General features: G+C 48.3%; 1 protein-coding gene across 2 annotated transcripts; it reads right to left on the bottom strand.

Moving 5' to 3' along the window:
• Positions 1-14848: 14848 nt before the first annotated feature.
• Positions 14849-107295, bottom strand: PDIA5 (protein disulfide isomerase family A member 5). 2 transcript variants are annotated; one of them, XM_033855759.2, is made up of 17 exons: positions 107129-107295; positions 85443-85569; positions 82498-82585; positions 73061-73144; positions 72754-72799; positions 68755-68847; positions 65728-65788; positions 60785-60852; positions 54154-54245; positions 53989-54060; positions 47508-47644; positions 30596-30666; positions 29903-30063; positions 26140-26270; positions 21789-21859; positions 15562-15696; positions 14849-15076 (listed from the first exon to the last, which is right to left on the bottom strand). In XM_033855759.2, exons 1-17 carry the CDS (start codon positions 107174-107176, stop codon positions 14996-14998), a joined length of 1566 nt encoding a protein of 521 aa, XP_033711650.1. In that variant the 5' UTR covers positions 107177-107295; the 3' UTR covers positions 14849-14995. The 2 variants fall into 2 exon arrangements, with proteins under 2 accessions (XP_033711650.1, XP_073660268.1); XM_073804167.1 differs by lacking the exons at positions 82498-82585; positions 107129-107295.
• Positions 107296-144179: the final 36884 nt, after the last annotated feature.

The following is a 144179-nucleotide window of genomic DNA, read 5'->3' on the forward strand; positions in this document are numbered from 1 at the left end:
AAAATCCCAAACTAGCAAATCAAATCTCCAATTCAAAAATTTAATAACATTCATTTTTTTTTTTTGGTGGTGGTATGCGGGTCTCTTGCTGTTATGGCCTCTCCCGTTGCAGAGCACAGGCTCCGGACGCACAGGCTCAGCGGCCATGGCTCACGGGCCCAGCCGCTCTGCAGCATGTGGGATCTTCCCGGACTGGGGCACGAACCCGTGTTCCCTGCACCGGCAGGTGGACTCTCAACCACTGCGCCACCAGGGAAGCCCAATAACATTCATTTTTAAAGTAATATAATTACATTACAAAAATGTAGAAAGAAGAGAAAACAAAAATACCCATAATCTCATCACCATAACAGCCCCATCATTATCATTTTAATGTATTTTCTTCTGGTACTTTTTTTTTTAAGCATATCTTTGAAGAATTGCAATCATACAGTATATACAAATTTGCATTCTGCTGTTAAAATTTAACACACCATAAGATTTCTTCCATGTTTCTCCCTAGTTTTCATAACTATCATTTTTACCAGCTGTAGAATATATCAAATGAATGTACTATAATTTACATAACTATTCTTTATTAGATATTTGGCATTTTTTCTGGAATCTCTCCCTCTTCTTTTCTTTTTTCCTGTTATGAGTAATGCATAGATTAATGTTTTATTGCTTATAACTGTTTCCATGCTTGGGATTATTTCCTTAAGATACACTCCTAGAACTGGAATTGCTAAATTGAAAGTTATAATTTTTTTCATGTCTCTCAATATTATATTGCCTGATTACTTTCCAAAAGATTTGAATCACTCTGAAATGCTATTGATGATGACTGATGATGATGCTTTGGGTACTATCATTTTTTAAATACTTTGTTAATTTAAGTTTTTAAAAAAGCTTCTTGTTTTAATTTGCATTTCATTTTATTACTCCTTAAACAGCCCACATAGATGGGATGTTCTGGTTTCATTTCCTTTTAAGTTAATTATTAATGCGAGGAACACAGTTAAGCCTGTAATATATTGAATATGTAGCTATCTATATATATAGGTATATGAATACGAATATATATTTCAGGGGATGCACTACTTTCAAGTTTTATTTCAATGGTAAATTTATGTTTATAACTTTGCCATAGAGATATAATTCTAGTAAATTTCTTCTGTACTTGTTGAATCAGGGTCTATATATTAGTGAGACTTTTTTTTTCCCTAAGCAGAAGGGCAAGTGGGGTGAAAAGATAAATTAGTAAAAAAAAATACTCATTTAGATAAGGTATTATTATATCTTGATATTGCTCATGTTAAAATTTTATAGCCAAGTTCCCATCATTTTGTAGACATCTTTTAGTATGTATTATTTTAAATATAGCTTATTATTTTAATTATCTCCAATTAAAAGCACTTTTACATATCAATGTGTATTCTAGTAAAAAGGAGCTTTGGATTCTTTCCATTTTGTAATATGGCCTCTATTTCTCTCTTTAAAGTAATTTTAAATATAGCCAATAAGTCCCAAGGAGTTCCTTTAGATAAGCTATGAATTTAAAAATTAACCCACATTTTATTTTATTGTGCTACAGAATAAATGTTAAAGGATTTTCACTAAGTGTTTTTGTGCCTTCACTAAGTACTTTTCTTTTATCTGATTATTCACACACTGCTTTCAATGAATACTAACTACTTCTATTTGGCATTCTATTTCTTAGTGAGAAGGTGGATTCACCACATCTTAATTATCATTATGATTCCATTACTCAGGTAGTCCTTGGAGACCACAAGAATTTGTCCAGTTACTTGCAGTTACGGTCAATCATTGCCACCTGAAATTAATGCACAATTAAGTCAAGTCATGAATATCCCGATTCAGATGTCTATCTTGAAAAAACGAAGTTAAGAAGGCATTTTGGCAATTTCAGAATACGTTTTTTCTTCACTGCTTTTTAAAAGAGCCTACCAAAAGTTTACAAAATGGGGCTTCCATCGTGGCACAGTGGTTAAGAATCCGTCTGCCAACGCAGGGGATGCGGGTTCGAGCCCTGGTCCAGAAAGATCCCACATGCGGCAGAGCAACTAAACCCGTGTGCCACAACAACTGAGCCTGCGCTCTAGAGCCTGAGAGCCACAACTACTGAGCCCTCGTGCCACAACTGCTGAGCGTGCGCTCTAGAGCCTGCGAGCCACAACTACTGAGCCCTTGTGCCACAACTACTGAAGCCTGTGTGCCTAGAGCCTGTGCTCCGCAACAAGAGAAGCCACAGCAACGAGAAGCCCCCACTCATAGCAACTAGAGAAAGCCTGTGGGCAGCAACAAAGACCCAATGCAGCCAAAAAGAAATTAAAAAAAAAATTTTACAAAATGATATCCATTTACTTACCACTTAACTTTGGATTTTTTAGAAATTTAGGAAGCTCTGAGGGTGGGCACTTATTTGAATCAAAACGAGGGCATTTTTCTGTTCCACTTCTCCTCCTCCATTATTATTTTCATCCCTCCCTGTGGTTGGTTCCTTCTTTCTTTCCCTATTACTCTTTTAACTTTATCTAATCCAGGTCCGTATTCCCACTTTATTCCCTCCTTCTGGGTGCCCCTCCTTTTGTCTTGCCCTGCCCTTTCTTTGAACATCACCAAATATCTAGCTGTGTCTCTAGTTATCTTTTTTCATAACTCCTATTCTTTTTAATATTAATATTTGTTGTCCTAATTTTCATAGAGTATCACAGTAATTCATGCCCATTACAAAGACTGCAAAAACAGAAAATGTAGGAAGAATTGAAAACCACCAGTTATTCCAAGAAGTAACTACTATTAACTCATTCCTGTATGTCTTTTGTCTTCTTTTCATTAAAAAAAAAAAAAAACAGGGCTTCCCTGGTGGCGCAGTGGTTGAGAGTCCACCTGCCGATGCAGGGGACACGGGTTCGTGCCCTGGTCCGGGAAGATCCCACATGCCGCGGAGCGGCTGGGCCCGTGAGCCACGGCCGCTGGGCCTGCGTGTTCGGAGCCTGTGCTCCGCAGCGGGAGAGGCCACAACAGTGAGAGGCCCGCGTACCGCAAAAAAAACAAAAAAAACAAAAAAAAAAACAACTTAAATCAGGATCTTATTAGATACATTTTGTATCTAACTTTTCTCACTTCATATTTCATCACAAGCATTTCACCTCTAATTTAACTAAAATGTGTAATACCTCATTGAAAAGAAATTGGAATATCTATAAAAGCAAGATGAAGAAAATGAAAATCACCCAGAGATAATCACTTTTAACATTTTGATCTGTTTATTTCTGGTCTTTATTCCTATGCATATTGTTACAAAAGCTGGATCGTACTCTACATATATTTTATAAAATATTGAATTTTGTGTAAAAATTTTCAACATTTCCTCAACAAACATTTATTGAGCACTTAGTAAGTTCTGGGTGTTGGGAAATATAGAGAAGGAGACGGAAAATGCCTTCACTTTCATACAGCTTACTTTCTAGTGAGGAAGAAAGACGATAAGCAAACAAATAAGAAGAGATATGACATCCTGAGGGACAGGTGCTAGAGAAAAAGAAAGCAGAGCGAGGGGATGGAGAACAATGTAAAGGGTGTTGGCTCCTTTGTATGGGGTGGTGAGAGAAGGAGGGGCGCCCAAGGAGATATCTGAGCAGACATCTAAAGAAACAAATTTAAAAAATATTAAAAATACAATATATTTTTTCTGGATTTTGTGTTATTTGTAGTGGATTTCCGCTTTTTAAGTGTTTAACTTGAAATTTCTCCTTTTTATCCTTTTTTTGAAAAAGGTTTTTTGACGTGGACCAATTTTAAAGTCTTTATTGAATGTGTTATAATATTGCTTCTGCTTTGTGTTTTGGTTTTTTGCCCATGAGGCATGTGGGATCTTAGCTCCCCGACCAAGGATCGAACATGCACCCCCTGCATTGGAAGGCGAAGTCTCAACCACTGGACCACCAGGGAAGTCCCTCTCCTTTTCATTCTAAATAAATATCTGCCTTTATCCCAAATTTTGTATTCTTTTCCTTAAAGAGGGCCCCTAAATAGAATAGGCATCAGTGCTCACAAATCGCGAATCTGTGGCTGGCAGTGCTCTCTGCGATGGGGGCTGGCAGACATAACTCTTAAAGGGAGAATGATGTTGGGTGTCAGTCCTTGGACTCCACCATACTGATGGGTGGTCACTGGTTCAGCAGATCAGAAGCCCAATCTGGCAGTGGAAAAGCCCAGAAGCAGATTCACATTACATAGTTCTGGGCAGGTTTAAGATTTGGGTCAGGAATTCCCTGGAGGTCCAGTGGTTAGGACACGGCACTTTCACTGCCATGGCCCGGGTTCGATCCCTGGTTAGGGAACAAAGATCCCACTAGCTGCAGGCGCGTGGCAAAAAGGATTTGGAATCCCAAGTACATCTGAAAGTGATGCTGGAAACAAGAGGATGGGTTGAATACACATATAGCAAAAAGTTACGTGCCCAGATTCTACCGCCACCTCATGCATCACCCTGGCTGATGGAGCTTGGTTTACTCCAATTCATTCTCTGAGCTATTGCTATCAGCAATTTACCTTCTTCAGACACCTCTGGTTTTTTTTTAACATGTCAAAGTCTTCTGAAAACCCAGGGTCTGCTTGCACTCAGATAAGCCCCTCTATGCCTTCACGGGTTCGTTTATTTCTTGACAGAAGAATTTTGAAACCCAGACCAATTTGTTTCCACGCTGCAGAAAGTGGAAGGTTTTAAAGCAGTCAGATGATGAAGGAATTAAAGTCTGTGTCTGCTGAGGTTCTAACGTCCTGTAAGAGGAGACATTTGCTCGGCACACTCCCACCCTGGATGCCACGCAGAACACTCAGTGATGTGGCAGCGTTTGAAACGCCATGTTCCACACGTGCTGCTTATTCTGTGATCTGGAAAGGTAGAGGGGGGTATTATTACTGTCACTTACTTTGCTGCCTTTTGAGTATTAGAGCCAAGATTATTTCAGCTGCATAGATCCTGTATTGCAATGATAATGCGGATGGATTTACATATATAGCTCCCTAGCGAATGATTTTTAGAAACAATTTTCAGGAGAGTTAAAGGTAGCAATAGATGAAAAGCAACTTAATTACTTAATCATAATGAAAAATTACCAACCTTTCGGAGGATAATGTTGTTGGAAAAACGTCTTTCCCTTCATTTTTCCATTGTCCCAGCCTTGGTTCCATATATACAAGTAAGCACCGCACTCTGGTGAAGCCTGCTGCACTCAGCCCACCGTTTCTGAACTCCGGCTGCAGTTCAGAACAACCTGGAGATCTTTTGAAACGTATCAGTGCCAGGACCCCATCCCCAGACACTCAGGTTCAGTTGTTTTGGGGGTGGGGCCCTGGCTCTGATAGCTTTTCAAGCTCCCCAGGTGGTTAATCATGGAGCCAGGATTGAGAACCGTTGCACCTGGGAAAAGATGGGCAGGAATGTGATCTCTCCTGCTCCCAAGGAGCAAAGCAGCAGACAATACTGGTGACTGCAGGGAACTCAGCCCCTGGGGTTACCGGTTTCCAGTGACAACATGCTGATGTCACCTGTTCCTTCCTTTTCCTCATCATGAGGTACTTAGGGCTTGAAATAGGAGGGTATCTGGGGTCTGTGGGGCACAACTCTCAGCTCAGGCTGTGAAGGTAACTGTCATAGAAAGGATGCCCTCCCTCTCAGCTAAATATTCAGAGTCAGAGATATGGGCCAAGAGGATGAGGACATTCTCTAAGTGACTGAGACTTTATTGCTGCAAGTGGTTCAGTGAAAAGAAAAGGAGGATCTACATAAAAGAATCCAGTGGCGGAGGAGCACAGATCACAAAGCACAGGGAGCAAGAAGGGCACACGGAAGAGGCCTTGAGGAGAGTTCCTGGAAAGCCTAGCTACTGAGGCTCGCAACAAAAAGCTATGACAAAGCGAGAGAGAGGCATGGACATATATACACTACCAAACGTAAGGTAGATAGCTAGTGGGAAGCAGCCGCATAGCACAGGGAGATCAGCTCCGTGCTTTGTGACCACCTAGAGGGGTGGGATAGGGAGGGTGGGAGGGAGGGAGACGCAACAGGGAGGAGATATGGGGATATACGTATATGTACAGCTGATTCACTTTGTTATAAAGCAGAAACTAACACACCATTGTAAAGCAATTATACTCCAATAAAGATGTTTAAAAAAAAAGCTATAACAACAGAAAGGGCTGTTTTAATTAAGTCTAGAGTAAGAGGTTCAGGGAGGGACATCTGGGCTCACTATTTGCAGCCAACTGCATCATTTTAATGGATGAGAAAAGAAAGTGAAACTCCACAACTTTTTATTTCCGTTTACTCTGTCAAAGAACATGATCACTGAATAAAATAAGATGGTCTTTGGTTAGAAAGAACTGAGATCCAGGATAGAAATTTTAACTGAAAAAAAAAAAAAAAAAAGCCAAAACAGCTAAGAAAATTCTATTTAAAAAGAAAGTAATTAAAATGGGGTTTAAAAATAAAATAAAATAGGAATAGATAGATTAGTGGAACAGGGCAGAAAAGTAAGGCATCTGAACACATTTTGAAATTTACCATATGATAAAAGTGGCATTTCAGTGGGGAAAAGGTAAATTAATCAAAATGATGATGGGGCAAGTGGTTAGCTATTTTGAAAAACAAAACGCTGGATTCCTACCTCACTCCTTATAACAAAATAAATTTGAGGTATATTTTTAGATACCAGCAAAGCACCAGTAAATATATAAATATATGATCTTGGAGTAGAAAAGAATTTTCTGAATCTATATATCTATATACACATATACATGTACACACATACATACACACACATAAAAAGCACACTACAGGGACTTTCCCGGTGGTCCAGTGGTTGAGACGCCACGCTCCCAAGGCAGGGGACCCGGATTCCATCCTTGGTCCGGGAACTAGATCCTTCATGCTGCAACTAAAGGTCCTGCATGCCGCAACTAAAAATCCCGTATTTGGCACCGAAAATCCCACGTGCCACAACTAAGACCCGGCACAGCCAAATAAATAAATATTAAAAAAAAAAGCACACTACATGTTTGTTTATGAACCAAAAAAAAGCACCAGACAAAATGCTTGGCAGGATACACACCACACTTAACAGAAGTTATTTCTGGGGCATGAAACTGGAGGGCAATAAAGTGAGACAGTTTCTCTCTCCTCTCTCTCCATTTATATTCTCTCTCTATATATAGAGAGAGAAAGATACACATGTAGATATATATACACTAAGTTAATAACTAAATACATATTTTATATATAATAGAAATATATAATATATATTTAATATGTATTTAGGTATTAGTTTATTTAGTTTTATAGAGAAGATATATAGAATTTTAAAAACTGTAAAAAATCAACACTGGTTAACAGTTTGAAGAAAAGCACTTGCATGCTCTCAATAATTTCAGATTTTTTTGACCCAGACAAATCTCCCCTCAGGGGTCCTGAAAGAATGTGAGACACGGCTAAGTCATAGGCCAGGAAAGGGAAGACTTCCCGAGCTGGCATTATGCTGGGTAGCTCAGTACTGACTAGTGGGGCTTGGAAAGGAAGCAATAATTACTAGAAGCAAGCATCACCCACAGAAAGTTTTGCTGGTCATGGAAGTAAGGAAGGAAACCTGCATTGCATCTGAGCTCCGCTACTTACCGCCTCTGTCAACATTTATGAGTTACCTAAACTCCCGGAGCCTTGGCCTCCTCATTGCAACATCATGGAGTTGTGCGAGCGTTGTACGAAAGGGTCCTAGAAATGATTCCCAACTGTAAGGGGCTGTGCACAGGTAAAGGATTATTATTTTTTCACAGGGTTATTAGATTGGTTCATCAGAGGAATGTGGTAGACACAGTATATCCAGACCTCAACAAAACATCTGACAATATCTTTCACTGTATCTTTTAGGAAAGGTTGGAAAATAGGAGTTAGATGCTGGGACAAGTGAGGAACTTGTGGAATGACTGTGCCTAGGGAAGCTGAACTAGTAGACTGACAGGAAATTTCTGTTGGCCTAATACAGGAGTCTAGGTTACACTCTATCTTTTGCAATGTTTTAATTCTCATCAAATTTGCAAGGGACATGAAGTTAAAGACAGAAAACTTGTCAGAGACAGAAACCCAATCTAAAACATCCTGGCAGGCTAAAACAAAGAAGTTTCAAGATAAAAGGTAACTAGAATAACTGTGTTTTATAACTACTTGGGGGTTAGGGGCACCGATCTTTTGCGTGGCCGAAAATAGCGTGTAACGTAGAATTGGCCCCCCACATCCTCCAATCCTCTGTATCCATGGTTCTGTAGCCATGGATTCAAGGACCCGTGGATCAATTGTGTAGTATTATAGTATTTACTACTGAAAAAAAATCCAGATATAAGTGGACGTGCAAAGTTCAAATCCATGTTGTCAAAGGGTCAACTGTATATCAAAAATAAAATGTGCCAAGATCTTTACAAAAATATACATCCCAGAGCTAGCAAGGGTTACGAAAACAGGTTACTTCATAAACTCTTGGTAAGAGTATACATAGGTACACTGATGAAGGAAAATTGACAATATATATCACTGGCCTTAAAAAAACAGGCCTTAAAAACAAGTATATTCTTTGACCCAGAAAGCCACTTTTGAAAATGTGTAAGATGCATGAAATAACAAAACCAGAGCTGGCCATCCCAGCATTATTTATGATAGAGAATAACTATATATAACATATATATCTAATGGTATGAATTTATAAGTAAAGGATAGTATTTACATAGGATAAAGTACTATAAAGCAGTGATTCTCAGCTGGGGAATAATTTTGCTCCCATGGGACATTTGGCAAAGTCTGGAGATATTTTTGGTTGTCACAACCTGTGGGGAAGGGGAGATGCTGCTGGCATTTAGCAGGTAGAGACCAGAGATACTGCTAAAAATTCTATAGTGTGTAGAAAAGTTCCCCACAACAAAGAATTATCTGTTCCAAAATGTCAATAGTGCCCAGAAATAGTGTTGAGAAACTCTGCTGTATGGTCTTAAAAATTACGTGGAGAAAGAATAATGACAGGAAATGATACGGGAGAGTGTTTAAACATTTTGTAAATTTTTTAAGTTATAAAATACTAAGAGATTTTATTCGTGTGTGATTTTTAAAAATTGGAAGATGATACGCTAATCAATAGTAATTGATGAGTAGCAGGGCTATGAATGATTTAAATTTTCTTTTGCATGCTTTTCTGCATTTTTCAAAGTTTCTTATAACATATATTACCTTGAAAATAAGTAAAGAAAAATATTCAATGAAAATTAATTATCAAGGATTGGTCTTTTCTGTGAGCAGCGTGAAAAAGTTTTGATGGTTTTTGCTGACAGTGAGTCTGTAATCTTAGACTACATTAATGGAGATATAGCCTATAAGATCTGGAATGAGTGATTCATGGTCCTCTCCCCCTTGTGCTGGCCAGGTCTTACCTGGACTCTTAGGTTCAGGACTGGCCATCACATTTTATCAGGAATGTAGAAGATGTATATTTACACTCTGCCTATTTATACAGAGAAAAGTGTGTGTGTGTGTGTGTGTGTGTGTGTGTGTGTGTGTGTGTGTGTGTGTGTGTGTGTGTGTGTGTGTGTATTTTCCTATTAATTGATTTAGTAGAAGTGGTTACCTCAGTCTGATCCAATAAACTGAAAGTTCTCTTTAGGTAACTCTAGGATGGCTCCCTAGGTAAAGGTCCAGTCTTTCAAAGCCCCTCTTCTCCACGAGGTGTGGACAAAGTGAAACTGACAGAGAGAGGGACCTAGATTCACACCAGGCCCTGCAGATCCTAGCGCCCCCTGCTGGTCAAGGCTGCACCTGGCGTGGTGGCTGCTGAGGGTCACAGGGTCCTCCTGCTTCTGGGGTATTCTGTTGCTGTCTGTTCCTAAAGCCTGAGCTCATGCACTTCCTTCCTTCTCTAGACCTGGCTGTGGCACCACCTCATTCCCGCTGGTGCTGTGGACCCCCGAGGTCAGCCTGTGATCTCACTGAGGTGAGAGTTTCTGGTAAGCACATTACCTAGATTATCAGCCCATTTCTGCACCCCTCTGTGTGGGCACAGAGGAACTCTGGGTCCTGGCCAGACAGGAAGCAGGGCTGCCTAGAGAGAGTTAAAAGTCAGGCCCACTTTGCTAAATTGGGTCACTTAGTTTATATATTTAGGGCATGCTCTTTTTAGGGCATGTGTAATTTTTTGGGGGGTGTGGGGGTTTGGGGAGAAGCACTTTTTATTTTGATGTAATTTCACACGTAAAAAGTCACATATGCCCTTTACCTAGATTCACCAGTTATTTACATTTTGTCTCTTTAGCCTTATCTATGTGTGTGTTTGCACATATATATTTTTTTCTGAATCATTTGAAAGGATATTAAAATCCCAGGAAAAATTCATATATAGATAAGATTATTCTAAAATTTATATGGAAAGGCAAAGGAACTCCAATAGCTAAAACAATTCTGAAAAAGAAAGGTAGTGGGAGAAATCAGTCTACTTGATTTCAAGGCTTACTATATAGATACAAGTAATTAAGATTGTATGGTGTTGGTGGAGGGATAGATATAGATCAATGGAATAGAACAGAGAACCCCAAAATAGACCTCTGTAAGTACAGCCAACTGATTTTTGACAAAAATGTAAAAGCAATGCAGTGGAGGAAAGACAGTCTTCAACAAATGGTCTGGAGCTATTGGACATCGACAGGTCAAAATATGAACCCTGACTTGAGTCTCACATCTTATATAAAAATTAATTCAAAACAGATCATATATTTAAATGTAAAACTTTAGGAAAAAAACAGAAGAAAATCTTTGGAAACTACAGCTTGATGACTTTTGACTAGCGTGCCAAGATTGTTCAATGAAGAAAAGACAGTCTTTTCTACAATTGGTGTTGGGGAAACTGGATATCCACATGCAAAACAATGAAGCTGAACCCTTACCTTATACTTAACTCAAACTGGATCACAGCCCTAAATGTAAGACCTAAAACTATAAAACTCTTAGAAGAAAACATAGGAGAAAAACTTCCAACATTGGATTTAGCAATGATTTGTTAGAAATCACACCCAAAGCACAGGAGACAAAAGAAAAAAATAGAAATATCAGAGTTCATCAAAATTAAAAACTTTTGTGCATCAAAAGACACTACCAAGGTAGTGAAAAAACAACCCACAGAATGGAAGGAAATATTTGCAGATCATATATCTGATAAGGGATTGATATCCAGAACGCATAAAGAACTCCTACATGGGACCAATAACAACAACAAAAGAACCAGAGACAATCCATTTCAAAAATGGACAAGGAACTTAAACACATTTCTCCAAAGGAGATATACATATGGCTAAAAAGCACATGAAAATATGCTCAACATCATTAATCATTAAGGAAATGCAAATCAAAACCACAATGAGATACCACTTCACATCCATTAGGATGGCTATTATTAAAACACACACACACACACACACACACACACACACACACAGAGAAAACAACTTTTGGCAAGGATGTAGAGAAATCAGAACCCACGTGCATTACTGGTAGGAATGTAAAATGGTGCAGCCGCTATTGAAAACAGTATTATGATTCCTAAAAAAACTAGACATAGAATTATCATATGATCCAGCAATTCCACTTTCAAAAGAATTGAAAGCAGGGACTCGAACAGATGATTGGCACAATTTTGTTCACAGCTGCATTATTCACAATAGCCAAAAGGCACAAACAGCCCAAATGTCCATTGACGGATGAAAGGATAAACAAAATGTGGGTGTATCCGAACAATGGAATATTATTCAGTCTTAAAAGGAAGGAAATTCTGACACATGCTATAACATGGTGAACCTTGTTCTTCATGCTAAGTGAAATAAACCAGACACAAAAGGGTAAATACATGCTTTCACTTACATGAGGTACCTAGAACAGGCAAATTTATAGAGACAGAAAGTAGAATGGTGGTTACCAGAGGCAGGGAGGAGGCGGGTATGGGGAGTTGTTGTTTAATGCATACAGAGTTTCAATTTGGGATGCTGAAAAAGTCCTGGAGGTGGATATTAATGATGGTTGTATAATAATATGAATGTACTTAGTGCCACTGAACTGTATACACTTGAAAATGGTAAATTTTATGTTATGTGTATTTTACAACACAAAAAGGCACGCGCGCACACACACACACACACACACACACACTCCTCAGTTGCAGCAGCTACATTTCAAATACTTAATAGCCACATGTGGCTAATGGCCACTGTGTTGGATATTCTAGGCCTAAAATAAAGGATTTGGGGGGAGGCATATATTTGGTGGGCTTGTAACAATAATTTGATTTTCACATGTAGCTCAAGGATATCAGTTTCATCTTTCCAGGCTTAACATAATAATATAATGGTAAACAGTAAGAGCATGCCGGCAGGGAGCTCAGTTGTGACCAGCAATGCCCAGTCACTCTAATTGGGAACAGGACTGGCCCCTCCTCCATTCTATGTGATTTGGGCAAGTCACGTGAGCCACAAGCTTCGCCTCTGATACATAAGAGGGCCCAGTGCTTTCCAGATGAGATTCCACATCTTTTTACACTGGTGGAGCAAATCAGTTCCTGAACCCAGAGCATCACCTTTCTGTGCCTGGCACAGAACAGTTTCTGGAACCAAACATCTCTAGAAAGGGAGGGCACCATATGGGGAAGAGGAGAAGGGTTGGGGGGCCAGCTCTGGGAGCTCTGGTTAGTGGTGATGGGGAATCACTGGTGGGTGAGAGGTATGCAGGACGCAGAGTAAGGCAGACCCATGGGGAATGGAAACAGAAGCAACGACCCAAAGCGGGGAAACTGAGGTTATGCCAAAGCCACCAGAACGAAGACTGGGAATCAGTTCTCTCCTAACTCTACACTTGCTTCTTGCAGAGAAATCAGCCTGCAGAGGTAAGATCTAGGGGAACCGAGGGGATAATGGCAGGTCCTCGAGTGAGGGCTAGGGCGGGGTCTGCACTGAAGATCAGTGAACCCCAAATGAACCAAGCGAGGCCACTGGGAATGGAACTAACCAAGGGCCATGATCTAACCAATCTGCAGAGCTCCAGAATTGGGGCACAGCGTTGAGGGGTGGGGGTCGGGGGGAGTGGAGGAGGGGAGCTGTCTGCAGAGGCAGCTGCCCAGAGCTGGGAAGAACTTGCTCAGGTCATGCCCAAAGTCATGGTAAACACTAGACCTTCTGACAAAGGCCCCATAATTAACAAATCCTGCATATATACAGTGAAAAGGATGCCATTTCCTGATGCTTTCAAGTCCTCACACAGAAGCCAACCCAGGCTATGGAACAGATGGAAAGAAAGCCCTGTGCCTTGAATGTGAGCGCCCATGGTCCTCTGCCAGGAAGTGGATTTTGTCAGGTATTAAAGATGCAGTTAAAAAACAGCAACGTTTTTGGAGGCACAAATAAATATGTTCCTCCACAAATACTCCAAGTGTCCATTAAGTGTGCCCATGTGCTCACACACTCCCTCATGAGCCCCTTGCAGGAGCGGGTACATGATAATCAGCGTCAGGACTGCACCAGCTGAGCTCAGTAAACGTGACATCTAAACGTGTGCTCCTTTCATACCCATGCACCTGGGGGGAGACCAGGGGGCCACTTAAAAAAGTGGGTGCTTAGGGAAAAGAGAAGGCTGACCTTAGGGAAGCTGGGACATGGGCTTTCAAGACCTTTGACCTCACTTAACGGAGCTGTGCGCAGTGGCACTTCGTCAAGGGCGCCATGGGGAGCTCTGCGGCTCTCACCCCCGCCCTGGGGGACACATCAGAAAGAAGGCAGGGGCTGCAAGGGATGGGCCGGCCCAGGAAACAGGGCTGTGCCCACAGGCCAACTCCCCTGTAAGGCCACCAAAGTGCGCTGCCCAGTGTTGCAGCTCCGGCAATGCCACCTCTGAACTTCCCCGAGGAGCCCAAGGCTAGGACTGCCGCTTACCACGAAGTCAAGACAGGGGAGTGAAGCTGTTCTACTCCCTTCTTCTCCCCATGGAGGAGGACCACGGCTCTGGCAGCATCACTGGGCACAGGCCCGGTGTTAGTCATGCAGGGATGCAGAAAGCAGACCTAGTGGGAAAGAGTCAGGAGAGAGACGTGACAGAGACAGAGTGGGGCCTGGGTGGCGCCCATCCATGAGAACGCAGTGCGAAGATGTGGAGGTTCCTGCGGCAGGGCGAGGGGAGCTGGTTTACAGACCAGCATCTGCACACGGAGGAGAGGCCACCACGTCCCACACACCGTCCCTTCCAGCCAGTGTGCCGAGCAAGCAGCTGCACAAAGGCCCCTCCCCCAGTCCACCTGAGATGCCCCTTCCAGCCTGGGCTGGACAGCTGCACTCATCCCTAAGTGGAGACTTACTTTTCTTTAAAGGGAGAGCTGGGAGGGAATGGAGAGAGCAAGAGAAGACAGAAATAGCCAGAGAAAGAGAAACATGTAAATGCATTCCAGGAAAACGCCAAAACTGAAACCGCAATGACCCAGAAAAAGCTAATGCTTGGTTCCCGTCAGCGTCACAATCCCATTTTCCTTGATCATCTTAACGTGTTTCCCCTCAAAATCAGTCATTTTCCAACAGGATATTTTGTGGTCTGATTCCGCTGTCCTGCTCTCCAGTGGCTGACAGGGGCCCGTATCCCATGCCTCCCTCCTCACCCCCCTGCACCCCAGTCCCTTCTGGGCTGGCGTGGGGCTCTCCACCTCCCAGGAGAGGACGTGGAAGGAGGGAGAACACGGGTATCTATCTGTTAGAACAGGCTCCCTGGAAATAACCCACACCACCAAACAACTGGTTTAATTTTATTTCAAAATTGTACAAAACGGCCGTAAGCGGCTATAAAAAACTTCATCTTCAGAACACGTGGAAATTCAGAAACAACAACAAAACAGGTATCCTTCACAGTGTAATGGAAAAGCTTTCTCTGAGGCAGAAATTACAACTCCTCCTTCTTCTTTCCTAGTCTCTCATGGTCTCCCTCCCGGAGTGTTCGAATAAAACTAGTAAATCCCAACTCCTGTAGCGGAGGGAAAGAGAAAAAAAAGGAACTTTAACCTGATGCGGATGTGTGCCCCCCGCCTCCTTACTCCCCTTCCCTGACCGCCACCGGGTGCTCACTCCTCGGGACACAGAGAGGAGGCCGGGGGGTGGGGGAGCAGGGCCGTGGGGGAGCGGGCGGAGGTGGGGGCAGGGGGAGCCGATGGGGGTTGGCGATGGCTGGCCATGTGGGGAGGGTCTGCTTGGCTACAGAGAAGCCCTGAAAAGTGGGTGAGGAAACTGTCCTGCACCCTGGAATCTGCACCACACCCCTGCACCCCCCGGTTCTGGGGCCAAGACTTGTGTGAAAACCCCTTGAGATTTTCTTTCAGCCCGGCCAGAGTCTTGCCTTCTCAGCTCTGAGCATTGCAGCTGACCTCTGTGCTGTCCGGGAAGCCTCCTCAGTGGCTGTTTCCCTGCCCGTCAGCAGACAGAGCTTGGGGCAGGTGCCTCCCTGCAACTCACCGTCGGATTGGTGTCGTACTTTTCTGCAAACTTCCCGTAGTGGTAGTAGTGGAAAGTGGGGTAGGCCTTGATGGCCTCCTGCTGACACAGGTCCTGGTTCTTCTCTTTGATGCAGTCAACTGCGGCACAGGCAATCTGTGGGGCCGAAGAAAGGGAGGGTCAGCACGGGGGTCTCCAGTCTGAGAGCTGAGACCTGGACCAGGCTGTACTTGAGACCCACATCATCTGCTTTTGGATCTCCTCCCCAAAAGCAGGGATACGCTGAAGCAAAGCATCCCCATTCCATAGCTCCACCGAGACTGAGACTGCCTGTTTTCAACCCCCCAGGCAGACAGGTGAGGTTAGGGGACTTAGCTTGGAATGCCCTCAGACTACCCTTTAAAATCAAGAGTGTAATGACTGTAAAGGAAATTATGACTTGAAAGCATCTGTAAACACCACGAGTTTTGTGATGCTTTCTGTGAGGCACTGTGGGACTCATTCGCTCATCAACTCATATTTCCTGAACACCTTCTGGGGGAGGCAGGGTAGGACCAAGGTTAAGGATAAGAGCTTTGGAGTCAAGTTTCCCACGTGCAACTCTTGGCTGGGCTGCATATGAAGACTTGAGGAGAATTACCAGCCTCTTGGGGCCTCAACGTCTCGTCTGTAAAATGGAGATAACAGTACCTAGACTGTCAGGACATTATGAAGACTGAGTGAGAGAAGTCAGGTGAGGTGAAAGGGCACACGACCTGGCACACGGTGAATGGTCAGTACACGTTAGCTGCTGTTAGAATGACTCCTCCTGGCCCCGGACACAAGCTCTGTCCCCAGTAGGAGCTCAGCATCTGGTCAGGGAGTTGGATAAAGAGGTGAATCCAAGGCATGACAGGAGGTGTGTGGAGGTGGTCCAGGGTGCCAAGACGGCCCACGGAGTGGCACAGAGGCGCTCTGCAAAGTTTGCCACGTGGGCCAAGGCCTGATGGCGGAGGAGAAGCCCGTTCCAGCCAGGGGAGCACATTCCAGAAACCGGGACAGAGTTCAGCATGAGTAAAGCAAACAGTTTTTGGTCAGAAGGAGGTTAACTGGCCGTTGGCCTATTCTTGCCCACTGAACAAATTCCACATGCAGGGTAGTTTTTCCTTATTTATTGTTCTTTCCCAATAAGAGGGTAAAAAGCAGACATGGGAAACTTTTCTCCTGTTGAGGGTCACAGAGCAGGGAAGGAGGGGAGAGGGTCAATTAAAGGCAACGGCAATCCACAAGCATTACAGAAGAGGGGCCAGCAGTTTCTGAGGAGAGGAGGCATTGATGGAAGTCCTGCTATGGGCCAAGCCTGTTCTAGATGCTAAGAGGACAGTGGTGACCTTGACAAAGTCCATCATCAAGCGACTGACATTCTTACTGCAGGCAGGCAGTTAACAGACACATCACAAGTGAGATCACTGCAAAGTCCAAGGGACGCTCTGAAGAAATCAAAAGAGGGTGCTTGGATAGGACCACGGCCAGAGGGGTTGCTTTTGCCACGAAGGCCAAGGAGGCCTTTCCAAGGAGATAACATTTGACCTGAGACCTCAGTGATGAGGAGGCAGCCAGCTGCGTGAAGGCCCGAGGAGAGAGCACCCAGCTAGGACCAGCCCATGCTGGGACCGGCCTGGGAGAGGAATGGGCGCCGTGCCTCCGAGGGCTGGAACCCACGCAGGAGCCCTGGCAGAACTACTACCACGCCGGAGGTTTAAAACTACTGAACAGCCGTGTCTCACAGAGTTCTCTGGCTGCTGGTTATTTCCATTTGGGTGGAGGCCCCCTTTCCAGGTAGGAGAGCCCTGCAGGCCGCCAGCAGTCAACGCTTACCGGCCTCTTACCTGTGCCCAGGTGAGCGGGGCTACCGTTCCGCAGGCAGCAGCGCTGACAGGCAGTGAAGAGTGAGCTGTGGCCTGCACTCTGGTTACCAGTCGCTCATCCTCCCTCACCCGCCCTCACGCCCCCCTTCTACCTTTTCGGCTACGTTACATTCTACATGATGAGACTTCTTAGAGCAGAGTCTGCAAACTCTGCACGCAGTCCCTATCTGGCTCTCAGTCCTGTTCTATTTGGCCCACGCAGAATATTTTAAAAACATAAATCTGAATTAGCTGCCAACCTAGAAAAACAGCCAGAAGATTTTATGTAAAGCTTGGCTCTCCAGCTTCTCTTTAAAAGCCAAATCTGAGGGCCCTTGCCCTGCCTTCCCATAGGCAACGTGTGGCTGGAAAAGAAGGGCGGCTGTCTCCTTCAGGCAGGGTCAACTTGCCGTTTGCCTGCGCCCCTGCAGGCTTCTGAGAACCCCAGCTTGCCCTCCAAAGACCTTCCTGAATTATTCAGAAACGTGAGGCAGAGCCTCCTCTGGCCGTCCTCAGGGTTCCGTTTCTCGGGGCAGGTGCTGAGCGGCCGGCCCAGGGGGGGACCATGCACGTGGGGCAGCCTCTGTGTCCAGCCCTCGGCTAGGGGCTGTCACTCCCCTGCTAGGCTGTGAAAGCGTTTGATGAGCGCTGCTCCGGGCCGCTGCTCTCCCTGCATCCAGTTTAAATTATGAATTTAATTTGTATACATTAAAATGGGGAAATGTGGGAAGCAGTGGGAAATGTCGTGTACAGTTTTACAAATCGACTAAAATAAAAATGGGTCCTCATTCTGAATCCCCTTGAACAGCTGCCAGCCACATACACGAAATGCTACTTCTGGCTGCAAAGGCTCCTTTGCTCTCAGTCTCTGTAGGAAGAGGGGAGACAAGCACAGGCCCCTCTCCAGGAAGTGACTGAGACTCTTTGGAAAGAAGGCAGCAAATAAACCTCTTCACATCTATCCCAATTTCACCTGTCTAAGCGCCTGCCCCCCTTATACCCACTCAAGATCTGCAATGACTCACCTACGGCACCAAACGTACACTGACTTCTAGATTCGTTCCATGGTAGGTGGCTGTCGTGCCCTGCAATGTCCCCTTCGCCCAGCACTTGACTTGCCACTGGCACCTGCAACTCTTGGCTGAAGGGAGCTAGAAGTAAGGCCCACAATGGACGGGGCTTGCAGACATGTCCCCTGGCTTTCTCGCCTCTGAGGGGGATGGCTCTGTCCCTGCTGAGGTCTCCAGGGACTGAGCCTAGTTACCCATGCAGTAATTTGCTCATTAACACACCTGCTCTGGCTTCCCTTCCTCCATCCCCTCAACTGCTTCCTAAGATCACCTCCCCCAAAATCCCCTGCATAAGAGTCCCAGGCCCTGAGTCCACATCTGGGAGACCTCTGACGATGCCTATTCTTTCAGTTCTGATGCTGCCCCTTTCCAGCTGGGTAACTTTGGGCTAATCATTTAACATCTCTGAGAGTCAACCTCCTCATCTGTAAAATGAGTAATAATACCTAGCTGACTAAACGACCGTGAGGACAACACAACGTAAGGCTTTAAAAGTACTAGCAGAAGAGGCGCTCACAGGAAACATCAAACACATCATCTGGTTCCTTCATCTAGCCAACGTTTACAGAGGTTTCAGGCGTCAAGACTGTGGGGGATTCAAGGACAAACGAGGTCCCTGTCTTCAGGGAGCTTTCCCTTCTGATGGAACTCGGGGGACCATACACAGCACACGCAACACGGCCAGAGCCTCGTCAGCCAATCACAGAGGGGCTCCTGCTGCCCCAAAGCCCATTCCTGGGACGACCTTGCACCTGGCCGGGAGCTGTGCTGCATTGCTGTTCCCTCAGCCCCTACCCCCAGGCTGGGACACCTTGAGGTAAAGGGAGAGAGAGGCCCCACTTTGCCAGCCCGGTGATCCCCTGGCCCCCGCTTGCACCCACCAGCCTTCCCACCTGAGACCCTTGTCCTCCATGGCCACGTCCAGAATGCTTCTGTTCCAACACTAACAGTGTGCAGCCCTTTCTCCCCCGCAGCATGTCAACTGCTAAAGTCCCCAGTAACCTCCTGGGAGGGGGAGGCTCCCCAGTTAAAATATGGGCTGCCTCACACAGCTTTATTGATTCAGTAAAATAAATCTCTGCAGGAGCTAATATTGACTTTGGCTATGAAAATGGAAGTGAACAACCAACTGCATATTGATTGGGGAAGGAACAGGGACCAACTTCTGGGTGGAAAAAAAAAATGCAGTTCTGGCTCAGAGGTGGCAGCACGGGGTGTCAGGAAGGAGTCAGGAGACCCAGTTCCGGCTGTCAGTGACCCACTGCGCGTCCCTGGGCAAGAGACGCAGCTCCTCTCTGGGCCTTGATCTGCTTGAGGAGAAGGAGAGGGCTGGACAGGCCAGTGGTCCCCAAACACCAGCCTGTGGCCAGCAGAAGAGCCAGCTCTTAAAAATGACACATTCCTGGAACCATCCCCCAGAGGCTCTGAGCTGATAGTTCTAGGATGGCACCCAGCCATCATGGCACCAGTACCCCAGACCAGAGACAGAAGGCTTCCCTGCTATTACTGAGAGCCGCCTCTAGGAACCCCAGGCCTGCCGGCTGCCTGGGACAGAGAAGCTAAGTGTGTTCCTGAAAATGAGTGAGAGTGATGCCTGGCTTGGAATAAAGGAAGTTGGAAGGAGGGACAGAGGGAATAACAGGGGGAATGACTCCAGGAAAAGGTCAGCGACATTACTGGCCCAAGTTAAGACAATTAAGCAAAGGTGTATCAGTATCTCAGAGAAGGAGGGGGTCACCATGGAAATGGGACCCCTCTGCATCAGCAGAGGGGACAGGGAAGAGGAGGAATGGCCCTCAGCTGCCTACCGTGGGCACGGCCAGCCTGGCCTCGTTGGGACTGATGTGTTCCCCTCACAGACCCTGGAGTGCGGAGACCTGAGCATCTCGTGGGGCGGGAAGCCCCCACACCTGTCACTCTCCTGCGTGTCCAGAGCACCGAGTGTTCTGGGTGAAGAATGATGGGAGTTGATACGGAGAGACTGCCAGTCTAGTCCTGGCCCCTCCCCACACCAACCAACACCCAGCCCCGCAGGGACGAGCAGCCTGGGCTGTGCTGGAGCTCTCAGACTGGAGGCAGCCACTGTGCTCAGGCCCCGGCTGGCAGAATCGGCTGGAGCAGTGAGGGAGACGGAAGACAGGAAGTCCCTTCTTGCCGTGCCCCTCTCAATGCAGGCCAAGTGGCAGGGAGAGGAGAGAAATTTTTCTGGTCCTTGTATTCCCTCCTGATGGTGAAGGGTGCCTCAAGGGCACAGGCAGGACTTCTGGGTGACAACGGGACTCCCCAAGATCAGGGAAGGGGCTCGGAGTCTAAGTCTTCACATACGTGCCCGTGGCCTATCCTGGCTTCCTCTGACTCGCTGTCCCTGTACAGCTCTCACCATCCCATCTCCACCACCGTAGGGCTGATGCAAGGTGATCTCATCATCTGTATCCCACCTGCCCTGGCCGCACCTGACAATTCCACCTGGGAAAATAAGGCAGCAGGCAGAGATGCACCGGACTTTGGCCTTGGGTGTGCGTGAGCGCATCTTGGGGGTCTTTCAGGGGACAGGTTCCTATGATGGAACCCCAGGCTGGGAAGAACCTTTGAAACCATCTAGACCAGCACCCTGACTTTAGAAGAAGGGAACTCGAGGCCTGGAGAGTCTTCCAGCTCACGTAGTTTAACAGCAGCCCCGATGCACCAGTCTGAGTTCCGGGGTCTTCTCCCTGCCATACACTCCCTCAGCCTTGGAGTCTGCCCTGGCTGCTGGAGCGCCCTGGGGGAATGTGCCCGGGGCCCCCTCCCCGCTCTCTAATCCAATCTGCAGCTCTAGCTTGTTAATTTTATGCTTCATCAGTCAGCAGCTGCAGGAGCCTTTCACTTAGGTGGGATGAGGCTCTGCACACACGGCCGTGCTCTCCTCCACCTTGGCTGCCTCCAGTTGACTTTTGTTGGATTTTTTTTTATTTGTACTTTTAATTATACAAGTAATGCATGACTACAAATCCTACCGTAAAAATATTTGAACACTAAAGAAGAATAAACAAAATGACCCCTTTACCACCCCCTCCTCCAAGGAAGGGCTGTAACAGTTCAGTGTATCCTTTTTAGTTGATTTTGCAGCATAAATGCAGCCTGCTCTATCCTGCCTTGTGAAAAGGATGTCCTGGTTGCCAGGAATCCCCGGGTCTCAGCAGAACCTGTCTGGGGAGGGAGGGCACCTGAACAGAAGGGAGGAAGGTGTGGGCACTGGTGGCAGGGGGAAGCTGGAGGTGGGACGAGAGGTGAAGAGGAAGGGGGCCTTTACCTTTCGGTCATCTTTGAAGGCATCAGCAGTGGCAGTAAAGTGTGGAATGACCTTCTTACAATGCGGGCACCCTGCGTGAGAGGGGAGGAGAGAGTTACACACATGGGGGAGGCTGCAGAGCCAGGGGCCCTGCCTGGAACCTCCAGAGAAGCCTTTCCAGGAGTTTCTCTCCACCCAACAGACTTTGGGGCTCATCTGATTCCCACCCCCCGCGCACCCCACTGTCAGGGTTCACGTATCAACCCCACCACTCAGACCCTCCACTGCGCATCTGCTGTTGGCAAGAGGGCTCTGCAGGAGGCCTGTGCCAGCGTCAGGTCCATTCCTGCCCAGGACCTCCCACCCCACACTCTCCCATCACACACACACCCACGAGGCTGGGGGTCAAGGAGACAGACACTGTGGTCTTTCCCTGCAAGCTCCTTCCACACAGGGCTGCCCTCAGGGTCCATAAGAGCCTGATCCAGGGTGCAGCGGGAGCTTTGGGCTTAGAAAGGAGGACGCATGCTCGGGATTCTCTGAGCCTGTCACAAGGTCCCTTCTCTCGCCCCAGTGACAGTAGCAAATCTCTCCACTTCATGACTGAGAAAGTGGGGCTGGGGAAGTAGGGGGCTGGGAGCAGGCCCTCTGCCTGACCCCGGCAACTCATGCTTTGCCGCTGTTTCCCACATTCCCAGCAGCCCTCACCCCAGACTGAGCAGCCAAACCAGGCCCCTGGTCCTCATGCTGTCCTTCCTCCCTGCTCCACAATCCACCCGAACCCCAGATCCAGGAAAGGGAGACTCAAGGTCAGGCTAAGAGGAGGATAAGCTGCCAGGAGTCCCTGACACTTCTCAGGGCCTGGGTTCCCAACCCAGGGACGAGGATCCGTAGTTTTGGAGGCCCTGGATGGGACAGAGGTGTATGTGGTGCCCTGAGCCCCTCCAGCTCCAGTGACAGGTCTCAGGCCCGGGGCTGGGACCTGTGTGGGACCACTTTCTCCTCCTGTTTCAGCAAGCCCGGGGCAGTGTCCACTGAGCAGAAAGCCCAGGAAGCTGCAGGCCACTCTGTCCCAGACCCGCTTCCCTGGCCCTTCCCTCAGTGCTCGCCAATTAAACCCCAAGCCCACTCCTCCCAACCACCCTCCAGACACTGAACCCAACTGCCAAGAGAACAGCACTGCTTTGAGGGAAGGAATTCCCTGACTGTGGTGAGTAATTCTGATCAAAACATGGGTGGGAGAGGCCAGATGCCCCATGGGCAGACCTGGCTCCAGCCAGCTTCCTGACAAACAGCTCTCCCATGGCCTTGGGGAAACCCAGGCAGGGAGGGAACCGAGACAGCCTGGCTCATCTGCTCTTTCCCTTTTCAAAATAAGATAATAATGACTGGCGTTTCAGAGGGCTTTGTGAATCCAAATTAAGGCTGAGCTACATGTGAATTTAGCACCTGAGCCTTTTCCTGAGATGGGCGGGACCACCCACGTGGCCTGGCTGGCAGAGTGGCCAGCTGGCCCCAGAGCAGCGTGGATGGTGATGGGGAGGCAGCTTCAGGGGGTTTTCCCAGCATCCATCACAGGAGTAGAGAAGACAGCTAGGCTGGTTACGTGTTACACCAGAACTGAGATAAAGTACCTCGCAGAGCGAACTCATGGCAATTACAAGAACACTGTACTAATTTGACCCAACAGAGGGAAGAACGGCTCAAATTCATGAAAACATCATACTACAAAGGAATGATGGCATATAGCTTTCAAAACGTGTAAAGAGCACAACGTGCTGGTTGAGAGCGCGTCAAAGCGTGCCCTGTGGCACCTAGAGGTCCCCTGTGAGCGGCACATGGACACCCATTAAGACATCAGGCTGGCCGGAAATAAGCTACTCCTTCCCCCAAATCTGGTGTCACTACTCATTTCTCCTTTCTAACCTCTCTGCTTACTGAAAGTATAAAGGTCACTGTCAGCCTAGTGCAAATTCCTGCTGCCATCAATTTAAAGCATCTAGGTCTCAGATTAATGGCCTTCTGGTACATCTCATTTTCTCATTATCCAAAAGAAAGAGCATGGCAGATGAATAACTAGAGGGGAGGCTGTTTTAGAAAGGGCATGAAGATGTTTCCCAGAAGTGTCAGTTAGGCCAGAACAGGCATGATTTTTTAATTTGGGCTCTTTAAAAAGGTACCACCTCTGTGTAACTGGAAATGAAAGCAGCCTCCCAGAGTGGGGAAAGAGGAACAAAGACCAAGGACAGGACAGAAAATTCCAAATCTAGAGACTCAGCCAAGCTGGCCTAAAAAGGGCAGTCACCACGACCAGACCATGATTCAGAGCAATGTGGGGGGCTTGGAACAGAAGAGAACAATGAAACAGCAGGAGGAAGAGCTGTGTAGAAACTGGGCAGGCAGGAAGTGGGGGGAGAGGAGAAATGGGGGTTGGTGTTTGCTTTTTTACTTTATACCTACCTTTATCTGTAGTATTTAGATTCTTTATATAAAAGTATATGTTATATACTACATAAATTATAGATAAGGATATATTATTTTTATCATTGAAAACATTTTAAAGATTTTTTTTGTCTTTAGCTAGTTCCCTCTTTCCCTGCCTCTGTCCACTGATGAACACACACGTCTCAGGAGCCTGGAGCAGAGCTCAGGACAGGAAAGTGCAGCAGGGGAGATGGGAGACTCCAGGCACCAAGTCCTCTGCCAACAGGTGAGTCGCTCAGTGACGGGGCCCCGTGTGGACCGTGTTTATTTTTGTCAGGGCAGTCTGTGAGGCCCTTGAAGCCGGCAGGGACCAGGCCTCCTTCCCCGTATCCTGGGTCCCCGAAAACATCCAGCACACAGCGGTTACTTGAGGCAGGTCGTTAGCACCCCAGCAGGGTAGGCGTCCCCTGAGGTCTGGGGGGAAGCAGGGAGCATTTCTTTTTTTTTTGCGGTACGCGGGCCTCTCACTGCTGTGGCCTCTCCTGTTGCGGAGCACAGGCTCCGGACGCACAAGCTCAGTGGCCATGGCTCACGGGCCCAGCCGCTCCGTGGCATGTGGGATCCTCCCGGACCGGGGCACGAACCCACGCCCCCTGCATTGGCAGGCAGACTCCCAACCACTGCGCCACCAGGGAAGCCCGGGGAGCATTTCTAGGGAAAGTATTTAGTCTGGACTTTCTCAAATCCACCCAGTGGCTGGTCAAGGACTCCTACTTCTCTGGCCAGGTTCCCGCCGGCTGCCGGGAAAGTAATCGCCCTCTGAATCGGGACTGTGACTAAAGGAGAGCAGCAGCCCAGGCTGCAGGAAGGGCTCTGTCACTGACTTGCTGCCGTGGCTTGGGCAAGTCAGGCATCCCCTGAGTCTCAGTCCTGCACCCCCAACTCTGCCCAGAAGGAAGACAACTTCTTAAAATCCACTCAGTCTTCCAGGCTTACTCTAAGGACAGAGGAGGACAGCAAGAAGCTCTGTAAGGAACCGACAGGGCACAAGGCCCACTTGCGGAAGAAAAGGCAAAAACAGAGGGAAGTGTCAGCTGCCTGAGGGCGGGGTCTGAGGCTGGGCCAGGAGGCGACCTGCCCAGACAGTGAGAACTGAGGAGAGACTTTACAGATTATTGACACTGGAGAGGTAGGGGCAGGAGGTTAGGACTCGACTGAGCTGCCTGCTTCTCTGTGGAGCCCAGCTTTATTATCCCCATTCCATTACACGGAGCTGTAACCTGGGGGAGAGAGAGGGCAACAGAAGAGTGAGAAATCCAAGAGCCTTTCCTTTAGGTATCAATGAACAACTTGAAAATGGGAATACACAAAATTTGAGACCACAAACACCAACATTAGCAGACGTGTCATTCCTTCCACTTAGGCTTGGATTAAAGTGGGGATCACGGTGAGGACCTCTGGGTGACTATGACGGTACTTTTCCCCAGTTTCAAATCCATGGCTTCAGAGCCACTTGGGAAGGTCAGGGAAAGGAGGCTGGGCTGGGAGTGCTCAGCAAGATGAGGGAAGCAGAGGCCTAACCGGGCTGGCTGAATTCCCAGCTGCTAAGTTGCAGGGTTCAAAGGTGAAGTCAGTGCCTGCAGGGATGGAGGGAGCAGACAGGAGGGAGGAGGCAGCCGGGTGGGAGTTTCCAGGCAGTTGAGGGGACTGAATAATTACAAGGCAGGCCCCTGGCACAGACAGAAGCAGAGGGCTTCAGGACTGATGTGAGGACAGAACCTGACAGAGCTGGACCTGGATTCTGAAGGACCTCAGCTTGGAATGAAACCTGCTCACAGCAGACAGCCCAGAGTCGGCCTGCGGCTGCCCTGGTCCCTGGGGGGATCTTCTCAGTTCAGTCAGGCCCACCCCTCTCCCTCGCCCCTCAGCAAGCGCCCCAGCTACTTACAAGGGGCGTAGAACATGACCAAGGCGTGCTTCTTCCTCTTCAGGGTGTCCCGGAAGTTGTCCCCAGCCAGATGCACCACACTGGTCTGCTGCTCTTCCCAGGCGGGCTCTGGGGGTGGAGGGGACTCAGGACTGCAAGAACCGGGGGTGGAGGGGAGACAGTCATTAGGAGAAGCTCGTGCACAGGCAAGCACTTCCGCCGCCCCCAAACACTTGGAGAGCACGTGAGAAAAAAAATCACTTTGCATCCTTTCTAAAACTGAATTTAAAACCTCAGTTTAAACATGAAGAAGTGTGAACCATCTGCAAAGATCCCCTCTAAGGAGCCTATTAAGAAGCCATTTTGTGAAGGTGTGGAAGACCTGAGTCCCTTTTAGGACCTCTCCAGTCGTCTCCTTGCCATGGGGAGAAGCCCCTGCACCTGGGCTCCCTTCCCCTCCCTCCTGCCTCTTCTGGGACCCTGAAGCACTCTCCATTATCTTCTGCTCCTGAGCCTCTGTTCTGGTGGACAGAGCATGCGCCATGGAGTGAGGTGGGTCTGGGTTCAAATCCAGATTACTGATCACCTGTGTGACCTTAGGTAAGTTACCGAACCCCTCTGAGCTTCCATTTTCTTTTCTGCTAAATGAGTAGAGTTGAGACCTACTTCCTGGGCTCCTTACGAAGAGCAGAGACAGTGTGTATGAAGCACCCAGTCGGTCAAGCAGCTAACAGTTGCTAAGAGCCTATGTGCTCTCATAAATGACAGGCATTCGATAAGGGTTTATCATTTTTCAGTCTCCTTCTGTTCACTGGTTCCCTCCACTCTGCCTCACAAAAGTATAGATCTCCAGGGTCTTTTAAAGCCTTTGCTGCCCTTGTCCCCCTCCCTACAACCACACTTCTCTCTCCCTTCTGAGAAGTGTCTCTGGGGAGCGGTCCGGACCCCGTGCTGCCACACGCACCCCCTGCACTCCCTCCTTCACGTCAGCACCACCTGGCTTCTGACCACCAGGCCTCAGGCCTTGTACCCAGCGAGGGCAGCATGAGCGCAGCACCGGGCACCCCACGGCCTCTCTCACCTTTCAGAAGCCCTCCTACCAGAGACCCCTTCCCTACCTTCCCGACAGCCTTCTCTCTTCTTCTGGTTCTATCTCCGTGCCCCTGCAATTCTTGTAAGATCTCATCCCTCTGCGTGGCTTCCATAATCCCCTAGGCTGAGGATGACTCGAGCCCTGGCCTCTCACCCAAGGCCCCTATTTCCAGGTGTTTTTCAGGTATTTCCACCTGGAGGTCCCACTGTCACCCCAATCCCAACAAGACTTAGAACTCTTCCCTCTCGTCCACACTTCCCAAAACAGCTTTCTTCCCCAACTTCTTCGTTTTGGTTAACGGCACCCCTGCTCTCGTGACCAAGATGGGCCCCTCCCACCCTTCCTGTCTCCCCCACTTCTTTGCCCTCCAGGTGCCCTGTCAAACACCCTGGACTCTTCGGCTGACACCAACCTTCTGCTCTGCCCTGTCCCTGCATCCTGCCTCCCCGGGCTGGCCTGCTGGTGGGCACATCTCAGTCACCCAAGCGCGGCCACGTGTGCACAAGCCTGGAAGTACCATCAGCCTCCCTCGACACTGTCTGCTTGCCCTCCTGCTGGTGGCCTCAACCCTTCATCTCAGAGCATCTGCTGTTTATGCTCTGCCTGTAGGATTCCTTCCAAGCTCCCCAAAGAACCACTATTTGTCCCTAGGCAAGGCCCTTCACCTCTCTGAACCTAAGTTTCTTCACCAAGGAAACAGGAATAAAAACTCTGGCCTCAGTAGGATCTGAGTATGAAATGGGGCAACAGCTATCAAAGCACGCTGCAAAGGCTGGGAAGGTTCTAGCACTTAGGGGGTGGTGCTGTCAGTTACAGTGCTGCATGAGAGCTGGCTCAGCCGCCATGGCCCACGGGCCCAGCCACTCCGCGGCACGTGGGATCTTCCCGGACCGGGACACCCCTCCATGCTCGCTATTTGTGTCCAGGCTTCTGGAGCGGGGATTAGCAACGATAAATGCTCTGATTCCCCAGCTCTCTAACCACAGTGCAAGCACCAGGGACCTCACCTGAGGCCCCACCCTGCTCAGTCCTTCCCAGTAAAGCAGCACTGGCACCAGAGCGAGGCCAGAGAGGCGGGTGTGAAGAGCAACCTGCCTCCTGCACCAAAGGCCCGGAGGAGAGAGCACCTCGCCCCTCTTGGAGATGAACCACTGCTCCGTTCTGGTCCCTAAGACAAGGGCTGGCTACTCTTAGAATCTGCCCCCAGTGATCAGTAGGAAGCTGAGCCTGGACCTGGCCAGCCCACTCACCTCTTGCCAGGGCCTCTCCTGAACCTAGTGGCTCATCCCATTCCATAAGCGGACGTTTCTCAAAACCCCACGGCTGAGGGTTTCATTCACACCTCCTGAATCAAAGCTGCAGGGACAGCAGCCCTAGCATCTGCACTTTAAGCAGCACCTCAACACCTGTAACGCTTACATCCACCCAGGTTCGAGGACCGATGTCCTAACAAAGTAACTCCTTCTGGATGCTGCTGTTCTGCACAGTTCTCGCGTCACCTTGTGACTCTAAAGTCTTGGTTCTCACGTGGACATCATTATGCCACGTACCAGGGGCCTCTGCAAAGGCTGGAGTCTGTCTTCTTTTACTTCATGTTCCCCCCAGTGCTGAAATAAGGCAGTATTCTCAAATATTCAAGTTATGTGTGGATGTGCGTGCGCACGCGTGTGTTTGTGTGTGTGTGTGTGTGTGTGTGTGTGTGTGTGTGTGTGTGTCTCGGGGGAGGAGTGTGGACAGGAGAAAGCACCTGTGTGGTGGCCCAGTTAGTTCCCTCACAGGAGGGGGAAATGCTAAGAACTGCAGGTTCCACGGTCCTTGGATGAGCAATTGCAAGGCTCCTCGTGTTCTCTGGACTTGCAGGCTGTCGTGGGCTGAACTGTGTCCCCCGCCCCAAATTCATATGTTGAAGTCCTAATGCCAACTACCCTAGAAGGTGACTGTATTTGGAGATAGGGTCTTTAGAGAGGTAATTAAGTTAAAATTAGGTCATTAGGGTAGACCCTAACCCAACTTCACACTGGTGTCCTTTTAAGAAGAGGAGATTAGGACACAGACACTGAGGGAAGACCGTGTGAAAACACTGGGAGAAGATGGACATGGAGAGGCCTCAGAGAAAGCAACCCTCCTGACATCTTATCTTGGACTTCTGGTCTCCAGAATTGTGAAAAAAATTAACTTCTGCTGTTAAGCCACCGGTTCTGTGTTCCCTGTTGTGGCAGCCCTAGCAAACTAATACCCAGGCTGAGGGAGCTCTTCAAACCTTTCTTTTCAACCCCAAACCACCACAGGCTGCACTGTGGACGCTACTGAAGGCCCAGACCCGGGTCCCTGTGAGTCCAGCTCTGGATGTGAAGAGCTGTGTGTTTCCTTCATTCACTCAAAGGGAATGGAATAAAATGTAGACAATGAAACCTGGGGCCAGGACACTGGGGAAGGAGTCCTAAAAATAGAAATACACGGTTTACTGGAGCTGATGAAACCGCACCCAGAAAGGCTACCCGTGCCCTGCTGGATGAGTACACGTGATCAGCACACCAGAGGAGGCGTCAGGATTGGGAAGTCATGGCTGTCTTGGCGTTCAGGCCCTGAGCCAAGGTCAGCGGCTCCTAAGGTTTACTTCATCTCCTCAAGGCCCTCTCCAGTGGCCGACAGCCAGGGACCAAGATGTGCTATCAAGACCAGCAGACTTACTTTTGCATCCACTCAATAAAGCTCTTCTTTGTTCTGAGCGCAGGCACTGCATACTTCTCTCCATTCTTAAAATACTTGAGTGTAGGAAACTCGGAGATGTGGAATCTTTCTGCCAGGGCCTTGTTGACGGTCGCATCAACAGCTGCAAGGACACCAGAGCTCTGGGACGGGGGAGAGGCCAACCATGCATGACAGCCTCAGATGCGGTGCTGGCAGAAGAGGAGCCCGGACACCAGCCGCCAACCCACCGAGGGCCTGCCGAAACCTCACAGGGCGGGAACTTCACACATCCCGGGAACAACTGGACACGGGCATGTCCATCATTCTCATTTGTGGGCTGAGATGAAGCCTTTTAATCTCCCCCACCAACCAGGCTGTGTAGACTGTAGCTGTTCCCAATCGGCAGGCTCCCACAGAAAAGAGGGAGAAACTTGGGGCTTCACCCCAGAGCCATGACCTGGCAGAGGTCACCTGGAAGGGTATGAGAATGTGACCCTAATCTCTCTGCACCCCTCCATCCCTGGTAGGGGCCCCACCTGTCTAAGACACATCTACTCGGGGACACAGAAGTTCCGCAGGCCTCCAGGGGCCAGGAGAGCTGCTACAGAGCTTGCAGGGGAAAGTCACTGTAATGATTCCTATCACTGACTCTTTAGGAGAGAGCGGTGGAGGAGTTAAGGAAAGGAAGCTTACATCTGCTTCTCCGTGGAGGACTTCTGCTGCATTCTCAAACTCTGGTTTCATTTTCTTACAGTGTCCACACCCTGCAGGAAGAAATCAAGAGAAACCATGTCCATGGCACAGAGGCTCCAGGGATGTCCTCTGCTTCCGTAAGAGAGCTGGGTCCTAATCCCAGCTACCAGGGGCACCCAGGAGAAAAGAAGAACAGCACCAGCTCAGAGAAAAGAAATCTTTTGCCTGATCCACTGGGGGTGGGGGTGTGGGAGGGGTACAAGAGGCAAAAATGAAATAATTACATCAACAATACTGGTCATATGCATATAGGTCCTGTGTGCCAGGCGTGGCTCTAAGTGCTTTATACCCTCACAACAGCCCTACAAGGTATGAACTACATTATCTCCATTTTACAGATGAGAAAACTGAGGCACTGAGAGGGTGGATGACTGCCCAAGGCTACATACACAGCCACAGGTCACAGAGCTGGGCTGAAAACCCAAGCAATCTGGTTGGAGGCCACAGCCACTGGCAGCGTGTGCTTCCCAGCACTATGCTACTGTCACCACTATCATCTTCTCCAGGGCAGAAGGGATTCGGGGCCTTGAACTGGGAATAAGAATTCACATAACCAAGAGTACGGGAAAACGTCAAGTTCCAATTATCCCAATAAGGGAAGAGGTATGATATGACAGGCACAGTGATCTGACTTGTCATTCCCAAATAAATGGTATTTTCTTGGGACAAAGACTGCTTTACCCTCCTCTCCTTACAACACTTGAGCGCAGTAATATGTTATGAATAATGACATTTGATACATTAAAAAGGAAGCAAGCACTTTGTGTCAGTGATGACAGGACATTTGTAAATTGCCTTCATTTTAGTAGAAAGAGTACTCTCTGGCATCTATGCTGAAGGGGCTGTGAGGCGAGTAGGACCAGACTGGCTCAGGCTGGAGATGACTCTAAAGGGAAATCTGGCTGGGAGTGGGGGGTAGGGGGGCACAGACAAGGCTAAATGGATGGCGGACATGTGACTTGGCCTTCTCATGGGGTGTGCTACTGCTTGGGAGCTTAGAGCATCACAATTCTACTACTGATTATTGGGAAAAAGAAAGACAAGAAAGGAAGACACGTGGAGACCAAGCAACATGCTACTAAAAAACCAACAGGTCAATGAAGAAATCAAAGAGGATATCAGAAAATACCTCGAGATAAATGACAACGGAAACACAACTTTCCAAAATCTATGGGATGCATATAAGAGGTAGGTTTATAGTGATATAGGTCTTCTTCAAGAAATAAGAAAAATCTCAAATAAACAACCTAATCTACCATCTAAAGGAGTTAGAAAAAGAAGAACAAGCAAACCCCACGATCAGCAGAATGAAGGAAATAATAAAGATCAGAGAGGAAATAAATAAAACAGAGACCAAGAAAACAATACAAAAGATCAGTGAAACCAAGAGCTGGTTTTTTGCAAAGATAAACAGAATTGATAAACGTTTAGCCAGGCTTATCAAGGAAAAAAGAGGACCCAAATAAATGAAAGAAGAGAAATAACAACTAATATCAGAGATACAAAAAATCATAAGCGAATACTACAATCATATACCAACAAACTGGACAACCTACAAGAAATGAACAAATTTCTAGAAACATACAACCTTCCAAGACTGAATCAGGAAGACACAGCCTATCTGAACAGACTGATCACTAGTAGTGAAGTTGAATTTGTAATAGAATCATACACCATGATCAAGTGGAATTTATTCCAGGGATGCAAGGATGGTTCAGTATCCACAAATCAATCAACATGATATAACACATTAACAGAAGAAAGGATAAAAATCACATGATCATCTCAATAGATGTAGAAAAAGCATTTGACAAAATTCAACATACATTCATGACAAAGACTCTCATCAAAGTTGGTATAGAGGCACAGTAACAAACGCAGTAAGGTAGATAGCTAGTGGGAAGCAGCTGCATGGCACAGGGATATTGGCTCGGTGCTTTGTGACAGCCTGGAAGGGTGGGATGGGGAGGGTGGGAGGGAGGGAGACGCAACAGGGAAGACATATGGGAACATATGTTTATGTATGACTGATTCACTTTGTTATAAAGCAGAAACTAACACACCATTGTAAAGCAATTATACCCCAATAAAGATGTTAAAAAAAAAAAAAAAAGTTGGTATAGAGGGAACACAGCTCAACATAACAAAGGCCATTCATGACAAACCCACAGCTAACATCGTACTCAATGGTGAAATGCTGAAAGCCTTTCTTCTATAAATTTATTTATTTATTTATTTATTTTTGGCTGTGTTGGGTCTTCGTTGCTGTGCACGGGCTTTCTCTAGTTGTGGTGAGCGGGGGCTACTCTTCGTTGCGGAGCATGGGCTCTAGGCACGCAGTCTTCAGTAGTTGTGGCACACGGGCTTAGTAGTTGTGGATTGAGGGCTCTAGAGCTCAGGCTCAGTAGTTGTGGCGCATGGGCTTAGCTGCTCCGCGGTATGTGGGATCTTCCTGGGCCAGGGCTTGAACCTGTGTCCCCTGCCTTGGCAGGCGGATTCTTCACCACTGCACCACCAGAGAAGCCCTGAAAGCCTTTCTTCTAAAATCAGGAACAAGACAAGGATGCCCACCTCTTGCCCTTTTCATTCAACATAGTATTGCAAGTCCTAGCCACAGCAATCAGACAAGAAAAAGAAATAAAAGGCATCGCATCCAAACTGGAAAGGAAACAAAATTGTCACTATTTTTCAGATGACATACTATGTATAGAAAACACTAACACCTCCACCAAAAAACTATTAGCGCTAATAAATGAATTCAGTAAAGTTGCAAGATAGAAGCTTAATATACAGAAATCTGTTGTTTTCTTTACACTAATAATGAACTCTTAGAAAAAGAGAGCAAGAAAACAATCCTGTTTAAAAACTGCATCAAAAAGGAAAGAATACCTAGGAATAAACTTAACAAAGGAGGTGAAAGACCTATATTCTGAAAACTATAAAACAATGATAAAGGAAACTGAAGATGATACAGAGAAATGGAAAGATAACCTGTGCTCATGGATTGGAAGAATTAATATTGTTAAAATGTCCATACTGGGACTTCCCTGGTGGCGCAGAAGTTAAGAATCTGCCTGCCAATGCAGGGGACATGGGTTCGAGCCCTGGTCCGGGAAGATCCCACATGCCGTGGAGCAACGAAGCCCATACGCCACAACTACTGAGCCTACACTCTAGAGCCCGCGAGCCACAACTACTGAGCCTGCGTGCCACAACTACTGAAGTCTGTGCGCCTAGAGCCCATGCTTCAGAACAAGAGAAGCCACCGCAGTGAGAAGCCCTCCTCACCGCAATGAAGAGTAGCCCCCACGGGCCGCAACTAGAGAAAGCCTGCACGTAACAACGAAGACCCAATGCAGCCAAAGATAAATAAATAAATAAAAATTTTAAAAAAGTCCATACTACCCAAAGCAATCTACACAGATTTAATACAATCCCTATCAAAATACCCATGACATTTTTCAAAGAGCTAGAATAAATAATCATAAAATTTATATGGAACCACAAAAGACCCTGAATTGCCAAAGTAATCTTGAGAAAAAAGAACAAAGCAGCTGGAGGTATCACTCTCTCTGACTTCAGAGTATACTACAAAGCTACAGTAATCAAAACAGTATGGTATTGGCACAAAAACAGACACAATGGATCAATGGAACAGAATAGAGATCCCAGAAATAAACCCACACATTTATGGTCAATTAATCTATGACAAAGGAGGCAAAATATACAAAGAAGAAAAGACAGTCTCTTCAAGCAGTGGTGCAAGGAAAGCTGAACAGCTAAATGTAAAAGAATGAAATTAAAATTACATTTTCTCACACCATATATGAAAATAAACTCAAAACAGATTCAAGACCTAAATGTAAAACCTGAAACTGTAAAACTCCTAGAAGCGAACACAAGCAGAACACTGACAAATTGTAGCAAAATTTGTTTGGATCTGTCTCCTAAGGCAAAAGAAACAAAAGCAAAAATAATCAAATGGGACCTAAGTAAACTTAAAAGCTTTTGTACAGTAAAGGAAACCACTGACAAAATGAAAAGACATCCTACTGAATGGGAGAAAATATTTGCAAATGATATGACTGGTAAGGGGTTAATATCCAAAATACATAAACAGTTCATACAACTGAATATCAAAAAAAAAAACCCATAAAACAAAAACAAAAAACCCCAGAACAAAACCTTAACAAAAAAACAACCTGATTAAAAAATGGGCAAAAGACCTGAACAGACATTTTCCCAAAGACATCGCTAATCATCAGAGAAATGCAAATCAAAACCACAATGAGTTATCACCTCACATCTTTCAGAATGGCCCTCATCAAAGCCTACAAATAACAAATGTTGACAAGGATGTGGAGAAAAGGGAAACCTGGTACACTGTTGGTGGGAATGTAAATTGGTGCAGCCACTATGGAAAACTGTATGGAGGTGCCTCAAAAAACTAAAAATAGAATTACAATATGACCCAGAAATTCCACTCCTGGGTATGTATTTGAAAGAAACAAAAACACTAATTTGAAAGGATACATGCACCCCAATGTTCATAGAAGCATTATTTACAATTGCCAAGATACAGAAGCAGCCTAAGTGTCCATGAACAGATGAATGGATAAAGAAGATAGATACATATATACAATGGTATATTACCCCGCCATAAAAATAATTCTGCCATTTGTAACAATGTGGATGGACCTAGAGGGTATTAAGCTTAGTGAAATAAGTCAGACAGAGACAGACAAATATTCTACGTTATCACTTACATGTGGAATCTAAAAGAATAAAACAAGCAAATGTATATAATGATACAGTAACAGACTCACAGATATAGAGCACAAACTGGTGGTTACCAGTGGGGAGAGCGAAGGGGGAAGGAGCCAGACAGGGGTATGGGATGAAGAGATACAAACTACTATGTATATAATAAATAAGCAAAAAGGATACAGCACAGGGAAATATAGCCATTGTTTTGTAATAGCTTTAAATGGAGTACAATCTATAAAAATATTGAATCACTATGTTGTATACCTGAAACTAATATAATATTGTAAATCAACTATACTTTAATTTAAAAAAAAAGAATCTGGACCAAAAAGAAAAAGAAACAAAGGCAGGCAGACAGACACATACTAGTATTATCAGAGAAGACCTCCCACACCCTCCAGGAGCCACTGGGCCATGTAAACAGCTTTCCTGCCTCCATCTGAGCACTTGGCTGGGACAAAAATTCCTCTCTCCTCCAAGGTCATTCCTGCAGAGCTCAGCTCCACATGGCACTGAGACAAAAACAGGTCCGTTCCATTCCTGCCTGTTCCAACTTCCTTAGTCCATTCTCAACTTGTTCCTCCCAGAGACAGGGGGCCTCACAGTGGCTACCCTAACTGTCCCCCTCAACACACACACACACACACACACGCTGATAACAGAAAACCCTGGCCAGTGTTGTCAAGCCCTCCTCTGGACAGAGTGCTCTGGGGGAGCCATGAGATGACTCGGTGGAGGAAACTCACTGATGGAATCCAGCCCAGGGAGTGGCTACAATTCTCAGCCGTACCAACATGTTGGTCCTTCTCAAATGGGCCCAAGCAAGGGGGAGGGACACCCGTGGGCTCATGGTCTGACTAGAGCCCACTTGGGACCCCCATGAACCATACAGGTATCAAAGTCATCATGATATTAAAATGTAAGAACATTATTTTCCAGAAATGAACACTTAGTGTTATCACAACCCATTTGCACTTTCTAAACAACTGAGTTACAAAAGCATTTTTTGTTTTGTTTTGGTAAATTGTTTGGAACTGAAAATGTGATTTCCCCACAGAACCAATCTTATACACAGATGCTATGCAGAGTCTCGAGAGTGACCACAAAAGTCCATTTAACAGGATGTACCTGAAGCATGTAGAGCACGCAGTGCTATTTCTGTTTCACTGAGCCGTGCCCCAGATGGAAAGCACACAGACCGTGGTCCAGCTCGGGACTCCCAGCGGGCCTCTCTCCCTGCAGGCAGCAGCCGCCCACAACAGCAAAAGGGAGAGCATCCTCCTCAGCTCAGGGCAGACTCCGGGCTTTTCTGGGTCACTGACATTGTTGAGAATTTAAGCTTCTCCCCCACTTCTCCCATACTGATGCATATATGTTCCATACTGATGAATAACTGCAGAGGGCTCCGAATGCCCTGACCCACTCACAGACCCCTGGTTACGAGGCCAAGGCAACGAAGGGCTGACTGCCAGGCAGTCACTTCCCCGGCGGGGGGTCGTAGAAGAACAACGAGCTGTCCCCACAGGAGTCCAGGCTCAGGTATCCTTCCACCAGGAGTCCAGGCTCAGGTATCCTTCCACCAAGATCCGCATGTCTGGAGTAAACTGGATATCCTAAGGAGGATTCTACTGACTTAACATGACATATATTAAGACTTAAACTTTTTTTTTTTTTTTGATTCTCACTAAAATAAAAAGAATAAATCACTCTTTGGGGCTTACAGTCAGGAGGCTCTACAACTCTCAAAGGAACCTCCAGGCCTGCCTCCAGGCTGACCGCTCCCTGAACCCTGCCCCGAGGTGACCTCCCCTGACAGGGGCAGAGGGAGCTCACCCTGCATGAAGAGACACGGAGAAAAGGAAGCTCTCCTGCTGATGGAGGGTCTGTCACCCAAGAGTTCGGTCTCCCCTGGAGAGTAGGAAGTGAGCGGCCTGAGTGAGAGCCGCTCAGCCCATCAGAGCACAAGGGAGGATGCCCGGGCAGGCCTCAGGAGACCCGGGCTTCAGGCTCCAAGTGGTCTCCATGGCAGGCGGGAGGGGCAGGAAGGGGATGCTCCCCTGAGCACCCTCTCCTCTACCACGTTATGATTGGTGCTGTCAGGCCAGTGCTAGCAGGCCCCACGGTCAAGGTGGGTGGTGGGACTGGGTGGGAATCGGGGGAAAGAAGACAAATCCACTCATAGAAAACCACTGTTTCTTTCCAAAATGTCCCAGTCAATGAGGCAGGACCCCTGAAGATGAGGGAGTTCACCTTCATACCTTTGCCAGGCTCAGCCCTTTGAGGCCACTGTCCGCTGGGGAAGCAAATAGACTCCACATTGCCTGCCAACTTCTATTGGTGGCGGGCGGGAGATGGCCTCTTAAGACAGAGAATTGGCTCACTGGGAAGAAGAGCTGTGATCGACTCACGATGTCTGCACTGGACACAGGAGGGGTGGCTGGAGGACATGCCAGGAGGCGCCAGATTCTTTGGCTTGTACTCACAGCTCTCTCCTGAACCTCTGGCCCCATCTCCCAGGACTCTGCCAAGGAATAAAAGCGCTCGCTCTCTGCGCTGGCCTTCCACACACTATCTCAGCAGCCCCATGAGACACAGGGCAGGGATCATCAGAAATGACGGCTCTGGGAGATAGTGATAAACTGGGGATCCCAGGGCCACCGTTAAACAAGATGGGATTAGAAGGTGGATCTCCTGGCTGGACCTGTGACCACATGAGCTGACCTTTTCCCTGAAGTTCTGTCCCCCAGCACCCAGCTCACTTCATCACAGCCCCTGCCCTGATGGATGAGACCTCTCCATGCGGAGTGTCCACCTGGGCTCTGGCCCCTACTTTGAGTCTCCAGTTCACTCCAGCCCCACCTAACTACTTATTTCTCTTCTACTCACAAAAGACATCTTATTCATATCCTCCTATGGCATTTCATTTTGTAGTGCCCTGTGACTATTATATTGCTGTCTCTTGGTATTTAGGGGCGGCCAGGGCACCTTTTCAAATCATCAATCATATCAAATTCCCTTGGTCAAAACTTTCTAATGGGGCTTCCCCGGTGGCGCAGTGGTTGAGAATCTGCCTGCCAATGCAGGGGACAAGGGTTCGATCCCTGGCTCAGGAAGATCCCACATGCTGCGGAGCAACTAAGCTCGTGCACCACAACTAACTACTGAGCCTGAACTCTAGAGCCCGTGAGCCACAACTACTGAGCCCGCGAGCCGCAACTGCTGAAGCCCGTGCGCCTAGAGCCCATGCTCCACAATGAGAGAAGCCACCGCAATGAGAAGCCCGCGCACCGCAACGAAGAGTACCTCCCGCTCGCTGCAACTAGAGAAAGCCTGCACACAGCGACGAAGACCCAATGCAGCCAAAAATAAATAAATAAATAAAAATTTAAAAAAAAAACCAAAAAACTTTCCAATGGCTCCCATCACAAGTGGATCGAAATCCAAACTCCTCCTCACAGCCACAAGTCCCACACTGTCGGACTTTCGTACTCTCCAACCTCAACTCAGGCCATCTCCCTCCTGTCCTCTACTCTGCAGCCTGTGGCCTCTTTCTGCTTTCCTATCTCACCAAGCTCATTTCTACCCCCATGGCTCTTATCGGGCTGTTTGCCTGGAACACGATCTTCCCTCAGGACTCTGCACGGCTGATCACTTCACATCACGCAGGCTTTAGTTCAAATTTCACTTCTTCAGAGAAATTCCCTGACCACCTGACCACCTAACCCCAAGAAGCCTCAACCCATCACACTCACTTCCAATAGCCTGCTTATTTCCTTGACTGTACTCAAAACAGCTGGTGTAATGTGCTTACTTGAAACTTCCAATCCCCCAAGTGGATATAAGCTCTCTACAGGCTTGGACGTCCGTCTCACTCACCACTGAGGATGGCATCCCACACACTTTGGGAATGAATGAACCTCATGGCTGTGTTGTTCAGGTTATACCTGTGCACACAAGGTTTAACTGAACTAAATCCTTTTGGGGCAAAAGTCACACCAAAGAGTTGCTAGTTTAACTAAACACCTCTACTTAGTAAAACTAGGAGCCAAACCAGTTACTATGTGCATACGCTCCTCTCCACACCACCATTTATATACACGTCCCCCGATCCTTACTAGGTCTGGAAAACATCTTTGGAAATCTCCAACATCTCTGGATGTTGTTCTGAAGTTACCATACATTCCCAAGAGTTCTCTTGATAGCATTATGGTTTTCACTACTAACATCAATTCCCTCTGCTCCCTAGACAAGATACTCAGGCTAAGCAATAAACCTCTGTAAACAGAGTTTGTGACGATGAGACCAGCCAGGCCCCAAGAAGGAGAGAGGCCCTGGCAGAGCAAACGTCTCCCTCGCTGGCACCCGCCTGGCCTGGGGAACTGTGGGTCATGAGCAGTGACTGCCTTGACCACAGCCTCCGGGCCTGGCCTTCAGGCTGTCCTGGCCGTGTGGGCTGCAGGAGAGCCAGAGGAGGACGGTCAGAAGCCGGAGCAGGACTCCAGCCCACTGCGTTTTACTGTCCTGATTGTGATTTGATGGGCCATTAAGTTTTACTGCCAAACTTCCTTGTTGGGTTTTTATCAGCTTGTAAGTGCACTTACACTGACTTTCATGACCTGGCAAAGAGGCTGCCCGTCAGTTCCTTGACCACACTCTTTTCTGGCTGTGGGAATGTTGGCTTCCCGTCAATCCCAAACCTTCAGATCCCTCTGGATTCCGTTAACTTCAGTTACACCTACGATTTTATTGCAGGCCAGCTATGGAGACTCTCCTGGCTCCTGTAACCAGAATTTTCCAGGAGACCAGATTACTTTGGAAAGCTCCCTAGTACCTGGCTCTCAAGAGGAGCCTGGATTTTCCTACCCACATTCCTGCTGCCTTGCCTGGACCTTGGCTTGGGTGTGCCAGGGAGGTGGGGCTCCTACAGATGCTAACAGAAACAATGATGCTGTAACATTGTGATGGGCCCCCCAGAAACCTCTGGGCTCTTTCGAGGCTTCCTGCTGTATATGCACCAAAGCTGACTTGTAGACACTCAGACACTCTGGGGCAGACACACACTGATGAATGCCTCATCTACCACGCAGCCCTCTTCTTGCACGAAGAGAAAGTTGGGATTTTTTTCTTCTTCCTTTACGTTAGTGTAAAATGTAGATAACAAGCTTTAAAATTTTTTCTTCCAGGATTCTACCCTAAGGAAATAATCTGACATGTGGACAAATAATTATGCATGAAAATGCTCTCTGCAGCCTGATTTATAGTGGGGAAATAGAGTAAACTCAAACCTTCAACATTATGGTGCTGGTTAGGTAATTTATGGTGCCATTATATAATGGAATATTATGTGACCACAAAAAGTATGTACAAATAAGCATTTTTAATAACATAAGAAAATACTTACAAGATAATGTTAAGAAAAATGTAAAGGAAAAAGCAAGGAAAAAAGAACTTAACAAATGAAATGAAATCCCTTCCTCCCACATGGCACAACAAATGAAAAATCCAGATGAACTGGGGCTTCCCTGGTGGCACAGTGGTTGAGAGTCCGCCCGCCGATGCAGGGGACACGGGTTCCTGCCCCGATCTGGGAAGATCCCACATGCCGCGGAGCGGCTGGGCCCGTGAGCCATGGTCGCTGAGCCTGCGCGTCTGGAGCCTGTGCTCCACAACGGGAGAGGCCACAGCAGTGAGAGGCCCGTGTACCGCAAAAAAAAAAAAAAAAAAATCCAGATGAATTAAGCAAAATAAGAAAAACAAAAATATTATCACAAAATGCAGGGCACTATTTTTATATCCTGGATGTCAGGATGGGAAAAGGCAGGCTTGCAGAGGGCTTGGTGATGAGGCTGTGGCCTCTAGAACTTGGGTTTTAATCCTGGCTCTACCTTTTTGGCTATGTGACCTTTTGCAACCTTCTCAACCTCTTGGTGCCTCCCTTTCCTAACCTGTAAAATAGGAATAATCATGATATCCACTTCACAGGATTTGCTGTGAAGATTAAACGAGTTAATATATGGAAAGTGCTTCAAACAATGTCTGATCCACAGCAAGTGCTCAATAAACATTCTAGCTTTTATCTGACTACAAAAATCTAGTGCTCTTTTTTTTTAAAAGTTTTTTTTTTTTGATGTGGACCATTTTTAAAGTCTTTATTGAATTTGTTGCAATATTGTTTCTGTTTTATGTTTTTGGTTTTTTGGCCATGAGGCACATGGGATCTTAGCTCCCCGACCAGGGCTCGAACCCGCACACCCCTGAGTTGGAAGGTGAAGTCTCAACCACTGGACCGCCAGGGAAGTCCCGAAAATGTAATGCTTTTGTACACTGAAAGGCAGCATAAAGAAAGTTAAAGTAAGCAACAGACTAACAGAGAACATCTGGAACCCAGAAAATAGATAAAGATTAATATCCATAAGTATGGAGCTCTAGGTCAAGAAGAAAAAGACAACCCAGTAGAAAAATGGGCAAAGGGAATGAACCGGTGGTTCACAGAAGAAACATGGAAGGCTGATTACCACATGAAGAGATGCTCACCACCCCTGGAAGCCAGGGAGCTGTGGACAAGTTGCCCCTTTGCCCTTTTTAGCAGGAATGCAGACAGCTGCATCCACGACTGGCGGGGATGCAGGCTCCGCCATGCACTGCCAGGTGTGGTGAGCCCTTTCTGGAGGGAAGTCGGCAGGTATCTATCAAGGCTCAAGCACACTTACCCCAAGGCGCAGCACCTTCCCTTCTGGGAGGCTAACGTGCCTAAACGTTTAGACACGCTCCCAAATCCATATGTTTACAAATGTTCACTGCATTGTTTGAACAAAGACTGGAAATAGATGTCTATGACGGGGATGGTTTAAAATCTATGGCATATGTAAATTATAAAATACTATTTGTTAGTTTAAAAGATTGAGGTAGATTTATATGCTAACATCTACATTTACACAAAATTATCTTTAAGACCTACTTACTGGTAAGTGAAAAAGATGCAAATCACAGAAAAATGGATAAGAAATGATTCCTGTTGTTTAGGAAGAAGCACAGGAGGAGGAGGATAACCAACTGGCAGCACTGGTCAAACCTGGGAAGGGAGGCCGGGCGCGGAGGGGACTCTCACTCTTCACACCATATTCTTATGCATCCCTTGAACCTTGCACTGCCAATAACAGGAATGTTGTTAATATTGTTCTTAAATTATCTGCGTAATTAAAAAATAAAAGTGGTAGCACAAAGGAGTTTTACAGCAAGACGGTTACACAAGTCTCCACGTGTTAGGAAAACAAATCAATTTAACTTTATGGTAATTTAAAAAATAAAAGTTAAAAACGAGGGAATGATAAAAGAAAATGCAACTAGGAAGAATGATGACAAAAAATGGAAAGTGGTTCCTACCTATGGGATTATAAGTAGTTTTTTTCCTTAATCATTTATATTTCTCTGTACCGTCTACATTGTCTACAGAGATCACATATTACTTGGGAATAAGACATAAATGAAGTAAGAAGCAGAAATTCTGGAGTCTGACAGGGACCTGCTGCCGAATCCAGAGAGGCAGCCCAGCCCTGGAAGGCAGGTCAGGCCCTGTGGCCTCCAGCACACTCCTGCTGCTGGGAGTTATGGCAAGGGAAACATCTCATCCCAGGCAGCCCGTTGCCAAGGAAAGGGGCAGAGCTGTGGACGTGCCGCCGTAGCCCTGGGGAAGGGGCAGCAGGGGTGCCCTGGTGCCCCAGCAGCTCCTTCTTAGGCCCCTGTCTGCCCTGTCAGCACCCACATGGGAGAGACAGGCTGCTCCTCAGGGTCCCCCTTCCTGGAAGCCCCACTTTGTCCCTTCTACCTCCCCACGCGAGTGACACTCACTCGGGGGAGGGGGGGGTGTCATTACAGCACCATGTCCTTCCGGGCCTAACGCAGGGCTGCAGGTACAGGGAGAGGGAGAAGCAGGTAGACATTACTGCAGCAAAACGGACAGTGACAAGAGAAGACGAGTAACAATGTACAGTGACTCTTCTCGTTCAGAACGCTGCGGAAAGAAACAAAAGTCACCACGGGGCGGTGGCCTGCTGCCTCGCCCTCTTCGGACACCACTTAGTGCTCTGTGGGATCAGGGGGCCAGGCCTGGTGCCGTGGCCTCCCTCACCCACTCAGGGCCCCGCGCCGAGGGCCAGATGGACGGCAGAGGGGCCCGGGCTCTGTCCTCGCACCGCATGGTGCCCACGGCCCTCTAGGAGGCCACTGCTTGCATCACACTGTCCTTCCCAGGAGGCCCAGGATCCTGGACAGTGGGCTCTGGAGGGCACACCTGCCTGCGAATCTTGGCTCTCCCTGCTCCCTCGGTGTGAGCGGGGCCGGGACTGGAGCTCACGTACGTGGAGGGCCCCGCACTGTGCTGGGGGGCTGAGCTTATCTGTTCAATGACAACTCAGGCACCAGGAGTACAGGCTGCAGAAGAATCTGTGTGGGGTTTCTAAGGGACTCCAGCTGGGAGGGGAAGGGAGGAAAGGCTGAGATGGGAATTAAAGTGGCAGGAAAGCTGGAAAAGAGGGCAAAGAAGCAGGGGGCCCATGGAGATGTTTACTAATATGCAACAACCAGCGGCCCAGGTGCCTTTCCTGCCAAGAACCGAGGAGTACGGCTCCTCCGAAGGCAGCCAAACAAGGTTCCAGGCAAGTGGGACCCGGAAAGAAACGAACACTGAGCACGTCTTCTGTACAGAAATAACACTGCAAAGAGAGACCATGGCTCTTTCTGGGAGTCTGTATCAGGAATAATGTTAATCCTCTTCTCTATATTTTCCTATATTATCCCTTTATAAAACATACATGGGGCTTCCCTGGTGGCGCAGTGGTTGAGAGTCCGCCTGCCGATGCAGGGGACACGGGTTCGTGCCCTGATCCGGGAAGATCCCACACGCCGCGGAGCGGCTGGGCCCGTAAGCCATGGCCGCTGAGCCTGCGCGTCCGGAGCCTGTGCTCCGCAACGGGAGAGGCCACAACAGTGAGAGGCCCGCGTACCGCAAAAAAAACAAAAACATACACACACTCCTTTTTAATTATCAAAAAGGCATCAAGATAAATTCAGCTTTTTAGTTTGAGCTCCACTATTTCAGTCTGTGGGGATCTTTTAAAATCTTAATACCATTGTTCGATATTTTAACTAGCTTCCTTTTTCCAACTCTAATCCTTGCAGATTTGAAAGCTTGCCTTGCTTTTTATAGTTTCAACAAAACTGCTTATAAAAAAACAAGTACCACCCCCCAGACAGAACCAGGCCAGACTCACAGTCACAGAGCACCAAGGGGATGGTCCCCTCATGGTGGCCGCATCCTGCCTGGTTCTCCCTACTGCACTTAGGAAAACAACAATTCATTTTTGATAAAAGAAAGACACATTAATTCATCAACTTAGCAATCCTATCCCAAGAAACAAACCAAGCACATGTGGCAATCCTTAGTAGAATCTATGGTCTTCTATGTTGATAGATCCCAACTTGTCTTCCTAGGTCTCCAAAATGGTCTGTTTCTTAACCACTCCCTATTTGGTCTGGGATCAGCACCTGTAACACTGTAATTTCCGGAATTCACATTTTATTAGCTTGGGAAACATGAGTCAGCACTGCCAGTCTCTGGCCTCCCGACATCTGTCCTTTTCTGTAGGTCCCTCAAACACCACAAAAGTGGTTTTCTGATCAGTGTTTGCTCTCGGGAACACTCTGGCACGAGATGCCCAGCTAGGCAGCTAAGAGGGCCCTGCTGTCAGTTCACCCCTCCTGGGCTCAGATTCCTCTCTAAACCATGTACAGTCCATCCCTTCTAAAGCCCACACTCCCAGATAAAGGAGGAGGACTGTGTAGAGAGATTATTTAACGAAAAGCCACTCCCATCGGATGGGAATTTAAACAGGCAGTTCTTCAGGGAGCTTCACCTCGGGCTTTTGCCCTGATCCCTCTCACTCTGCCAGTCCAACAGAAATACATACACACACACACACACACACACACACACACACACACACACACACACACACACACACAGAGGCAAAGCCGGGGGGCTGACAGACACCTCATCAGAGAATGCAGGGTCCCTAACAGGCAGACACCCACCAACAGAAGCCTCAGATATTTCCATTTCCTAAATTTGAGTCGGAACCCTCTCAACAAGGGTAGTGTACTCAGTAACAAAGACTAATGGGGAAAACAAAAGCTGCTATCTGGTTTCTAGTTCTCGTTCTCTAATTTAGCTCTCAACAACCTCATTTGTTCGTTTTCTCATTCATTAAGCCCTTACTCTATACCCATAGGTGACTTGGATCGGGGGAGTGATGATCATTCTGGTTCAGAGAGCGAGGAGGGTGCATTATAAGGGGAGGGGGCAGGGAAGAACTCTATAGCCAGGCTCTGGGGTCCAGACCCTGCAAGCATCAGGTACTACAATGGATTGCTTACAACCTAAGAGTACAAGAAAGAACACAGACCAAAATTTTTGTGGGTCTGCAACCAGGGTTCTATAAAGAAAGGGCTTAATAAACAATTATTCAACAATTCCAATCTATCAGGTACATGTTGTTAGGAGTCATCAAAGGGGATACGTACTCTTCACGCTGTGATGCATAAAGCACTGCTCAAACCACTCTGCGCTCTTCCAGGAGCCAGACGGCTCTCAACACAGACTGGAAGCACTGACACACAGGGGGGAAGTTCCCAGGGGGGACTGAAAACAGTGAGCTGGTATCTGCTTCTCTTGCTGGGACAGGGACGCAGGCAGGGTGAGTTCAGCTCCAGATGCGCTTCCATCAGCAACGCTGAGACTGGCCGGGAGAGCACACCTCAGCGGGGAGAGCACTGCAGTGCTGCCTGGCGGGCATTCATCAGGTACCTTCAACCACACGGATGCCCTCACTGAGCCCTTGCAGGGCTGGGCGTGATGTGCTCCTAAGGCCCTCTCTGACATTGCCCCTAATTAGGAGGCCCTTTGAAACTTCATGTTTTGGGGTTTTTTTTTAGGTTTTTTGCGGTCATTTTTCTAGATAGTCAGAAGAAGAAAGGCCCAAAATAATTTTCCTTTGGATTCTCTTAAGAATTTGGCACTTATAAGAAAGGAGGACTTGGGGAAATCCCCAGTAGTGGTCTGTATATGAACAATTCCTGATTAACCAAACCCATGTGATACTACAGGGGAAGCGGAGGACGGGAAGGCCAGGGCTCAGCAGTGCAGGACTCACAGAGCAGTGCCATTTCTCCGTGCAATAGTCTCCTTGTCTGTAAAGTGGGGCTAATCATACTCGCTTTGCAGCACTGTGGGTAAGAAAAGGAGATGACCCTGCGGGCAGCCACTTGGCCACCATAAGGCAATACACAATGAATAGCGTAAGGGTCTCTATGACAAAGATGATTAATAAAGCATTCTCTCACTAAAGATGCCTCTGTGGACTGGGCAATTATGACACTGATCCGTGAAGTAGTTCTTTTTGCTTTTTTTTCCCTCTTACCCACCATCACTGGGCCCAAGAGCTGGCAAGAAGCTATGAGAGAGGAGCACCCCACACACATGCACTCTGTCCCAGGGTGCTGGGGACCCACCTTCTTCACCCATCAGGATGGGCCCACCTTTCCCAGGAGCTGCTCCCTGGAACTCTGTGCCCAGGGGCTGTCATCCCCTTGCTCACCTTTCCAGAAGCAGCCTTCTCCCTTTGAGAAACGAATTACAATCAATTTTCCATTCTCCACGGGAACGGGGAGGACACTGGCCTAGAAAACTCCTGAGCTACAGGGCTTTTCAGCCAATATGGCCAACACATTTTACAGCATTCACATGTTTTCCTTCCTTGATGCACAAAGGCTGCTTCAGGCTGTGACGGACGCCAGCTGAAGCAGAAAGAAGCTGTTCTAGGTGCTGCGGGGTCTGAGGCTCCAGCCCTGGCCTCACTGTGCCCTTGCAAGTACTGGGCAAGATTCGGGCCCTCTTGGGGCCTCAGTTTCCCCACCTGTAAGCTGAGGGATGATTGCCGTCCTAGGTAATATCTAAAGGCTCAGAGCGGCGCCCGCCCTGCAGCGGCCGAGGGAGGGAGGCGGTGGCAGAGAGGAGCAAGGTTCCACTCACATGGGGCGTGGAACAGGACGAGCACAGAGGAGTGTTCCTTCACAAACTGGTCAAAGTCTTCATCGGTCAGGTGATAAACGGAGCCGCCCTCATCTGCCCAGGGAGTCTCGGGGACCTGGGGCTGTGGCGGCTGTGGACTGGAAGACCAAAAACAGGCAGAGCTCAGAGCACGCGCCGGGGCCCGCGCAGCCCTTACCCCCAGCGGCTCGCACGGCCGGCTTCAGGGGCGCACCGCGACCCCCCGGAGGAGCGGAGCAGGACTCCTCGGCCCTGCCCACCTCCACCGTCCCCTCAGAGCCCAGAGGTGCTCAGCTGATAGCCTGTGGCAAACAGTCGCTTCAGCTGCAGCCCTCTGGGCAGATCAAGAAACCTCACTTCCTCCCTAGAACCGGGGGCATTCTTTAGCATCTCAAGCTCTTTCAAACTCTCAGCCAACTGGCAAGAATAAACAGCAACAGCAAAGAGTGACCTTTGGCAAAGTTAACCCTTGTGCTGCGTGGTGCCCACAGGGCGGGGAGCGGGGAGAGGGCGTTAGACGGGAGGGGTGGTGGTGAGGAGGAAAGGCAGAGGCCAGGTGTCTGACAAAGACCAAATACCCGGGAAGGGCTGGGGGCCGGGGAGGCGGGTGCAGGGCATTCACTGACCAGGGTGGGAGGAGGGTCGTAATGAGGAAGGGTGGGGCCCAGGGGAACAAGGCACCCTAACTATGACAGCATACATCACGAACCCTTCCTAGAGACTGGAGCAAAGTTATCTGGTTCTCCAGAGGCAGAATGCTGGAGCAGAAAGGGCCAGGCTCAGAAGTCAGTCCAAATCCGCGCTCTGCCACCACGAGCTGCAAAACCTCGGGCTGGTGCGTAGCCTCCCTGGAGCCTGCCTCCACCTGGGACAGCCACGTGCTGACATCTGTGTCACCAGCTGTTGTGACGGGGGAGGCTCACAGCCGCCCTCTCTTGCTCCAGAGTTGAGGATGAGGCTGCTCGTGACACAAACTCCCTGATGCTTTATGAATACCTTTGCCAGAGCACCTTAATCGCTACTTTGAGAAAACGCTTTAGGATGACAGATGTGAAAAGACAACCATTGCTTCCTGCCTCTGAGCGCTTACAGTAGAAAAAAAGTGTAAAGTTCCAGCAGCCAGGGCTGAGAATCATGAGACCAATGTTGCCCACGCAATGCAATCTGTAGCCCTCCCACGCAGCTGACACGGTGGAACCTGCCAGCCCCACCCTACGGCAGAGCCTGGGTCTGACGGCACCTTCAGAAGCCCTCTCTGGTGCTTTGGACGAGGCCCCACCGGTGGCTTCAGCCACCCTGGTGTGAAGCAATGGGAAGTGGCAGGGAGAGGGCAAACCACTCTGAGCCCGTGCACATCCAATGTCAGGTAGCGCTGATGGCAAAATGAAGCTTTAGAATGAGTCACCAGCCAGACAACAGTCCCAGACCAACACCAAGAAACCTAGGTTCCAAAACCTGGGCTCAAAACACCAATCCCTGAAAACATCACCAACTCCACTTCAGGGAACCTATCTTTCCAATACACCTGGACACATGCAAAATTACGTACATTCCAAGGTATTCATTGTAGATGATTTGTCATAGCAAAGACTAGAAGAACCCAGTGTCCCTTGGTAGGTAAACTGCAGTCCTTCTGCACGATGGAGGGCTGAGCGTGGTAAAGGAGGACAAAGAAGCTCCCCTACACTCTGATGTGGGTAGACTGCTGGGATATACACAACAGGCCATAACGTGCTAACTTCTGCATAAAGTAGAGAGAGATAAAAAATACTTATTCATGTTTGCGTGTTATCTGCATAAGGACTAATTAAAGTTGTTACCTCTAAGGGGTAGGAGGGAGAACAGGATGGAGGAACCAGATAAAAGGAAAACTTCAATGTATAATTTTTAAGTATCTTTTAAAAAATTATTTTAATTATGTGAAAGGAATCTATTCTAAAATTAAAATAATTTTTAAAAATCCAGCAAGATTATACACACAGAATGGAGAAGCCAGGCCTCAGCAGCAGTACAAGCATATGAAAGTGCCTGAGAAATTTCTAGTTAAACATGGAGGACATACTCCAAAACCACTAAAGTAACAGTACAAGAGTTAAAAAAAAAAAAAGTATGAACCCACAAGAGCAAAAAGAACAGGAAGACAGCAGCAAAGAGAGAAAAAGAGGTCAGTGCAAATTTAGAAGCTAGAAAACCGACTTAGCAAAAAACTTCTGCCTTTCTTAGAGGGTGGAAACTTGAGGTGCCGGGTGCTCAGAGGGGGCAGGGGCCCAAGAACCACCCTAATATGCAAAGGCTCCGAAGGACCAGGAGGACCCCCTTAAAGCAGGGCTGTGGCCTGGGGCTGGATGGGAGGCCCTCAGATCCTGTCCATCTCCCCAGCAGCCAGGTGGGTGCCCCTCTCCCACTCAGTGGACAGCAGGAAGTTTGCTTTCTAGAGAGGCCTGCAGAGCTGGGCACAGCAGTAAGAGGCACTATGAACTATGCTTTTCACTGTCTCTCTCCTTAAAGAATGGGGTTCCCTCTAGATTATCTCTCTACCTCCTACGCCTAACACAAAGCAGATACCAAATAAACTCTTTTTGAATCAACAAGGGAATGAGAGAAGAAAAGTTGAAGGAACTGGAGGTGTCTAACCAGGAGAAGAGGAGACATGGGGAACACAACAGTTGTCTTCAAACATTTCAGACTGCACTGGGAAGAGAAACGAAGATTTATTTTCTATGGCTCCATAAAGGAGAACCAACACCAAGTGGAAGCTCCAGAGAAAGAAACTTTAGCTCAACAGAACTAAGAATGTTCTATCTACAACAGATAAGAGAGAAAGAGCCGGACTGGGAGTCAGAAGACCTGGCTTTGAGTCCTGTTTCCTCCACCTTCCAGCTCTAGGGGCTTAGGCAACCAGCCTGACTTAAAACATCTACAAGGCAGTATATTTGTAGGCCCTTCTTCATCTGCCTTGCAGGTACATCTAGACAGATAATGGACGTGAATGTACGAAGTACTACCCAAATGTTCCTAGATATCATTCATAACCTCAATAAGAATCATTCAAACATGAGTGGACACTCTCAAAATGAGTCGAGGCCCTGTCCTCTGAGGTGTTTAGGCAGGATGGAGTAACTACATCTGTCCTAGAGGTAACACGACACGGAAAGGGAATTGCCGGGGGCAGATTCGCTGACTTTCACATTCCCTTCCAATCCTGCAACTCTGACTTACTTCCGCAGGTTCTCCAGGACTGGGAAGTTCACACAAAGCACGTCCTTGCCTGAGGCAGGTGCACATACCATTGATAAGAAGATGCAACTCAAAACATGACAAGTCAAGAATGCTTTGTGTTTGTTTTCAGTCCACTTCTGGTTAGTATAAAAATACACAGGCAGAAATGGGTAGCTAGGTCAAAATGGATCGCCACTTCTGCACCCTCTACCTGCCAAGCCCAACTGAGTAGCAGGAAATCTGCAGAGAGTGGAATAAGAAACGCAGCTGCCAGAAGCACAAAGGGGCACACTGCCAGGATCATCGCATCTACCCCAGAGCCCTGGGGCACTCCGACACCAGGGATGCCCTGCCTGGCCCACTCGCCAGTCACATGTCAGACAGCAAGACTTGGCTCTTCTCTCCTCGGCTTCTGAAAGTCATCTAGAGCAGCGGCCCCAACCTTTTGGGCACCAGGGAGCGCTTCTGTGGAAGACAATTTTTCCACGATGGGGGTGGGGTGGGGGTGGGGGATGGTTCAGGCAGTAACGCAAGTGATGGGGAGCCGCAGATGAAGCTTCGCTCGCGGGCCCGCCGCTCACCTCCTGCTGTGCGGCCCGGTTCCTAACAGGCCGTGGACCACTACCGATCTACGGCCCGGGGGTTGGGGACCCCTGATCTAGAGAATTAGCAAGGCTGGATCCACCCTCATCCTTCTACATTTGGTGACCATAAGCCATGAGCAGCCAATGGAGAGGCCCAAGGAAGAAGTGCAGGGCAGCAGGAAAGGTAGGATCACTGCTACCCACCCACCAGGATTTGGTGGAAACCTGGTGAAGACTTAAAACACCTGGCACCAGGAAAACACACACACACACACACACACACACATACACACACACACACACACGCACGCACGCACGTACGCACGCACGCACACAGCTGGCTATATGTTGGGGGGAATCTAGAAGGAAATTTGCCAAATATCACCACACATTATCCTTGGGTAGTGGAGTAAGGGGGCCACTTTTCCCCTTGTTTAAATATTTACGTTTTTCAATAATGATATAGCTCACTGATAGCCTTAAAGTCAGAAAAGACTATTTAAAAAATGAAGCTAGCTGGCAGCACAGTGACATTGCTAGATCTTGCTGAGGCATGAGATGAGGCAGCTCACTGGGGGTCCTCCCTGCCCCCGGCTGTGCTGGGGGTGTGGGCTATGGTCATGCCTTTGGAGGAGCTGCTCCCATGTGTGCACCTCCAGCACAGGGACCACAGGTGGTTGGGCAGCTCCGGAGGTGCTACCCAGGGGGACCCGGATGCTGTCTTCCCTTCCCCGGAGTTACCCCACCAACCTCAGCCGCCTGGAGACTGGAGACCCAGGGTGAACCAAAAGCTGCTAACAAGGTCTCCTGTCCATGGGGGTGAGGAGGGGAAGGCGGAGGTGGGAAGTGGGGAGGGCCAGCCCAGGATAGGGATCAGGAGGCAGCCCTGGGGGTAGGAGTGGGGCCCGGGACAGGGTCTGGTGGAGGAGCTGCGGTGGGCCTGGGTGGGGTGGGGGACGGAGTGGCGGAGTCCACCGGAGAGATAATGCCCCGTCTCAGAAAAGCCACTGACATGCTCCCCTGGTCCAGGGCTGGCAAGCAATTCTCGACACTTTCTAAAAAAAATAATAAACCTTATCCTTCCAAGAAGATACGAGTGTATTTTGAAGCCAGAAAAGGTTAGAGAAGGGGGAGGAAAGCAGATTTTATGCTCTGGTGACAAATGAGACTGCCATTTGTTGAAACCTTCTCCCAAAGCAGAGCGAGATATGTCTGGCTGGAGGAGAGGACATGCTTATTATCAAGTGTAAAATGAAAACGGGGGTGCGAAGGCCCAGGTTAAGACACAGGATAATGGGGAGCTGCCTTCCTGGGCAGGGGCTGGAAATGAGGTAATAGATGGAGACAGAGATGTGAAAATGCTTCCAAGAAATAAAGGACACCATGCAACATGGTTTTGCCATGGTGTTTTATCTCCTGGGCCCCCGGGAACCCACGGAACAGAAGATTGAGAGTTTCAACCTTCAGAATCAAACAGTTTGTTGTGGGTTTTGGGGTATTTTTTTTTTTTTTAAGTACAAAATTTATCTTCCTTTCCCATTCTGCAAATACACATTTTCAACCTCACTGCTTTGGATAACTAATCCTTTAACCCCGTGCCCCTGCGGTAACGATGTCAATAGACAGCCACCGTGCTGGCAGCTGGGCAAAGGGCAGAGGCTCCGGCCAGAACGCGGGGGAGCTGCTGCCGGGGGCCGACCCCAGCCCTTCTGCTTGGCAGCTGCAGGAGCCTGGACGAGCTACTCCATCACTCTGCTTAGTTACCTCATTCAGGAAATAAGGGTCATAATAATATCTTCCTTATGGGGCTGTCCTGAGGATTCCATGAGACATAAGGTGCTTAGAGCAGGGTCAGCCACAAAGTGGAGCTCCCAAAATGCTCCAGAATGCTGTTCTTATTCTAAGCACTGTGCACGAATGACCATACACTGGCGGTGACAAGTGCCAGGCCGGTGACAGGCAGAGCCCAGAGCAGGTGAGTGCTCCGGCGTGGGCTTCAGGAGAGCTCCGGCCACGGAGAAGGTGTTGGGGAGACAGACTCCCCATCCAACACACCAGTCAGGGTCCAAGCGTCACGCCAAAGTCACACACCTAGCATGGGGGGCGGGGGACTCCAGGTGCACGGGCGGTTTGGGTTATAAGGATCTAACCACATTATAAACAGGACCACAGGTTGCTACGAAGCAGCTCCGCGGGGCTGCACGGTGAACGGCAAAGCAGTCTGCAAATCTAAGGCACGAGGACACTTCTTAGCTTCAAGGCACACAATACAAAGTGTTATGTTTGAAATGAGTGTCTGACTGACAACTCTATTTTCAGAGAGACGTGCAGCGGAACCTCTCTCAAACCTGCCGTCCTGGGTGAGAAATACTTCTAGCCATCAGGTAGACTAAGGGGAAAAAACCTATCTGAAATGCAGTCGTCACGGCCAGTCACATGAAATCCTCCCGACTCGCACATTCTGCACGCACAGATCCCCACCCTCACCTAGATGCAGCCCACAGACAGTTGCGTGGGCAGCACAAAATGGTCCTTTCTTTCCTCATTCTCTTCCCAACCACCAGACGGAGCCCTGTGCCCAGGGACACCCTGGGGCCTGGCAGATGCCCCTCCCCCTCTGGGTACCCTCCCCCGCCCCACCAAGGCATACGCCAACTTACTTCTTCAGCCACTCCACAATGTCCTCAGCTGTGGACCCATAGCTGTCGTACTGGAACAGAAACCGTCCTTTCCTGTGAAACATGAGGAGACACTGTGGGCTCAGCCAGGGAGGCAAACGCCATCATGGAGGGGAGAGGGCGTCAGCAGAGAAGCAGGGGACTTACTCGAAATAGCAGATGGTGGGGTAGCCGTGCACACTGTACTCCTCCTTGATGTTTTCAAATTCCGAGGAGTAGACATTCATCCCGGCCAGCACCTGGGAGCAAAGGGAGAACAGACCTGTCCACTCTCCACCCACAGACGCCCTCACCTTGTCCATGCCTGCCCAGCTGTCCCAGCAGAAACAGATGATGGGGACGAAGCCTCACAGTCTGACGCACAGCCCAGGGCAGCGGGGGATCAAGGATAGCCAAGCCAGCTGGGAACGATGCCCGAGTGCTCTGGAAGAAGCAGTCATCTGGGCCCAAGGGCTGCCCCCCATACAGGCATTCCCTCCTGCCTGCCCTGTGGGAAAAACCATCTCAGAGCAAAACAAAGTTCTGAGGGTTGAAGAAGAAACCTGGCCTTGTTACCAAGGTCAACCAGGTCCTAGAGTGCGTTCACTGCCACCCAAGTACATATTATGCCTTTTCTCTGCCCATGTCAACTAAGGTTGTACTCTTCTCCCAAGTTATGGAATCACCACTGAGCCACTCTGCCACTCTAAGGCACCCTTGGACACCTTCCTGGATACCTCAGTCTGTCCGCCCCGGCTTCATGTGCAACATTCTCAGATCTCACAGTTAATGTGGCCAAGGAGGTTGCATGGTTCTCATGACCATCCACCTGCCTAACTCTCCTCCCTCCAAACCCTGTTAGACGTCCTGTGGGTGACCATCACCTACAGCATCATTTGAGCATCATCTCTGAAGTCTGAACATGTTCTGGTGGCAGGGGTCCACATGTCCAACACCCCTGAATGGGAAAGGAAAACTGTAGTAGCTTGTATTACTAATGACAAGCCTATGTACTGAGAACAACCCAGAACTCCTTTCCTGAAGCAGGAACTTTTTTCTATATGGCAGGATCAGGTGCCCGGAAAAAGGACTTTGCATCTGTTCTCACGAGAGAACACAGTGTGGCCAGATGTAAGAGGGCTGTTCCACAACGCCGGGTGGCATAGAGGGGCAGGCAGAGGAAGTTCAAAAAAGTCAGCAGCAGTTACAGAAGCAGAAAGAAGAAACCAGGAAGCGGAATTTTGCTGAATAATATGTAAGGAGGCATAGGGAGAGAAAACGGGAAAGAGCAGTCTCAGTGGACAATGAACTTGATTCAGAGGACTGTTTCCACTTGGCAGTCGCGTGACCTTGGACAAGTCACTCACCCTCCCCGAGGTTCCCTGTTTGGAAGATGTGGGTGAGGAGACTATCACAGGGCTCTTGAGAGAACTGAATGAACCAAGTCAGAGGTTTGAGCACAAAACTGGTGCTCAAGTTCTTTATTTCCTACCAAATCCTGGGTAATGGGAGCTGCCTGTGCCTCTGGCAGCTCCATCCCTACAGGCATCTAAACGTATCTTATGAACCATTTTAAGTACCTAGCACAGTGCCTGGCATACAGCAGACACACAATAAATGCTTGCTAAATCTGTTTTTTTTTTTCCTCCCGCCCCCTTGTGGAATGCTACAAGGAATACAGGGAAAATAAGCCTGAGACAGAACTTACTAGAAGCCCTGGAGCACTCTAAAAGCCCGTCTGCTCACTTCCCCAGACTGATTCAGCAGCCTGTTCCAGTAATAATTGTCTACTTTAGAGTTCTCTTTTAATGTCTAATTGGTCTCCCCAGTGTCGGTGCACATTCACCACGAGGTTAATCTTCCACATCCTCCTCTTTCATTACATCACTTCCCGGTGCAAAACCTTTCAATTCCACTGAATGCAGGCTAAAGTCTAACTCCACACTCAAAGACCATATGGTCCCTGTCTCGTTTTTTAATTCTTCTTTCCTACAAAAGCCTTAATTGTGCACCTGCTAGGGTCTAGGTTTTTAATTCTCCCAGGAATGAGACAGTCTGAGATTTCTGCACAGAGAGGAAGTTGGACTGTTTGCCGTCTGGGGCCCCTTGCAGATGGGAATATACCACAGTGGCTAGGAGCCTGGGCTCAGGGCTTAGGATGCTGGGTCTAAATCCTAACTCCTCTCTCAGTAGATGTTTTCCTTGAGCAAGTCACGGTTACCTGTGTGCCTCAGCCTCCTCATCTGCAGCCCCCTCCTCTGGTTGCAGTGAAGCCTAAATGAGATGGTACAAGCATCTACAACACTCAAAACCTGTTAGCCGTCTTCACTAATACCACTAAGAAGCTCTGCAGATGCGCTCACACTCCCAGAACCCATGCCGTATTCTCCTGGCCCTGACTTCGAGTATTCTACCCCCTTTGCCCATGTTGCCCGCTCCCCCTCTCTCGGCTACCACCGAAGACTCATCCATCTTTGAAGGCAAATCACATCCCACTCCCCTAGGTGGCCTTTCTAAACCACCTTTGCTTGTGATGAACTCTTAATTCTCTGAGTTTCTGTAGCACTTCTGACTACTTTGGGGTCATTTATTAGTTAATGAGATAACTGTTTTTTGAACGACTACTTACAAACACTTTTTGGAGTCTGTGAATCCAAATGAGGCAAAACTGGTCTCAACCTAAGGAGAAGTTAGGGTCACCGTGCCTGACACCGAGCCATGTGCGCCTGGGGCCAGTCGGCTGACATAACGTGATCTTCCTTGTGTCCAGCCCGTGCTGTGACAGGAACCAGCAAGGAAACTCCACAAAGCAGGAACGTGTGAGCTAGTGGTCAAGGAGGGTAAGATTTCCACAGACATTCCAGGAAGAGAAAATGGAGACAAGACAAAACAAGACGTGGCTCAAGAACCGAGACCATGTTGGTTTAACTGTAGGACACACAGAAGGGAGTAGGGGGAGGAGGCTGGGCGAGTTCACTGAGGTCGCTGTGGACCAGGCTTTAAGGTCTCAGAAACCAGGACTTTATTCAGGAGGTGCCGGAGAGCTATGGGGGCTGTAAGGGGAAAGTCACAGGTCAGGGAGACAAGTCGGCAGTCTTTGGTAACCACCCTGTATGGGCTAACCAGGGTCTGACCTGGGCTGGTGGGCAGGGAGAGGATGGAGGACGTGAGGGGGACAGATGGGTGACAATGGCCCGGCAAAAAGGCACACTGACAGAGGAGCCTGCGGTGCTCGGGAAGAGTCGGGAAGGAAAGCTGGCCACCCGCCCGATGGAAAGACATTGAATTTTATTTTAGACATCCTGCATCTGGGACCCAGGGAGAAGAATGCAGCCCAAGACGGGAAGCAAGCAGTCTGCCATGTGGTACTGGAGCTTAGAGACTCAGGCTCCACAGAGCTACATTGTGTTGAGCTATAGATGTAGATAAAAATCACTGAGGGACAGTCCATAGGAGACAAGGAGAGTACAGGGCCGGGCCCTTGTTCCAATGTGTTAATAATAAAGGAAGGAGGGTGCAAAGCAGACCCTTGGCAGCACCCCGTTCGGTGAGTGGAAGGAACAGTAAGCACAGAGCAGTGGGAGCCGCGTGGAGGTGTCAGTCATCTGTACCTGTGAAGCGTCTGCAGGTTATAGAGCGTCTCCACGCACCAGCCCATTCGCGCACCCAACAGCCCAGGGAGGTGGGCAGGGTTGGTGTTATCATCCCCATTTTAAGGATGGGGGAAGTGAAGGCTCCAAGGCAACTTGCCCAAGATCTCCCAGTGGTTAGCAACAGCCAGCACCACAGTCTGATCTGCACACATCTGTCACCAAGACCGACACATTTCACTGTTTACACCCAGATGGCCCATCACGGCCAAGGTTAACAAAAGACTCAGTGTGAACATCAATAACTGGCAAGGCTGGGAAGAGGAGACAGACGAGGATGGGCTCTGCTCTGAGACGGGGAGCGGCTGCTGATGACGATGTCCATTAGTAGGAGTAGGTGGGACAGGTGCCGAGGACTCACCAGACGTCAGCGACAGCAAAAAACAAGAGGCAGATCTGAGTCTGGAAAATGGCAAAGGCTGTGCATCCCTGACCCAGCCTCGCTCCCAACTTAATGACATCATTAGGTTGGACACCTCCCAAGAAATCTGTAGAGGAGGAAGGTTTCTAACCCCTGCCACAGACACGGCCAGCCAAAAAGGGCCCAAAGATGACAGAGGTGAAGAGGAAACAGGAGGTGCTGACCCAGCTGGATTTCAGCAGTGCGGTGAGGAGCAAGCTTTTGATTTCAGGGGACCAGCAGCCCATCTCTGCCCCGTGCGCAAGGACAAAAAGGAATCCACACCTCTGGCTGCCCCGTTCCTGGGGAGCTGTGGCCGCCCCATGAGCCCTGGCCTCTAGAGGCCTCCTGAAGTAGGTGATGGCCCCGGTGGCTCAGACCCTTCCTCCTTTTTGGAGCTGGGAAAGGGTGAGAACTTTTCAAAAGGTGCTTTCCTAAGAAACTAAGGGGAAAGCAGAACAAAACAAACCCCAAAAGCAAGAAAATACAGAAGCAAAGTAATGGATGAGTTCACGCAACACAGAGGTAACTGACACCTGGCCAGAGCTGGGCTTGAATCGGCCAGCCTCATTGGGTACCTGAACAATCCCACTGACTTTTCCATAACGTTGTCTAGGGAACTTGGAGGGTCACCTTTTTCTATTTCTTGACCTGGGCCCAAGCAGGAGAAGTAGGTACTGGGTGGGTTTTTTTTTTCCATTTTTGGAAGCAGGTACCCTTAACAAGTAATCTTCAGGGCTAACCTTGCAAGTGAACCTATTGTGAACCCAGGGCCAGAAAAGAACCCAGGGCCCTTGTCCCACAAACATCCTTCCCACTTTGCCTCTGTCCTTAGGAACTGATGCTCTGAATTCCTTTCTAAAAGGAGAATATCGCTTTTAATGTAAATATAGAGCTTAAAATAAAATGTACCCAGTAAGCCACATGCTCATTCATTCACTCATCAGCATGTGTTGAGCACCTACTCTGAGCTTGGCCTGTGCTCTGTGCTGAAGAAACGCTCGAGAACTCACATCTCAGTGAGAAACCCTTATTATAATTAGTATCAACTGGTGGGTAAAGCGATCCGGAACAGAAGCAAAGATGAGCAGACACGACCATGCAAGGCAGGGACAGGCTCTGGGGGAGCACAGGAGGGGCCTGGAGGAATGCTGAGTTCAGCAGGGAGAGGCAGCATTGGCTGAGAATCTTCCAGAAAGTGCATGAGACTGGCACCAAGACCTCACCTGCTTTGACGGAGCTGGCCAGCTTATCTGTCATCTGAATGGGGCTGGAGTTCTTTACCCTCCACTGCACTACAGAGTTCGGAGGCTGAGCTGAACGGTTGTCTAAGTGTATACAGGTGCAGCAGAAAGAACTCTGTGGGTAATTAAGTCTCTTCTCCAGGCGAAATAATCTTAAAATATGGTATCTATTGAGGCCCCAAAATGTGAAGTGAAACTTCCCCAGAGTGATATATGTGTGCCCCAGGGCCAGATGTCTCCAGGCAAGTGGCTAAAAGTTTATTAGTGAGAAACAAGCAGGACACTGGTGTCTCCCCAGAAATGAGGTCAAAAGAGAAAGCACCTGGTTCTTTGCAACCCAGTCCTGGGGCCAGCTAGCAGGGCTGTCACCGTGCTCAGGGGCTGCCCTTTAAACCTTTTTTAATTGACTCTGAACTAATCAGCAACTTAGTTTGGTCCATAAAGATCACGGTGCAGTTTTAAGATCTCAGGACTCCCTTGGTGGGGCTCTGGCCCACCCCACTGAGATGGCACCTGATGACTTTTCACGAACGGAATATGGATTTCGCCATGCTCTCAGAGGAGCTAGCAGTTATTTTTCTGTTGCCACTAAGAAGAAAAAAAAAGAACAAACACCCAAAACTAACGAAACAAAAACCCCCAAACCTCTGTGGCTCGGGGTAAGTGCAAAAATGGACAGACCTATGGCACAGAAGAGACAAGCCTGGCAAGGCGAAGGACACACAGACACGACCAGGCCCGTCAGCGACTGAGGCTCAGCCCTGGGTGAGGTCTGACTGCCCCGGCCTCCCCTCCTCCCTCACTGACCATCCTGGTTGCTCCTACTTCTCTGAAGGCCCGTTTCCTCAGTGGCTCCCCTTCCCCTCCTGTCTGCTAAAGGTGGGCATCCCTGAGACAACCCTGTCTCCCGCCTGCTCCCCGGCACACTCTCCTTCCGAGAACCCGTGGGCCCAGGTTTCCAGCTCCCCACCGCCTCTCCCCGCTGTGGTTCCAACGTTCTTCCTGCCTCACAGGAACCACAGAGCCCTGCAAGCCCGGGCAGGAGGCTGCCTCATGGACCCTCTAGTGCTTTGGGCCCACCTTGGTGTCACCGTGCCCCCCTTTCTTTGCCACTGGGCTCCCCGGGCACCGAGGGAGCCTCGGCCTGCTTTGGAGCCCAGCCCCCGTCATTCTAGGCCCCTGACAGTCTGCTGTTGGCCCCTGGCCTCTCGGCGACACCGAACGTGCCTTGCTGGTTTCCTGGTTATTTCATTACTGGTCTTTGACAGGCGCCAAATTCTCCTGGTCCCAGCAATTCTGGCCAGTTCTCAGCATCCACTGAGGACAGGTCTCTGAACCACACGCCTGGGGCAGCAGGGGCAGCAGTAATAGAATAAGTCCTTCCCCTGATTTCAAAACCTGCCCTCTCCCCTCTTCCTGCACCCGTCCTCCGCCATCTCCCAGGGAGAGAGGGAGAAGTAGGGAGCTGGCAGGCAGCCCCGCCTGGCCCATGGCGCCTCACTTACGAACAGGCCCCGCAGCTGGGTCGCAGCCTTCTGGAAATGCGGCATTATCCTCTTGCACACGCTGCACCCTAGTCACCGGCAGGAGAAAAACCAAACGGTTACAACTGGCCCCATGCTCCGCCCTCTCTCCCCTCAGGCCAACCTCCACCAACAAGCATTTATCCCACCTCCAGAAGCCAGGACTGCCCCAGGCTCTGGGAGCACATGGGGACAGAGGCAGAGGCCCCAGACCCCCAAGAGCTGACAAACCCCAGCCCAGCAGTCACTCAATAAACGCGGGACTGACAAGCAAACGTGACGCAGCTGGGGGAGGGCAAAGCACTGAATAATTTAGAGCTGAGGATGAATTCAACAGGAATTCAGGGAGCCGGAGCAGGTGCCAGGAAAGCACCCACTTTGTGCGCAACTAAAAGCCTCCCCTCGCTGCCCAGCCAGGGGCTGCAGATGAACCTGAATCAAATGCTATTAGGAGGAAAAATGTGCAACCATACATACAATGGCTTTGAGGATTTTCTGCCTCTTTTCCTTCATTAACAGTGAATCACACCATGGCTAGAGGCAGCCGAGCGCTGGCCAGAATCAGACACTCAAGTTCTCATCTTCCTTCGACCTGCTGGAGGGCCCCGACAGGTCACCTCTTTGGGCTGCTGCCCCTTCCGGCAAATGAGGGGTGTTGGACCAGATGGCCTCAGGCCCCTTCCAGCACTGACACTGGGGAACTCTGTGATGTCTTTGACTCAACCCTCTCTGGCCCACCACGGTCACACTCCTCTCCTGGGTGGTGAAACCTCCAAATTTGGGGGGCTCAGGGCCAAGACAGCCAGGCCTCAAACACCCACTCCTACTTCAGAGAGACTCTGATTTAAACCCACCCCTTCCCTTCAACCAGAACAAGCCACACATGGGCACTGACACCGCAGGACACGAGCCCCAGTTTCCTCAGACAGGAGGAATTCTGACACACAAGGCTGTTACTCTTTCTGACAGCCGCTCTGCTGCAAAACAGGCTCTGACATGCTTCTGAAGGCCACAGACACCAAAGCTGCCTGGAACCCACGTCAGTCTGGATGTCATCTCGACACGGCACAGTGGGGACAGGGCCACGCAGCAGCAGACTAACAAGCTCTAACCCACATTTAGCTAATGCCTTGGCAGGCTGTGGGCAGAGTAACGCAGGTAGAGAGCTGCTCTCAGCCACTGGGCCAGATACAGACACTGGAGAACAGTGAGCAGGTCAAAACTCCCCGGAGACCACCTGAACCTCCCCAGCACCAAGTCTACTAGACAAGATGCATTGCAGGATATTTTGACATAGAACTCTCAAAATGCCCACAGCCCCCTCCTTGACGTTCCTGCCTGGCAAACAGATGGACACGCACACACACATCAGCACATTACGCCTGGGCTTAAGTACATGCTGTTAGTTCAGGCTCAGACTCAAGGAGACACAGGAGCTGCTGTGAGGTCAGCCTGCAGCGCAATCCCATAGCATCTGCCCTCAGAAGACAAGAAGCACCTCTCCCCAGCAGCTGCCACCACAGCATGGTCCCCACAGGCACTGGAAGGGAGGAATATGACACTTGTCAGGGGGCCTTGTTCCCTCTGTGGGGATTCGGAGAGAAAAATGGAAACAGAGACAGCAATGCCAACTCCCTGGGGTGCCCAAGCTCCACCAGGTGGATGCCACATGGTAGGGATGGGATGCCGCACGGCAGCAGCAGAGGAGGGAGCTCAGCTCTGGGGAGAATGAGACCCAGGTGTGCATCACCCCTTGACCACTGCTGCCTGTGTGACCCCGGCCTAGCAACGTAAGCGGTCTGAGCCTCAGCCTCCCCATCTGTAAGGTGGAGACAACACCTGCCCTGCAGGCTGAGGGCAGAGCCAACACCTGGGAGGGCGGGCAGAACTAGGCACCAGCAGGGGGGCCTCTACCAGCACAAGGCCTGAGAACCTGCCTCCCCATCCACGGTGGGGTGACACTTCCACCGGGAATGGGGATGTCACTCCACTCCCCAGGAGAGAGGATGAAGGGGGCACACATCAAGCCCTTCACCCCCCCCCTTTAGTCAGTGACTTGATGAGATGGGGGAAGTTGGACACCCACTGGGTCACACTCAGGAGTTTACTGCCTATCCTCACAGGTGTGGCCTCTCTCCCCCAGCTCTGCCGGTCTACAGCCTGCAACGACAGTATCCCCCGTGACTCCTAAACAAGTGTCAGTCAGCCAGCTGTCCCCATGGGTGGAGTACCGGGTGAAGAAGTTATTGAGGGGAAGAAGAGATGGAAGAGTAACAGGAAGCTCTGGGCCAAGCCAGTTGCCACTTGAGCTTTACCAAAAATAGAGCTCGTACTGTGATCCCTATTTCAGTTTATCTTTCAACTGATTCATTCGGGAGGAAGGGGAAGAGAGAAGACTAATTATCACTCTCAAACCCCAAAACTTAGAGCACCAGCCCTTTTATTTTCTCATTAATTCAGTCAACGAACATTCACTGAATAATCAGTAGGTCCTTGGGACCCAGATTTGTCACAACTGAAGGCTTCCACTGCCTTTAGGCTCCTTCATCCCAATCTTTGATCCGTTAGGATCAAAGAATCCTAAAGGACTTCCCAGTTAGGGAATTGGTGTTTCCCAGGAATAAGCTGAATTATGAGGCCATGACTGCTTGGTTGGACTAGTATAATAAAAGCACAAGCTCGTTTCATTAAAAACAACAGCAACAACACAATCTGGGGATACCTGGGACCCAGGAGGCCAACCAATCTGATCCCACACAAGTGTAAACTTAACAGCCCCGTGTTTTCTCCCTCCCTCTCCACTATTCATTGTTCTATGACATCTACCAGGATCCTAGCTTCTTCTCCCTCAGCTTCCTATTCTACAAAGATAATAAGCCTGCTGGCAGCTCTGCCTGCTGTGATGAGGAGGACGGTCGCCCTTCCTGACAGCCTGGAGAGTCGGGGTGAGGCAGGGGGACTGGCAGACACACTTCGGTGCACATTGCTAGTGAACCTCTCCCCGAGATTACCTACTGTCGTTACGCTGAAACCTGCACGGTTATACCATGACCCTGCCTTGTGACACGTACTGTATACTGACATCACTGTTTTAGTCTCATTTAACCAATGTGTTGAGACCTGAAGAGTTCTAAGATACACGAAGGGAGGCCCGTCCTCAAGGGACTACGCAGGCAGGATCATTCCTGAAGCAATTCACAGCTGGGCAGGTGGTAAGATCCCTCCAAGGAGAAACAAAGAGGGGTGAAACCAACAAGTGAATATTAATAGAGAGACTGACCCGGGGTTAAAGAGCAGACCGCCTGGGCAGCGCCGGCTCTAATAGGAAGTGGGACTCCAGGGCCTCTTTCCATAGGCAGGCACACCCCTGGGGCAGGGAGGGGTGGGGGGAGGCTGGGTGGGGGGCACCCAGCAATCAACATGGGCTGGGGAGAGGCTGTTGTCATAGTGAACAAGCCACAGGCCCAAGTCAGGCAGAACCCACAGAAGGGCATCCAGCCTGGGGAGGCATGGTCAGCAGGGTGGAGATGGGAGGAACCTGTGCTGGGAGAACTTCTCAGGAAGGGGGATTGGAGGCAGGCTTTTAAGAGGAAACAGAACCCTGTGCCACAGCCTGTGGTACCCACTCGAGCCACAGACATGGCTGGGCACACCCACCTCCCATCACATACAACCCCCACCTCGCTCCGGCCTTTAGTCCTTTGGCTTCCTGAAGGCGCATGTAGCTCACAGAGATGGAGCTCTAAGGCCACACACAGGCTCTAATCCGAGGTTTTTCAGTCTGTGGGGGGGACCAGTTAGACTTCAGAGGTGGCCCAGATGGGGGAATATCTGTGGCTTTGAGGACATACTGTCAACTACTCTACTCCACAGTTGTAGCTTGAAAGCAGCCACAGACAACATGCAAACGAACAGAGGTGGCTGTGTTCCGACAAAAATTAATTTACAAAAAAGGCAGCCGGCCCACAGGCCATGATTCACTGACCAGCCGGCCCACAGGCCATGATTCACTGACCGTTTACTAGAGGGTTACGAAGTAGTAGGAAAAACCAATTAATGTTTAAATAAAACAATGAAAAAGAAAATATCAACGTGCTCTATATCTGGTGGAGTGGATGGCAAGTAGTAAGGGTAAGTATGGTTTAGTTTAGTGAAACTTTTCAGCTTACTTATATACTGGGCTGCCATGTAAAATATGTTTACTACTACAAATACAGTCAAAAAGTTTGAAAGCCCCTGCACTGATCCAACCCCTTCCTTCCCTTACAGAAATGGGAACTGAGGCACAGAGTAGTGAAGGACTTGACCAAGGTCACCCAGCCTGCTGGGTGGCACAGCTGGAATCAGAACCCACGTCTCCTGGTCGTCATCTCAATGATCCTACTGCTGTTCCCACGACCTCTTGCCTCCTCATATAGAGACTGAGCCCCAAGAGTGGGCCCCCTTCTCCCTGGTCCTGATCCCTCGGCCCTCCCAGGTGGCTCTGCGGGAACCAGAGCTGGACATGCAGCCGCCCCGAGGCCGGCCAGGCTCCGGGCGGTCAGCAGCCGCCGCCGCCAAGGAGAGCGAGCCAGGGCCGAGGTGCAGCTCCACCGGGCACACGGCTGCCAGCAAAGGGCCACAGGCCCGCGGGAGGCAGAGGGCGGGGAAGGCGGAGGGACCTGGAGCAGAGGCCCATGCTGCTGCTGGGGGAAGAGGCTAGAAGGATGCGGAAGCCAGCAAAAGAAAAACGGATGTGGACTGCAGGAGAGGCGGAGCCAGACGAAAAGACAAAGGAAAAGAGGTGCAGGCGGAGACGGTGTGAGCGCCGTGACTGGGCGTTCTAAGTGGAGGCCCGGGGCTAGTTCCCAGTCCCCCTTGCGCCCCCAGCGGCCCCACCCAGAGTCTGAATGTCTGACTTGAACCCAAAGGAGAAAGTCACTCACAGGAAGCATAAAACATCATCAAGATCGGCTTCTCTTCCTTCTTCAGGAGCCGTCGGAAGTCCTGAGGCACAGAGAACACTGCAGGTTACAGACAACGCAGGAATGGAGACGACATTCCCGGGGGAACCACAGTGGCGGGAGGAGTGCGGCGGGGGTTTGGAAATCCCATGGTCTGACTTGGGGGCTGGGGGTGCAGTGCAGAGTCCTGGCATGTCAGGGGCTGAAAGACCCTCAGAGACCATCTATTCTAGCCACCTCACATGTTACAGATGGGGAAACTGAGCGCCCGAGGGGACAGATGGCTTTCCAAAGGCCACCTGGTGGGATGAAGTAGTCGGTACCAGGTTACCAGCGTTACTTTCAGCTCCCACTGAACAATGAATACGGCAAGGAGCTAACTGGGTCCCATGAGGCTGTCTCTTCTCATGCGATCTATGAAGTGGCTCTGTTGTGGTGGTGCTTGTTGTATTCACGGAGGCCCAACTTGGCCAGGTGCAGATCTGCTCATCACATAACACGGGGTTAACCCACCGCTATGAATCTTCCCCAGCCCAGCCCTACAGCCACCATCCAGGGCCCGAGGAGACCATGGTGCTCACAGGAGCGTAAGGACGAGATGCACCCCCATTCCCAGGAGGCTACGAGCTAAATGGATCATTTGTGTTTGTACCCTTAGAACAGCGCCTGGCTCGTTATCAGACAATAATATAATCATTTGTTAAATGAATATAATAAATGTAAAAAGACAAGTGGTCACAACAGTGCTAAAGGAGATACTTCAGTGTAAAGCAGGGCAGGAGACTTTTCTCCCAACCAGAGTCAATGATGTTTGGGAAAAAGCAAATCTGTCAAGGACTGCGGAGTAGCACCATGACAGAGCATATTTTGATTCAAATAAGCTCCTCTAACCAGTTTCCATGGAAGAAAATTAGAGGTTTTTCTCTCTTGAATAATAAGGGAAATAAGAGGAAATTTCAAAATGCAGCTTTCTGGCGGCAACAAGGCATTAGGTAAATAGATGATGGTACATCCCGCACAATGGAATACGACTGCATTATTAAAAATGATGAAGAGGAATATTTAATGTCACAATAAGATGTGCATGTTACATTAAGTAAGGGTGAAAAGCAAGTTACAAAACAGCATGTACAATGTGATGACACTTTTGTCAGTAACAGTATTTATGTGTGCATTAAGCAGAAAGCCTGGAAGGCTACAGAAAATACTGGCAGTGGGTATCTCTCAGTGGGGAGGGATGGGATGATTTCTTTTCTTTTCTTCTATGCTTAAGCTGAATTTTCTAAATTTTCAACAATAAACATATAGTACTTATAATTTTTCAGTTAGATAAAAAAGATTACAAATATTTTGTGGGAATTTATAACACTGCATAACAAATTCTGAAAATGTTTACTCTTATTTTCATAACTAGCGGGTTAAGGCACTCATTTTAAGACAGAATTAGTAACGAAGATCTTTGACCCTGACTAGGGGTGGAGGATGCTTTGAAAATGATCTTCTGGAATCCCTGGAGCTAAAACCGGTACAAGATCTGAGAAGAAAAGGTTTTTCTGAGCCTGTAGCAATTTGGTTTCACACCCTGAACAGTAACAATATCACATTACATTCATAGATGCTTAATTATCTTCAGATTAAGTGTGGAACTCTAAGCTTACAAACAGAAATTGGCAATTCAAACGTGAATTTGGAACTTGTTATTTTACGGGGTTTCTATTAGCAGAAAAGCAGCAGCACACAGTATAACAAGAGGATTGCCTACAGGTGTAGAAAAAATATTTCTGCTTAATATTTCTAGTTACAGAAGAGCAATTTCAGGAGTTTCAGGACATGAACATTTTGGGGGAGCGAGGCGGCAGGCAACCACTTTCCAGAGAGGCTGAAAGCACGTATTACCACAAAATCTACCCGGGAGAAACCATCAGTTCAGGCTGTTTGTCTTTTCTTGGCGACAGGCACAGGTGCCGCCACCTCCTGACACCTGCCCCTCCTCCTTTCCCCCAACATGCCTATTGAAAAGGCTTCATCTTCAAGCTGAGGACACTGGCACTTTCTACCCCAGAAACGTTGATGCCCACCCCCTAAATCGAATCACCCCTCAGCTGAAAGGCCCACTTGGTTAGCCCACGATGATCACACATGATCTCTCCTGCAGAAAGTATAAATGGCATCATTTTCTTCTGAGCTAACAAGCATCAAGAGTCAATAATTTCAAATGAAAAGGGGAGGCAGAGAAAGATAAAAGGCACATTTTATGTTATCAAGAGAAAAACGAACATTCTCCTTCCATCTACGAAAAAGCACTGCTTGTCTCACAGGCCATCTGAAATGCGACAAAGAAGTTCCTGCCCATCCTAATGTAAAGGCACAGCCAAGCAAGTAAGGCACACGTGTGTGCGTGACACAAACACAGGTACACACGGATAAAGAGGCACGTGCAGGTCAGGCGGGGCAGGCTTTGAGAGGAGGAGGGTCAGGGCTGTATGGAGACCGTACATCAGAACCACCCTTCTGACCCCAGCCCCCCACACCAGCCAAATCCAGAAACTGAAGTAAATAACTTGTTCAAAGTTAACACAGTGACCCAGAATTGTGAAGACCTGACCCAAGGCTCTGGCAATCCAACCCAAACCTCACAGATTATTCTTAAAACAAAAAACCAAAACCCACTTTAAAATAAAACCCGAAAAACACAAAGGCAGTTCCAACAACTGAATAACCTAATGAGGAGAAAACATTTAAACAATATCCCTATAAGGAAAATCTAAACACGCTAAAATACATTATATAAGGCAGCAAAGGACAGGGGAAGGGCTCAGGCAGTCAGCCTGTAACCTCCTGTTCGTTCCGTCAGAGCGGGGAAGGGGAACCAAATGTTAGGGCCCTGGCCCAGCTCCCTTGGAGGCCCCCAAATACTCCCACTTCTCAGTTCCTTGGGCATCTCTCCTGGGAGACCCTGGTAAGGGGGGAAGCTTCCAGAGCCCATCAGAACTGATACGGAAAAATTACCTTTTCATTATCAATGTGGACAACATCTTTGGCTCCAGGATCTTCTTCCCACAGTGGGGGCCCTTTTGGATCCTTCAGAAATGCCACTACGGACTGACGAAAAGAGAGAAGGGAAAACTCGTTTTAGCCAGGAAAAGAGGGAGGTGGGGGAATCGGGAACCTGCCCTGTTCCCTACCTGGAGACCCAAGTGCCTGGAACGGGATGCACTGTGCCCTATGGGCGAGTGCCACACTATCACCCACTGACAGCTTACTAAGGGCCCTAAAAATGCACCCCACCAGGATTTTTCAGCCACATGACACCTAACTCTGGTCCACTGACACCTACGATGCTTCTTCACGGACAAGAGAGGAAATCTGAGACAATTAGTTGGCTGATTCAAAACAGAGGCACGTGCTTCTAATAAATCTCACCTCCTCCAGAAAGTCTCCCTGATCAATTTGAATAGAGGTCTTCAATCCTGTGCAAAGTAAGATACTTACACATCAGGCAGCCACTAAAACTGTCAATCGCATAAGCAAGTGATCACAGCTGCTTGTAACCGGCTTGGTATTTCATGATCTAAACTGGTTTGGGAGTGTGTTAAATCCTGATCATCCTGTGAGGCTCAGGTGGGAAGCCCCCAGGGCAGGGTGCTCATCGCTGTGGCCCCCTGGGTGCTGGATTTCTCTCCTTAAGGACCCCCTTCTAGACGGACCAAGACCTTCAGGATAAAGGGCTTACTTAGCCTTTGTCATGTGGACAAGTGAGCAAATGCAAATCTCTGCTCCCCTCGGGCAGGACACACATGCAGCCGGGAACAGGGGGCACATCCCTCTGCTCCCCTCCCCACTTGCCACAGTTCACTGATCCAGGACAGAAGCTGCATTCCCTTCCCTCTCAGACAGTCATGTGGGAAATGCTGCTCAAAGCCTGTGAGAGCCAGAAACGGGTAACAGAAACCAGCCGAGGCTCCATCCCTCCAACCCTGGAAGGGAGTTGCTGGCCATCCATGTCAGCAGATGACCCCTCAGTGTCCCCCAGGTTGATGCAAGATTCTGTTATTTCTGCCCACTCTGACCAAGCTCCAGGGAGCAGATGAGGAACTGGGTGTGCTGGGGTGGAGAAGGGAGGGAGGTCTGCAGTGAGAAAGGAAACACCCCCGTAATGAGCCTGTGCATGCAGCCCACCCACCGGTCACACATAGGGGACCTGGGAGGCTTGTTATTTCTGGAAACTCCTATTTGGAAAGAGCACTATGGGAGAGTGGGAGACAGCCAGGACTTCGCAGAATTTCATTCAGGTAACGCTCTCTGTCTGTCCAAACAGAGCTGTGAAATGCCTGCTGGCAAGAAAAGTGGGCCATTTCCACCAGGCAAAGGCAGATCGCCTTCTCTCAGTCCCTAGTGAGAGCTTCACCGTGACAATACAAAGCCAAAGTGGAAGCAGCAGGGCTGTCCTGAAACCCATACTCACAGCCACGAGCCATGTGAGAAAGACGCTTATAAGTGCCCACCCGCCTGCTGTTCCAGAAGATCCAGTGCCGGTGCTCTCAATTTGGGGTACACGGTGGACTTTAGGAGTCTGTGAAGCCCCAGACTCACAGGAAAACACTTCCTTCAATGTGTGCATGCGCACTGTTTCTAGGGAGAAGGTCCACGGCTTTCAGGAGATTCTCAGTGGGATTGGGAACCCAAAATAGGTAGGACCTACTGCTCTGGGAGGCTCCTGTCCCATCCCAGCACGAGCTAAGTTAAAGGGCTACCACCCCCACCGCTGCCTCAGCATCAAGGAAAAAAGACGAATGTGGATGGAAAAAGGAAAAAAAATCACTTCTTTTAATGTAATAATTGAAACATTCATACTACCAATCTTTTGCTTTTCAGGTGATTCTTCTTTAATTGAAGTTGAATAATTCCATCCACAGGTTCTTAGTCTCCAAATCAGTCTCACCAACAAGACCTTGGGTAGAAAGGTCTGCAGGGAGGGGCACCTGGGACACTGCCGTCAGCTGTCCTATTCTGGGTGCTCTGAATCCCAGGAAGATTGCCCAACACCCTGCACCTTGGTCTGCATGGCTGGGAAACCACACCCACGGCCACAGGCCTTGGGAGAAGGTCACCCGAGGGCCCCCCGAATTTCGCCTTCCAGGCACCTCTGGTCCTCACCACTCATATACAGTAAGGATTTTGCTGGACAGTCGGCCGACAAGCAAAAGGCCGCTTATACAGGAAGGCCCCCTCTTTGAGTTCCCCGCTCTTTACACTCTCACTTATCTGGCCTCTGGACTCTAGGGACCCTGGCCTAGTCCCTGTGACCCGGCCCCCGCAGGACCGTACAGGGTGACAGCAACAACAGCCAGACCATGAGCCTGAGCCTGTGCACCCACCCTGCTGGGGGCCTCCTGCATCTTTCCGGAGTTAGAGGCTGGAGAAACCCTGAAAGGAAAACGGATCCGTGACCAAGGAGGGCTCTGCTCGTGGCTGCTCCCTGTAAGAAGCGGGAGCCATCGGGCAGTCACGGGGAGCTCCACCATCGCCCCCCACCCTGCAGAACCCCAGGGGCTCTACTCCAGTCCTCGATGGCCCCACGCACTTTGGGGACCCTGGGACCAAGGATGCCCTCTCTCTGCCCAAGGCCCTGACCCCGTACAATGCTCAGCCCACTTCTCCAGCTTCTTGATGCTGAAATCACAGGAAGGACGGGAGCAAGCGGGTCCCACACACCTGGTCTTTGTAAGGAGGCAGACCAGGAGGGAGGCCAGGACTTGGCCTCCCTCACCCAGGCAAGTCCAGACCACCCGGGCTCCTCTCCTGCTACTGCAGTTCTGAGCAGCTGCTGCTCTCTGCTCCACAAGCCCAGGACAGACTCCTCAGAGGGCCAGCTAAATATAAACTGAACACAACCTCCAAACACAAAACGGAAAGCCCCCGCCCCTCTCTCCATCAGCACCTCCCCCACCCCACCCAGCGAAGTCTGATTCCTGCGGAGCACGTGTTCCCTCCAAGGACTTCAGCTGACGTCTTAACACAGAATAAGAGGGGTTAAGTAACTCTAGTTGGGAGAATTTTCTCTAAGTGGCTAAGTGGGTGTTAAGATGATGAGTAATCAGGCTGAGCCTGTGTACGGTAAAAGCTGCAGCAACTTAAAAAAGAACAAGTGTTAGTGGATAAACAAGAACTGACCAGGGGGTGGGGGGAGAGAGGCAGAGGTAGAGGGGCACAGCTGCACAGACAGATGGACAGACAGAAAAGAATGGAAGGAAACAGATGGAAAGAGAGAGACAATGAGAGAGGAGCCCAGGGTCTAACACAGTCTGAGAAGCAGGAGAGTCAGAGAGGGTGGGTTCAGCATATGCTGGAACAGAAGAAACACATGGCCCCAGCCAGGGCAGGGGGATGCTGCCTGGACCAGAGGCAAAAGAAGACTGACTTGAGGAAGGGAATGCACATGTTGAAGGAGGAGAATCCAAGGGCAGTGCAAGGACTCAGGGCTGGGGGAGCTGCTTTGTGATTAACAGGACAGCACCTGCAGGTCAGAGGATCTCCATATTTATTTTCACTGATGCGTTTCCATCTCCTTCTGAACTGCATTTGTAGCAGGAAACGATCTCACTGACATGGGCATCTCATCTGCAATGAGCTGCATCAGCCCCAGAGGTGCTGCTTTGCCCGGGTTCTACAACACTGTGCTCACCTGGGCACAGCTGGCCCCCTCCAGCCTGTGGGTGGCCCCTGTGGACACCACTGCAGAGGTGAGGGAGGGCTCTGAAGCCACAGCGAAGGGAGACTCAGGCCTTTGCAGGGGAGGGCATGACGTCATACGTATCACTGGACAACTGCTGATAGAGTCACAAACTGTCTACAAGGTCGGTTATCCCCCCTCGTTTAACAGTTACAAAGTTTTCCAGGTATTCTGCTGATCTATGTTCTAGAGATGAGAATCCCTCAGGTCATTTGGAAGGGCATTTGTACACTCTGCCCTTCCTCCTCTGCTGAGAATGAGGGAGGGAAATTTACCTTAAATGTCACAGCTCGGTTATATTCAGTATGAAACGCACCATCCCTGTCAAATGAGGAGAAAAACGTGTTAACTTTAGGAATGGTTGTGAAGACACTTACTTACCTTTGGTTTCCCGCAGCATCTTAATAAGATTCAGTTACTGAACACAGGTCAAGTTTTTTTTTTTTTAAGAAATAATTGTAAACACAGAAAAAGAACCACTCTGAAATAAAATTAATCTCACTAAAAATCGCGGTTTGCTGAGAATACCAATGAAAGCTTTCAGCATTTACTTGGAAATTGGAAATGCCCACACGTACTTACTGGTAATGGAATAATTCGACCTTTTTGTCCTTTGCGCTTAGGTCAACTTTCATCTTCTTGCACAATTTTCTACTCTCTGCGTCACTGAAAGACACAAATGTCAGGAAAAAGACACTTGTTATCTGAAGCCCTCACGAAGGTGCTAACGGAGTAAAATTTGCTGGTGGCCCAAGAGTAAGGCAGGTAGCTTGGAACTCTCAGTAGCAAGTGAGGCCCTCACTACGCATGGGCTCTCAGGGAACAGGAGGAAGTAGAGAAACCAACAGGATCTGGACTGATTTGGAAAGACAGGGGCAAGCAGGTGGGGAGGACACATCACTACCTGTAAGGGGCAACGTGATGGATCCAGACAAAGGAAGTGCCCCAGAAGCTTAGAAGGCAGATGGTCCATTCTAAGAAGGAAAATAAGCTCAGGACAGTGGTTCCCAGTCCTGGCTGCTCATTAGAATCACCTGGGGAAGTTTTTAAGCATACTGATTCCCTGACCCTCCCGCAGATCACGACTTCAGAAGCTCTACCTGCAGCCCCAGCAAGTATTTGTTTTTACACCTCTGATGTGTGCCACATGCCACCTGCTATATACCATCAAACCAGAGTAGGAGGGAAATGTTCTGCGATGTTGAAGGAGTTATGAAATCTGACCAGGTATTGACAAAAGCCGAAATGACAAAGGGGAAAGGTTTGGTGAAGTGCTAGCGTCTGCAATATCACACTCCTGCAACTCTTCTCATACGAAGAGTCTGCCGGGCGCCATTCACCGAGTGCTCATGCACGACCTCCTCTGATCTTGGCTCCCTTTCCGTTAGACCAGGGATCTCAAGATGTGGCCCCTAGACCAGCAGCATCACCACCACCCAGGAACCTGTCAGAAGTGCAAATTCTCAGCCCCATCCCACACCTGCTCAGTCCAAACTCCCGGCGGGTCCTCGAGCGACTGTGTTTTAAGGAGCCTCCCAGGTGATTCTGACACCTGCCCCTGCCCTGCTCTGCTCTTCCTCCTCTCCCCGACATCTCTGCCCCCACCACGAGGTTCGGCTTCCCGTGTGCCCTACGCCGGCGCCCCCAGAAACCTCACCTGTTCTCACGGCCTCCCCACCACCTCACCACATTCAGCCAGGTCTGCCCGACAGCCAGCCAGGGGCAGCCAGCTACCGTGCCCGCAGGGCCGTGCTCCTCACTGCAGGACCCTTCCCCGCATCTCAATGGACTCAGCGAGGGCACCTCCGCCCACACCCACACCCACTGGTCCCCGGCATCTACACCGCATGAGAAACCTTGCTCTGCCAGGGATGACAGCCACCTGAGGGAAGTCCTGTCGGCTCCCACCTGTTTTACCTACCTCAGCACCTTCGACGGCCACCAGCGTCACACAGCTGAGCACCAGCCCCAGAGCAGATGGACTCATTACACCATTCAGCTCAATTCTAAAAGCCACACTCATCGACGGACAAGCAAAATTATGGGACCTCATTTTAAGTGTAAATGTGCCATTTGCAGTTCAAGAAGCATGTCTTGCGGGACAGGTGTGTGGGTCGGAGAGGGAGAGTGTCAGGCACTCCCAGGGGCCCCCCAGCCCAGCCCAGGCCCAGAGCCTTCCCTCCCTGCGTAGCCCTACCTGTGGTGGCCATCACTGCAGCCGCTGCAGCTTCCAGCACCCCCCATCGGCACCCCCAGCAAACAGGGGACTAAAGAAACACACGAAGCACTTAGAAAGGAAAGGCTGTGGCCTCTCCCTCAGGCTGGCAAGGGCCTTCTGAGATAGGGAGTCCAGAGAGAAGGGATAAGCTGGGCTGCGGAGGGGACCCAGAAGGGCTGAGAGCGTGCATCAGGAGGCCCTATAAGGGCAGCCCGCGCAGCCAGTGGCTGAACTCTTACCCTAGAGCCCTGTGGGGTTGCTGGGCTCACCTCCACTGACGGTGGCGATTACAGTTCGGTCTGCCTTGTCCTGAGGGCGCTCTGTGGAGAAGCCACACTGACAGGCAGAGGGTCTGTGTGTGACAACTGCGTCTGAGGCACCGTTTCCCTGCCCCAGGGGAGACAGGAGGGCTCGACTTAGATGTTTGTAACTGTTCCCTTGGCACTTTCCCTGTCCGGCTTTGTTCTGTTGCGTGCACCTGTTTCTGTGACCACCCACCGTCCACCCAAATGTGACATCAAATAGTGGCTGCAGCAGGAACGAGGTCCAGGTGCCCACGGCCCCCCTCGCCCCATGCTGGCATCCAGCGGGGGCACCCAGACTGCAAGGCAGCCCCATGTCAGCTCTCTCCTCCGTTGAGCCTGGCTGGCAGCCTCTGCCTATGACTTTACAAAGCAGAGAGAGAGAGAAGCGATGGGGCCCATCATTGCAACCCCAATCCCTGCCGGCTGTGTGGGAACCCACTCCATGGAAAAGTGTCACTCTCCCGGTGAGCCCAGGCCAGGCTTAGGAGCAACCTTCCAAAGACACTGGGTAAAGCTGGAGGGGCACGGAGGTTCCCCGAGAGCACATCCAGCCCAGCCCGCAGCCTATGGCCCCCACAGCTGTCCAGTGACCACAGCTCTGTCACTGCCACACGATTCCTTGTGGCAGACTCTGTGCAACCCTCTCCCCTCCTTAAGTTATAGGACACTCCCCGATGATTCTCTCCTCTTCCCTGCCCCCTACACACGCACACGCACACGCACACGCACACATTCTCAGACGGGTAGGTGGGGAGCCAGCCTCCCGTCCTCTCCGAGAATCTCTGGCACAGACCCCAGAGCCTCAGCCCCCCTCATCCAGCACTGTCACATGCCCTTCCCCGCTGTCTCCACACCTGACCAGCATGTCCACTGTCAGCCCCCATCAGAAAGGTTTGCGCCACCAAGCTGAGGGCTTTATTTTGTTCATAGCTGGTTCCCCAGGGTTCCAACAGCTGCTGGCACATAGCAGGCGCTCTATAAATAGCCTGAGTGAGCGAGTGAATGATGCCGGCTGTTGCGCTGGGATGAGGCACTCACTGCTGGCTCTCTGGGCTCTGCCTACTGAGCTCCAGGAATCCTGCCAGGTGAAAATTCCTGACAGTGCGCTCTCAGATTGGCTCCCCTCCCTCCTACGATTCTGTCTCTCAGAGTGTGTGTGTGTGTGTGCGCACGCGTGTGTGTGCGCACTAATTGCACAGGACAATAAAAGTCATAAGAGTTCAGGAAGGGGAGAAATTACCCAAGTTCAGGGACTTAAAAGGATCTGGGTTGATAGATTATGCACAATTAATTGTGCTGCCGCCCTTCTCTAGCCAGTGACTGAGGCTCTGGGGGGAAAAGACAAAGGCAGTGAGCAGGAAAATGAGCTGTTCTGCCGGGGATGGAGAGGGAGGGGACAACCACAGAGAGTGGACTGGCCATGCAGAGGTCCTCATCTGCCACCCCCAACTGTCCTGCAGGAACCAGCCTTTTCTGCTGGGGAGGCTGGAGCCTCAACACCCTCTGCCCATTTACTCACCCATGACCTGCTACATCCCCTCCTCCCCCACCTCCCTGGGCTCTCCTCTACAGAGAATGTGAAAGGTCACCGAGGCCTTTTCACACTTCCCTCCCCACCCCTGACCCAGATAGACACATACACATGGGCGTTTTCGTCTGACTTTGATGTGGGTTGCTGGCCAGCAGGGCAGAGTGGCTGCAGGTACGTGGTGCTGTGTTTACTAGATGGACACGTGCAGTGGCGATCATTCAAGAGACTGGCAACTCACACTCCTGGGAGTCAGACCCAGGGATGAAAGGTGGGGGGTAAGAGTAGGAAGAAAGAGAAGAAATAAGGTGCTGGAGGCTCGGGAAGGGGAGGTACTCGACTTTGAGAAGTCGCAGCCTAAGTATCAAACCCTCCCCGGAGTCACTGTCAGTTGGAGTGACTGATGGCTTCTAGATCTGGCTCTGCCGCTAGCCAGCCTGTGGCCTCTGGCAGGGCCCTTGGCTTCCCGAGCTGCAGAATGCGGGAGTTGTCCATGAGCTGGATGGAGCTCTCTATTCCCCTACAGGGTCAAGTATTACTGAAGCATCAAGGCAGGCTGCCTGTATCCTGACGGATGGACCGGGAGCCAGAAGCCAGGACAGAGGGTGGAGACTGGGTCGCCTCCGGCAGCGGGTAGAAAGCGGACTACACTGAGGACCAGAGGCAAGGCCCCCAGCCTGTCTTGGACACTGTGTGCCTTGGCCAACTCAGCCTTCCTTTCCCCAGCAAAGAAGGGGTAAATCCCTTTCTTCCATCTGCTCGGGTCTAACACGGGATTCTGAGTGGATGGACCTGTGACCCCAGAGGGTGGGTAGCAGAGGAGAGGTGGGACGTGCCCCCACTTCAGAGACGTGAAAAAAATGCAAGATAAGGAGCGAGTGAGCAAAACAACACCGTCAGCATGCCTGCAAGGTGCCCCATGCAGAGGACAATGTGGAAGGAGGTAGCCGGAGGGCAAAGGCAGGAGACAGAACAGCCTAGAACAGCTGGGCCTTCAACTTGCCCAGACCTGGGTGGCTGGTCGCTAGCCCTGATGACGAAGGGACTCCCACAACAGGAGTCTGGCTGTCCTCCTTGGTGCCAACCTCACGAAGGCACACGAATCATGTAGCAGAGTTCATGAGAGTGATGGGAATACGAGAAAGAGCGTGCCTTCTCATCCTCCACCTGCCTCCGCGGCCCAGCAGTCCTAGGGGGGACACGTCACCCCCACGAGGGCACAGCAGTGTGCCACAAGGTGTCTGAAGCCACGACACAAAACACGGCATCTCTTCTGGAAGCCTGCTTTATCCCATGGTAATTTCAACACGCTCACATGTAAAGGAGCAAATGCTAAGTTCAAATCATTTTTGGAAGAAAACATGGGCTTCAAAATATGTTATGCCTGCCCTGGCAGGCCCCACGTCTTGGATCTGGGAAGCCAGCACTGCTCCAGGGGAAAGAAAGCAGATGGGAGAATGAGAGCAGGTGGTAAGGTAATGACCTTAAACCCTCAGGAAAAGAAGGCAGCAGGCGCCCCATCGGGCAGCCTCAGCCCCGTGAGAACCAGCCCCAGGAATTAGCACCCCGGGCATGGCTCCCGCCTGCTGGCTCCGGCTCCGCCGTCCAGAAAGCAGCCCTCCGTGCCAAGGCTGAGCCCCAATGCCAGGCTGCAGGGCACGTGGGGAATACCAACTCCCTCATACTCAACCCACTTAAGAGCTGGACAACTACCACCAGCCAAGCCGAGCGTGGCTGCTGAGATGTGAGCCAGGAGGTGGAGTGAGGGGAAGGGAGAGCTGACAAATCCCTGGACAGAAGCCAGAAACCCTACGGACACTTCAGAGCCACAGGTTACGGGGGCCCGGGGCCCAGCGGAGAGGGGTACGTGTACCAGCCGGCACGCAGGCAGGAGCAGGGAGGAAAGCACCAGAAAAGCAAGAAAAAGAGAAGAAATATCCACACACAGAAGAGAGGAGGAAAAAGACCAAAAGAATGGGGGAGGCAGGGACCCGAGCAGGGAAGGAGCAACAGAAACTATCAGGGGAGAGGGAACAAAGCGGGAGAGAGGAGAGATGCTGGGAGGGAGGGACCGGAGAGACGTACGAGGCAGACACCCAGGGCGGGGAGAGACACGAAGACTGGAAGACACAGCCTCCCACACATTTCCATGAATACATGGGTCTGTATACACATGCATACACACGAGCACATATGTGTACACACGTATGAGCCTGGCAGCTTCTGGAATGCTCTGAACCAGGCTATGCAGGGATGGGAGCAACTTGGAAGATTCAACTCCATATTTCACACAAGAGCAAACTGAAGCCCAGAGAGGGGCAGTGACTTGCCAAAGGTCCCACATCTATTTGCTGTCAGAGCCTGGACTCAGAGCCAGGCCTCCTGACCTGCAGTCCTGCAAGTTCCACAGCACTGCATAGCTCTTAAGGGCCAAAGCAAAACACCCTGTCCACTGGGCTGACTCTCACACCCAAAAGCTTCTTCAGGACCATCCTCACAATGACCAAGGGGTCCTCACCCAAGGAAAAGCTCCTGAAGACAAACACAGCATTTCCCTCCCTCCAGCTTCTTGGAATGTCCTGACAGTCTGGCCCAGATGAAAGACAACAAGAGTAGAATGGGATCTCACATTAAATTCTATTCTACAAAGATCTTCAACACAGACCCGGTAAGAAGGCACAATATGTATTATTGTTCCATTTCACAGATGAGGAAACAGACTCAGGGTAACCGACCTGTCCAGGGTCATGGGGCTAGTAAGTAGTGGAGCTGACCCCTCAACCGGGGCCTGTGTTTACTGCACACACCTCTACAGCCTCACCCCGGAGCACTGTCTTCTCTCCCCCTAGGATGCCCTCTGTCCCCCTCACCTGCCTTTTAAGGGGGGAAAGCAGAGGGGCCATCACCCACCCCAAGCCCTGGCATCCCCATTCCCACCTCCGACCCTTCACTGGCAGGGCAGGAAGCAGAGGTGGGGAACCACACACAGCAGGGCCTACTCGAGGGCAGCTGTGCTCTGGCTGCCCACCTGCTGTTCCCCTGCTCACTCTCCCGCAGAGAGCACCCACCGGAGCGCTTCTGCCCATCCCAGGGCGTCTCATTCAGACTCATAAACACAGACTGAGTGCGTTTAGGACAACAGCTGAGGGCTGTCATCACAGGGTCCGGAGTGCACACGGTGGGTTCCCTTAATTAACGGGGCACATTCAGAAGTCTCAGAGCAGGAGTGGCTGAGCAGACGGGCAGAACCAGCTCGTGTCCTTGGGGATCTCTTTGTGTAACGGTGATCCGTGAACTGCCACCCAGGGTGGCCTGCACGGACCAGAGCTCCGAGTTCTATCCCTTTGGCCGTTCTGGGAAGATTTAGCTGTATCCTGCCTCTGACTTCAAACTCGAACCCAGGTATTCCTGCTGCCAACATCATCCATTATAGCCCCATATTCCACCTACCCATCTAAACTTTTAAAAGCTATTTAATATCGCAGTTTATACTTCCTCTTAGAGGCATAACTTGAGTAGCAATTATGCGAACAGTCAATCCTTTTGTCTTAAGGTTACCTCTTTTAAGCTCTAAGGGGCCCCCCCAGATTTTCATTTTAGAACATCAAAAGTCACAGGATTATTTCTCCCATTTGCACTTTCATTGATTCCAGACAGCATGTCTCCAAATGAGTCCTGAATTCTATTCTTGGTCTGTGTTCACACACTAACCCTGGCCCCGTAAAGTCCTGCCTGTCCAGGGCCAGATGACCCGAGGGGCCCACACCACAGGGAGCTGCCTGCAGGGAAAGCCAGGGCACTTTAAAGACCTGCTATTCTGAGGTCTTTGCCCCAAATTTGAATTCGACCTCCTCTGTGAAGTCTTCCTCAGCCTTTCCAGGCAGAACGAAGTGACTAATCACCTGGCTAGGTGTCTGCTTCCTCTCCTCCTTGTACACTGCGCTCCTCGAGGACACTGTTAGCCATGTGTGTCCCTCAAAGCAGAGAGTAAGTGCTCGGGAATGTCTGCTGAATGGACCCAGATGGATGGCGCAGCTAAACGAAGCTCTTCTGCCCACTTCTGCCACCTACAAGCCTGATGAGAACTCCCTGTGATGAGGCTCTGTCAGCTTGGCAGGACTGATGTCATCTTTGGGCATGGAGATTCCAAAGCACCCTGTCTCCTCTAATAGGCTTTAGTACTTTGCCAGTCACACAGATCACGCCTGGTAAAATATGGGAGACAGAGACACACCTGGAAGATAAGAACACTTCCAGCCCAACTATGAACTAGAAGTAACCAACAGCTACAATCTTGCCAACTGTCTAGTGAGCCGTCTGTTCCATTTCGCTGGTGTTTGAATCAACTGGGAGGCGTGAGGCCAGACAGGCACGTGTGTGTGTACATGCGCGCGCACACACACACACACACACACACACACACACACTCTCACACACCCTACAGCAAACACCGACTGGCTAAGACTTCTCCCGGTCTCATTCAGTGCTTTGTCAAAATATGAATCTCCTTCAATTCTCTCCAACGATGGGCAGGACCAGCTTGAGGCTATCAGCTTATAAAACTGTTGTGTCCCAGAAGTTCGTTTGCAAAATAGCCACTTAGAACTCAGAATAAAGCGGAAGAAGGTTGCACTGGAGTGCAGCCCATAAAAGCTCACTGAACCCCACAGGGTAGCGGCAGGGCTTGTGACTTGGGCAAAGACAGAGACAGTAAAGGTTACAGAGATCTTTATGGGCCATGCAGGAAAAGAACTGCCTCTCTTCCCAGAAGAGCCCACCTCGTCCCCGTACTAACAAGACTGAAATACCGCCTATGCTCCTCTCCTCTCCTCTTCCCAAGCCCACACTCCCGATAAACTCCAAGTCCAGGTGAGGAGTGGCTGCACTCAGCGGCTCTGGAAACACCTCCTGTCCTTGTCAAAAGGACATGTAAATGCTGGCATCCACCAAGTGCAGCGCAGTGCCTTGCGTGCAGCCAGTGCTCAACAAACGTGCAAAGAATAAACCTATTCTTCCCGACCTTTTCCGTATGTTTCACTGTCTATGTGTCTTTGCTCTGTTTTTGCCAATCTACGCCCAACTGGGAGCTAATTATGTGACAAAAGGTGTGTGTATAGAAATCCCAGCAGCAAAAGCACTGAACACAGGGAGATGTGGCAATTACTCCTAATGACTGAAAGGAAAGGGAAGCTGAGCACACCGTGGACTCAAAACTCCCAAACTCAAAAGCATCAGAGGAATTCGAGCAAGAGCCCCCTTCGCCACACTCAGAAGCAGCTCTCCCTCCCACGGGCCGGCGCTTGCTTCTGCCACCGCAACACCGACAAGGAAGTCTCCGGGAGGGGCAGGCGAGGCAGGAGGAGAAGTAGCTCACAGCATCATCATCAGGACGCGTGGGGGCAGGGACGCAGGCCAGAGGAGAGAGCCGGAAGGACTGAGCCACCTGTCCAGGACTGACACATCTAATGGAGCCACCTTGGAGCCAAGGCAACAGACAGGTCGTCAGCTGGCTCCACCGCTTTTGTACCGTGGGCACTGGAGTCCTCTATTAAGGGCCCGGGCTACAGACCCCCCCCACCCAATAAGCAAGCCCCCCGAGTGGCCCTGGAAATCATCTTGCCTCTTTGGGCACCAAGGCCCCCTCTGCCACCCACTGAGGAGGCAAAATCAAGTGACACAGGACAACAGAGTAAAAAGTAAAAGCACTACGGAGGAGGGAAGAAGAGGGGCGGGGCCGGAAAGACAGGAGCGGGAGCCACACCTGCCCCTCCTCCAGCCCACAGCGTCCTGCAGCATTGCTGGGCCGGGGCAGGGGGGGGTGGGGGTGGGGGGGGGTGGTGGTCCTTCTGCAGCCATCGCTCCATCACATCCCCTCTCCCAGAGTATCAGTCAGGAACAATTCCCACCCCACCCACCAGAGCCCACGCCCGGCCCTCCAGCTACCATACCCCACATCCCCAGGACATACCCACAGTCCACCCAGCAGATGGTGCCTTGTCCTTTCACTGCCTGGGCCACAGTAGACAATAACCTGAGATGACTTTCAGCTGCAGCCTCTGTGAAAAAACAAAAAAGTAAACATCTGTACCCAAGTGCACCATGGCCTCCCCTGCCATCTTCCCTCAGGGGCAGGGAAGGACGGAGACCAGTCCTAGAGGTGAGGTCCTGAGCACCAGTTAGAACGTTGTCCCTGCGGCAACGGTTCTCTAAGAACAGCCCAGCTCCCGCCATCCTCACAGACGCAGAACCCTAACCCTAACCCGCCTTCAAGCCACACCTCACGCCTCACTCTTCCCAGAATCTCTCGGCCGGATCCTCAACTTCCAGTAGACTCTCTGACTCATTACTATTCTGGGACACATTTTGAAAATTCTATAACCGAACAATTACAATTCTATGACTAAGCGGGGACCGAGTCTGCTGATTCCACACTGGTCTGCCCTGGTGCCCAACCTGGGAGCTGACAAGGGAGGGACCAGACCCTTCCTTCACTTGTGCGTCACACACTCACCTAGGGACTCGGTACAACGTGGTGATTTAATGAGGTTTACGTGTGACACTAGTCTCTGATGGACTGATACTAAATGTACACAAGTCACTTTCACGGCCCTCTTTCCCAGCACTGGCAGTACCTTGGGGGACAACCGCAGGACCGTGGACTACGCCCCGGGGCCGGGCGGATGAACATGAGAAAGGAAGAGGCTTTGGGCAAAGCCCCTGGAAACTAGGAGGGCGGGTGCTTAGAAACGGAGCCTCTGTGGCCGGGATTTCCACGCTGCCAGCCTGCAGCGGTCCACTGCTGGGTGGCTGCGGCCAGGCTGTCACCTTGCCCCGTCACCCCTGTGAGCTCCCTGGCAAGGGCCTCCACGCAGACACTAAGGAGAGCGCAGGCTGCCTGCCGCCTTCCCCCAGCAGAAACCACAGGACACACTCCACAGCCAAGCAGAAATGATATGCGAACTAGCTACCTCCTCAGATCTCCTCTTCTAGTGTGGCTAACGGAAGCTGTTTGTGAACACAAAGCACGCTGAGCCTTTCACGCAGCGAACGGAAAGCATCCCGCAAGAGCTGTGCACGGAGCCACCTGCAGGAGGTCCTCCCAGGAACCCCCCAGGCCCACAGGAGGAGGGGACGCGGCCCAGGTGGGAAAGGCCACCCCCCACCCTTCCAGCTGGGCTCTGGGAGGCAGGGGAGGGAATGTAGAGCCATGTGAAGGCCCTCCCAACCCTGCCTTTCAGCCGTGGAAGGGGAGGCACTGGCTGGAAGGGGTGGCGGGGGGAGAGAAGCCAGTTCCCGGCGCTGCTCCCAAAGCCCCGGGAGGTCCCCAAGTCTCAGGAGCAGGGCTGGGCAAGAGGCAAGGAGGCAAAAATCACCCGGCCCGCGACCAGCGGTCCAAAGCAGGGAGGAGCCAGGCACACGGGCAGCACTGAGAGTTCCACTACCAAGAGGCAGAGACAGAGGCTGGGCGACGGACCGAGAGAAAACAAGAGTGCTCCCAGCCCTGCCTCCGGCCCCTGCAAGCCCTGGTCTGGACATCTCGACTTCCCACTCTCTCCTTTCCGAATCCTTTCCTGGTGGCGAGCCTCCTGTCGCTGCAGACTCAGAACATCTCTCCGCGCCCTCCAGCAGAGGAAGCGAGGCGGAGGCAGCAGCGGGACCAGCTCTACCGCCCACTGGCTGGTAGACCTCAGACCAGGCAGCTGTTCTCCCTGAACTCTAATTCCTCCCTCAACTGGACATTACCCGCAACCTCACAGCAAAGCAGCAAATGAGAGTGTGTCACACAAGTTCCTGTCAGAGTCCTTCTAAGAAGATGAGCTTATGTGAGAGGACCCACCCAGGGAAGGACCTGAGCGAGTCCCTGGAGGGCACTGACGACCCCCCAGCTCTGGAAGCAGCCAAGGGGGCTGAGCCACGCTGGTCCAGGGCCCTAGACCCCAGGCCTCAGGAGCAACTCTGCTTTCCCCCTGCCTCAGTTTCCCCCTATTCTCGACAGGAAAGGAATGCTAGTCCCACGCTGGGCTCCCAACAACAACCCCAGGGAGTGTGTGCCAGGCCCTGGGAAGGGCAAGCACGTGCCCGGGTGCTTGGAGGATGCAGGCTTCAGGAGGGACACACATCCAAAACATCCATCAGTCCCCCACGCCAATGGGAGTCGAGGATGAGCTGCCAGGGAGAGCTGCGCCCGGAACCAGCCCTGCCACTGGCTGCTGCTCCTTCGGGGCACAGAACACTTGGCATCCTTGGGAGCAGCGAAAACACTTAACTCTGCTGGAACAGCATCAGCAGTCAGACATTCAAAGTCGCGGCCAAGAGCTGAGCAAACCTCTCTCCATCCGTGATGCCCTCGCCAGCTTCAAGGTCAGAAGAGGCAAACCACTAGTCCTACCCCCGCTGAAGCCACCCTGTCCTGAGCGTGGAGCCCACTCCAAACTCAGTCTCTTGTTCTGACCCCTGAGCGGGACAGACTGGGGCCAGGCAGGGCCAGGGCTGCCAGCCTGGGTGCGTTCCCCCAAGCCTGGGACCAATTCAGCTGGCGACAGGTTGGCCCAGTCGATTAATCAACAGCTCTGGCGAAGCACGCCCTGGCAGGCCTGGCTGTGCTGTCCAGAGAGCCAGAGCGTCCATGCCGGGTGGTCACTGTCCTCTGTCCTCCTTCACACACACGTCCTCTCCCTCCTGAGGTACTAAGGGACTCCAGAAGGCTTTTCCTAAGAAACACTGGTAAAAGGGAACTGAAACGCCCTCTTAGGGATCCAAAAGCAGCAGAACTGACACCCCTGCATCTTCTGACGGACCTTCCCTGAGAGGTTTTTAGTCCCAGGGTCTCTGCCTCCCACTTCTGTCCCCGTTCCTTCCTTTCCATCCCGCCGCATCCCTGACGATGGCCCCAAGGCCAGGAGGGGCACTCACCAGATTTGGAGTAAAGCACCAGCACGTTATTCCGGGTCCTGAGAAGTTTTTTCAAGTCCTTGGGGTCAGAGATTCTCTCGACGAGTGAGGAGAACTTTGTAGAGGACAGCCACGTCGGCAGGACCACCTGGGGATCAAGGAGCCAAGGACCATGAGTCTCAGGTCCCGGCTGGGGCTGAGCAAGAAGGGGTGCCCCAGAGGTGCTGCCTCTAGGCACAGTTGCCTTGGGAGGGATAAGGCTCACCCCTCGTTCTCTCAACTCTACACTTGCCTTTCGCCTCATCCCCTCTCCAAATCGCCCCCCCTCCCACAGGGACTCTTCCAGACCACTTCCAGTCACCAGCTCACCCTTCATCTTTTTTATGAAGCCGTATGGACTGCACAGGTACATAAGCACGCTGCATGGACATTCTTGCCATCCTTTCAATCACGACCTCCCTGGGAGGTCAATGTCTGTACCCTACACTGCACCCAAACACCACACACTGGAGCAATGTGAAAACTCCATCCCACCTAGCAGCACCAAAGCCCCAAGTCCACAGGGAAGTATGATCACCTCTTAATGTGATCCCGTTTAGGGTGGGAATGGATGCGTGAGGGGTTTTCCACTCTCCCCACTTAGCCAATGATCTCAGGAGATCAGCCAACAAGAAACAAGCCAATTCTCCCAGAGAGAACCCTGAAAAACCTTGGGCCCTAGAAGTACCAGGCACCTCCGCAGGCATGAAGAGAGGTGGGCTGAAAAGCAGGGGCAGGGAAGGGGAGGTTGTTAAATGTTTGAACAAAGAGCTGTCTCACAGCAGATCCCCTCACCCAACCCACACAGCCCCCTGCCTAGCCAGCAGAAAACACAGGGGTTACCATCTACAAAGACTGAATAAGAAAAGCTCTGCCAGGAGACACCAGGCAAAGGTGGGAGGAAGTATGGACAAATTGAACCTAGAGATCACCCATCTCCCCTAAGCCCCTACCCCCCAGCATCTCCCTTCCCTTCTCCAGAATGTTGCCAATCTGATCCCCCCAAGTAGGTTAGAGAATTTTTCTCTAGGTTACCCGAGGAGCATAAGAAAAACAACCAAAAGATAGTGATTTGGAGACTCTTCCAATGAAACAGCTGACTTCCCATTCAAATACCCACTGTGAGGCCCTCCCAGTAAACAAGTACCCTCCACCCCCTCCCCACACTCAAGAGTCTGCAACCCACAGCCTATGTCTTGATCTTCATTACACACAGATAACCAAGATTCACCAGACGTCTGAGGGAAGCCCTCAACACAAAGACAGAGATGAGAACAAAACAATGGAAAGATGAAACTTAAAAAGAACAGAAGAAAACAACTAAAATTATTATCCTCAGAGAAATAAAATGGTGCATCTATAAGACAAGAATAGAATGCTATGAAAAAGGAGTAGTCAAAGAGAATGATGAAAACCTCTCAGAAAGTAAAATCCTTGCAGAAACAAAAAATTTCCATAGGGCTGAAGATAGAACTGAAAAAACTCCTATGAAATAAAACAAAAAGATCAAGAAACAAAAAGCAGAAGAACAAGATAAGACAAATAATAGGTATTCACTAAGTGCGAGAGCCAAATTAAAGGAACTAAAGAAAAAGAAGAAAACAGAGGAAAAGAAATTATCCAGGAAATAATTCAAGAAAATATCCCAGAACTGAAGGATGTTGAGTTTCCAGGTGAGAGGGCCCAACATCACCAATAAAAAAAAAGACTCTCACCAAGTACATCATTGAAAAATTTCAGAACACTGCTGACAAAGAGGAGATGCTGAAAGTTCCAAAGGGAAACAAAACAAAACAAAACAAGAAAACCACCACACACAAAACATCAGGGGTCAGAACTGGCATAGGACATTTCATCAGCATGCCAAAAGACAATGAAGCATTGCCTCCACAATTCCCCAAGTAACATGATTTCCAACTGGAATTCTATAACCAGCCAAACTACCTGTCAATTGTGAGTAGAGATTGACTCAGACAGACTTAAGGTCTCAGATGTGAAAAATTTACCACCAAATTTCCCATTCTCAGGAAGCAACTGGAACTCATGCTCTACCAAAACAAGAAATAAATAAAAAATGAGAAAGACATGGAACCTAGGAAACAAGGGATCGAACAGAGGAGAGAGGCAAGAAGTACCATGTTGATGGTGAAGAGAAGTCCCAGAACAAATGTCCTGACCCCACAGAGCAACCAGCCCAGAATGGAACAAGGACAGAGGACAGAGGAACGTGGTCAATAAGAAGAGGCAACTACAGATTATCCTATATGCTTGATCTTATAGATCAGTTAAATAATCTGACGAAAGTCACACAGCTCATAAGAAGCAGGTCCAGCATCTGAACCCCAGTCTCTCTATTTGACCCCAGGCCCTCTCATGCCACTGCCTCTTTGTAGTCAGAAGTCTCACATTGAGTCTGAGCTCTACCACTCAATAGCTAAGATGCCCGGGCAACATCACTCAATCTTTTAGACGCTTAGTGCTTCGCATCTGATGTGGAGAAAATGATACCTCCCTTGTGGGACAGCTGTGAGGATGAAATGGGGTAACTTATCGAAAATGCTTTATAAATCGTAAAGCACTCTAATAGGATCAGTTACCGTAATATATAATACAAATTTCCACCTCAGCAGAGTAGGAGATGGAAATGTGGCCATATTTTAGTGTTTCTAAATATAATCTGCCATTGGATGCAACTTTACCCTTCTCCCCAGGGTAAAACCATCAGGAGGAGCTGTCCAAGAATGATTTCTCCCTTATTCTGCCTCAGCAGGGCAGTGCATGATGCCTGAGGACCCCCTGCCCTCATGCAGCGACCTTGAGAGCTCACCAAAAAGTTCATCCCACCTTATTATCACGTTATTCCATTGCTCCCAGGGAGCTAACGCACTTCAGACTAAAAGGTCCATAGCACAGTGCACATGGTTAAAGGAAAAAACTAAAAGAATCTGTTGGACACTGCTGTTTTAAATCCTCAAATAACCTGGCCAGTCAGAAAAACAATTACCCTTGCCCAGTGCCTCAGGACTCTGACCCGAAGACCAGCTCTCCTGAGGCTGGCCGGCACCTGCACTTCTGGACAGGGGAGCAGGAAAGGGGAAGGGAGGGCAGGCCCAGTGCCCACCTGCCTGGGTAGCACAGCAGGGTGCAGCTGGGCCAAGCGACAGCAAAGTGTCTACAGCAAAAACCACAAGAGCACCAAGTTTCAAGGCTTATCCACAGCTTCCTTCCTAGAAAGCCCGGCGAGTCCCTCAGGTCCTCTAACCAACAGCCGCTCTCAGAGTAAACAAACCACTTTTCAGCCAGCCACCAAAGCCTCTGAGCCAGTGCTCGCCCTCACACAGCAGAGAGCTTCAGCTCCGCCAGAAGTACAATGATGCTGGGGCTTAAACTCACGGTCTGCGGCCGGCCTGGTCAAGAACCCTTTGTGGAGGGTCCATCTCCTCTTCATCTCGTCCCATCCCTATTCCACCCCCTAGACTAGGAGCACCTGGCCCCTTGAAAGCCCTGTTTGTCCAGCATAATAAACATGACAGACACACTGGCTGCCACGCTCTTGAGCTTTGCAGAGGTACCCTGCTGGGAGCATGTTACAAGGTAAGTCCATGACAGCTCTCAGGAGACCCAGAGGGACCACGGAAACCAGACAGACCTAGGGCAGTCAGAGAGGGTCTGGGCTGGAGAGGGGTGGGAGAAGGCAGATGGGGCCAGGCTGGGGTGGAGGGTGGGGTCTTCAAAGCCTGGCTCAAGAGCCCCTTCTGGCCCCGTCTCAGACTGGACAGTCGTCAGAAGGCTGGAGTGAAGGGACCTGCTGGGTGGCTGCCCAAGTGGAGCGAAATGGGTCAATCCAAGAGCCTCAAGGGAAAAACAACAGAACTCAATGATTATTCATATGTAAGTGAGGAAGAGAGAGAGTAGAGGCTAAGATGACCCAAGGATTCTGTGCTCAGAAATGGAACAAGAACCAAAACTGGAAGAACTGGGAAGCAGCAGCAGCAGAAGAGGCTTCTGTCTTATGTTGAGGAAGGTGATAATAAGCTTGGGTGCAGACATGTGGACAAGACGCCCCAATGCAGGTGTCCTCCAGGCTGGAGAGTGAGGTCAGTGAAGTCTCAGGGGTCGGGGTCCAGGGGGAGAAGTCAGGAAAACCCTCAGCTGAGGAGGAGGAGGAAGGACCAGGAGAAAGGTGGGAAGAAGGTAGGAGGTACCACAGACCTGGTACCTGGTCAACACAGACCAGGGAGGAGACACACAGGAAATCAGGTGTGATGTGCAGGCGTAGGTCAGGGCCAAGTCCCCAGGGATGTTCCGAGAGCATTCTGGTGATGGGAGGGCGGCCGGAAGCCAGGCTGCAGAGAGAAGCACACCCCACGCAGTGGGAAGCACAGGCGGCCGCAGGGTCGGGAGAAGGATGGGCTGTCTCCACCTAAGACAGGGAGCTGCGTGGACGTTTGTGGGCACTGGAGAGGCAGGATTTGCAGGGAGAGGATTTTAAAATTTGGGAACAAGAGGAAAATAGGATAGGTAGATCCAGGGGGAACTAGGGGGAACCAGGGGACTTTGGTGTGCAAAGAGCTAAGATGCTCAGTGTAAGATCCCTGAGAGAGGAGGGGGAAAGGCCCTTGTGTCTGGCCTTAGACAGACCCTCACCTTAGCAAGCAACCACAGGGGCAAAGGGAGCGAGGCCCTTTCCTCCCTCCCCTAACCCCAAGGGGACTCTCTTCCGGCCACTTAACATTCTCCTTTCTCCTCCACTTCAGTCGATTTTAACCTTTCCAGTGTGCACGCTCCTTCCTTTCCTTAAGATACAGCTCCAGTAAGCCTTGGGTCTCCTTGCCAAGAGCCTTCCTGCAGACTTCATAAGGCACAAGCCACAAACCTTGCTAACAACAATAACTAAGGCAACTATAACAATGTTAATGATACACAAACTCTCTGCTTTGTCAAGCCCTCAGGGGGGATGGGGCAACGTTTGAGAAGGAAGCCAGCCACCTTCGGAGCCAGCCATGGAACTGTTCCTGGGTTCCGCAGGCTCTTTACATTCTAAGTCTTTCCCTTTGGAGGTAGAGGAGAGAAAAAATATCCCCTTTGTGCCCTCTGCAAACTCCTTCTTTCCCCCAATAATTGTTTTCTTTCTGCCCCAGCCTTAACAGTATTTACATCAGGGCTGAGCTACCCCATGGGCTGGGCTGAGATCCATAAAACCTTTGCCTGGGTGCAGGGAAGAACGGCTCCCTTCCGCTACTGCTAGGGAATACAGGCCCCCAAAGCCAGGTCCTGCTTGCATCAGAGTCAGTGCCCGCCCCCCCACCCCGCCATCAAAGTACCGGTCGCCCCAGCCTCCAACCCCTCACCCGCCTCAGAACACTGGGCCCCTCCATCAGAGAAGCAGCCCCCTCCACCCTGAGCCCCTTCCCCCATCAGAGTGCAAGGCGCTCTGCAGAGCCCGCTCAGGGTGCCCGGCACGAAGTCCTCACCTCCACCCTCCACCACGGCTGCAGGCAATGAGGTCGAGGACACTGACTTCTCCCCCTCACCTTCCAGACTCCCTGCAGTGCTCTCCTAACAGGTGTCTGCCCTGTTCAGGGCCCACCAGACAAATGGTCCTCCAGCCTGGAGGCTCACGCTTCTCTCCTCCCTTTGTGGTTTCCCCACACCCCTCAGACACCACAGAAAGAGCATTGCTTCTGGAGTCAGACAGACCTGGGGTCAAAGCCAGGCACTATCACTTATAGCTAAATGATCTCAGATGTTACGAGTGTCATTTCCCTGCCCATAAAGTGGAGAAGATAATACTGATATCTGCGGGGTTGCGGGGTTGGCTGAGGATTAAAGGAGGGGGAGAAAAGTACATAGAGAACCTAACATAATGCTTGGCACACAGTACACAATCATGGTAATTATCTGTATTAGTACCATTAGTGAGACAAATCACAGAGCAAGGGCAACAGAAGAAACGGCACCACCTTTTCCTCTCCAGGGCCCTGCCGGCAATCAGGCAAAACAGCACCTCCAGGCAGGAAGAAATGTGCACGTACACACATGCAGCGTCAAAACCTCGAGTGATCACCCGTCAGCACAGCAACCATCGGGGACACAGCACATGGAGGACGGTCCTTCCAGGTTTTGTGCCCATTTGCCCCTCACAATAACCTGATGAGTGGGCACTAGCCTCATCCTACAGATGAGGAAACTGAGGCTCAGGGAGGTTAGCTTACTTACCAAGGTCACACACAGTAGGTCAAGTTGCAGAGCTCGGACTAGAGCTCGGGCCTCTCGGGTCCTGGCCGGAGGTGTTTGCTTCCCTCCACCCCACAAGCTCCTTGGACTCGGGGCAACCCAAGTGGACCACCTTCCCTGAAGTACCTCCTTCCCCAGCCAGGCCCATCAAAGCAGCCAGGAAAAGCCCAAATCTTCCAGAATCCCCTGGCAAGGAGAGTCCCAGCAGGGATTTACACTAACCCTCTGCTTCCCGCAAGCCTAGAGCACCCTGTTGTCGACCACCCTTCTCGGGACCCTGGGGCAGTCAGCCCAGATCTGCCATTAATCAGAGGTGTGTACAGGGGTCCGGGCTCCCTTCTGCCTCGCTGTCCCTCTAACACACCACACTCACAAGCTCCTCTCTTCACTTAACCTCACCCACCATCACCACCAGCCTAGACATAAAGAGTCATACAATTCTGGAAAATAACAGGGAGAACAGTCCTTGCCACATTACACCCTCAGCTTTAAAAAGCTCCAGATCTCTGGGGCGCATGCCAGCACCCTCACATTCTCTATAGCCCGGGAGGCTGTCTGTCGTTATAGATTCACTATTCAACGCAGATCATGAAGCCAGAGGTATTCTATTATGTAAAAGCAACTTGCTAAAGGAAAAAGAGTTGAAGACAGAAGGTTAACATTACGGAAAAAGGGTGGAGGTGGGACTTGACCTTTTTTGCTCTGTCACCTGAAAAAAGATACCCTTCTTATGTTGGGAGCTGTGAAGAAACTGGTTTAATTTAGTGTAGCCCACATTTTGCTCAAAATAGTTTTGAAATGTCAGAATCTAAGTCTAGACTCTTAGGAAGCTAGTGGTAAAGGGATCCAGGAATAAGGTTAAAAACAGATGACTTGAACCCAAGGTCAGAGAACTCCAGCTGGCTGAGTATTTGAGAGCTAGAGGTTTGTTAGAAAGAGTCAGAGACCCAAGTTTTGTGCTGGCTTTGATACTTACTGACTATGTGACCTTGGACAAGCCATGTCTCCTCTCTCCTTTCTCTGTAAAATGAAGGGGTTGAAAGTGATTTCCAAAGTCCCTTCCAATTGTGATATTCTGCAAACCTAGCTTCATGACCACTACCAGAGAAGTACGGTGAGGTAATTACACCTCATGAAGGAACTGCTGAGTTGCCCTGGGCATGTGGCCACCCACATTAAAAGTCAAACCTCTCAGTCTTCCTTGCAGCAAGTGCCCCTGGCATGTAAACAGAAGTGTTATGTGGCAACTTTTAGGAACTGTCCCTCATAGACACCTAGTATGAGTCTTCTTAGCCTCTTCCTGCTTCCTGCTTGCTAGAATTTGGAAAGATGGCTGGAACTCAAGCAGCCACCTTGAGACAATGAGGTAGAAGGACTTGCTAAAAATGTGGAGTTATCAAGATAGAACGTACCTGGGACCCTGATACCACAGAGGGATATACTGGCCCTAGAACAACCCTTTCCAGCTTCTATGTGAGTGAAATAAACAGTCGCTTTAAGGCACTATCATTCTGGGTTTTCTGACACACATGCAAATAGATCTTGTATGCCTACTGAAACAAAAGCTTTAACTAGAAAGAAATACTAACATCTGCTCCAGTTGGGATATTTCAAATCATTGAATCATGCATTATACTTTAGATAAACTGTTACAAGGAAGGAGACAGCGAGACTATCAAGGATCTGATTTACTGTGTTCCTCCTAATTACCCGAGTTGCACTATGCCTGTTCCTAACAGTATCTTGGTCACCTGGTGACAGCTACCCACAAGTGAAAGGAAAATTAGCTAGTAACTCTCCAGTTTCCCCACAACCTCAGCCCTTTACTAGTAAGGGGACCACTGCAGGCGACCAGAAGGCCAGGACATTCCTTGTAGTTCACAGGCTTGAGCTGGGCTGGTTGGTTTCCCAGATACGAGACGCCTCTCAACGTTTCTCACATGCCATCTCCAGCCTCCAGGTAGCCCTCCAGAGCCAAGGCCTCAAAATCTCCTGAGGCTGCGCAGTACAGAGGAGCCCGGAAGGCTGTGGAAACTAAACATGTTAATACATAGAAATCCGTGTCCCACCATTTCATTTTGGATGGCTCCAGTCATTAGAAAGTCAAGTTCCTCCCCCTCCCAAGCCATTCTGCCAGCCTATCACACTCTGAAGACAGCAAACACATTCCCTCTTAGGATTCTGTAGGGGAAATTCCCCGACTCCTCATGTGCCCCCAAGCCCCTCACTGTCCTGAATGATCTGCCCTAGACACCGCCATGTTCCTGGTTCCCAATGTGACTGACCCCAAGGCTGGGGGCACGGTGGCAGAGCCTGAAGAGGGTAACGTGCCATATTACACTATAATTTACTTTTGGAAATAAATACCTATGCTTTCATAATTCACAATCTTGATTGCAAATCTTGATTTTTGGATCATGGTTTTCTTAAAAAAACTGAGAAACACCATTAGTGAATCTCTTAAAATATGGCAGCCAACTGCCACACAGTGCTGGCAAAAGCCTAAACCAGTACATTTCTTTTGGAAAGCTATTTGGCACAATTAATCAAGTATCTGAAAAGTATTTACGCTCCTCGACTCCGTAACTCCACTTTTGGGAATGTGTCCCGAGGAAATTAGCAGAGATTCTGACACATACATGACTTGCTCGGTCCTACTCATAAGAGTCAAAAATGGTAAACGACCTAAATATTCAACAGCGGGGGAGTGATTACTTAGAGTAAACCACTCAACAGAATAAAACGTGCATTCACACGATGTTTTCAAAGATTGTGCAATGAAAAGATATTTTTTTAATGTTAAGTTTTTAAAAATAGAATTCAAACTGTACATGGTATGATTACAACTATACACAAAATTATGCTCAGAAAATAACTGGAAGAAAAAATGCATCAAAGTAAGGCTTCGTCCTTGTGCGTATTTTTCTAACTTACCATAATAGGCATGTCCAATAGAAATACTTAAAGAAACAAAATTTACCATCATTTGATTACCGTCATGGAAATAATTAACAATCTCAAAGTATTTCCCCACCACAAGAAAATATAACTTTACAGTTGAGACACCTGACAGAAACCTCCTCAACTAAGGGACCAACAATAACACCACCAGTAATGGGTCAAATCAACTTATGTCTCCTGATACAATGCACTGAAGCGAAACATCCAAAACCAAATTGAGGGACATTCTTCAAAAATGTCAAGGTCCCGGGCTTCCCTGGTGGCGCAGTGGTTGAGAGTCCGCCTGCCGATGCAGGGGACACGGGTTCGTGCCCCGGTCCAGGAAGATCCCCCATGCCGTGGAGCGGTTGGGCCTGTGAGCCATGGCCGCTGAGCCAGCGCGTCCGGAGCCTGTGCTCCGCAACAGGAGAGGCCACAACAGTGAGAGGCCCGCATACTGCAAAAAACAAACAAACAAAAACAAACAAACAAAAATGTCAAGGTCCCAAAAGACAAAGACTGAGAAACTGGCCCAGATTAAAGGAGACTAAAGAGATATGACAATTAAATTCAACATGTGATTCTGGATTAAGTCCCGAGCCAGGTGCTACATTCCTGACTTTGATCATTGTACTCTGGTTATGTAAGAGAATGGAAACACTGAAGTGTTTATGGGGGCAAAGGAGAGTCATGTCTGTAAACTTTATATATGCAGAGGGAGAATATGATAAAACAAATGTGATAAAATGTTAATATTTGTGGAATCTGGCCGAAGGGCAGATGGAAATCTTTTATATTCTTCTTGCAGCTCTTCTCTAAGGCTATTTCAAACTTAGAGTTAGGGGGAAAACACCTAAAATAAGACAGAAAAAAAAGAGATGCCTAGAATACAACCAAATACTGCCCCCACCTCTTCCACAGGCTTCCTGAAATCCTCGGCCATCTATCCAGTGTCACGGGCATTTTCCCATGTAAGAGCAGTGCTTATCTGCCCTTCCTCACTTCCAGCTGACTGACTGCTCACTCCTCTGCTCACCTGACATTGTGTAGTTTTTTTAATAAGAACTATTATACAGAATCTGCAAAGAACTTTGCATGCAACACGTACCTAGAATGGCTTTGATGAGTGAGGGTGGGGGGGAGAAATGCTAATTTTTAAATATAGGTAATTTATGCCCCTTAAATGGGCAAATTTTAAGCATCTGTCACTGAGCACTATGGCTAAATACCCTCTTCACAAGGAGCTAATAAGGCCTAACCTCAAACCTAGTTTGACGATTTCGCCACTGATATTTCCCAATGTTCAAATAAATGTCCACCACCCAGCAGACTTTGAAATAAAAACAAGCACCGCCTGGATGGCGTGTATGTGTGTGCGTGTGTGTCTGTGTGTGTGTGCGTGTGTCTGTGTGTGTGTGAGAGTGACAGAAAGACAGAAGCCTGGCCCTGGGATGTGGACCCCTGACTAGCTACAGCTGAGGAGCTAAATGTGCTTAAGAAAGAGAGAGAAGTAGGAAAGCGCTTGGCTGGCACAGAATCCAAGAGAGGATTCTTTAATCCCTACATCGAGGGCCTAGGGATGCGGCCATGATAATGATAAGAGCTGCAAGTACAGAGTGTTTGTTGCGTGACCAGGAGTCAGCTAAGCTGCTCATGTGACTATCTAGTTCATTCTCTTGGCAAGTGAATTAAGCAGGTACTTTCATTATACCTAGTCTATAGATAAGGAAGCCGAGACAAAGAACAGTTAGAAACTTGCTCAACGTCACTGGCAAGTAGGTAAGAGAGCTGTGACTCAGACCCAAGATGAAATGGAAAGACCGATTCCTAGAGCCACACACGTCTCACCGCTTGCTCCTATAAATGCACAGCCAGCTGCACGTCTTATATTTTGCTTCCTTTAAAAGCCACACCTTATACATGGGCTACACAGTTTTCCCACCTGTTTCCACAGCACAAACATGGCTGTCAACAAGGGAGAGTTCAGAGGCAGGACAACTGATCTGAGAGCTTATGAAAACAGGTTTTCTTATCCTGAAATTGCAACTGCAGTGCATTTAACCAGGACTTAAGTCCTAAAGCTTTTAATGTTGTGGAAAACCTCTTCTAGAGCCAAGAGGGCTCTGGGTTGCTGCCAGCCTGGTGTGCCGGGCCTGCTAACGAGGAAGAGCTGGTGGAGGGAGCAGAGAATTAGGTAGCAGGGACGAAGGAAGAGCAGGTGAATTCCCACTCCGGAAACCCAACCCTGCCTCAAAGCTCCATTAATTGAAAAGAAAATAACAATTCAAGTGCTCATGACTCATGAGGTAAATCTGTGCTTTGACATACAGTATATCATTCAGTCCCCTAAAGCTGAGGGTCTAAACCGGCATTTTCTACCCCTCTGGCCTTAACCCAAGAGCCAAGTCATAAAATCACTTTTATAAAATACCACCAGCATTTTTAAAAATAACATTAAAAAGGAAACATCCATGCTTCCCTGGTGGCACAGTGGCTAAGAATGCAAGGGACATGGGTTTGAGCCCTGGTCTGGGAAGATCCCACATGCCACAGAGCAACTAAGCCCGTGCGCCACAAATACTGAGCCTGCGCTCTAGAGCCCGCGAGTCACAACTACTGAAGCCCGCGTGCCTAGAGTCCGTGCTCCGCAACAAGAGAAGCCACCGCAACGAGAAGCCTGCGCACCGCAACGAAGAGTAGCCCCTCTTTGCCACAACTAGAGAAAGCCCGCATTCAGCAACGAAGACCCAACACAGCCAAAAATTAATTAACTAATTTTTAAAAATTAAGGAGAAAAGGAAACATCAGTCTGTACCATAAGCAGCAAGACTGTTTTTGGTGAAAAATCTGCATCTGTTATGTTCATATAGACATATATGTACTTGATTATAATGTAAAATGCAAAATTGTTCTTCCAGGAGTTGCAGTAAAAATGTTTGAAAAACTGCTATAAACAATCTGTGTGGGAGGTGGTACCATCCCCACTTTACAGATGTGAAAACTGAGGTTCAAAGAACTTAAGGAGGGCTTCCCTGGTGGCACAGTGGTTGAGAGTCCGCCTGCCAATGCAGGGGACGTGGGTTCGTGCCCCGGTCCGGGAAGATCCCACATGCCGCAGAGCGGCTGGGCCCGTGAGCCATGGCCGCTGAACCTGCGCGTCCGGAGCCTGTGCTCCGCAACGGGAGAGGCCACAACGGTGAGAGGCCCGTGTACCGCAAAAAAAAAAAAAAAAAAAGAACTTAAGGAGTTCAACTTGGGTGAAGTCTAAAAGGGCAGAGCCGGGACTCAGAGGTCTTCTGGGCACAGATTAGAAGCTCTTCTCTTTGCCCATCAATGTGCACACTTCCCACTGGTATCCCCCGAGGTCTCTCCACTCCCCAGAGCTCCACCCAGAACAAGACCCGAAAGGCCAGCAAGTCTGCTTTCCCTTCCAATCTAGCTACTGAGCACAACCAACAAGAAAGAGCTTCGATGACTGCCTGAGCCATCTTCTCTGCTACCTGCTTGTGCACACTTCCCTAAACGCCTGCAGAGAAACGCAAAAACGGCCCATGCTTCAGCCAAGTGATGCCTCACAGTGTCACCAGTGTGTGTGACTTGTAACATGGGCAGAAGTTGTGCCACACCACTCGGCCCAAAGCTGCAACCTTGGCTGGCAAAATACTGTCCACCACGTAAAATTAACATTAACTTGTAAATGTCTCCAGTTTGTAGTTGCACAACAGCAATAAGTATAAGCTTTTTGGAAATACAGATTCCTGGGCCTTCCCCTTGAAGAAAATCACCTCGTGGATCTGGAGAGCCCAGGAATCCATTTTTACGCATACCTCCCTAAGACGGGTGTATTCACAGCCAGGTTGGAAGGCCATTATTCCATCACTTAAAAACCCCCTCCCTGGACTCCATACCACTCCCCTCTCCCTCACAGCCAGAATGTTCCATCTCCCTCCCCACCTTCTACCCACTCCTCAGCATTGTCAGAGCTGTCAGCCCCCCACCATCAAAGAGGCTCTTGGTGGAGGTCCAGCAATGACCTCCACATGGATAACCCAACGGGCACCTCCATTCTCGTTTTGCTCAGCCTCTTGAACCCAGGCAGAACTCGCTTGGTCTCCCTTCTACCTCTCCAGCCACCCTTCCTATCTTCTTTGTAAGTCCACCTCCACCATCCTGCAAATGCGGGAGTTCCTCAGGGCTCACTCACTCAGTCCATCTTCTCTTCCTGCCCCACACCCTCCCCTGGGGTCCCCCACCTGAGCAGCACCCCTAAATTAACATCCTCAGTCCAGACCTCCTTTCTGAGCGCCACACCCTCACATCCTGCTCACTCAGCGGCTCTTAAACCGGGGTCAAGTATAATTCTCAAATGTTAAAAACCCAATTCTCATACAAACAAAGACTGAGCATATTTCAAAGGGTTATTAACTCATTAATAAGGGACCCACTAAAATGACAAAGCTTGGTCAAAAGAGGATATAAGAAAAAAAAGGTTAATAAAAAGATTTTAAAAAGAGGTTATAGGGAATTCCCTGGCGGTCCAGTGGTTAAGACTCCATGCTTCCACTGCCAGGGGCCTGGGTTCAAACCCTAGTCGGGGAACTAAGATCCCGCAAGCAGTGCAGCACGCCCCCCCCCCCCAAAAAAAGAAGTAGTTATAAGAAACTTACAAGTGGTCGACGAAAAACAGGTATGATATGATTGCTAAATGAGATACCAAGCCGGTTAATGTCCTGAAGGATCTCTCTTCTCTACCAAACAGAAATCATTTGCATCCTTTCTAACTTTACAGAGTATGGGTCCTAAGGAATAATAAACAAAGTGACATTCCCTAAAGTACTGGATGCCGCTGAAGTGGGCTTCCCAGACAATGCTCCAGTGTGACATTAGAAAGTCACTAGATCATCTTTTATTTCCAAGTTTGGTGATAATTTTTCTTACACTGGGGTCTATGAATTTGGATGGGGAAATATCACATCTCTATTTTCACTAATTTCACTAAAATTTAGCCTTCCCTTTATTATGAATGTAGGTAACTAATTACAGTAGCACTTACAGTATCTGTGACTTTGCCATCAACAGAAATCACATTTTCTCATCACAAGAGGATTGCTGCAGATATCTTGAAACACTGTTTATGCTTATCACTACTTAAAATTACAGAAATTATCAAACTTGCCACTAGATCTTCTTATATGACGCATTAAAAAAATACATACTATTTTGTCACAATTTATTATATTTTAATAACTATATTTCCATATCACTGGTTTCTTTTGTAATCCTATGCATTCTGTTTTATACATTTAAAAACATTTTTCTAAGAAAGGGTCCATAAGTCTTCAGAGAGGCCTTTCCTGACTCCCTGCAGTAGGATAGGGACCCCTGTTACACATTCTCTTACCACCTTATCTTCCTCCTTCCAGCACTTACTACCTGAATTAAATAATAAATTAGTGGCTCTCTCACTAGGCAATGGGAGGAAGGGATGGTGTCCATCTTAGTTATATTTTGTCCCAAATGCCTTGGTATAGTATGTCTGGCTCATAAAATACTCTCAAGAAGTATCTGTCAAAAACAAAAAAAAGGGGGCTTCCCTGTTGGCACAGAGGTTAAGAATCCGTCTGCCAATGCAGAGGACACGGGTTGGAGCCCTGGTCCGGGAAGATCCCACATGCAGTGGAGCAACTAAGCCTGTGCACCACAGCTACTGAGCCTGCGCTCTTGAGCCCGTGAGCCACAACTACTGAGACCACGTGTCACAACTACTGAAGCCAGCGCGTCTAGAACCCGTACTCCGTGATAAGAGAAGCCAATGCAATGAGAAGCCTGCGCACCGCAAGGAAGAGTAGCCCCCGCTCGCCGCAACTAGAGAAAGCCCGCACGCAGCAACGAGGACCCAACGCAGCCAAAAATAAATAAATAAATAAATAAATAAAAAACAAACAAAACACCAACAAAAAAGAAAGATCTGTGGAATAAATGAACATCTGTGACACGTGCAACATGCAGACAGTGGTCCATGTTTCTTTGAAATGAGGAGCATGTACAACACTCTGCCCAGGACCCAGCGGGTCAGACCCCTTGATGACAGCAAACCTGCTTGTTCCTCGGGAGCCTGCCCTACTTGGCCCTATAACAGAGCTTTCCAGCCAAGCCCACATCTTGGCTCAGAAGCTAGATCACCCTAATGTTTTAAGCCCCAATGTAAGGCCCTCGACCTAGATCTCCATTAATACCTTCCACGCGAAGGATTAAAGGATCTGCTCACGAATTAAAGACATCTGCTCAAGCCAAGGGGTTAGACAAATGGTGGGATTCTTTGGGGCGATGGATTCTCTACCCCTGCCCCAGCCAGCTGTGAGGAGTGGGGAACTCTGAAGCAGGGCACAGGCTCACCATCAGGCCATCTGGGAACAGAGCGCACATCCACCTGGGGGCTCAGTATGACCTTGGGGGATAAAAAGACGCAAAAAGGCTATTCTAATCCCATACTCCTTCTGAGTGTCCAACCCCGACTCCCCCGCACTGCATGACTGCAAAGCTAATCATTTAGAAGCGGTCATAAACTGGTGTGTGGAAAGAGGCCCTGTTGGACGTAGGTGGTCAGAGGGGACAGCTATCTAGAGCCATGCAGGAGGGTGATGAGAAGGGCAGGAAGGATGGTCAGTGAGGGCCTGGCTACGGCCCCTACTCAGGCCATCAGGGAGCTAAAGAGCAAGGTTCACGGACTCCCCAGGTAAACGGCTGGTGCTGCGATTTCAGAAAATAGCGCGTGCCAAGGAGGCTGCTCAGACATTCAGGCGACCCACTCATCTGCCTATGTCCTCCCCTTCCAGGCCATGACCATCAGTGGTCTCTCTTCCTGCTCTGTCAACCTACTCATCCCTCTCTCGGGGTAACAGTACTCAACCAGCTTACCTCACCCAGCTCATGTGGGACTCAAAACTACACAGGTGTGAAATGTGTGGAAATGCTTTGCAAACTCTAAAGCCCTCTACAAATGTACCAGGTGTCTTCTAATTCTCGTTGCCAGGTCAAATGGCTAGCCAGAGGCCTGGGTCAGGGCCACAGGATGGGCCAGGCAGGAGGAACAGAGCTCCTTCCCTCTCCCACTGAAACCTAGGACACCAGGTGTGGGGGAAAAGGAAGCGGGGGGCAAGCAAACCATGGAAGTCCGGCAACGTAGGAGAACTTAGGCTCTCCTACACCCCATGCGCACTCTCTGGTCCACTGTCATTTAGCCTCCAAAACCTACCACAATCACCAAGGGAGACACAAGAGCCCCACAGAACAAAACCACAAAGCTGGGGCGTACCTTCCAGGGAGGCGGTGTGGTTGGTATCTCCATTCTCAAGAGAGGATCCACTTTCAGAAGAAAGGGGAAACACAGAGCACTTAAATCCTCAGTTCCTCTGTCCGCATGCACGCGTGCCCGCGCGCACACACACACACCCCCCCATCCAGAGGCTCTGCAGCGGCCCAGTGCAGAGGGGCAAGGAGCCATCAGGAGCTCAGCTCCAGGGGACTGTGCCGGGGAGAGTCCTGGCTGCACGGGCCCCCCAGCCGTGTCTCGCAGCCTCCGCTCACACCCGCTCTGGCCCTTCACTGGCTTCCGGGTGCCCCTTCTCCAACGATCTGAGGTGACTGCTGTGGCTCCTACTTAGTGGGCACGTCCACGTGCCACACAGTGTGCTGGGTGCTTCCTGTATTATTTCTGATCCTTTCAGCTTTGCAAGATGGGTATCATTACCACCACTGACAACAAGAAAACAGTCAGGGCCCAAGGTCACATAGCTCCTGAGTGTCTAGCTGGCTAAAAGCCCATGTTCTTTCTATACCATCGCACTGGACTACATCTTGTAGATAACAGAGAAGAAAGTAACAGGAAGAAAGTGTTGTTTTGGGAAAACTAATCCAGTCTCTCCCGCTCCAACCCAACCCTCCACTGTGGCGTAACTGCTCTTGTTAGTGAAAGGGCCGTTTTCATCATATCTCTCCATTGCCTAAAGAATCAAGTCCCTAAAGCTTTGTCAGGCATTTAAGATTCTTTCCAATTCACTTTTCCAGCCTCGTTTCCCCAACCCCACCCTCAAATCCTCCCTTCCATCCAGCCCGGCCCATCACTCCTCATTGCCCACGTTTCTGTCTTGGCTTCCCTGCCTGCAACACTAATTCCTTCAACCAAACACAGACGGGGGGTGACTGCACGCCAGGTCTGGGCGAGGTGCTGGGACAGGGAGGATCCCCGCTGTCACAGAGTCTGCCTTCCTTGTGAGGCATGAGCTGCGGCCCTTCTCTGGCCCCTTGGTGCCCCAGAGCATGACCCTGCTCCGAATCCACAGCACTGTGTTTGCCACTCCTACGGCACTCAGTCATTCCAACTCGTGTGCCAGTTCTGTTTTAAAACTTCCTCTGTAATGTGTTTACTTCTGTGGGAAAAGTGCACTCCAGGTTCCAAGCAGCATTATCAATGGCAGTTGGGCTCTCATGCCAGCCCACAAAAGCCTACTAAATATATAGCGGTGTAGAACCTAAATACGTGTACATTAAAAGCTCTGCAGGAGAGACCAGGGCAAACGTCTGCTGCTTCCTGCACCCCTACCCACTGTGCCATCAAGTTCTGAGCTTCACGCCACCCTCTGGGGCAGAGGCCTGAGCAGTGGGAGGAGGGAAGCAGGTGGGAGCTGGCACGACAGAGATGGAGGGGGAAGAACGCTGATGTGTAATTCAGGGGCCTGGCTCCCATCCCCACTCTGTCTTTACAAACTAGGCCTCAAGTGGGTGAGTCCCTTCCCTCTCAAAGCCTTACTTTTCTCTTTTAAAATCAGGGAGCTGGGGGCTTCCCTGGTGGCGCAGTGGTTAAGAATCCGCCTGCCAATGCAGGGGACACGGGTTCAAGCCCTGGGCCAGGAAGATCCCACATGCCGCGGAGCAGCTAAGCCCGTGCCCGCGCGCCACAACTACCGAAGCCCACACGCCTAGAGCCCGTGCTCCGCAACAAGAGAAGCCAACGCAATGAGAAGCCCGTGCACCGCAATGAAGGCCCAATACAGCCAAAAATAAAAACAAATAAATAAATAAAAATTAAAAAAAAAAAAAAAAAAATCAGGGAGCTGAGTTAGGTCAGTAGTTCTCAGACCTCTGAAGCTCACAGATTGGCAGGATATATTTTTAAACATGTATTTAAAGTATATGTTTAAAAATATGTAGTGTGTATTACATATATATTTTAAAATAAATTTTATCAATTAAAGGACTTTTTAATAAAATCACAATATACTATCACTGCTTTCATTTTTTTCAAAAGGACATTATAAACCACTCCTCCACCCCCCCCCACCCCCCCACATGCACTCCCTCAATATGGACACCGTGTCAGAGAAATGAAGTTTTTAAACCGGAAATATTTGGAATCATGAAAAAAAAAAAGCCATTCACCATTGTTATTTTTCCAATTTGTCCGTGAACCAGTGCAAACTTCATCACAGCCCAGCTCCAGGCCTCAGCCTGACAATGGAACCCTTGAGCTGGGTGAGGCTGAGTCCTCTCCAGCTCTGACATTACTCCACTCTGAGCGAGCTCTGGATGGAGACTATACAACAATCAGCATGGATGGCCCCGGGCAAGGGTCAGCTGCAGGAAGGAGCTGAGTGGGACAGCAGGAAGGGGCAGTCGGCTGCAGGGGTAGGGACAGGACAGCCTGGCCTCCCCAGCCGCAGGCCCGGGGCAGAGACACCCAGCCTGGAAGGGCTGGAACTAACCTGTCCCAAGTGTTGACTAGCGCTGTTTCCACCCCAGAGTGTGGAAGGCTGCGAGTCCCCAAAGAAACTTTTTTAAAAGTTCCTCTACTAACTTTTTCTGATCAAAAACTAATGCACATTCATATAGAAAACTTGGGAAGTACCAAAAAAGCATAAGCAAAGAAGTAGGCAAAAGTCACCCACAACTCCACCTTCCAGAACAATCACTGTAAACATTCTGACGCACTGCTAATCCCTCAAACACTTTTGTAGCTATCTTCAGCCACCCTGGGATTCAGTTTTGTATCCCGCTTTTCCCCTAATTATCACACTCAAATACTTCTCCATGCCTTAGATATTCTTCATAAGCATCATAACATATTTTGATAATAAACCCAGCATTGTAGTAAATACCAATATTCTTTATAAACATGACTTTCCGTGGTATGGATAGGGCCAGAAATCATTTAAACATGCTGCCGTTGTTAAGCATTTAAGCCACTTCCATATTTTTGCTATTGTAAAAAACGTGGTGGGTGTACACCCCTGTCCATGAATCTCTGTAGACCCCTTTACACTTCTCTGTATCTCTTGGGTCACAGCCCAGTGCTCTGCGTGTATCTGCCCCCAGTAAATACTGAGTGGACAAAGAAATCCAATCCACTCCCAGGAGCTGCAGAACCCTTATCAGATGGACGTAGAGTTTATATTTACAAAGGCCCACCCTGGTGTCCACCTGCCACTCATCACTGACCCTACATCTCAAGCTCACACCTGCTAAGTCAATCTTGGGCTTGCGGAAAGGAGAAGATGTCAATTCCTTGTTGAGGCCTCCCAGGTTCTAGGGCTCTCAGCAAACCTACCCACTCTCCGTACCTCCAGGTGGAGGGCATCAGCAGACCTCAATTGCCTAGAGGACTCCCACAGCCCCTCCTGAGGGCTCAACCCACCCCTTAGGAAAGTCATGGCTGACCTCCCTCTAAATTAATGTATGGCTCCCCTTCAGGCGTGCTCCCAGAACTTCAAGTATCAGCACTCACCGTTCTGTCTTTATCTGCTCACAGGACTGACTCCCCTGCCCAACGCAGGGCAACACCAGAGGGCAGGAACAATGTGTGTTTTGCTCCCTGCCCAAAATCCAACCCAGTGCCAGCCAAACAACGGGGTTGATAAATAAATGTTTGCTGAATGAAACTTCTTTCTGGTCTGAGTCTCAAGCCTTTTATTTTCACAGGAGGGAGAGGAAAGGGGAAGAAGAGAGGAAAGTAGGACCTCCTAAAACAGCCCAAGTGCAAAGACCTGATAGCGGGTGGCACTGGAGATGGCCCCCTGTGCACAGTCCAGCAGTCCTGCCTGGCCTAGAAACCAGTCCAGACCAACCGGCAGCAGGAACAGAATACAAACAGATCAAACACACCTAGATTTCGGGAAGTGACACTGCCCCACTCCAGCCTCGTTTCTCTCCAAGAGAATGGTCAGATCTAGAGGAGCAAGGACCTTCCTTTCCCACCCATTTTCATACAACTAGAAAATACAGGGTCACTCCTCACTGGCGAACCCAGAAGGTCAGGGTATTGAGAGATGGAAGTATTTAAAGCAACTCAAGCCACACTCCATTTTTTTCTCCTCACGTTTCGTCCAGCGTCCTCGCCACACCCAAAAGAAAAAACCTGTAAAATCTGGGTTGGAGAGAGTGCCAGCAGCAGGAGGTTCCCTTCAGGAACTTCAGGTAAAAAAGGAGCCAAGATTGTCCTAAAATAAGGCAGACCAGAAGTTATACTAGGTGTGGAAGGAGGCCATATTATCCTATCACACACCCACAGCAACACCAAGGCCAAATCCGGGGCCCTGGGTGCTGTGGACACACCCATTCCAACCTCTCTCAGGGATGCCCTGCGGCATTCTCCCCCACCCCACAAGGGTAGCAAACTCCTCCGGAGAGCCTGCACTCCCATCACCCTGGCCCACCCCTTCTCCACTCCTGTACGGTTTTGCAGTTTAGAGCTACGTCCTCCGATTTCTCATCCGACCCTCCTGGCAACCTTGTTAGAGTGGTATTTAAAGCGTCCCCATTTCATGGATGAGAAGATTAAGTCAGGTACATTAAACGATAGGCCGCGTCACAAGCCAGAAAGTGGCTGAGGTTCCAGCCAGCCTCAGTTGGGTGAAGGAGCTTAACTCCCCCGCGGTGACCCCACCCGGCCCCGCCAAGCCTGGCCGGCTGGCGGAGATCCACGTGGTGACTGGAGGTTCGCGGCTGCTCAGAGCCGAAACCAAGAACTAGGTGGCTGGCTCCAGAACAAGGTTTCCGGCAGTGCTGGTGGCAAGCACCCCCTTCTTACCCCGTACTCACACAGGTACAGGGCCCGGAGTCTGGGGTGCAGCACCCCCGCAAGCCGCCGGCGTCCGGCCCTAGCCCGCGGCCGCCCCCTGACCTGCGCCCCTGCAAAGTTGTGTCCGCGGCGTAAGCCCCCCACCCTCGCGAGGGATCGCCCAGCGCCCCCGGGGTCCCCCACCCCGGGCTCCTTTCGACCTTTGAGCCCCGGAGCACCCCGCTGCGAGTGCACGGCGATCGCCCGGCTGCCTCCCCCGCAGCCACCGGGTCCCCGCCTGCTCGGCACGCACACCCCCAACCAGGCGCCCGGAGGCATCTATCTCCCCGCACGTCCCGGGAGGGCCGGGAGCAGGGAACTCGGACCCTCGCCGGGCGCACGTGCCGTCCCGGCCCGGACCCCAGCGCCACAGCCTCACCCAGACCGCCAGCAGCAGCAGCAACCACGCCGGCACGACCCGCGCCATCCCCGCCGCAGCTGCCCACGGCCGGTTCTGGTCCCCACTCGGGCTCCCGCGACCGCAGCTCCGCCGGGGGCAGCCACCTCCGCCACTTCCCAGCCGCTCCCCGCCTCCGAGTTCCCGGTGCCACGTCTGCCAAAGCATGCGCACCGCGCTGGCAGAGCCTGCCGGGGAGAAGTGCGTGCTGGGAGTTGTAGTTTGCAGCATGGCTGAGCAGGGGTCCGCGGGTGTGAACTTGGCCCCCAGGCCAGGTAGAAGTCTGAGTGGAGTGCGACATGGTCAGGGTCAAAGAGTAAGGGAAAGCAGTTAATTTGGGGGGCTTGCTCTGTGCCTAGAACTTTAGAAACAAGATCTCCTTCAGCTCAGGTAAGTTTTATTTTCCACACTTCGAGGATGAGGTGGCGGCCCAGAGAACTTAATAAGACCCAGATCACACAGCCTGGAAATGGCAGAGTCCAGTGCTGCTTGTGGAGGATAGGAAAAGCCGTCGTCCCTGCGTCCCTCCAACTGTTTCTTTTTTTTCATTCAGAAAACTGTATTGAGCTGTTGGAAAACAGTTTGACATTACCTCAAAAAGTTGCACAGAGATGACCTTATAACCCAACAATTCCATTCCTGGGCATGTACCAAAAAGACTTGAAAACAGGTATTCAAACAGATACTTGTACACAAATGTTCATAGCAGCATTATTCACAATAGCCAAGAGGTAGAAACAACCCAAGTGTCTATTGAGAGATAAATGGATAAACAAAATGTGATATATTCATACAGTGGGATATTATTCAGTCATTAAAAGGAATGAACTACTGATGTATGCAACAATGTGGATGAAACTCGAAAATATTATGCTAAGAATGGAGCCAGACACAAAAGTATGCATATTGTATGATTACATTTATATGAACCATCCAGAAATGGGCAAATTCATAGTGACAGAAAGCAGATTAGTGATTGCCCGGGGCTGGGGGGAGGAGGAATTGGGGAGTGACTGCTCAGTGGGTACAAGATCTCCTTGGGAAGGATGAAAAGATTTTGGAAAAAGACAGAAACGATAATTGCACAACATTGTGAAGATACTAAGTGCCACTGAATTGTACACTTTAAAATGGTTACTTTTATGTTATGTGAATTTTATCTCAATAAAAAAATTTTTAAAGAAAAAAAACCATCATTGAATCCATTCCTTGTGCTAAAACATTCATGTGTGGAATCAGTTATTCATTCAAGAATTTTTATTAAATACCTACTACACCCTGAGGCTCAAGATATATAGTAGTGAGATGGACAAGGAAGTGCACAGTCTAGGATTGATAGGTTATAGCTGGAAGATCTTTGCTCACTGTCTGGAGGTTCCAAGCTCAAAACCTAGAAGTCATCCTTGATTCATCCTCACTTCTCAACAGGCCCATCCAACCCATCACCACATCCTGTCAGTTCTACCTCCAAAATATAACTCTTCTGCCACCTCCCAAGTCTAAGTCACTGACATGTCTCAGCCACTCAAGGGCAAGACTGCGCCTTCCATTTGCCTGCTCCTTCCTCCTTGTACCCCCTACAATGCAGTTGTTAATGTCAGTCGGATTTTGTTAGCCATTTCCTGGAAACCCTCCAATGGTTTCCCATTGCCCATAAAATGAAATCCAAACACTTCCCCATGACCTGTGAGGCACATATGGTCTGGGTCTGGCCTCTAGACTTCATCTCCTGCCTCTCCCCTATGCTGTCCACTTGGCTCCAGTTACACAAACCATCATTTCCTGCCCATCCCCCACCATCAGAGCTGTTCCTACTTCAGGGCTAGTACTTTTCCTATTCTCTCTGCCTTAACACTCTCCCTGGTCCTTGGTCTGACTGCCACCTTCTAATCCCTTCAGGGCTCTCCTACATGTACATCCTCAGAAAGGCCCTTGGAGCAACCCATCTAAAGGATCTCCACCCCCAAGCCCCTTATCCTCTAGCTCAGGTTCTGCTGATTCCTTGCCAGCCCTTGCCACAATCCGCCACTACTCGTTTAGTTGGTGTGTCCATGGTCTCCTGCTACAAGTGGAATGTAGGTTCATGTCTCTCTTGTTAGCCACCTAACTGCAGAGCCTAGCATAGGACCTGAGCCTCGGGTGGTTCTCAGAGTTCTTTTTGATAACTAACTGATTGAGTGAAGTGATGTGTTGGAGAGTTTCAGAAATTCCTGAATCAGGCGGGAGACAGGGCTTCCTCTGCATGCTCTGCATCCTCAAGCTCATGATCTGCATATGGGAAAGGGGGCCTTTCAGCTCCTCCTCTCTGTTTTTTTTGGTGACTCTGCGCCAGGCCAGGAATGGAACCCCGGCCCTCGGCAGTGAAAGCGCAGAGTCCCAACCATTGGACTGCCAGGGAATTCCTTCTGTTTCTCATCTGTAAAATGAAGTGGCTGGTAAAGATATAGAGCACCGGTACTCCCATGCATTGATGATGGGAATGTAAATTGGTTCGTCCACTTTGGACAACAGTATATGTATAAAATATGTACCAAAATGTTCACAGCAGCTTTATTCATAATAGGGCTTAATTGTGCCTACTCCCCCACAAGTTCATATATTGATGTCCTAACCCCCAGTAGAATATGACTATATTAGAATATGACTTAGAATATGACTTAGAATATGACTATATTTGAAGATAAGGCCTTAAGAAGTAATTAAGTTGAATGAAGCCATTGGGATGAGCCCTAGTCCAATATGACTGGTGTCCTTATAAAAAGAGGACATTAGGACACACAAAGAAAAGGAAAGACTGTGTGAAGACACAAAGAGAAGATGGCCAGCTACAAGTCAAGGAGAGAGGTCCTCAGAAGAAATCAACCCTGCTGATACCTTGATCTTGGACTTCTAGCCTCCAGAATTGTGAGAAAGTAAATTTATGTTGTCTAAACCACTCCTTCTATGGTACTTTGTGATGACAGCCCTAGAAAACTAATACAGTGGCTAAACTGAAAACAATGCAAATGTCCTTGTAAAAGTAGATAAGTAAATGATATCCTATTCTGCAACAAAAAAGAACAAACTACAGATATATACAAGAACATGGATGAATCTCAAAACCCTGATGTTGAACAAAAGTAGCCAGACACAAAAAAGCACATACTGTATGATTCCATTTATCTGAAGTTCAAGAACAGGTAAGCGTAATCTATGGCGATAGAAGGAAAATGGGGGTTCCCGTGGTGGGGGCGGGGAGGAGGAGAGATCAACTGGGAAGAAATAGGAGCAAACCTCTGGGTGCGAGAAATGTTCTAGATCTTGATTAAATGATGGTTACATGAGTCTACATGTATAAAAATTAATTTATTAATTGAGCTGAATTAGTTGAGCTGTATGCTAAGATTTGTACACTTTACTGTCTATAAATCATATCTTGATTTTTTTAAAGTTCAATAAATGAAGGGTGGAGTGAATCAGCTAATCTTCAGGATCCCTTGTAACTCTTGTATGTATCTCCTGAGTCCAAGACTGGCTAAAAGCTCCTGGGTCCAGAGGAGGGCTGAACTCTGCAGAAGTTAACTGCCAAAAGGGAAAGAGTCCAGGAGAGGAAGGAAGGAAGGAAGCCATGGGTCTATGAGCCAGAGAACCAGAGGGCAGGGGACTGAGAGGGAAAAATAAAAATTGCCAAGAAAACAAGCCATTTCATCCTGCAATTGAAACTAGCTAAAATGAGATTTATGGCCCTTCTGGGAATGTTTAACAATTCTAAGCTTCACTCTCTTTGAAATATTAGGAGAATAGCACAGGGCAAGTGCTGTCCCTCCTCCATTACAGCCCTCAATGGGAACCATCCATTCTCCAGCAGCAGCCCCACGGGGCCCGGCCAGAGAAACTTCTCGTCCTGCGGTTTATCGTGAATTGTGAAGCCACCTTATATTTGTGTGGCCGGTTCCTCTCCATCATCTGAACTGAGACGAGGACTAGCACAGTGACTGTGTTCTGACATTCAAGCATGGAGGAGGATTGGCCAGAACAAAATGGGAGGAATGTTACGTCCAAACACAAAAGAATATGTTCTGTATAATTCCACTTACATAAGCTACGAAAAGGGCAAAAGGTCTCTGTTTTGTTAGAAGTCAGGATCGTGGTTACCTTTGAGGGAAGGGTGTGGGTACTCACAGGAAGGGGTCTCTCGTGGTGCTGAGGTTCTTCTCCTCCACCCGAGTACAGGGTACCTGGGTATGTTAACTCTGTAAAAATTCATCACACACATTCATGGGTTATGCTGTCCTTAACTTATATTTGAGTAAGAAGTTCACAGTTTTTTTAAACAAAAGAGGAGGAATGAGATGGAGAGAAAGAGAAGTCAGCTCTGAGTAGGGAAGGTGGAAGGAGAGGAGAATTCTAAAGAAGAGACAGCTGGGAAATCATGAGTAATCCCTACACCTGGGTGAGCACCTAGTCCCACCAGAACACCCCATGCTGCTCACAAGCCTTTGCCTCTGTTCATCAAGTCTGCTGGCATGCCGCTACACCCGTACTCCCACTCGGCTGATACCCACCCAGCTTGGGCACCCCCTCCTCCAAAAGCTTCTTCTGATACTCATCATTTTCCCACCAACACCCCCAGCAGTCCAGAGCTAAGTGTCCCTTCTCTGTGCTCCCACACTTTCCTGTGTGGAATGTGGTCCTTAAGATCATGGACTGTGACAAATTTCATAGAGACAGAAAGTAAAATAGTGGTTTTCAGGGCTTGAGGGGAGAGGGAAATGAGGAGTTCGTGTTTAATAGTTATAGAATTTCAGTAGGATGATGAAAAAGTTCTGGAGATGGAGAGTGTGGGGTTAGTTGCCCTACCATATGAATGTACTTAGTACCACTGAACTGTGGACTTTAAAATGTTTTAAGATGGAGGATAGTCTTCTCAACAAATGACGCTGGGAAAACCAGATATCCACACACAAAAGATTGAAGTTGGACCCTTACCTCACACCATATACAAAAATTAACTCAAATTGGTCACAGACCTAAATGTAAGAGCCCGAAGTATAAAACTCTTAGAAGAAAACGTAGAGGGAAAGCTTCATGACACTGGATTTGGCAATGATTTCTAGGATATGAAAGCAAAAGCACAGGCAACAAAAGTAAAAATAGATTAACTGGACTACATCAAAATTAAAAACTTCTACACGTCAAAGGACACAATTAACAGAGTGAAAAGGCAGCCCACACAATAGGAGAAAATATTTGCAAATCATATATCCAATAAGAGGCACTGAAGAAAACCAAAACAGAGACCACAGTTTGAATATACTCAGAGACACAACACTCATAGTCACATAACCAAAACTTAAGACTGTCCTGATTTTCCCAAAAACAAAACTTAAGCTTTCTTCATGTCAGTGTGATCTTATGGCTTCCTAGCCAATTAGTTACAAACAAACAAGCTAATGCAATGAAAAGGAACATGAGTTTCTAGGAACCAGTCAACAACAGAAAACAACGTACCCCTCATTCATGCTTTATAAACTGAGCCATAACTGCTGAAAGCAAACTTCTAAAGTCTCCCTGTTCCTGATCAGTTTATTTCTCCCTCAATAAAATATTCATATCAAGTAAAGCTTTCTGGATTTTTCTGACAGGGGTAAATATCCAGAATATAAAAAGAACTCCTACAACTCAACAACAACAAAAACCAGCCTGATTTAAAAATGGGCAAAGAAAAATAAATAAATAAATAAAAAATAAAAATGGGCAAAGAACTTCAATACACATTTCTCCAAAGAAGATATGCAAATGGCCAACAAGCATATGAAAAGATGTTCAACATTACTAATCATCAGGGAAATGCAAATCAAAACCACAATGAGCTACCTCCTCACACCCATTAGGGTGGCTACTATAAAAAAACAAACAAACAAACCCAGAAAAAATCAAGTGTTGGGGAGGATGTGGAGAAACTTGAACACTTATGCACTCTTGGTGGGAATGCAAAATGGTTCCGCAGCAGTGGAAAACAGTATGATGATTCCTCAAAAAATTAAAAATAAAACTACCATGTGAACCAGCAATACCACTTCTGGGTATATACCCGAAAGAATTGAAAGTAGGGTCTCAAAGAGATATTTGTACGCTCATGTTCAGAGCAGCACAGTAGCCAAAGGTGGAAGCCACCCAAGTGTCCATCAACAGATAAATGGATAAATAAAATGCAGTATATACATACATTCAACCTTAAACAATAAGGAAATTCTGACACATGCTACAATATAGATGAATCTTGAGAACATTATAAGTGAAATAAACCAGTCTCCAAGATGACAAATACTGTATGAGACCTCTTATATGAGATACCTAGAGTAGTCAAATTCATGGAAACAGAAAGCAGAGTGATAGTTGCCAGGAGTCGGGCTGCAGGGTGGGGATGGGGAGTTGTTATTTAATGGATACAGAGTTTCAGTTTTAAAAGATGAAAAGAGTTGTAGAGATTGGTTGCACAACGATCAATCAATTGGTTGAAAATGTACTTAACACTCTAGAATGTACATTTAAAAATAGTTCAGAGGGTAAATTTTGTTATGTATATTTTACCACAATTTTTAAAAATTTTAAATTATAAAAAAGAAAATGTGAAAATTTCAAAATAAAGTAAAAAAAAGACTTCAGTTTTTAAAAAAAGATGGTTAAAATGGTAAATTTTATGTTGTATATATTTTACCACACACACACACAAACACACACACACACACACACATACACAAAAGAATATGAGCTGTGACCTTAGAAAGGCATGGGTTTGAGTCCTGTCTCTGCCACTTACTAGCTGTGTGGCCTTAGAGAAGTCACATGACTTCAGATCCCCATTCTGTAAAATGGGGATAATAATAGTACTTTCCCCATTGGGCTATACTGAGGATTAAATGAGATTATATATGCAAAATATCTAGCTTGCATTTGTACTGGATAAATATGTCTCTCTTCTTTGATAGCCCTGTTCATAATATAATTTCCTCTAGTGTCTAGTTCCTCAACCCCCCAACCCCTGCATCTCAACACACACACACTAGATGTGAACTCTTTTTATTTTTTAATTAATTTTTACTGGAGTATAGTTGATTTACAATGTTGTGTTAGCTTCTGCTGTACAAAAAAGTGAATCAGTTATACATATACATATATCCACTCTTTCTTTAGATTCTTTTCCCATATACAGTACTGAGTAGGGTTCCATGTGCCATACAGTAGGTCCTTATTAGTTATCTATTTTATATATAGTAGTGTGTATATGTCAGTCCAAATCTCCCAGTTTATCCCCACCCTTCCCCCTCTGGTAACCATGAGTTTGTTTTCTACATGTGACTATTTCTGTTCTGTAAATAAGTTCATTTGTACCATTTTTTTAGGTTCCTAGATACGAACTCTTAAGAACAAAGACTACATCTGGTTTACCTTGTTTTTCTTTGTGTCCCCCAGTGGTCAGGCCAGTGCCCAGCACATAGTAGGAGCTCCTTAAATGTTTAAAATAAACTTTAACAAGAGGGCTTGACAAGGCAGAAGGGAAACCTTCCCAACATTAATATGGACAAACAGCAGAACAGGCCAAGTTATTTTAAGACCAAAAAAAGAATCCTCAGAGACCTGGGTTAGAGTACATCCTTCTAAAAACAGGGGTATAGGGCTTCCCTGGTGGTGCAGTGGTTAAGAATCCACCTGCCAATGCAGGGGACATGGGTTCGAGCCCTGGTCTGGGAAGATCCCACATGCCGCAGAGCAACTAAGCCCGTGCACCACAACTACTGAATACACGTGCCACAGCTACTGAAGCCCGCGCACCTAGAGCCTGTGCCCCGCAACAAGAGAAGCCACTGCAATGAGAAGCCTGCGCACCGCAACCAAGAGTAGCCCCTGCTCGCAGCAACTAGTGAAAGCCCATGTGCAGCAACGAAGACCCAACACCGCCAAAAATAAATAAATAAAATAAATTTATTAAAAATAAATAAATAAATGAAAATAAAAACAGGGGTATAGAATAGACAGCTTAAGGGTGTCTCTGTCAGCCCCTTGTTTCTACGGCAGGCCTGGAACGAGTGTGCTTGGTTATTGAATAATAATTAATAACTCATTATTGGGCATTGATTGAACATTCATCATAGACTCATTGCAGGGCCTCCCTCTGACATTTCACTAAGAAAACATCACGTTAAAAAGCCCAGTTCTCAACTCAGTAAGAGCACTTCCTGCTTGTCCTCTCCGGCATTGATCCTTAGCTCTTCCACCTGTCTCACACACCCCTTTCCGCCTGTCTGTCCTGGCTCCAGCTAGCAGGATGCTTAAACCTGAGGCCCCCCAAGCCAACCCCTTGGCCTTCACTTAGAACAGTCATCTTCCCCATGTGACTGTGTTCCCCCTAAGCCTCCAGCACTCTACCTAGCCATGTCCCCCTGGCCTGGACCCCCAGAGTGAGACCATGGCAGCCTGAAGTTGTGCTTTTCACTTCTTTGTTCTGGTCAGGTCTCCTAGAGGGCCATATCCCTGATGTCTCTGTATATTTTTCACCTTCTCCTTTTTTTCTCAGGATTTAGCTCTCTAAATGGCTTCAACTACAGGGCCCCAGGCTCGAGCTCATTAAAAAAAATTTTGGCTTGCTAAAACTAAATCCAGAGTTGACCTTAGATGATACCATTTTCTCCCTTAACAATAGTATTCACATTACTAACGACTTCAAGTTTGTATTTAAAGCCAAGTGCCAAAAGCCAGGATGTCCTCTCATCTTCTACCTTGTGGGCTCACCCTTCTGTTGATAGTCACAGGTAAATGACTCAAAACCTCGTCCCACATGTGATGGGAAACCCAACACCTTCCTCCGCCAGATACCTCTTAAGAGTCCCTGGAACAATCCAGGATGGGATTCTGGGAAGTGTCAAAGATAAGAGCTCCAATGTCTGGTTTCCACTGAAGCATTTGAATCTCACTGGCACTTTGGTTTCTCTCCACCCTGTGCTGACACGAACATGATGCAGCCCCCTTGCCTTTGATTCTCCAAGGCAAGCACAAACACGAGGATATAGCAGAGTTTTATTGAAGGATTTATTGGTTACAGAGGACAGTTACATCACCACGCAACTACTAGGCAACACCACAGATGGCAAATGACCTAAATGGAATAAATACTAAAAGCCCGCAGCACTCCATCCCAGGGAACTCCTCTGGTTAAGGCTTCTCCTCAGAGTCCCTGCCCACCACCCCCCACCCCCAACACCCCGTCCCACCCCCCCACCAATCTGTTGCATCACCTGTCTTGGGTTTCTGGCACAGAGTTCCTGAAACTCTTGGAATTTCCTGAGTGGTGACGGGAGTGCATTTTTTTATTCCCAAAGAGCCTCTTTGGACTACACCTGAGTTTATGCTAATGAGTGACTCAGGGTGGAACCCTTAGAAAGCTTTTGAATAGGACCTGTCCATAGAAAGACCAAACACCTGATTAGCTCCAGGGAGGGGTAGCAAGCTGGAGACTGAGATATAAAAACTCTTGAACAATAAGATTTCCGAATTGGCAAACACATTGATGTGCTGGGAGGTTGGTGTACCTGGAGAGGACGTGGAAGCTCTGTGCTCTCCCCATAAATACCTTGCCCATTAGGCTGTGCCAGAGTGGTATCCTTTATAATAAGCTGGTAAATGTAAGTACAGTGTTTTCCTGCATTCTAGTGAATTAGCAAACCTGAGGGTGATTGTGGGAACCCCCAAATTTTTAGTCAGCCAGGCAGAATTGTGGGTCTCCTGGAGACTCCATTTTTGCCTGGCATCTGAAATGGGGGCAGTCTTATGGGACTGAGCCCTTAACCTATGGGGTTTATGCTAACTCTGAATTGACTTATTGGACCCCCATTAGAGAATCAGACAGGATTCTTTCTGTGATGGGCATTGCTCTTATGGGGTGTGTGTGTTTGGGGGATCTGCAACTACGTAGGTCTTGGTGAGAGTCAGGTCCTGCATCATATTACGGAAGCCCCAAAGTCCGTACTGCAGGCAGGGTGTGGGCTCTGTGATCCAAGTCAGCCAATCAGCTGCTTAAGCCAGTGACTTTGTCTTTGGAGCAAGTGCTACAAAAAAGCAGGGAATATTTATAAGAGGAGGACCCGTGCTTGGGCAGCAGGTCCCACAGTATCCATCCCTAACCAGGTGTTCCTTGGTGTGACCTTGGCTGGGGTCCCGGATATCCAGCTTCCAGCCTGTTTTTCAAGTCTAATCCTCCAACTGTCCTATAATGTCCTCCAACGTCCACAAATTTTTGGATACTCTGCTCTTCAAGAGCTGGGACTTAATTCCCCTTCCCCTGAGGATGGGCTAGATTTAGTGACTCTCTTCTCATGAATAGAATATGGTAGAAGTGACTATGTGTGACTTGCAAGACTGGGTCATGAAAGGCATCGCAGCTTCCTCCTTACACTCTTGCTTGGATCCCTCACTCTGGGGGAGGCCAGCTCCAATGTCATAAGGACATTCAGGCAGTCTCATGGAAAAGCCCATATATAAGGGAAAAGAGCTTCCTACCAATAGCCAGTGAAGTACTGAGTTTTCCTGCCAACATCCAAGCAAGTGAGCCGTCTTGAAAGCAGCTCCCCAGCCCCAGTCAAACTTCAGCTAACGGAAGCCCCACCTGAGCTGCTCCCAAATGCCTGATCCATAGAAACTAGGAGATAATAAATGTGCATTGCTTTTGGGGGGCATAATTTGTTATGGAGCATAAAGAGCTATTATACTTCCAGATTCTGTGAGCCACCGAAAAGCCTTCCAGTAATTTCTATTTCTACATAAATTAGCCAGTTTCTGTGTTTACAACCAAGAGCCATGACTGGAACCACTTCTTCACATCTTCGCCCTCAACCCCAATCCACAGCCCCAGCCTCTCACCCTCCCCCTTTATCAGGCAGGGTAGTTCATATTTGGGTTTCTCATGATCTCACCAGCCTACCCAGTTTATTTCCTGGAGCGTTCACCTTCCTCACTCAAGCAGGCTGTCCAAACATCTTCCTAGCTGCAAAATCAGCCTCACCACTCCCTGAGAAGGCAAACGCAGCTGCAGACCACAGTGGCACTCAATTACTTCCAGCCCACCTCTCCTGCAAGCCTTGCCGTCTGCCTTCTCCCCTCATCATCCACTCCCTGCTCCCTTATAGGTTTCCTGCAATCTCGTCCTCTTTTCTGGAAACCATCTCCTTCCTCAGTTTCCTCAACTTTGCCCATGCTGTGTTTCTGCCCTACCTCCTGACTGCTCCTTCTCTGGTTTTCATTCTCTCACTTCCTGAGTAAGGAGCCTGCTGCCTTTTCTTCCTCTGTGGTCTCCTCCAGCTGCCTTGGCATCGCTGGCGGCTCCGGCCCTCAGCTGAGAGTGACCCACCCCCAGCCTCTGCTTCTACAGCCGGCTCCTCTCCTGAACCTAATTATTATTTCTGTCACTGGCACCTCAGCTCAATGTCAATGTTTGAGAGCGACTCATCTTCTCACCTGACTGCCCTCCTTCTATTAGTGGTACCATCCTTCCTTCTGGAAACCAGGCTTAAACTCCCATTCCCTTCTCCTTTACTGCCCCATCCCCTCAGAGGCTGAGTCCACCACATCCCTTCCCTTGGTATTCCCCACATCTCTCTCCAGTCGCTCAGGCTCTACTCAGCTCTCAGACTGGCCTCTGCGGGCACCTCTCTATTATTATCTCTGCTTCCCATCCATGTCCCCAAAAGGAATTGTTCCTACATACAGCCTCCAGAGCAGTATTCCTAAGGAACTGTCCTTATCCTATCATTTCACTTAGAAACCTTCTATTATATTCAACAGTATTAAGTACCAGCTGCATGTGAATTATTTATGATTCTTTGCATACAACCTACTGAAACCAACATGTGTCGGTTTAAACTGAAAATGGGAGCTGATGACATGGCTACGGGGAGATCTCACAGAACCCACAGGCAGGAATGCAGCCAAGCCTCAGACCTGAAAAACTCTTAGGACTCCATGTGCTCTCTCTCCATCTGCACTCTGCCTTTCTCAGCATCTGCTCCTCTACCTCCCCTGCAGACCCCAGCTCTCCCGGGCACTCAGCCCCTTGCAGAAGATGCCTGCCTCCCAGGAGCCAAGGCACTAAAGAGACCAGTCCCCAGTGGAAATGGAGTCTTTCAGTCCCCGTTTCCAGTTTGCCGGTGTGCCAGTCAGGAATCATCTGCTTGCAAATAATGGACACCCAACACAACTAGCTTGGGCAAAAGTGTAATTTATGGGCTCTGATAAACAAGCCTTGGAAAGGGCAGGCTGGGGCAAGGCCTTCTGGACAGAAGGTTACAGGGACTGAATGTCATTTATCTCTCCATTTCCCATGTCTGCCTGTGAGTGTTCTTTGCTTAAGGTAGACCCGCTCCTTCCACATGTTAAAGGACACTAACGACACCTGATTAATCTTGCCACCTGAGAAGGTTGGCTCTTCTCCACGAATTCTAATTCAAGAAAAATTCTTAGAGTGGGCTCTAAGTGATCCAGCTTGGGGCAGGTCTCCATCCGTGGGTTAGGTGGGAGGGGCACTAGATAAGGGTAGAGCAGAAAGCATAGACTCTGGAATAAGACTGCCTGGGCTTAAATCTTGGCTCTGTTACATATTAGCTGTGTGACTCTTGGCACTTAACCTCTCTGTGCCTCAGTTTCTTTGTCTGTAAAATAAGGATAACAATAGGACCCATCTCAGAGATTGTTATTAAGATTAAATTTAGAGTGCTTAGAATAGTGCCTACCACAAAGTAGGCTCTGTGTCAGCAGTAATGACGATGATGACGACAACCACAGCAAGGGAAGACGAGAGGAGATTCACTCTTCTTGAACCATATGCTTGAGACAGGAGCAGAAGTTCAACCAAGGGAGTGTATGTTAGTTTTCTAGGGCTGCCTTAACGAAGTCCTGCGGACTGGGGGACTTAGAACAGAAGTTCATTGTCTCGGCTCTGGAGTGTAGAAGTCTGAAGTCAAGATGTAGGCAGGGTGGCTTCTTCTGTGAGCTGCAAGGGAGAATCTGTTCCACGCTTCCCTCCTCACTTTTGGTAGCCTTAGGCCTTCCTTGGCTTGTAGATGCAGGTTCTCCTGTGTCTTCACATCTTTCCTTTGTATGTATCTGTCTCTGTGTCTTGATTTCCTCTTCTTATAAGGACACCAGTGTTTTTTTTTAAATTTTCCCTTTATTTATTTAGTTATTTTATTGGCCACGCGGCACGTGGGATCTTAGTTCCCCGACCAGGGATTGAACCCGCACCCCCTGCACTGGAAGCGTGCAGTCTTAACCACTAGACCACCGGCAAAGTCCCAGGACACCAGTGTTTTAGATTAGGGCCCACACCGATGACCTCATCTTAATCATCTGCATAGACTCTATTTTCAAATAAGGTCACATTCACAGGTACTGGGGATTGGGTCTTGGACATTACTTTTTAGTAGGGATGGGGTGGGAACACACAATTCAACTCATAACAGATTTGGGGCAGTACTGGGGCAGACCAACAGTAAATGTCCCCTCCATTTCTAACTCCTAGGACCAAACATTCTGATCAGCCCAGCTTGGGTCAGTTGCTCATCCCTGGTCCTATCAACAGCTGCTGGAGGGGACAGTGGGGACAAGGAGTCACACTGCACAAAATAACTGCTGGGGACAGTGGGCATACCTCAGAGAAAGGGCTGGGATGTTGGCTCACCTGCTGGACAAACATCTCAGACATTGTCCACCCCAACATGCAGAGTGCCAGTCGCTGGGAGGTTCCTGGAGATGAGCAAGAGGGTGTTTACACTAGAGCAAGGGAGAAGGTCCCCTATGAAAGCACTAATGGCAGCTACCACAGAATTAGTGCTCTAGTGGAAGCACAGACAAAGCATCATGAGAGGGCTTCCCTGGTGGCGCAGTGGTTGAGAGTCCGCCTGCCGATGCAGGGGACACGGGTTCGTGCCCCGGTCCGGGAGGATCCCACCTGCCGCGGAGCGACTGGGCCCATGAGCCGTGGCCACTGAGCCTGCGCGTCTGGAGCCTGTGCTCCGCAGCGGGAGAGGCCACAACAGTGAGAGCCCCGCATACCGCAAAAAAAAAAAAAAAAGCATCATGAGAGTGTGAGAGAGGATTGAGAAGTCCCCCATTGGAAGTAGGGTGGAGGGGGCCAGAAGGAGCTCCACTGGAGGAGTGACAGCTGAGCTATTCTTCAGAGAGGAGAACTGGGATAAGTAAAGAAAATTTAGGGGTGGTGAGAGAGGAATAAGGAATCAGAGAATAGTGGGGAAGCGTCTGGGTAGTCAAGTGAAAAATGAGAAGTGATAGCAAACATTTACCGAGTAGTAATTGGGAGCCCGACACTGTTTTATGCATTCCACGTGCATAATCTCTGCTATCTTCACTATGATCTCTGTACACTACCATCACTCTTGTTTTACAGATAAGGCTCAGTGACTTGCCCAAGTCACATAGCCAGGAGATGGTAGAACCCAGGGTCTTATGCCTCGTCTCCTCTGAAAGATTAGATTGGAAAGTTGGCTAGGCACAAAACATGGCCAGTTTTGTCAAGGAATCTGGGGTTTATTCTGGAGGACACAAGAAGCTAATGAGGAACTTTAGGCAGAGGAGTAGGCAGAGGAGGACCTGATTGGGCCTTTATTTCAGGATGACAGCTCGGTGGCAGTGTGGAGGATGCTGAGAAGCAGGGAGAGGTTCCAGAAGAGCCAGCACCTGCCATCTCCCCACCCCACGGGGGAGAAGAATTAACCAGTCATCCTTCTGTATAAGACAGCACCAGGAGCACCAGGGACTGTTTGCTGGCTCATTCATTTCAATTTAATTTTTATCGAAGCATAACCTATATACAAAAAAGTGCACAACTCAGAAGTGTGGCTTGATTGATTTTTCATCAGATGAACATACCCCTTAGGTTCATTCTTCACTTAATGATCCTGCATCCTCCCCTATCAAAGCCACCTCTGAAACCATCACTCTAACTACCCCATCCTGCAGTCGGAAATCTCCTACTGCTTAACTATGATTGAACATGTTCTCTGAGAATTGAGCTGCTCTTGGAAAGTGGTATGGGCAGTGGCAGAGCTGGAGGACTCTGAGTCACCCTGTCCAGCTGGGCCTGGCTCCCCTTGCTCTTGGTGTGGCTTTAGGCAAGTTCCCTTACCTCTGTTGGGCTCAGTCTTCATCTGTAAAATGGAGTCAATAATGGTTAGCTTCTTTTATAATTTCTAGAATTTCTATAATTTATAGAAATTTATAAAATTGATACAATATAACAACATTATTATATATAATACATCTAATTTATACAATGTATAAAATTAATAAATTGATTAATAAAATGCAGTAAATATTGGCCATCACCATCTTTGTTGGTGTCCATTCCATTTTACTCTGATATACATTTTTAGAGGAGTTTTATTATTTTTTATATTTATTTATATTTTATTTATTTATTTTTTTGGCTGCGTTGGGTCTTTGTTGCTGCACGCGGGCTTTCTCTAGTTGTGGTGAGCAGGGGCTACTCTTCATTTTGGTGCACGGGCTTCTCATTGTGGTGGCTTCTCTTGTTGCAGAGCTCGGGCTCTAGGGTATGTGGGCTTCCGTAGTTGTGGCATGTGGGCTCAGTAGTTGTGGCTCACAGGCTCTAGAGCACAGGCTCAGTAGTTGTGGCGCACGGGCTTAGTTGCTCCACGGCATGTGGGATCTTCCTGAACCAGGGCTCGAACCAGTGTCCCCTGCATTGGCAGGTGGATTCTTAACCACTGCGCCACCAGGGATTTCCCTATAGAGGAGTTTTATACAACCAGCTGGCAAGGTGTCGCAGAGGACACAGAGGTTAGGAAGATGCATCTCTCCCACCTCCCCAAGCACTCCAGATATAGTGGGGAGAGGTTAAGAAGGTACAGTGTGGAAGCCAGGTACACAGATGATCCTTAGAAGATTCTCTCTTAGGTGTGGTGTTTTATGGGACTTTGAAGGAATTTGTGACCTATTTTCTCTCTCTCTCTGTATCTCTGTCTCTCTCCCCTGCTCTGAAGGGCTCTACCCCTGGCCTAGGGGAATCCAGGCCCAGACTCAGGTGGTGCTTGGATGGGGCTGGGCTGGAAGCCGGGTCGTGGCTCCCTGAAGTGCTACCAGTAAGCTTCATGGTTCGTGTTGCATTTTCAGTTCTCAATGATTGTATTTCCTCCTTTCCCCATGTGCACTTCCAGCCAGTTCACCTTCAGACTGCCTCTCTCCTCTGTTCAACCCACACCCTTGGAAGTAGAGGAGCTGTAACAGTAAAACCTCCAGGGTAGAGCCCTGCTTGCCTCTTAGGCTCATCTCTGCCATTGGCCTCCTGGAAGGTGAGCTCCTCAGCTCTTCTTGACCTCCCATCTCCTCTGGAAGATGGGTCCTCAGGCACACTTAGATCCCTACTCTGGGCTTCACTATGTATAGGGTGGGAGCAGGAAAAACCGTGGCCAATGGAAATTAGTGGTTTCTGGGACATCAGAATCCTGCTCCTCTGGGATTTATTTCTGAAGTATGGAAATGTAAAAAGGATGCTGGGGGGTCAGAAGATGGAAGTCCAGAGCCCTGGACATCAGTCCACTTCTTGACAGGCCCTGATGCTTTTGCTATTTCTTTACTTCTTTGAGCTTATTTTCCTTGTCTATAAAATGGGAATAATACTGACCCAACTCATCTCAAAAGGGTTAGTGGTAGCACTTTTAAAAGTGTACTTTGCTATGAGGAATGTATGAGATTATTATTCTTTACTATTGTCTCTCTTTCTTGCCACCTTGCTATTCAAAAACCTTGTAATATTTTTAAAAAATAAAATTAAAAGTGATACATGCTTGAAGCAGACAATCCAAGCAGTAGAGAAGGGCCTAAGGTGAACAGTGCAATTCCCCTTCATCCTCTCTCTCCCAGTGCCCCAATCCCAGCCTCCTAAGACCACCACTCCTGTTCATTCCTTATCTGTCTTAGACACCTTCTGTGCTAATGCAAGTGAATATGCATGCAATAGGTTCTTTTTATCTCCAAATCAGAACATGTTGTACATCTCTTCTGTACCTGGCTTTTTCCCTTTAGTATTTTGCAGATCTTTGCATTTAGCACAAATCTACTCTTTAATGGCTGTGTGATACTCCAGTCTGTGAAGGTACTATGACATGTTTATCAATCCCTTAAAGTTAGACATTCAAGATTCCCATCCATTTAAGGCCCTTCAGGCTGGCAGGTTGGAGACTCCACAATTGTCCCTAACATTGTGTTCCTCTGAGTTCCCTCCTCACCGGAATTCCTGGGCCTCCAAAGTCAGGGCTTGTGGGAGCTGAATGCAGCCAGGCACATCCGCCCTCAGGATGGGAGGAGCAGTGGCGTGGGTTGAGGTCTCCCTAGGGCACAGGAAGCAGAGAAGGAAGTAGGTCTGGGGACATCTCTCAGGGTCACTGCCTCTGTTGACCTTCTCAGCCTCCCTGCCTGTCTCTGGGTCTATGCGGGGAAGCTCACTCTCTTATTAGAATCACCTAGGGAACTTTACAATCTCAGAGCTGGACCACACCCCAGGTCAATTAAACCAAAATCTCTGTGATCTCACCCAAGACATCCAGTATGATAATTATTTCAAGTGATTCTACTGTGCAGTCACAAAAACTACAGCCCAGAAGCCTGGAGATAAAAATGGCATGACAAACCTGAGGGCCTTTACTTTCTTCCTCTTGTTTCAACCCTATGAGAGAGGTAGGATTATCCCACAGCAAACAGCCTAGAATGCGTTTACCCAGCATGCATGCATGATGCATACAGGAAGTGGTTCTTTTTTTTTTTAAGGTCTTTATTGGGGTATAATTGCTTTACAATGGTGTGTTAGTTTCTGCTTTATAACAAAGTGAATCAGTTATACATATACATATGTTCCCATATCTCTTCCCTCTTGCGTCTCCCTCCCTCCCACCCTCCCCAGGAAGTGGTTCTTATTCATTCCTTGCTGAGTATTTATTTGGCCACTGACTCATTCAAAATCGTTTATGTAAACTGGTAAGAATCTTTTAGCAGGCAATTTGGTGATATGTATCAAGAGCCATAAAACTGTTCAAAATCATTGGCCTACTTATTCCACTTTCGGAATCCATCCTAGAGAAGTAACATAAATATGGGGGAAGGCTATATGCATAAGATGTTCATTGCAGCATTATTCATATTAATGGAAAACTGGAGAAACCTAAATGTCCAGTGATACAGGTATGGGTAAGTAAACTGTGGTACAACTATTTGCTAGAATATTAAGTAATCATTAAAATTATTGCTATGAAGACAAAGCAATAATATGGAAACTGCTTGTGCCATAATGTTAAATGAAAACAGGGGGTACAAGCGTGTGGATACACTTTGATCACAACTGCATGCAGAGGAAACTGAATGGAAAGGAAAAAATTATAAAGGAAAAGAACAAAATGCTAACATAGATTGTGTTAGGATGACAACTTTCGAAGTTTTTACATTGCTACCTAGATGGAAACAAATTGTAAGAAAATTCTGCCTTGTGTATTTGTTCATGTCTATCTGAGACTTGGGGCATCCTAATGTTCAGGTCTTCACCTACCATGCTGAGACCAAAATCTAGTGCTTCAGGCTTCACCCAGCACTTCACCCAACACAAAAGCCACCCAACACAAAAGCCTGATAATAGTGGATAAGAAGTCAGAAGATCTGGTTTTTGGGCTTCCCTGGTGGCGCAGTGGTTGAGAGTCCGCCTGCCGATGCAGGGGACACGTGTTCGTGCCCCGGTCCGGGAAGATCCCACATGCCGCGAAGTGGCTGCGCCTGTGAGCCGTGGCCGCTGAGCCTGCGTGTCCGGAGCCTGTGCTCCGCAATGGGAGAGGCCACAACAGTGAGAGGCCCGCATACTGCAAAAAAGAAAAAACGAAACAAAACAAAAGATCTGGTTTTTAGCCCCTGCCCCAGTTTCACAATTTGATCTTGAGCAAATCATTCCTCCTTTCTGAACCTCAGTTCCTTCATCTGTGAAACAACAGATTCAACTAGAAGATTCAACCTTCCGGTTCTGAAACGTGGTGAGCATGGTATTGATGACAATGAAGACGATGTTAATGAACCCTAAGTGCATTCAGCAGCATTAAATGGCAAACTAAAAGGCAGAAAAGTATCTCCCCTAAAACCTCTGCAGGCAGGCTACCTCTGTTTCTTATCTCCACATTCAGAATCTCTCCCCTTCCCTGCCCCACATTTAAATCCTGAAAAGCATAACTGAATAAATGTAAGGCAAATCACACACCTCTCTTCAATATTTGGTAGTTTCTCTCCACATCACTCACATACAGTCCTGATGACTTGTAAGTGTAAGTGCCTCTGGAATATGCAGGAGATTGCGTGAAGCCAAACAGGAAGCCCTGTTCCACACACACACACACACACACACACAGACTTTTCATCTTGATAAAGTGATTTTCCTCAACAGGCAGAGGACGGGGAGCCATAAATCAGTGACAACACAGCTCACTGGGGCTGCGCAGCCCTCTGCTCCGGAGAGGTGTCTCTCTTATATGATGCGGATGCACCAGCCTGAGGCTACAGAATAACAGGGAGAAAGGTCTGGAGCTGTTAAAAGCAGAATCACTCTGAGGGGAAGAGAAATTGAAATCCCAGGATTTAAAGAGAGCAATAAAGGTGATGATGGGAAATGTGAGGCCCAGGGATACACAGTGAGGCTTGACTCATCTGGTAGGAAGGAATATGCTGCTGGGATTCATACGTTTTCCACATGACTGAAGTTTAACTGTCCGAGTGCCGGGACTTGACCCTTAACCCCATTAGAATGCTTCTCGATCTTCTTAAGTGTCTCTGTGGAACATAATTTAGACTTTTTCTAATAACACAAGGGAATGGAAGCAGCAGTTATATATTTGGGGGGTGATTATTTGTGAATGCCTGTATTCCCCACTGGACTGTCTAGGACATGCCTGGCCCAGAGCAGGCACTCAAGCCATGTTTGTTGAATGAGAGAGAACCCTTGTTGTATAATATGCTGTATTAAGAAGAACTCTGTTGGTCATAAGTATCAGAAAAGGACTCATGCTAAGCTAGGTAAAAATGGAGTTAGAGGGATTTATGGGGTCTCTACCTGGAGTCTGAGCACTAGGCATTCACTGGGACTAGGCTGGAGTCCTGGGGGCTGGGGGGTACCCAAGGAAAGTTCCTTCTTCTCTCCGCTTATCTTTGGGCTCCTCCTTTCATATTCTCTCTCATTGTTGACCATCTTTTTCTGCTCTGCAGAACAGCACTACTTTCATCTTCAAGTTTATAGGTCCTCAGCTTCAGAAAGAGACTAGCCCTTCTTTTCGGTTGTTTCAGTTCCTAAACTTCCGGGGACAGGACTCCATTTGGCCCAGTTTGGTTGGTGTGTATCTCAGAACAATAGGATGACCACCCTGGAAACTTTATAGGTAGAGTTGGAGGGATCCCCAGATAAAGGAGTATGGATTCACGAAACAGTAGGCACTGACAACATTCACATTATCTCCATTAATCTTTACAATAACCTTTAAGGTGAGTGAGCCTGTTATCTGCACTTTTTTAAAAAAATAAATTTATTTATTTTTACTTTTATTTATTTTTGGCTGCGTTGGGTCTCCGTTGCTGTACGTGGGCTTTCTTTAGTTGGGGCGAGCGGGAGCTACCTTTTGTTGTGGTGCGCAGGCTTCTCATTGCGGTGGCTTCTCTTGTTGCGGAGCACGGGCTCTAGGCACGCAGGCTTCAGTGGGTGTGGCACGTGGGCTCAGTAGTTGTGGATCGCAGGCTCTAGAGTGCAGGCTCAGTAGTTGAGGCGCACGGGCTTCGTTGCTCCGTGGCATGTGGGATCTTCCCGGACTAGGGCTCGAACCCGTGTCCCCTGCATTGGCAGGCAGATTCTTAACCACTGAGCCACCAGGGGAAGCCCTATCTGCACTTTTTAAGTGAAAAAACTAAGGTTGAAAAAAGATACAGAATTTGCCCAAGGTCACACAACTAGGTAAAGGTGGAGGAGACTGGAGGCAGGGTGGTGGGAGCTAGGTGCCTTCCAAGCCTGGGCGTCTCTCCATGCCGTGAAGTCTCTGGTCAGCCACCCAAACTGTGGCCATCACCCTGCACTGCAGTAACTGTGGCAGACGGGATGGCCCATAGAGGTGAATGATCACTGACCCCAGGAAACTCCCTGTAAATTGCTCTCTTGGAAAAGCCCCAAAGTCAGCTTGCTTTTTGGCTATTTGTTTCTCTCTCATAAAGCTAGGTGAAGGTTGTATCCTGCCTGCTCTTGGGGGCAATGTACTGCAAGTTGCTTTCTGCAAAATTAATTAGTGAATCAAAGGTCAGAGCTGCCTTCTCCCCAGTGATTGCTCTGGCCTCCAGAACAGCTTTTTCCTCTTCACTGTGGCCATCCATGTCTTTTAACCCTTCAGCAGCTGTGGAAACCATATCAGATATTTCTGCATCTCTACCATCGTGAACTGGATTGGGACCCACTGTGCCTTCACGTGTAGGAGGTTTGTGTTTGGATGTGAAGGAAGATTATCTTTCACCGTTGCCAAGAAATTGTGCAGAAGTGTTTTGACACAGATTTATTCAAAACATCACTATTATCATCCTCCTCTTCATCGGATGTCACTTTTCTCCAAATATGCCATTGGTCACAATTTCCTCAAGTTCTTTTTTTTTTTTAATACTGCTAAAGTACTTTTTTTTAAATATACTATTTTTGCTAAAGTACCTTTATTTATTATTTTTTTTTAATTTATTTTTGCTTGCGTTGGGTCTTCATTGCTGCACACAGGCTTTCTCTAGTTGTGAGCGGGGGCTACTCTTCATTGTGGTGCGTGGGCTTCTCATTGCGGCAGCTTCTCTTGTTGCGGAGCACAGGCTCTAGGCGCACGGGCTTCAGTAGCTGTGGCACGCAGCCTCAGTAGTTGTGGCTCACGGGGTCTAGAGCGCAGGCTCAGTAGTTGTGGTGCATGGGCTTAGTTGCTCCACAGCATGTGGGATCTTCCCGGACCAGGGATCGAACCATGTCCTCTGCATTGGCAGGCGGATTCTTAACCACTGCACCACCAGGGAAGCCCTCCTCTAGTTCTTTTTAATGTTTGACTTTCAACAGACTCTTAGGCACAAGCAATATGAAAGCCATATCTTTAATATTGTCACAAGGCTGAAGAAATCCTCTGTAGTGTCTACTTGTTAGAGCAGCTTGCTCATAACATTTGTTTTGTAATAATACTTCATATTCAGAATATTCCCCTGGTCCATAGGTTAGGTCAGGGAAGTAACATGGAGGGGGTGACGGAGAGGGCAGGAAGCTGGTAAAAATACCATCAGACAATAACCTCAGAGAGCACTTTATAATTATCTAGCAATAAGATAGCTTTGCTTACCTAGATAGCTCTGTGGTTCTCAAGTAATCTTTCATAAAAGGTTCAGAAGGATATTAGTACTGTTTAAAAAAAAAAAAGAAACAGGTCCAAAATGGAGGCACCTGTGCTAAGCCCATGTCACCAGATCAGGACAATACCTAATCTAATCGCAGTTTCAACCTTTTCCAGGAGTGTAATCTTAACTGCTCAGCCTGGAATTTCCCTGTCAGCACCAGTGAGGCAATGCACCTAATAGATCCTTTTGTCCCCCAAAGAAGGGTGACATTGCCTGAAATAATTCTTTTTTTTTCTTTGTGACTTCCTTTTCCCACCCCCTCTCTGCCTTTAAAAGCTTTTCCTTTTCTGTAGCTCTTTGGAGCTCCTTTTTGTTGCTAGATGGGCTGCTGCCTGATTCATGAATCACTGAATAAAGACAATTAGATTTTTAAAATTTACTCCGTTGAATTTTGTTTTTCAGCAAAAATTTGGTGGCAGCAAAGTGAACATCTGACGGTGTTCAGAGATACTGAGAAACACAGGTGTGATACCCTCAAACCTCTTTTTGAGGTCCCTGTCTTTTTTGACATTTCTGAGAGCCAGGGGTAAGTTCCTCTCGGCTCTGAGCTCCACTGTCTTTGCACTGAGCTCCTGATCTAACTAATTGGTTTTCCTTTGTAGAGCAGGTCAGCTTGAGCTGGTAGACAGTTCTACCTGGAGCTCAGACCCTACCATTTATTTTGGACCACAGTTCCCAGGTTTTTGAGTAGAAACCCCAGAGCTTAATTCTGCCCCAAGATCCACATTAAGAACTGTTAGTGACAGTGCACAGTTCCCCATTTATGCGGCGCTCCTAGTCTGCAGTTCCCATTTGTTGAAATCTGCTGGTTCAGTCCTTTCTCCAGTCCAAGGTTCCAAGGCGGGGAATTGGTAGTGGTACCCACAGGTCCTTTTCTTGACTAGGATGTAGTAACATCTCTCGGTTACTGCCAATATATTAAGGTGCACATGTTTGTGGTTTTATGTAGATAAAGGCTAATTTCTAATGGGAATCTCAGAAGTCAAAGAAGCTGCAAAAATTCATGGGCACAGGTCAAGCATTTAAGAGCTGTTAGAGCACTTGCCACCTTGCCCAAAGACTCCTGTGTTAGGATAAGTGGTCATGGAACAGGTTAGATTGACGCTAAGTCACCTGCCAATCTCAAGAAAATGTCCATGCAAGAAGTACACTGTAAAACACAACATAATCCCCAAACCCTCAGCATACCCCTCTTAGGTATTAGTTTGGCTCAAGAGATGCAAAGGCTTAGCTTAAATAAATAAATAAATAAATAAATATATAATTTTTAAGAAATGGAATCTTTAAATCCAAAGAGCTAAGTGAGCCACCTTTCAGCACACCTGCTTATTTTATGTCTAAGAACTGCAGTCCTGGAAGCTATAAATAGCTACAGAAAATGACTAAAATCTTACTAAAGACAACCTAGAATTTTGTGTCCTGAGAACTTGGCTTGGTAATCGTCCAGTTGGGGTCCCCAAAATATGGCTGGGAGAAATGTGGGCTGTGGGGACTTTCCTGGTAGCGCAGTGGATAAGACTCCGCACTCCCAATGCAGGGGGCCTGGGTTCGATCCCTGGTCAAGGAACTAGATCCCACATGCATGCCGCCACTAAGAGTTTGCACACCACAGCTAAGGAGCCCGCCTGCTGCAACTAAGACCCAGCACGACCAAATAAATAAATATTTTTTTAAAAAAAGAAATGTGGGCTGCACCCCATTTGCAGCTAGATATGGCTGACAGAAATGTGGGTTGACCTTCATTTGTGGCTAAGGGTCCTACCAATTTGCTGCCAGCCCTCAGGGGAATTACAACCTAGAACTACAGTGGCTATTATGAGGAAGGTTCCAAGTAGGTAAGATCATTTAAGAAGTACATTTTAAAGCAAGGGCCTGCAAATCAAACTAACAGAACAGGATACATGTTTTAATTTGTATACAGAAGGCTCCAAAAGGCTTCAAAATTCCAAAATAGCTTCATTGAAAGATTTGTTGCAAAAGGCTAATAAAAAATTAAAGATACAAGAGGTACCTAAAGTAAAAGTCTGTAAGATTGTTGCAACTCCTACTGCTCCCCTCTATCATCCTTTACTTGAGTATTCGTTCTAGCAATCTCTGTCCGGATTGTCTTTCCTCTCTGAAGAGACTACAAGACCATAAACAAAAGTCAGCCAAGTTAATGGTCTTACAGACATCCTCATATCTTCCTTTAAAGGAGGGCTCTTGTATCGGCCTCTCCCAGAGTTCACAAGACTCTGAGGGATTTTGCTGATAATTTACTATGATATTCCCTTTAAACAGCCAAGGGGAAACTAAAATTAAAATTAATAAAAAATCTTTCCAAATTTTGGTAAGCATCAGAGTTGCACACTCCACTTAAACCCCACTCAGAATGTGTAGATGGGATCCTGCAAGAACTGGCAGAAGCTGGCTAAGGATAAGAATTCTTAGCAGAGTCAGCTCTCCTGAAACACTGTCTGTAGTACCCGATAAAGAGAAAAATAAAATTTATTTTGCACCCTCTTTGGGGACGCCTCTTTAATCCAAGGGGTTATTCAATACTGCCAGAAATACTTACTGTTTATCCTGGTTGAAAACTGACAAGATTATACTGAAAAGGATTTTTAAGTAGCTCTGCCGTCAGAAATTAGCCAGATATTGGAAGCTGATATTGAGTCTGATAAGATTATTTTTTTAAGGCCTCCTCCACTAGGTAAAATGAAACTATGTACCTGTAGGGAAACAAAAAAATTTTAAAGCCCTTGTAAAAGGATTTATGAATGGAATCCCCTATGATGTCATTTAAGTTACAACCTAATTCCTTGAGGAATTAAAAGCTACTGTCCTTACCTTACAAATCTTTACAAAAATAGAAATGCAGCTCTAGAAGCAATTCAAAGTTCATTTTTACCAGTCCCCAAACCTCCCCTATTTATCCTTTTTTTAATATAAATTTATTTATTTATTTTTGGCTGCGTTGGGTCTTCGTCGCAGGCTACTCTTCATTGCAGGGCGCGGGCTTCTCATTGCGGTGGCTTCTCTTGTTGTGGAGCACGGGCTCTAGGTGCACGGGCTTCAGTAGTTGTGGCTAGCGGGCTCTAGAGTGCAGGCTCAGTAGCTGTGGCACACTGGCTTAGTTGCTCTGTGGCATGTGGGATCTTCCCAGACCAGGGCTCAAACCCAGGTCCCTTGCATTGGCAGGCAGATTCTTAACCACTGCGCCACCAGGGAAGTCCTGGGCAAGTATTTTAAAACTTTTGATATTTTTGACACACTTCCCCAAATCGAATTCCAGGTGAAACCTTTCTGACCTTGAACTAACTTTGGGATTTTCCAGAGGGCCCCAGAACATCTCAAAAGATTTGTTCTCTCCTTATAGGAAAGGAGATGTTAAACTTACTTGATAATTTGAATTCAGCTTATTTGATATGTAAAATTACATGGGAAGCATTGCCAAATAAGGTGTAATACTAAGCCTTCTTTATGTTGTATTTGTAGAGTTATATGCTATGAGTGTTCCAGACATTGTGTAAAATTCCAAAAGTCTGATATGACCTGGTATGATGTTATCAACATAATTCCAGTTATCATTTTAAAGTGTTGTGTGTCACAGAAACAACAAATTTCCTCATCAATTCCATTATAATTAACTCTCATCAGATCTTTAACAATGGGCATTTTTTAAAAAATCTTTTGTCAATTACAGACATTTATTGTCTTACTCTGATGCCTTTACAAAAGCATTCCTACAAAAATACTTCATCTTCATGGAAATTTAAGGAAAGGACTTTTGACAAGTACAAGTTTCTGATAAATTTAAGATCATAAAACAGAGCTGGGTAAAAATTTCCAGAACTAACGGGAAAAATGGATTCAAGCAGAACAAGAATTAATAACATGGACTGAATAAACTGAGGAGGATTACATAATTTTTAATGACTTTTTGTTTGAAACATTGCTGATTCTTTTACATTTTATTTTTCCAGATTTAACAAAACCTTTTTCTCTTTTCTCTTAAAGCTTAGCAACAATTCGATAAGATATACCTCTGTGAACAATGATGAAACATTTACTACTTTCCCCTACCTGATCTTGCCAAAATTTGCAAACTCTTACATATTTTTTTCATGGCAACACAGTCATTTGCATAAGTTCAAATGAAAATCTATTCTCCTTGTAACAGAACACAATTTGAAACATTGGCTATATTACCAAGGCTTTGACTGGATTGTGATATTTGACAGAGACATGCATAGACTCAGATATGGTCAATTCAGCTTTAAGGAATTCAAGTTGACTTTTTGGAGCCAATAAAGCCTCTTGGAAAACCAACCTGGTACCTTGCTTACAAGGTTCCAGCAAAGCCATCTTAAAAATAACCTATATGGTCAATCAATATTCTTGCTGTATTTATGTAAATAATCAAGCCAAATTTAATGCATACAAATTGTTTTATTATTATTGTCCTTGGAAAAAAGAAATGGGGATAATTGTAGAGAGAAAAATTGTGTTTGCATCTTTGTCTATATTAGATTCTAGTCCTGTTAGTTGTCTTTGAGGTTTTGTTATATATCTATAAATTGGACTGGATTCTGAAATCCAGTTTCCTCAAATATCAGGCTATGACTCTCCAAACTAATGATTCCAATTTTCTCCCACCCTTCTGATTTGTAATCAGTAAAAACAAAGACTGCCCTTGAATTTTCTTGGAAGGGACTAAGCCAGATTATCCTCACTGCTCAGATGGCAGCTAGACTTCAGGGACTTGAACCTTGGATGTACACCTCACAGCTGAAGAAGGCTCCCCCTGTCATCTGGTCCTGCACAAATGTTAAGAGACATCCATATCAAATCAACTAGGAAGAGAAATAGTCGAGGTAGACTGCTTCCTTCCAAGGTGCCAGATCAAGACTTCATACCTAAACTAAACATGAAATCACTTTTTCTTCCCTTTCTTTCCTTTACTCTGGTATTGGCCTGGAAGTATAATGCCATCATCCATATCTAAGGGGATATGGGTCAGTTAGGTTTTTCCTAACCTGAAATAAACAGTTGTTCTAAATTCCATAGACTACCCCCCTTAGCAATAATAATAATAATAACAATAAGGGGGTAACCTATGGAATTTAGAACAACTTTTTATTTCAGGTTAGGAAAAACCTAACTGACCTTTGGTTTGAATAGGTAAATGCAACAGTCTCTGCAAATGAATCTATTAACAGTGCCATCTAAGTGAAAGTGGTTTGTACCCTGACAGGATTTATCCTTGTCTGTGGTGGTTATCATTCTCCTTGGGTCTATGAATGCCTCGATGGCTGGTGCATAACCAGGCCACGCCTCTTAGGTTATCTAATTATGCCCCTGTTTACACAGAGACACATCATTGGTCAACTCCCCTGAATTTACATCATCAAATTAGAAAGGACCTACTAGGAGGCTTCTATAATTCAGAATTCACTTCTTTTGACAGGTCCCTACTTCCCTGTTTAGGAATGACTACACATGAGGCTACGATCGGAAACATCTCCTTAATTCTTAAAGATATTGCAGCATCCACCGTTAAAGCAATAGCTGCCTCCCCACCACCCCAAATCCTTAGACTCTGTGGCCAAGCTGCTCCTGATAATAGAATAGCCCTTGATTATCTTTGAGCTGAGCAAGGAGGTATCTGTGCTGTGGCCACCACCGCCTGCTGTACCTGGGTTAACTCTTCTGAGGAAGTTAAGGCTCATTTACATAAGATCACTGACCAAGCCACTTGGCTTTAAAAGGTGACTCCTTCAGTGGGGGCTTTCTTTGACTTATTTGATTTTGATTGGTTTGGGTGATGGGGATCTTGTCTCCAAAGAACACTCTAAACATTGGTTATTATCCTGCTTATAATAAGTAATCATAGGACTCTCTCTGGCGTTTTGTATTCTCTCAAAGGCTTTAAATGCATGTTTGCAACCACTGACCACCCAGGAAATGATCTCCCTAAGACTAGAACATTAGAAAAGAAGCCAAGAGAATGACCGACTTAAGGATTGTAAAACCGGAGCCATGAGCTGTGAATGTCACAGAGATTAAGCAAAGATGTCATGACCTATAGATAACACACAAAGGATCAACAAAAGCTGTGAGTAGTAGCTGGGAGTGATGCCAATAGCTTAAATTTTGTTCACATCTCTCAGTTAAGCTGAGAGTTTGATCGCAAAGGGGGAATTGTTAAAAAAAAAAAAAAAAAAGAAAGAAAGAAAAAGAAAGAAAGAAAGAAACAACAGGTACCAAAATGGAATCACGTGTGCTAAGCTCATGTCACCACACCAAAGCTTAATACCTAACCTAACTGCAGTCCCTACTTTCCCCGGGAGTGTAATCTTAACCCATCAGTCTGAAATTTCCCGGTCAGCACCAGTGAGTGAGGTACTCTGCTTAACAGATCCTTTTGTACCCCCAAGGAAGGTGACCTTGCCCGAAAAAATCCTTTTTTCATTTATGACTTCCTTGTCCCACCCCCTCTCTGATGTTAAAAACTTTTCCTTTTCTGTAGCTCATCAGAGATTTCTATTTGCTAGATGGGATGCTGCCTGCTTCATGAATCATTGAATAAAGCCAAATAGAAAAAGTTTACTTAGTTGAATTTAGTTTTTTAACAGTACCAGTTACGAAAAATATCTTTGAGAGCAACTGTTGCCATATATTTGAAAGATCCAGTCTGTGACATTTTTAAAAGAGATTGCAAACTCCCCAAGGTAATAGGCTTTCAAATAACAGAAAACAACTCAAAATGATTGAAACAATAAAGAGATTTAACAAGAAGGCTAGAGGTAAGGCAGTTTTAGGGTTGATCAGTTAATTAGCTTAAATTATCAATGATCCAACTTCTATCTTTCCTTTTTGCCACCTAAGTATGCTAGCTAGCTTTCCTCATGGTCACAAGATAGCCACACTCTCTCCAGGCATCACATCCTCACGTATCACCATTTAGAGGCAGAAAAGGGGAAATCTCTTTCCTGTGCCTCTGTTTAAGACTAAGAAACTTCTCTTGGAATATTCTCCTCAGCAAATGGATACTAATATCTCACTGGACAGAAATTCAGTCACATGTCCTTTACAAGGACAATCACTAACAAAATAAATAGAATCATTTTGAATGACTAAGGCTGATTGTTGGATTGGGGTTGGGGTGACCTATCCCTAAAATACATGACTGCCTGATATCTAAACTGAAGTGGGGGTGGGGGGATGGCTATTGGGCAGGGCACCAACAGTGTCTGCTACAGGGCTCAATACACGTTTCTTGATTTTAATCTATTTTATTCTCTTAAACCCCAGGACATTTGATTCACTGACATGTACTGGGAGGGAGATCATTAAGTCTCACACAATAAACTGGTTTCAGAAACACTATAAAACTGCTCAAGAGAGACAGTATTCAGAAAAGAGTTCCTTCAAAAAGCCACAAAATTGGTCTATAGCTTCAGGACAGTGGTTACTTTTCACTAACGTGGTATAACCTTCTAATTCTGTATCTCATTTTGAAACGCTAAAGCAGCCTCTCAATAAATACATGACTCCATCAACCACACTTGCTCATTCAAATCCGTTTGCTGTTGCAGTTAGCACTGGGCCAGAGACAGGATGACTACATGATACATAAAATAAAAAGTTTATCCATGTCTACCTGTATGCCTGGCTATCGACCTACCTACCTACCTGCCACCCTTTAAACTCTCCACATTCCACAAAAGCTGAGACATTTTGTGACATTTTCATTAGAGGAACGTGGGAATCCTTCATAGGATGACACTTGTCACGTCGCCAGCTCTGTTCTGGCACATGTGGTTTCCCTTCAGTTTGACACTTAGGATTCTTCCATTGCAAGCAGCAGAAACTGGCAATGGATAATTTATGTGGAAAGGAATTTATTTGACAGACATGGGGAAGCTCAAAGAGTCAAGGGAAGTTCCAGAGATCTGGGTAGAGGAACTAATCATAGCTGCTGGGATGAATTAACCCCAGCGTGCCAGTTCTGTCCTCAAGGTCCAAGGGTCTAGAGAGAAAGTCTAATTGGCTTAGCTTGGATACATGCCTTTCTCTTAGCCAGAGGGAGTGGGTACCTTGATTAACATGTCTACCAAAATTGCAGCAAGGGAGCAGAGTCATTCCCTACAGGGAAATCAGGGTGCTGCTACCAGAGGGAGCTGGATAGTGGGCAGGCCAGTGCAGCCATCCACAGCACCACCTGAGCACTGCCGGAAAACAATGCACAATCAGTAAAGAGGACTCACTGGATGTAATGAGAAAACAATTATTTGCCTGCTCCGCATGTCTCATTACACCTGCTTAGTAGAGGAAATCTATCCCCCGTGTCTGAATGTACAAACTCTACTCACTTTTAAATAATGAAACAGCCTCTGATCACTCTAAGATGCAAACACACCCTTAAAGTCAGTAATGGAGTGTTAATTCTCTTAGCACTTTCATCTTCATTCAAAGATAAGACTTCCCCCCATTCCCCCAGCTGGGATCAGTTGCAAGCAAGCTGCCTGCCTTTGGCCATGAGAGTGGTCAGCCTAGTTTCTCTTCTCACTACCTGCTGCTTCTCATCCCTTCGTGGTCGCAGCAGAGGAAGAAGGAGTGGGAAGGAGGAAAAGAAAGTTTTTCTTTAACGGGTACTGTCATAAGATGGCTTTGTGCTCTCATAGCACAGCACGTATGTAAAACTGACTCTCTTGTGGGCACTTCCATGGACGCTTTGAGGCTTCCCTGCTGGGTCTCTTTGCAACTCTCCTGCTCTCAGCCTCCCAGGCAGCCAACCTCCCTCTCTTGCCCTCTAGGTTCGTGGGAGCAGGTACCAGTCTCCCGTGCTCCCCCCCTCCAACTGTAGGGGGTCCCATGTTTAGTTTTCTGAGTGGTCCTGAGGCAGGAGACAGATGGGCCCCTGGCTGAACAGCTGGAGTTTGTCCGCTGTGGACAGATATTCCAAGATGAAGAGGAGAAGAAGCTGAGCTCTGCCCAGATAAGAGAGAAAAGACCACATGGTCCTCATTCTCCAAGTCAAGGAGACCTTCCTGACTACACATGTGCAGAAAGGCCCCTAGGAGGTCAGAAAGGGAGTGATGAGAACCTACCCACAGGCCTCTTCGCCAGAATCCATCTTGGCTAAGAGATGCGTGTGCACACACGAGAGGACCCTGAGATAAACCGAATATGAACTCAGAACCAGGCGAAGCAAGATGATTGGCCAAATGAGACCCAGAAGAAATGCCCCATATAATAGCGGTTCACACTACCACGAGGGCAAGGCTCTCTCTCTGAGCTCACCCATGTGTCTATCCACACGTACACTTTTTCCTCCAAATAAACACTTTACTTGTTTCATTACTTTCCACCTCTGTGTGGAAATTCATTTCTACACAGCTGATGGGCCAGGGCCTTGTCTCTGGCCACCGGTCTGGTGGCTAGGATTCAGCGCTCTCACTGCCACGACCTGACTTCAATCTCTGGTCGGGAACTAAAATCCTACTTTAAGCTGGTGCAGGCTGAGGCCCCCTGAGATCAGTCCTGTGGTATGTCCCTTCACCAGGCTTGAGTTGCGGGATGGGCACTGGCATCCTACCCTTGATGATATGTGTGAGTGTGCGTGTGTGCGTGTGTGTGATTCTCAGCACAGTTCTCTCCCAAGAAATCCTCTTAATCTTTCCTCCCCAGTCGCCATCCCCCAATTTCTTTTATATCTTCATAGAATGTGAAGAGTTCAAGAACTGCAAATAATTTTTTAAAAAATTCTTTGCCAACGGGTGATAATGGTATCTTGTCTTCATTTGCATTTCTTTAATTATTAGTGAGAGTACCCATTTTTCTTATTCCCTATGACACATCGAATAATAGAAATAATTAACACGAAGCTCTTCCCATGCACCAGCTACATCACTTACGCTAACTCATTTAATCCTCACATGGACCCTATGCAGTAGGTGCTATTATTATCCCCATTTGGCAGATGAGGTCCAGAATGATGGGTTAACGTGCCCAAGGTCACACAGCCAGTGGGTCTGGCTCTGAAGTGCTTCTGCCTGGCTTTCCCCCTTTTCCCTGCTCTGTTTGCTCTGCTCTGGATCCTGACCTTTTTATTCTCCTTTCTCTCCTTTTCCCTCTTCTTCCAGTCACTTTTCTAGGGAGCATTTTGACCTTTCCAGCTGTTGTCAACCCGTTCAGTTCAGTTCAACACACATAGAACGAACACTTAGCACATGCCGAACACTGTCTTAGGGACTGAGAGGCAAATACAACTCAGCATGACCAGAAGTAGTCATCTAATAAGGGAATCACGTGTTGTATATATGCAGCTCATCACGGTTTCCAAGCACATTCACCACTCTCTCGCCACAGTTCTTGGTCTCAAAGAGGTTAAATGACTTGCCCAAGTTCATACAACTCAGAAGTGATGGAAGAGAGAAGAAAATATAAGGGCTTCTGGCATACAAATCAACCAGTCTCTGTGTGAGCTCTGTAGACCTTTTCTACTTTTACGGTTGTCATTGTCATTCCATGTCCAGGGACTATTTGTCATTAGAAATAGCTTTCATCTCCACGTAGAGCTTACATCTCCTGGAAGGATGCTCTCTGGTTAATTGATGTATTACTATAGCAACAGTGCCAATAAAAACCAGAATAGCAGGTACAAATTTCACATCCACAGACTAGGGTGTGCAAACATGTAACTACATTTTCTTATAACTCAAGTTCGTTTCTGACCTCAGGCCCCTATTCTGCTTGATGCAAGAAATGTATTCTAGTCACTTTCAAGTAAATTCAATGAGACTCAGTATTTCTTAGCCACTTTTTATTGAATACTTAGTTAATTCCACATGATTTTTCCTTTCCATTTGGGGACGGTGTTGAGTTCCTGGAGGAAGATGGGATCCTGCAAATGCTCCCCCAAAAGTGGGGTGGTGAGGTGGAAGTCAGTGTCTGCGTCTTCTACAGGCCTCAGAGTTGGGTTGGCTGGGGTAACGTTTAGTTCTCCTCTGAATGGAGACTGCACGGTGCAAGTGCTGGGGCCCCCTGAGTTGTGGTCACATCCCCATCAGATTTGCTTTGGGAACAGTGCAGACCACATTCCTTTGATGCATGTCCCCTCAGCCTACAGAGACACCACTTCCAGTGCTGAGGCTTGGTCTGGTGCTCTTTCTCAGCTAACTTGCCCCCCTCATAGGACCTAGACGTGCCCTCTCATGCCATTCCCAAGGTCTAGAAAATACAGGAGCCTTTCTCTTCCTTTGCCTTGGGCCAGAATGAGATGGAGGAAAAAGAGAAGAAAAGAACAGTTGTTAACATCTCAAATATCATTCTGTCGCATCTGTACAAGCTGCCTCCTTCAAAACACTACTATTTTTCATTTCCAGGTTCAAATCTACCAATATATCTCTTTTAATCAGGTTTCTACTTCTTTGAATGATTAAAGAAACACCAATCACTTCCCCCTCACCCAGAAACCCCCACAGATGTACCTCTTTGGTTTCCACCCCAAACACACAAACCTGTGCACGTTGATCCACTGACAACCATCTCTGCCCTCCGCAGCCACTGGTTCCTGCCCCTGGGACCTGTCACTGTGCTCATACGGACAGTTGCAGCCTCCACCCATCTTCACTTTTCACTGTCCATTCTTTTATCACAGGTACCCCAGCAGCTGGTTGATAGATTGATTTTTCTATTCTTTCTTTTTCTTATATGTGTTTGTTTTCTAACTTTCTTTACCTGCCTTTAATCCTCTTTGGAAATAGATGAGGTTTAAAGTAAAACTGTAATAAATAAAATCCTCATAGCCCTTTTAATGTTCAGTGAGTAGAACAACCCACATTATGCCAGATGTGGTTACACCATAATCTTCCTGACTCCAAATTGCTTTCATTTGGAATCAGTTTCTTTGTGTGAAGGCTTTGATGTTTTCCCTCCTTCTGAGCCAGTGATCCTAGTCAGGCAAAAGAAAGAAAAGACAAAATGGTGTTGAGTAATCTATGATATCACAGGCTCTATGTTGGACACGCTTATCTACATTGTCTCATTGCATGCATCCTAGATTTATAGGATCCTAGCTGGAGCCTAAGCCATGTTTACCCTATCATTCAGACAAAACCATCTGGAAGCTTCCGGGAGAATGAGACGGACAAGGATGCAAGGACTGGTTTGAGCCTTCTGGGAAAAAAATAATCTTCTAAGTCTGAAAAAAGAATCCACTGGAAGAGAGAAATCTGTTCACTATTCATTCAACAAACCTTTATCAAGCACCTGCAGTGTATCCAACACTGTGCTAGGCACCAGGGATACAGCTGTGAAAAACCCAAGGGCAATGAACCAGTTTTAGGGGTGAGGGCCAGCTTTCAGGGCAACAGCAAGTGTGCCACTCAGACCGTCCTCTGTCCCTCACCTCGGTCCTAAGGCATGATGGCTGCAGTACAAAGCAAACACCAAATGTTGCTTCAATTCCATGTTCAAGAAATAATAGAAAAGAACAGTGAGAGGAAAACCAAGGCCCATAGTTTCTGCACCATGGGAGCCCATGCCTTCTACACAAACACCAGAACGCTTGACTTGGAGACGTTGTTGGACACCAGAAGGGCACTCAAATGGGACATCAGGAGAGGCGGGGGACATTACCCCAAACAACTGAAACAAGGAGGAGGGATGAAGCAAGGGCAGCTGATAGAACCTGGGTCTAGGACTCGACTGAGATCCATGCTGGGGCTTGTAAGGATTAACTAGGAGGAATTTGGGGAAAGCTAAATTTCCACAGAACTAATGGGCGTGGAGCTCGAGAAATACAGCTTATGACTTCTGCCAAGTCTCTACTTCTACACCCGGGCTAATGTAGCCTGGAGAGGAGTTGTTCCACAGCAGCTCCAATGAGTTAAGACACTTGCTCAAGGTTATTGATTTAGGAATGGTCTTTCTGCAAAGTCCTTCCCAGACCTAGTCCCCCACATGGTTGGAAAACCTCAGGATTCTCATCTCTGCTCTGCTGTTAATGCATTCATTATAGGATATTGGAAGAGTTAACTTACTTCCCTGAGCGGGAGTTTATCATCTTTTAAAAGAAGGGCTTGGACTAGAAAAGCTACAACATTCTGTGATTTTGGTTTTTTTATAAATTTATTTATTTATTTATTCTTTGGCTGCGTTGGGTCTTTGTTGCTGCACACGGGCTTTCTCTAGTTGCGGCGAGCAGGGGCTACTCTTCACCGCGGTGCGTGGGCTTCTCATTGCGGTGGCTTCTCTTGTTGCGGAGCACGGGCTGCACGCACACGGGCTCAGTAGTTGTGGCTCACGGGCTCTAGAGCGCAGGCTCAGTAGTTGTGGCGCAGTGGCTTAGTTGCTCCGCGGCATGTGGGATCCTCCCGGATCATGGCTCGAACCCTTGTCCCCTGCGTTAGCAAGCAGACTCTTAACCACTGTGCCACCAGGGAAGTCCCCATTCTGTGATTTTTGGGCTAGTTTTGGCCCCTCAGCACTGGTTCTGGGTACCCTTGACAATCTAACCCAGTCTTGCATATCCAGACAAAGCCCTCTCACTTCCTAACATGGCCCATTTACTCCAGCCAAGCCAGTTTTTTTTTTTTTTTACTGTCCCTGAACACAGCACACTCATATTCATTCCTGACCCTCTGCCAACTCCCTCCCTAGCGGCACTAAGGAAATTGGAATGAAAGCACATGCTAGTCAGACCGTGATCTCTCCAGTCCGTTGTTGGAAAGGACATGCCCACTGCCTTGTCTGAGGCCGACCTTCAAGGTGGGTATTTATCAGCTCCCCTGGGCATCCATTTACATTTCTGACATTAATTTGTCCAGACCTTCTGTGGATCCATTTATATTTCCTTCAGGTTCTACATCTTGGCATAATGTGTTTCGTGAGTTTATCACCCATTTCTTTTATTTGTTCTAAGTGTTCCTCACTCATCTCCCCCTCCAGCAAGTGTTTGGGTTGAATGAGTCCTTGTTCACATTCTCCTGGTTATTCATGAGTTTACTGCTTTCCATTGTGTCCTTTTCCAGGCTGGAGAATCCCAGCCTCTATGGCCTGTCTTCCCTCTGCAGCCCTTGATTGTTCTGTCTCTGTTCCTTCTTCACTGTCAGTCAGTACAGTCCTTCAGAGGTTCAGGGACTAGAACTCTCCACAAATCGAGGAAGGGAGGATGTACGGTGTTGAGAGAAATGCAAGGGCGTGGGCTCAGTTATTTTCCGTCTCTCCCCACCCCTTGCTGATGCCCGGTATGTGTTTTCCTGGCCTCTGGAGCAAAGCAGTACTTCAAACTCACGCACTGGAAGTCAAAAATGCCTCCAAAGACACAGGCCTTTTCCTGGTTTTTGACAGAGACATTAGGCACAGAGTTTGGATTTGTTTATTTTTAAGCATATCTGCACGTGCCACGTTAAACCCATCTGCTCCTTTTCTGCCAATTTAAACAAACTCAGTTGATAACAATGATAATTAACATTTAGTGAGCTCTTAAAAGGCCCCAGGCACTGTGCTAAGTGTGCAGTGTCTTTCTTAATCCTCTCTGCAACCCTCTGAGGTTGGGGCTACT

The sequence above is a fragment of the Tursiops truncatus genome, chromosome 4, assembly GCF_011762595.2.
Source record: "Tursiops truncatus isolate mTurTru1 chromosome 4, mTurTru1.mat.Y, whole genome shotgun sequence".
NCBI classification, from domain to species: Eukaryota; Metazoa; Chordata; class Mammalia; order Artiodactyla; family Delphinidae; genus Tursiops; species Tursiops truncatus.

Bases quoted from the DNA above. Each gene is read 5' to 3' on its own strand.
- PDIA5 (XM_033855759.2), bottom strand. From the start codon at position 107,176: ATGGCGCGGGTCGTGCCGGCGTGGTTGCTGCTGCTGCTGGCGGTCTGG. The intron at 85,570-107,128 runs GTGAGGCTGTGG...CTTGATCCCCAG, and splicing joins TGCTGCTGCTGGCGGTCTGG to GTGGTCCTGCCGACGTGGCT. The intron at 26,271-29,902 runs GTAAGTCTGCTG...CGGTTCTTGCAG, and splicing joins TTTATTGAGTGGATGCAAAA to TCCTGAGTCCCCTCCACCCC.